Below are 143,719 nucleotides of genomic sequence, written 5' to 3'. Positions count from 1 at the left end.
ACATTTTAATTTACTAAAAGTAAATGCTATTTCAAAGTTCGATGGCCTCGTTTATCACAGGATGGAATGGAATATTTACTCACGTCAGTTTCCACAGGACCAGGTCTCTAGGGTTTTTACTACTGTTCTTTCATTAATAGAAGGTAAAAGCAAACACACCTTTGTAGATGTGTGACTATTGGTCTTCTGACATCATAGATTAAGGATAAAATGACAGTGTTACTTTGCTAACATCTCACGTCAAACTATTCCCCACTGAATTGCATTCTAGTCCACAAGATGGTGCTAAGAATTCTTTGTATCAGTGATTTTCAACCTGTGGGCCCGGTAAGCCGCTGTGGTACAGCTTGAAGGCCATTGTTCTTTTTCCTAACATGTACAGATATATCAACAAACATAATTTAAGGTACAGACAGATATTATGTCACATATTAGCAAAAAACAAAGCATATTTAAGACCTGCTCATTGATTGGCTTGGCACACCACAGTCACGTGACTGACAAATCAAACTGGTGGATCAGCAAGGTTAGTTTAGTTTTTAGATTATATTAGCAAGCAAAGTTTTATCCTATTGTATGAATATAAAAGGTGGAAAACAAGGTATTTCTCAATAACAAAACTGTGTTGATAAACCAGTTAATCAATTGAATGGGCTATGTTATTTGTGCTGTATTTGTATTTGCTGTATTTGATTTAAATTTATTGTGGCCACACAACGTTAAAAGTATGCAAAAGTAATAACTTGTATTACATTACAGTATGTCATAACAATACTATTGTTTATCACAAATCTTCAAGCAAACATTTCAGTAGATTCATGGGATGGTATTACTATTATTAAATTATTCAGTAATCTCAATACCTTGAAGTGGTTTTCTCTCCTAAATAGTTGTAATCCTGCCTACTGGGTGTAATTACAGGAATAAACATGAATGACTATGTTAATCCAAATCCTCAAATGGCTTCCTTTTGGGAAATCTCTGATAATTCTGCTGAGTAACATCTCTGAGTGGACTTGAAAAGGGATATTTGAGGTTGGGAAATCACCCAAGAAGCTTTATGAAATATTTATTACAATGCCTTTATCTTCCCAGCATTTAGAGACCGCAGACTGGCAGTAAGGAGACACGGCATTGATTTAATATGCATAAAAAACAACTTGAAGTGATTTTGACCTTGTGCATGCTTCCCGTAATATATTCAAGATTTATGCAGATCCTCATTTTTGGGTCTTTAGGTATCTTATTTGTGCAGATTTGTGTCTGTTTGTGTCCCTATGCCATGTAAGTGTGTGTCTGCCCCTGCGGCTGGAGAAGTAGGCCAGCAGACGGGACTCAGAGTGTGTCTGGCAGAGAGTGGAGCCTCTGATTGGAGCTCTTCAATCAGGCAGCCAAGCTTGGGCTGAAGTGCCACATAATAATCACTCAGATCTGACGCACTCGTACCCCAGGCTTCTGTAGAGCCTCTCTCCTTATTATCAGCTCAGGGGAGTATGCTCTTCTTAGGCTGAATGCTATCAGAATTAGCATTCATAAAGCCGGTCATCAGCATTCATCGCACTAGCAGTCATCCCAAATGTGGCCTGATTCTGGAGAACATGAATATGAAAAGTAGATGTATCAAATGACTGAGTCTGTTTCTGTTTCACTAAAGGAAGTATATGTGTGTCTTTTTCTTGTTACCAGGCTCGTCATTGGCAGTGGTGAGAGTCCCACAGACCCCTGACATGTGTCCTGATGCCAGCCTGGCACAGGCCCATCAAAATTATGCTATAGAGGTAAGATTTTAAATACACACAACACCAATAATTAAGACCTAAAATGATAATAAAATAAATAAATTTAGATTAAATACAGAACAGTAATAAATGGCTTAAACCATGGAAGTGTAAACAAACAATCCTGGATTTAGAGAATCTATAACAATGTATTAAAAATCAAATGTAGTTTAATAAAACTATACAGAATGATGATGATGTGCTGGTAATTATGTTATAGGGGTATTCTGCACCCCCCAAAAAATATATAAAAAAAAGTGTCAAATGTAACAGTGAATAAAAATATTTGTTAAATTTGATATTTTTAATACTACAATTAAAAGGAATACTAAATAAAAAGCAGAGCTAAAAAATAATCTGCATAGGTGTTTTAAGTCATGGGCTTTAGTCCTCAAATCAGTACAATCTAAATCTGTTTCTGAACTTGGTCGGGTGGTATTTTTGAGGGACACAGTAATGACTGTGTTCCTAAAGCTAGAAACACAAAGATAGAAATAAATCGTAAAACAATTTGTATTTTTATGCAGTGATATATTTATACTCTATTGATCCAAGTCCAGCAGGTCAGCTTATTTGCACTGTATTTGTGCAGGTGCGGATGTCCAACTGTTCACGCTGTAATACCTGCGAGTGTCTCGTGTATGATGAGGAGATCATGGCTGGCTGGACCGCTGACGACTCCAACCTAAACAGCACCTGTCCCTTCTGTGGCTCGCCCTTCCTGCCCCTGCTTAATGTGGACATCAGAGACCTTACTGGGCAGGGCAGGTGAGTAGCTCAAATTTGTCATTTGGTCATGTGGTCTTGCGATAGACAGTCTGCGTACATCTGATTACACACAAATGCACTGAAACAGCCATATAGTCTTAACCTGTCATGTATTTCTTTTCTTTTTCTGCAGAACATCTTGTCAGGATCTGTCTAGTTCCCAGACAGAACTAAATGAAGCTTTAGAGACCCAAAAGGAGCAATCACCGAGCAGTGAATCCACAGGCAGTCCCTCCAGCAATACTAGTAGAAGCACAGTAAGAGCTATATTTGTAACTGGCCAGTAAACATTTTAAATTTTGTTGATGGATGATGCTAGAGATGGGCAGTAGGACAATATGTTATGGTATTGTGATGAATTGTCGTGTTGATGTCATCTTGATTTAATTCATTTTATGAGTCATTGTGATGGTTTGTGTGATTTTCTCTATGCTACAGGAGCCAGTGACTGTGCCTTACCTTAGTCCTCTGGTGCTATGGAAGGAGCTGGAGAGTCTGCTAGAGAATGAAGGGGATAAGGCCATTTCATCAGCAGCCATCGTTGATCATCACCCCATTGTCTTCTGGAACCTGGTGTGGTTCTTCCGCAGGCTGGAGCTGCCCAGCAACCTGCCTGCCCTCATCCTAAGCTCCAAGCACTGCAGCTTTGATGAGCAGGTGCGTCTGCAATTACTGTTTATTGAAAAGTGATTAAGTGTTTGATGGTTTCTTAATTATGGTTCTGATTAGAATCTTTAATATTTTACTGTCGTTTACCCGTCCACAGCTTCTTCAGAGCAGTGCATCAGAGGACAGTAAGAATGTCCTGGTCCAGATTCTGTGGGACAACCCCAAGCTTCACCAGGACCCTATTTCACCCTGCTACACTCTTTGGAACACATATTGTAAGTCTGTCTGTTTTAACTTTAGCTGTAAATAAATGTTCTGTATTAGTAACTTAAACTAAACCTCTGTTGTAGCATTGTCTGATTAAAGACATATATGTACGTACCTATATGGGCACACATCTTAATTTCTCTTGTCTATGATTGTGATTGTACAACAGCTGCAAACCCAACTTCGTTTGGTCCTTTGCTGGAAGAGGAGCCGGCAGTGAGTTTGGAGGTGCTGCAGAGCGTGGTCAGAAGCATACAGAAGAATGATGTCTATCAGCCCATGAGTCAGATACTGCAGCTACTTGGTACCAGACTGGGTTTCATCAGACAAAGGTAAGAGCTTCAAAAAGTAAATCCATATGTGCCCTATTTTTTTAACAGCTAGTTCTGGATAAATGGATGAAAATACAGTACTTAACTCTGGTTAAGAATGGAGGTACTGATGATAAAAATTTTAGCACAGCAAGAAAGCATCCTAACCTGTTTTCACTTTGTCATTTATATATTATGGATGTCCCCGATCTGAAATCAGTGTCATTCACATCATTTTCAAAGGATCGGAATAGGGTGAAAAACATTTTCATCAAAAACAGAAAGTTACATTGCTACTTCATAAGTTTACTATACACTTGGCTGCATTGCCTATTCTGCGCTCACACTGGCAGCAACAACTCCCTCATATAACCAAAGTGTCTGTTGTGTGTTCATGGCCGCTCGCACTGTTGTGACAGCTCTTTAGATGCTCTCTGTCTCGTACACACTCGTTCGTGCCCACACGTACACACGCACACACACAGCATTTCCTCCTTCCATTAAAGCTCTGTTAAACTTAGTAACCCTGCACATTACAATATTCAAAATTGAAAAGCATCAGAACTACCCTGAGATATTATAATAAATTAGAACATTTTAGTCTGAATCTAGTCTGCCAGGTCTAAACCACACTACACTTTTATTACAGTTTACTTATATTATTTATGTTTTTTCTTTACCGCATTGCAGAATCCTACTCAAAATCAAATGATTTAGGAACAAAAAAATTTGATTGGGAAATTCCTATTATATATTATATAGTATTTAAATAAGTATATAATAATATACTATTACTGTTTAGCTTGTTTACTTACATTTTGCAAGAAATGTCTGTAAATCAGATGTGTAAACCCTGTCATTTTGTGCTTCTTTGCAGGAGCTTGTATAGAGATCTCCTATTCTTGTCTCTGGTGGCTTTGGGAAAAAACAGTATTAATATTGGTGAGTTGACTCTGTTGTGAAAGGTTAATTGATTATGTATTAATATTACATTGATATTGCATGTGGACTCACAATCTTACTCAATCTTGCCTTTAATTAACAGATGCTTTTGATCGCGAGTACAAGATGGCGTATGATCGTCTGACCCCCAGTCAGGTCAAGATGACTCAAAACTGCGACCGACCGCCCAGTGCAGGCGTCATGGAGTGCAGGAGGACGTTCGGGCTGCCGAGTCTGTGATTTCTCTCGTCTGATGCCTCTCCCCCTCCTCCCCTCTCCTCCCTTTTCATCACACAGAGAAGGACACACAGAGTCTGTGACAGGTCATGTCCAGCCAAAGAAGGAGCATCTTACTTGCATGACCTTGAGGATTCAGTGTTACCAAAGCTACCTCTGGCTCCCAGCAGCCATGTAGAGACTAAGAGGCATTTCCAAGCATTCTGTGGTACAACCGTTGTATGTGGCCAGTTGCTCCCCATTCACTGTGGTACTACCTGTGAACACTTGTCTTTTTTTGTTGTTGTTTTTGTTGTTGTTATTGTTTTTAGCACAATCTTTACCTCATATTCTCCCTTAAACTTCTCCCTCCCCAATGTGTCACCCAAAGCCCCAAATCACATTCAAACTCAAACTTAGCTCCACTCAGGTAATGCTTAGTTAGTACTGAGATCAGAGTAGATTAGGAGCAATATCATTATCTAGTGCTCAGGTCATAGCATCACTCCCATCAGATCAGATTAGAATGGCTCATATGGAGGTTTGGGACCAGTAGCAGAATACCAGTAATATAAATTCACAATCATGTTTGGGGCCATAAGTAGAGAAGCACAATGAACAAACCCCAGTAAACCTTCAGAGTTTCCACACATTCCTCTCCCAGTATTCCAGGGGCACTTATATATATATATATAAATATATATATATATATATATATATTATCACAAAAGAAAATCACCTTTGTGTACATAGTCTATTATTCTATTATTTAGAATATTTGTATTATAAAAGTATATTTTAAGACTTGTATTTGTTATAACTGACTTGTCTCCATTTGTAAAGGAAATACCATGTGGTGTGTTTGAGAGCGTGGCGTCTGTGGTCGTGGTCCTGGAGACCATCGTAGTATCTGTGAAGTGTACTTTTGAATAGGTGAGGTACAGAACTGGACCAAATCAAATGTTAACTCATGAACTACGAGACTGTTTACATGGAGAGCGAAGAAAAAAGAAATAATAATTACGTACAGTGTAAATGTAATCGTGTACTACTACTAATGTAATCTAATGTTACGGGAAGATCTTTTCTACTTTTGAACTGGAAAACCAGAGCAATGCCTTACGACAGGGCAGATGAGCTGTGGAACTACAACATGGAGACCAACTACAGAAAGCATTTTCAACACCTGCATTAGATATTAGGTATTGCGACTCTGGAATGACTCTGATTGTGGGTTTTTGTTTGTCCACGTCAGCTGATGCAGATGTTTTGAAATTCTTGATTTTTTGTGCGTTACATATGGACAGTTTTGCATCATGTTGCAAAGCATAATGAAACACTATGTTCCATTATTATCAGAGTGCACTGCTCTTAATGGCTTTTTTATTTCTTTTAATTTTTAATAAAAAAAAAAAAAACACAATCCTGCGCACAACTCAACATGCACATTGATCTAGGCATCGTTTTAGCTCTGCTTTGGGTCAGTTGATGCATTTGACTTAGATTTAGATTTTTTTTTATAACATAAGTCGTCTGTCTATAGCATATGATTCCAGTATTATTGTTAATTCCTCTTGTAATTTTTTTTATAATGATTGTTGTTATTTTTAATCTTTTTATAAATTGTTTACGGTACTGTAAGGGATGGTACACTATCATGGTACTTGATGAGAGGAACTACACAGATGTAAAGAGCACATGAGCACTTACTGTAAGTCAGTTAAATGAGGGTAATGAAATGTACAGCGACTGCAGCAAATTCTTTTTTTACATAGTTTAATCCATCATCCTTCATTTGCTTGGTAACATTAATTGAAGCAACACTGATTTTGCACCATTACTGTTATTTCTAATCTAGGCTGTTCACTATTATATGCCACATTTATGGATTATTATTGAGACTATATTGAGTGCAATGCCCATTTTGGCCCAACCTAAAAAAAATTAACAGACATAGTTTATCCTGCTTCTCCAAAGATTTCAAGTTTACCTAGTTGGACCAGATGCTGTGCAAGACTTTGGAATTAGATGCCCTGACACTGCCATTTGATGTTTTGGCTGTTTTCTATTTCCTTTACACTAAATCTTGCTGCAGCAGAAAAAAAATTGCTTTTTAAGTTACAAGCTAATTAAATCAGTTAACTGTTGAATACTGGTAAGTCTAAATATTTGACATTTTAAATATTGTAGTATAAAACGTGATGTACGAACTGATTTTTGTATGCTAAGTACTGTTACAGGCCGATACGTTTACACATATCATTTATTGTGTTCCTTTCTGTTATATTTGTATATTCCCTAATTCGCCAGATCCAAGCAGGGTCTGCAGATGCTGTTTATACCTGTAAATAAACTCACTTGAACAGTCGCCGGTGTCTTTTAGGCTCATTTATTATAAACAGAGGGAGATAAATGATTGAGTGAGTGAGAGAAACCCCATTTTCTTGATGAATGTTGATACACTGAACATCTGACATCACAAAACAAATGTGTGCAATTCACTACAGACAGTTTCTCCTCTCTATTTGATGTCGTCCTTGGAGCAGAATAATCTGGTTTGAGAATCCTTAACCTTTTAAGACCTTTAAAACCAGAATACATCAAAAAGACTACTTTCTTGCAGGTGACTATTTTAAAAATGATTTTAAATATTTCAAGAATGTATTTTTTTACATAAAGCACAAGTTACTTGAATTGTGTTCTATATTAGTTATGTAGTATTCCATATTACAAAAATAACTCCATTGCAGTATGAGTGTAAATTACATCATTTACAATAAGCACATATCCTCTCCAATATTAGTGACTTTTCCATACATTTGCAAGTTCTGGAAATCCACGTTATTAGACAATACAATCACAACGCAAAACATTTCATATTAAGCAATTAATTACATTTCATCATTTGTTCTAAAGGACCACTTACTTTGGAAAAATGTTGCCTTTGCATGGGTTGATCATTAAAAAAAGGTATACATAACAATCTCAACACAAAATATAATATATTTTACAGTTTTAGCAGTGAAATGTGTGGTAAAATTGAAATATTAAAATTTAAAGAAAAGGGTGCAACAGTGTTCGCTGCTGGGCGCTAATTGATTCTGAAATAATATATGGTCCAAAAATCACTTCCCACAAAAATTAGTGAATTTGACAAAAAAAAAAAACATTTAAAAAATGGAACACTGGGAAATATGTATTTGGGGGCATGGTCTAATATAGTGAATGCTATAATTATGTGGCACACAACTTAACCTTTTTCTTATAATGGAACATCTACACAGTCATATCAGTCATATCATATTATGGCCAATTCCTTCTATACTCACTGTCCATTTATTTCTCAGCTTTAAAGAGCAAATATGAGCACTTTGTAGTTACAGACTGTAGTCCTGTATCTGTTTCTCTGCATACTTTATTATTCTTCTTTTATTCATTCTTAAATAGTGAAGAATCTACAAGAAAGACCACCACAGAGCAAGTATTACTTGGGTGGTGGGTCATTGTCAGCACTGCAGTGATGTGTTAGTAGTGTGTTGAGCTGGTATGTAGTGGTGGCTCAGACACAGCAGTGCTGCTGGAGTTTTTAAACACCTCATTGTTACTGCTGGACTGCTGGTTACAACTGTGCAACTGTGAAGCAACAGGGGAACATGGTTTACATGGTAAATGAGCAAGCTAGGTAGGAGTGTGTAAAGTGGACAGTGAGTGGACACAGTGATAGCTCAGCGACTACAGTACATAAATGCCCAAGGTATCTACTGTACAAGCTTAGTATTGCACAGTGGAGTTACATTAGCCTTCTAAAAGGTTTCTGGGAGCAGACATCTCAGTCTCAGCTGTGAATGCATCATTTTTTTATATTGTTGCTTCCCAGATCTAGATGCTCAATACAGGGACAGATGTTGGAGGGTTAATCGGGACATCACAAATGCCAGCGTGTGACCAGGAGTGTCTGCCACGCGGGAGTGTCGGTAATGCTTTTAGTCAAGGTGCGCTGGTCAGATAGACACTGGACACACAATGATACGGTCCTCCAGCATGACGCTCAGCACCAAGAACACAAAGTAGAGCAGGAACATGGTGAAGCCCAGCTTCTTATTCATCCTCCACTTACACACAGCGATGGAGATGATGACGAACAGAAGCATGAGGAAGAGCAGCACAATGGCACAGAAGAGCCCGTTGCTGCTGACGGCCACAGGTGCCAGCCCGTGGAAGGAGGAATACATCAGCCAGGGTACCGGCAGCCTGTAGGAAGTGAACAGGAGAAGAAAAGTAAAGTAAGATTCATGTTAGAACCTGAGGGAACATATCAGTCAAGTTCTTAATTCTGCTAAAATAAAAACTGATGAGTTCTAGTTAACATTATCCTAAATGACTGTACCTAATGGTCCTTTTAAACTTTCATGCATTATTAGTTTGAAGAAAACTGAAATGTGATTTAAATTTAAATCTATCAGGTTCATTGATTTAATAGGAGCATTTGATATAATTATTCAAAATTAGGGCTGCCCAATACACTGACATGCCAAAAGCCATGGGATATGAGCATGTAAATTGATCATAAACTATAAATTCAGGGAATGCCCACAAGTGTATAAGTTGTAAGGTGTTATCTTGTCATTGAGGTCATGCCCACCTAATTAAGACATGAACTCCCTAAAATGGATAAAAACAATAGTTTTGGGGTTCCAGGGGCTATAGGCCTAAATATTTTTCCGATGTTTATGGAGGAGGAATCCAGTTCTTCACTGCGTTATGAAGCCTCTTTTAAAGAGCCACTAAACCCTAAACTATATTTTTTCCATTAATAGCTGAAATGTGTTCCTTTGAAGTAATAAAACACACAGTCCTGCTTAAAAATTGTATAAACATTTCCTAACCTTTAAAAAACGCTTTTATGTTTGGTTTGGTTAATACACCTGTGTCCTTGCATATAGCACTTACACCTGTGAGGCGTATTAACCAAACCTGATACAGCCTTGAACCAGTATTAACCAAAGTACGCAGACACTCACAATACGAAGATCCAAGGCACACTACTGCTGCTGCTGCAGCTCAGCCAATCAACTCTCCCTCCTGCCCTGCCTCTAAACCCATACATCAATATGATAATTAACTATTCCTCCCATTTTTTTGGCCTTTTTCAAATTTGAGCTAAGGGTGGAGTCGGCAAAAAAGGGGGTTTAGTGCAACGGGGGGTTTAGCTGCAGTGGCCCTGAAGTGCAAAACAAATTAACATGTCAGAAAACAAAATTACAAAACTTAAAACAAATTTACATACAAAAAAGAATTACATTCAAGAAAAGAAAGTTACAAAAATCCGCAAACTTCCTGTGTGTTAGACCCTCCCTTTCCGTCAGAAATCGCAGTTTATTAAAGTGTTTCAGTGCTGGTAAAAATGTTTTGCGTCTTGTAAATTTGTTTTAATTTTTGTAAATTTGTTTTTCTGTGTATGTAATTTTTGCCTATGTATTTTTTTTTTGTAATTTTGTTTTCTTGAATGTAATTATTTTTTGCATGTAAATTTGTTTAAATTTTGTTTTCTAACATGTAGCTGACATCACGTTGGGTTCAGTTATTTCTACAGCGCCAGAGCAGTGCGCTGCAGTGGAGCAGTGCGCAAAGTGTGGCGTTTCCATGCCAACGCCCGTGACCACGCCCGTGGCCACACCCATGACCACGCCTCTGTCGTTAAACCCAGTTCAGCTTGGTTACCGTGTACAATGTGGTACCGCGGCAGAAAACGCGTGACCTTAACAAAAAGGGAAAAACTGTAGTCCTAACAACATAAAACACGGCGAGCGACTGATACAGTATTAACGACTATTCCCTACAGATGTGCAGCACTTTTCTACACTCATATAGAGATAACAGGAGAAGATTTAGAGCTTTATTTTGACGGTGAGAGACAGATACCCGAATTACCTGAATTAAACCCGATGGGGGCAGCGTATATTTACGGCATGAAAAACGCCTTTAAAGGTAAGCTCCTGCACAAACAATGACACTGCGTGTTTCTAGTATATTTAAACACACTTAATTACCTTCAAAGAGTCATAAATATTGTAGCTTGTTTGAATTTATCAGTCCACCTGCTTCGGGCTGAGGGTTTGAATGTTTTCAGATTTTAAGGTGGAACAGAACATTTAACTTATATAGTTAAAAAACGGTGTAGTTTTATTTGTAGACGGTTTGTAATTGCTGCACAATATAAACAGAAATGTCTAAAACACTCTTAAAGCAACTAACATCTACTACAGACTCATGAATATGAAATTTCATATGAAAACTTCATATGGTTTTACTGTGGGTTTCTGCAGGTATAAGAAAATCAAATTTAGGACTTTTTAAGACTTTGTAATCCCATTCAGAGAAGACTTGCAGCCTTTACAGTAAGTTTGTGATTTTTGTATTTCTTTTTTATAAATTTGTTAATCGAATGTGAACAGTGCAAACTACAACATGTGAACATAAATGTATGTTATAAATGTTATTTTGTGGTATTTGCCACATTAGTTGGTGTAATAGATTTATCATTTCCACACTGTAGACATTATAGTAAGCAAGCACTTCAGTTCACTGAAGCACCTGTGCTGTACTGGTTTCCTCTTATACCCTGGAGAATAACTTGACCCCACATGTTATTGTATAATTCGCATTCTGATTAAGAGTGATATGGGAAATAAATAAGCCGCCAGAAGCCATCAGCCTTGTTCAAGGACTCTTAATGGTGAGGGCAAATAGATCTTGGTAACAGAGCCTTAATCCACAGGATTTAGAGCCCCTCAAATTCCCATTTTAAAGTCCTACCAACAGTTCTTGCTCCAAACATATGACACTTTTGTATTATTGCCTGAAAGCCTTGCTAATTTACCCCACAGTGATGTCAAATATGTTGCTGCCGACAGAGCTGGAAACAGCCATGTCTCCCAGTCCTTTACGAGCCACGATCACACTGGTGATTAGGTCAGGGATGGATGTACCAGCCGCCAGAATGGTGAGACCCATTATTTCTTCTGAAATGCCAATGGTCTCACCCACCTTGGAGAAAAGAACAGTTTAAGAAAGTGTATGAATTAATCACATTTTCAATACCGAGAACATCTACTGACAGTAACAGTGAGTCTGGTGAGCTTTTCCAAACTGACCTGATGTGCCCACCACACCATGAGATAGGAGAATACGCCAATCCACACTATGGACCCCAGGAATGTAATCACAAAGAACTTCTTGGATGCCTGTTAAGCAGAATGGCCAGTGAAGAGAGTCAGAAGAGAGAATAGAGGTCAGTCAGCAGCCTCAGTCCACCCTAACATTACTTAACACTTCAAAGACACTCTGCATCCAAGTGTCTGAAATCAGTCTGAGCTGATAGAGACTGTGTTGCTTAGTATACTTATCATCAAAAATTGCTGCTGTTTCTGTTGCACCCAGAATAAAGTGTTGGATTGCAAAGCTATTTGGAAGGATGTACAAATGTTACCAGGAACAATAGGTTTGGACAGATATTGGCAATATTTATTGATCACATACAGAATGTGTGTAGTGTGAAAAATGTGTAACACAACATGCCAGATGTCTCAGGATAGAGATGCAGCGGTTCCTAATGGTGTCCTAAAATTATCCATTCCATACAAGCTCTTGAGACAGCAGCAGTATGAAGACAAGACTTGTCCTGTTGGACGAGTGAACTGAAGTTTGCGACCTCTAGGAACCTCTACGGTTTCCTACCAAGTAGGGCTGTGTACTGTTAAGGAGTGGTACATTACACATCCCTTACACTTTACTTCGGTATGAGCAGATCAATAAATACAGTCAATTTATTGTTTCTGGTATCCCTTTTCCTCCCTTTGAACAGCATTGCAATACAACAGTTCCTTTTGGATGGAGCTATATTTTTGATGATTCTAATAACTGTATTCTAATTCATTCTAATATAATCATAAAAGTATTCTTCTACAATGAGCATAAACATTTTTATTAAGAATGTTGCTTTACGGGATTTCTGACGTCTGGAACAGTGAGCCACAGTGGGAAAACAATAGGCAGCAGGAACAAGTAGGTTGCTTGTTTGCGCCTGGTTTCTGGCCACTCTAAGGACAATGGCTCATCATTCTCTTCACCATCTTCACCGTCTTCATCTTCTTCATCTTCATCATCGTCATCATCATCACTATCCTCATCACTGTCTTCCTCACTGTCCTCCTCACTGTCTTCGGATCCTCCCGATCCCTCTGCACCCTCGCCCTTGTCCTCCCCTTCTGCTGCTGCTGCTGACTCTGGCTCCTCCTGCAGAAAAAGAGTGAAAAAGATAAGGAGATGGAGAAAGAAAAAATAAATGTCCAATCTTTTAAAAAACGACAAATCCACAGGGATATTAAATTACATGATGGAACACCACTGTCAGCTTTATTGAATTTAAATAACTAATACGTTTTACGAAAGCGCAGATATTCCCAGCTGTCCTTGCTATACAGGAGAACCCCACCTTCTGTCCCTCTGCCTTGTCCTTGGAGCCCTCCTCCTTGGATGCTTCTGGCTCTTTAGAATCTTTGGCTTCTTCTGTTTTACTGTCCTCACCTGTGTGATTCCACAAGACACAAGAGAAATATAAACCAAGCTGATTTTAATTCTGTCATTCAGCTAGAGACTTGACACACATCATGTGCATTACCAAGAACAACTGTCAGATCTAGAATTAAAGCAAAGCTTTGGTTGACCAACTCCACCCTTGAACTGTAGTGTATGGTTTTCTTGGTTTAATGGTTTAGCTGATTAGTCAGCATTAGGAGTGTAAAATATGGGAAAAAATGTGAAGTGCGATTACAGTGATAAGAATGGAATATTTTGGTATCAATGTGAAACACAGTAAATTTGGATTGTAAATTAGTTTAAACTCTTTTGGCAAAACACTTTGGCACTTGGCTTGGCTGCACTTATTTTTCTCTGAATAATTAATAGTTTGGGGGGGCGGGGCTCACTGTGAACCTCTACATTACTCTACTTCACTCTGCCTCGTTAAGTCACATAAGCATTTCCTGTTATTTACAGCATTATCGCAGCTCTTTTTACATGTTTATAGTGAAAACTTGTATTACAATAACACAAAATAGTCAATCAGCAGATGCACCATATGGACTAAAGTATTGGGCCATGTGCTCATCCATTGTTTCTTCTGAAATCAATAGGATTATCAGAGGAATTAAGAGTATTAGCCTGCTTTTCTTGGAGGTTGAGCCTTTCTACTTTTTGGAGTTTTGCAAAGAGTATTTGGTTATATTCAACATCAAGCATATTAGTGATCACCACCCCACCTCATTGCCAACTTCACAACTCATCCCAGTAATGGATAGAGTTCCAGAGAGTCTGGGAAACATGTGGTGTTTTTTATAGTTCTAAGGCTATTTAGTAGTGAGATTTAGCAGTGCCTCATGTACAGTATCTTCAAGATATCAAGATGCTGAGAAGATGACCACATGGATCAGGCAGATGACTCACCAATGAGATAATCACTCAGCACAGAGCACCCCGACATCTAAGATTACACTTTTTTTCTGAAAAAAGGTAGTTACAAAGGTAAGGGAATATTTGGTCACGTTTTTCTAGTTCTACTAGACTACAAAGCATTTTAAGTCATTTTTTTTCTGAAATGTTAGGGGTAGAATACTGCCAAGCCCCTCAGAAATACAATAATAGAACTGTACAGTAGTAAAAGCAATAGAATTATGCAGTTTATTAGCACTTCTATCAGTTTGTGTGTCATTAAATTAGCCTTATACACAGCACTTTACTTGTGGACATAGTTCTATGGTGTTTGGATGAACAAAATATTGTATAGTGTATACAAGTGGGACACAAAAAACTGTACAATGCAAAATGTGGGGCATATTTTTTAAACCATTTTTAACGTCCAAATTATTTATATAACTGTTGTATGGAAATGTTTTAAAATAGTGTCAAATAGTGTGTTTAAATGGAATGCAGCCGATTTGGTTGGGACGTCATTTGCTGATCGATTTTAACACCAATCTAACCTTTAAGGCTACTTAAAGGAAGCAGTAGGTGCTTCAGATGGAATAACATCATCATATCATTTGGCAGCTATTTCAAAAGCCATATCATTTCCTCTGTGCCAGATAATCCTCATTGATCTGGGGTCTCATACTTAATTCATAAAGCAGAGCTTGATCATTATGGCACCCAATGTGTAAAGAAGCTCTGGGTTCCAAACAAAGCCCTCAGCATGGAATGTGAGATTGTGTATGGAGAGGATAGCGAGGCCAGGCTACTGGCACAGTGCCCTCTCTCTGCACCTTTCATCCGGCTCCCAGCTGGTGCACTGCTGCTTCTGCAAATGCCACATTAAGCGTCGGTGTGAATATGCAGCAATGCTCACCTGCGAGACGGGACAATGCGCTGACCTGTGGATAAAGCTCTTTACAAACATAATGACAAACTGTGGACTAGGAGACACTAAGATTTGCATGGTGGAATACTAGAGCTCACCTTCGCCCGATTTTTCCTTCTCTTTGCCCTCTACCTTCCCCCTGGCCATGTTGTTCAAAATCTGAGCCTTGTCTTTAAACTTCACTGCAAACCAAAAGAAGTAGAATATACAGTCAGGTGTAGACTGACAGGCATCAAAGATTCATAAAATAGACAGCACAGATATGGTTATGTTTAAAACATGAACAAACACATGCTTTTATTCCTATCAACTGTTAGACTTTATTAACTATTTTAAAAAAGTCTTAATTAATAATAAACAATGTTTATTACTCCTAGGAAACTGTTATTTGTGACCCTTACTCTAAAGTGTTACCAATGTGTCAAAATTATTGGTGCACCTGAAGACACTTTTTATTGGCCATGAAATTCTCATTTTGGCTTAATACTCGATACATTCTTAGTATAATAATGTGGTAGAAAATAGAAAGTAAAAAAAAAAATTACAATGTTTACATGCTGAGAGGAACATACTGTTACTGTCTAAAGAAAACCTTTGAATAGGTAAGAATACTTTTGAAACGTCATTTCATAGATGAAGGAAACACCTTCACTACTATATTTAATGGTCATCATTAAAAAGTGGATAAAATCCTAAACAAAAAATTAATTGCAAAACAAAACTCTTTTTATAAACACTTTGAGAACAGTACAGAACTATGGAGTAATATGAAAGTATGGAGAATTTTAAATGTAAAAAAAATCTTCATAAATAAAGACTAATGCAACGAAAATGCAATGTAAAATTAAAGAACTATACAGTTTAGGGATGCTCTAAAATGAAACATTTTGGCTGAACCGAAACCAAACAAAATTGAACCTTTTGACAAGGCCAAATACAGGCCACATTTTTCTGAGGTTTTCATTAAATTTGCCCCTTTTTCCACCACACCTTAAATAAATAGGTCAAAAGTATCTTTGTCTTACTATTACAAAACTACAGTTTAAAATATTTGTGGTAAGCCAAACATCAAAGGTACTTTTTTTAGTCATTTTGTTTCGGCTGCCCGATATTCAGTGCATCCCTAATACTGCTCTAAACTAATTATGAAGGTAAAGTGTCACATCTACCTTGTACATAACTCAGGGAGACAGCTAAACAGCTAGTCAACTAAAACTGTAGTATTTGGGGCACTGAATCTCAGATATTTACCATAGATTATGCCAGCAGCATTAGTGGCTATAAGGGGTGGAACGGAACACAAAAGTCACAGAGGTTTCACCACAGTTGGGACATCACAGTTCAGTACAGGTTTGGTTTCTAAATGCATAAAGATAGATTTCCTAATTTATTTTGAAGTAGTTCAGCTTACAGATCATACCTGGCTACAAAACAAATAAGCACCTATTATGATAATAATACAAAATAAACATAAATAATTTAATAAACTTGTGCATTAGGAGAATTGTTTTAATTTGTTCAAATTAGGCCCAACCCTTCAATTGAAAATAGGTAAATAATCCATGTGGATCTGGTTCCTGTGCATTATTTGCACCCGCCATAATGAACCACCAATCAGCTTAAGCTAAGCTAAGCATGGCACGTTGTTAACTTTTTAAGGGTTTATAGGTTTTTGTTCGTAAAATTTGGTTCTAGATCCTGTTAAGCATTTTGTGCGTACTGTTATACATTACTGCCTATTATTGTATTATCCCTAATTTCCATACCATACCAATTGTTCAAAACTTAAGCATTGTATGTGCCAATTGTCACAAATACTCCACCTTGGTTCCACATTTCAGTACAGATTTTTTATTTGACATCTGATAATTCAGTCACATGATTTTTGACATGTCAGTGTTCTTTACCTACGGGTAGAAATTTATTTTGAATAGAAAAATACTGGTTAAATGTGTTCTCCAATCTAAAGAAAAGGCCAAAAAAGGTAAAGCCAGAATTTACACATGGTCAATTAAAGAATTTACAACAAAAAATAAACAAAAAACAAAAGAGAACATAGAAAACAGTACACATTTTGTCTGTATCTGGTGTTTTATAATCTGGGGCCAGAAAAACAGCAACAATGTCTAATCCTTCCTATTTAAGCAAAATGTCTGTTCCTTCCATCTGTAAGCTGAAAATATACACCAATAATTTTGACCCCTTTGATGTTGTTAAAAAAATGAACTAAATTAGAATAAAAGCATGCATTGATTCCATACATTACACATGTATCACAACACATTATCCATGCTGTTTATCTTAAACAGCCCTTCTGTTCTGAACCTGACTGTAGTCTATGTTTGGACACCGTTTGATGTAAGCTGGGAAATCTTAACTGTCTGACTCTGACTTCCATCACATCACAAATAAACACAGACACGACACCATGGGCACAGAAATACACCCTGAGCGTCCTTACCTTTACTTCCCAAAGAGCTGCTAGGCATTGCACCTCCATTTAACACTGAGTCTAATGAGCAGAGATGCATATAAATGCATTTGAAATGAACACAATGACTTTAAATTAAACGATGTATTTGCCTACAAAGGAACAACTGATTTGTTACAGTAGTGAGAAACACGATTCAATCTAAAATGTGATGACATGACATTACTGCTGTAATCATGGACTTTAATAAAAAAAAATACTGATTGTATCCCAACTGTACATCAGCTGCCCTCTACACTACCTATCAATAAAAATATATCTACATAGGTCCACAGCTGACCAGAAGTTATTTTGGTAATGGATCAAAACACACATGTGCAGGTTTCTGCAAATGTTAGAAATTACTGTAATGGCCTGTAAAGACCTAATATGTTATTTCAAGTCTTAGAATTAAATATAATTTCTTTTAGATCTCAAATATTTCTAAATATCTTAATAATAAACCAATAAACCATAACATTACCCTCCTTGTTTCCATTCTATGTAGTCATCTTATCAGCTCCACTGGGCATGTAAGAACACTTTGTTGTTCTGTAATTAAATTATTGTTTAATTTATTATTCTTTTTTCACTCTGTTCTTTAATTGTCTGCCCCCCATAGGACCACCACAGAGCAGCTTTTATTTGGGTGGTGGGTCATTCTCAGTGACGCTGACATGGTGTTGGTGTGTTAGTGTGTTTTGTGCTGGTACAAGTGCAGCAGACACAGCAGTGCTGCTGGAGATTTTAAACACTTCAGTGTCACTGCTGGGCAGAGACTACTCCACCAACAGAAATCTTAAGTCACTAGTGTCCTGTGGGCAGCATCATATAACCACAGATGAAGGACTAGAAAATAACCAAGACAAACTGTGCAGCAAAAGATCAGAGCAGATCAAGAGGATCAGCTAGGTAGGAGTGCCTAATAAATTGTGAACAGTGAGAGAACAAAATGTTTAAAAACTCCAGCAGCCTTGCTGTGTCTGATCCACTCATACACACATAGTACAACGCACACTAACACACTACCACTATGTCAGTTTCACTGCTGAGAATGACTGACCACCCAAATAACATCTGCTCTGTGGTGGTCCTGTGGGTTATATGGCCAGTGGAGCTGATAGAATAGATGTGTATAAAAGACAGATTGTATTAAAAAAGAGGTGTTAACAATATTATGGCTGGTCAGTTTAAGTCTGATTTTAAATTTTATTATAAAACATGTACATATGATTTCTGTGGGTAATCAGTTTTATAGTGATCGAGTACAGACGGCCTGTTTATCTTAGCAGAAAACAAGTAACTGAGAAGACGCTGAGAAGATGACCACATGGATCCGTATGAATATACCCACCCCATTTAGAGCTTAATTTAATACCACAGGCCTGATCCAGACAAAGACCTCATTTAATACTGATGATTAAACAAAACAGTTATTTGTTGCTGTTATTTACATTCCTCACTATCTTTGGTTGTTTTTGCTCCCTTTGACCCAACGATGTTCCAGAAAAGTGCTGTTAACTATAGAACTTCATACCGAGCCAAATTTTGTGGTGATCGTGATGCTCCATATTGCAGGATTTATCCAAATATAAGTAAATACCTAAATTAAGCAGACAACAGAAAACCCAACACTACTTGCAAACGGTCAAGAGAATGCAAGATGAGTAGAGTATATCAGCCGGCATTTACTTAGCCCCATACTGAGTGTGGTAATAAAGATGAATGGCTAATGTAAAGTCAACAAGTGCCATGCCAAGTGTGGTGCGGCGGGTGGGCAGTATCTGCAGCGTGTGAATAAGGGAGAGCCCTGTTGAGATAAAGGGATTGGGCCACTGGAGGCTGGCTCTCGGCCAGCTTTTATGAGCTCAATCAAAAGCAGCTTAATGAGCTGGAGCAGCGCAGTGCTGGCAGCTTGAGCTAGGACCCTGAGGCCACAGGTGGAGCGCCACTCCCCGAGGACACCCTGAAGGTCACTGGCCACAGGAGCCCTCAGCACCTCCTTGACCCCTAATGCTGACCATGCTAGAAAGGGTCATTGGATGCATATGATGTAACCTTATGATGATCTAACAAGCTATGTTCGTGATTTCTACCAGCAGGTTTATAGAACACAGTGTAAGTGACTGGCAAGGGATTACTGGCAGGATTATTGTATTATTACACTACTTTAAGTCACACTTTCAGATCGCAGCACAGTGTCTCAGATCACTTTTTACTCAAAATGTTTTCTAAGCAAACATTAACTTGCAGTTTATTCATTGGTACATGCTTTAAAAAACGGTGCTAAAAAGAGTATATTAAATGCCATAGAATAACCAGTTTTAGTTGCATAAAAAAACATTTTTTGTGAGGAACTGTGAGTGTAAAGAACCTTCTTTAAACATCTAAATAATTCTTTGCACGTTTTTTTAAATATGTTTATTAATGGTCCATGGTTCTTCATGAATTCAATCCTTTGTAGCACCTTTGTTTTTAAGAGTGTACAACTGTACTGTAATAGACATTGTGTAACTGCAGCATGACACTGATAATGCATCCTCAAGAGGTAATTTTTATTCATAATCTGATCTGTCATGCTCATGGCCATATGATACATAACTCAAACGTTTTTATTGTATTTTGTCTGATAATGAACCTATTGCCTGTTTAAATGCTGTCATGTTTGTTGATGTGACATGACAAAATATCATAAAGCCAATATCCCTCCATGCTCCACCTACTGAATCATTCATCACTCCATAGAGTGCGAGAGAGGCATTTATCTTCTTAATACCAATCTGGACTTAGTGCTGCCTTCATTTGGAACACTTTCCTAATCCATTTTACTGGGGGAAGGACAAAGGGACTCTTTTGTAACACACTTTTGCATTTTTAATAGTTTTTTTACAGGAGTGGCCAATGTTATGGTTTTGGTAGAAAACCGTGTTTTTTTTTTTTATTACTTATCTATTTTTTTTCTACAAAGCTATATGCTTCGTGTTTTATTGTTCTATCCACAACGATTGTTCTTATTCAAAAACTATCCAAACCAATCTAGCCAGGTGTGAAAAAAAGTGTTTGCGCCATAAATTTAATAACTTGGTTGTGCCACAATGGCAATCAATCTTTACTGATAATTGGCAATAAGTGTTTTACATCTCTGTGGAAGAATTTTGGTCCTCTCTTCTTTGCAGGATTGTTTTAAATCAGCCAGATTGCAGGGTTTTCGAACATGAACGTCATATTTAAATTGTGCCACAGCATCTCAATCAGACTTCATTTTGTTGTTTTAAGCCATTCAGAGGTGAACTTGTTTGTGTGCTTTAGATCATTGTCCTGCTGAACCCAAATACGCCTGAGCTTGAGGTCACAAACAGATGGTCGGACATTCTCCTTCAGGATTGTCTGATAAACAGCAGAATTCTTGATTTCATCTATTACAGCAAGTTGTCCAGGCCCTGAAGCAGCAAAGTAGCCCCATGCCATCATACTGCCTCCACCATGTTTTAAGTTCAGTATGATGTTCTTATTCTAAAATTATGTGTTAGGAAGTTTCAACAGGACACACACCTTCCAAAAAGTTCCACTTTTGTCATGTCAGTCCAAAGAATATTTACTCAAAGTCCTGGGGATCATCAAGATGTTTTTTAGCAAATGTGAGATGGGCCGATGTGTTCTTTAAGTTCTGCAGCATTTTTGCATTGAAACTCTCCCATGGTTACATTTTTCGGCCATAGCTCTCATTGTGGTCTGCTGGAGTCCCGAATGACTTAAAAATTACTTTTTTCAGACTGACAGATAATTTTGTTTTCTTTTCTGCTTTAGAATTTCTTAAGATGGCTGCATGATGTGTTGCTTTTTGAGATCTTGGTTGTGGCTAGTAGTGAAATTAAACTCAGATTTCCAAAAAGTGTGATTAATCACAGTTAATTAAACACTTTTTTCACAAGGGACTAGATTGGTTTAAATATTTCCTTAAATAAATAAAAGATTAATTTAAGAAGTATTTTTTATATTTACTTAGGTTATATTTTCTGATATTAAAGTTTGTTTAATAATCTGAAAATGTAAGTATGACAAAATTGCAAAAACAAATACTTTTTTACGCCACTGTTTATGGCTTAGAGTTATATGCCATGTCAGCTCACCCTGAAGTTTGCAAGTTTTCTAGTTTCTCAACCGGTGGACTTCTTATTACTAAATAACTAGTTAAAACATATTTTATAATCTCAAAATAATATTATGTTGCACTCAATTTAGTTTTTCCAAAATGTTATGTTGAAGTCTACTCATACATAAATGTCTACTCCCACAATAGGCACTCATACATGCAGCAGTATGAGCAGCTTATTAGTTATACTGCTGTTCAAGAGCCAACAGGGTATGCTTGATTTATTCAATGTATGCTAATGTGGTTTCTTTATGAAGGGACATAGCACTGAAGTGCTCTTACCTTCACCCAGAGGATCTAGTGTGTGAATCATCAGCTGGAAAATGGTGTTCCTCATGGTGCTGTTATGTAAAGAGGCTGAACTGCCCCCTCGCTGTAGTGTGGGCTTTAGCTGAGGATGGGGAGAAAGAGATATGGACACAAACACTCAATTTCGCACAGACATGACATCCTGAAAGAGGTCCCTGTTTCATGGTCAGAGCTAGAAAACTTGTTTACAGTTGGTTTCAATCGCCACAATGGAAAATAGAAATGTAAAACTCATTTGGTACTTTAGACAATATTTTTTAGCATTCGCAGATTACAAACTGAACAAGTGTCATTAAAAAGCACAGTTCGTGTTATTCTGCCATTCAGTATACAAAATGTCAGCGTTTATAATAAGACACTCTTTTGATTTGCTCTCTAAAATTTAGTAATTCATTATTTTCATGAATGAGATGAAATGAAAACTACTTGGGTGTTCACAAATTCAATTTTACAATTTGGAGGCACACTGCCCAATCACATGAACATCCCCTATCACTAGAAATGTCTCCAACACTGGGAGGGCGAAGCCAGCCATGGCCTCCAGTGCAGCATTACTGGCTATCCAGCACACACAGGAGAAAGCGCCAGGTCCCCAGCTCTGATACATCAGCTAACAGACATCTGTGCCAAGCAACATCACAGAAGAGAGAGTTTAATCTTCCTACACAGAGAGAGAGAGAGTAACTGTGGACCTGATGGCAAGCATTATTCCAACCAGTGATCCCCAAACCATGGTGACTGTACCTTAGTCTGCTGGACCACTTCCAGATTTAAAATAACAAAAAATCAGAACATTCCCGCAACAAAAGTTTGGGAACCTGCATTGTTGGTGACATCAACTTCAGCAAGTATCATACCAAGTTAAGTGTAAAATGTAAAAGTTCTTTAAGATTTCTGAGCCATCTTGCGTGATCAATTATGTTTAGCTCTGGGGACCTTGAGGTGTGTTTAGGATCATTGACCCCCTTTTCAACAGCTTCATTTCATTCTGCACCATTTTAATTTCAAACTTCCTAAAAGCGCTTTGATAAGAGTCAACGTTTGAAAAATGTATTTTCAAAATCTGTATTTTTAATTACCTGGTCTTTTCTAATGATGACTAGCGTATTTTTTGCCTTTTACAGAATAGTTAATCTTCTGCTTACTGGGTAACAGACTTACAGACAGACTTTTGCCCTCATTTGACAGGACAAGGGAACCATTTTTCATTACCTTTAATCGATTCTTGTCCTCAGGGGGTTCAGGAGGGGCATTGTCCTCAGTTGATGTCCCATTTTCCTATGAACAACAATGATATGAAACATCAGAAAAGATTCAAAGTACTAACAGTCATAGTTTAATTCAACTACTACTATAGTGTGAGGGGCAGACTGCCCTAAAGTTACGTTTCAAATCTTAGTTCATATGATACAAACAGCAATAGTTTTTACAATGCCTTATGCCCGTATTAATTTGTTTTTGTAAGGAAACAATTTTCCCCAAGAATATAAGTCTGTTTTTGCATTCTTGGCATTAAGAAACAGCTGAGGTTTGGGAATCTAAATGATGATTATTGACATTAGAGAAAACATGCAAATAGACAGGCTACACAGGATACTGAAAGGAATATTAAATGTATTTTAGTTCTTTTGCATAATCCAAACTAATCAGGCAAGATTTATATCACATTTCAGAATTAGCTTATCTAATGATGTTTTTAATGAAGTGTACAAAGTGTATCTGAATGTATTACTGTTACAGAAGGTGTCTGATGAGAACATCTGAAAAGAAAGTAAGTAATTAAGCAATATGGAGTAATGAAGCAGTAACTTTAGTAATCAAATTGGGGGGCGAACTGTAGGGAGTTTAGAGCACCTGTGTTTCAATAAAAATATCAATATTTAATTGTATGTATTGTTTATGTATCGCAAACCAAAACAATACAATATATTCTTATATTGATACTTCGTCCCAACCCTAGTCAGTGCACCACAATTTTTTAACTGTTATATTTTTTTTGCTCAGTAATAAAAAAAATAACCGTGTCAACCTTGTACTGGTTTTCTAAAATGTCCAAGACAGTATGATGCAGCCATTCTTTTGTTTCATTGTTAGCTTGCTTTCTGTCTCTTTTACAGTCAGATCCATGTGCAACTGGACACTGTTATTAAGGAGAAAAGGCCTGTAGCTGAATTCAAGTGCAGAATTTGCATTGGAGAACAGAAATTCTCAACATGCAATCTACAGATGTGCTGGTGCTGGTTGAGGAGACTATGATTAGGCTGAAAAAAATCAAACCTTTTATAGAGACACCAGAATTTTTGGGATGGCCAAATCAACAAACTGGTATATTTTTAAATAATGAATGCATTGATTAGCTCAGCAACACCAAAAGACCTAGAAGCCCATAAAATGTTCTTTCCTTAGTGAAGCACCCTTCACTACATCTAGTCAAGAACAAGAGATGGATTCATCACTGTTAAAAATCAAGAAATGTCTTCATGAATTTCAATACAGAGGGTTTACCATAGGGTACAAACCACTGGTAAAACTCAGGAACAGAAAGGTCAGGTTAGACTGATAAGGCACTGGTAATATAAATTCTGTGTAAATTAATTAAGCTATACTTTGTTAGATTTAGTATGTGCTGCAAAACTGATGCACATTAGCCACTAATGGTGTTGAATTAATACTGCGAGTGGCAAAAGGTAGCACACTAAGTGCTGATTTAATCTGATTTACCAGATTTCCTTAGTAGATAATAAATAATTTATTAAATAAATAGGTGTCTTAAAATAAAGAAAGTGAGCGTTTTTAAATGGCTGAGTCAGTCACTTGACCTCAACCCAATTTAGCAGTGATTTACCTTACTGAAGACAAAACTGAAGGTAAAAAAGCAGCATCTAAAAGCGGTGCAGTAAAAGCCTGGAGGAAACTCAGCATTTGGTAATGTCCATGTTTAACAGATTTCCACCAGACATTGATTGTAAATTATTTGAATTAAATTAAAACAAATAGCATCCTTGATTTTGTTATTTTTTAAATTAGTTTTAATCCTGTGACGATTAAGGCTAAAATTATTTATCAGTTAATGCAATATGTTTAAATCATGCTCATGTTGAGGGTATTGTGGCTGTCTGAGGTAGGGCAGTTTCATATTTTGTGGGACTGCATTAAAATCCATTGCTCCTGGATTGGTTTGGGACCACTTTACCAAAATATCCTCTCTGGAAATGTCTAAGCAGTTAGTAGTGCTTTATATGGGACATTTTCCAGATTGATTCGGCAGATATTTTTACATTTTTAAGATCATTAAATCTAAGTTAAAATAAAAAGAAAATTGAAACATAATGTAAAACCCATAAAGGTGATAAAAGGTGATACTGATTAAATATATGATAAGATATATATGTGATAAGATTCATTCTTGCACAGTTGGCAGCATTGTGTTTGTGCATTGGGAAAAAAATGTTTATATAAATGTGACAATGTTTTATTCATAGATATGCACAACTACGTTATAACACTCTTTATACTGATTTTAAAAAGCACCTAAGCATTTCCTTTCCTTTATCTTTGTTCTTTGTGTGTTAAGACTGGCCTCCTAATCATCTGTGATAAATGTGAGCCAGTGGGTTTATTTGGATTCAGGTCCAGGGCCTCTCGGGCCTTGTAAGCCTTCTTACACCCTTCTAACACTATATAAGCTTCAATCACACTTACCAGGCTTAAACACTGTATATGTTACACAGTTTGGCCGGCAGAGCAGACCCTCAAAGGATTACAGGTTATGGTGGGAGAACAGCTTTGGCCAAAGCCAGGGGTAGAAAATAAGAGCGGCAGCTTGAAATGCATGCTGTGCTGACACAATTACAGCAGTCACTGTAATTTATCAAAGTTAATTAGCTAAATCTGTTAGAAAAATGTTTTCTCGGGGGTCCTGTGGATCTACAGTAAGTAGTATGGTTTTAAATACATTGCCTTGAGATTCAACAAGCTTTAAAGATCTTTCTTTGTAAGTATAAGTTGTTACGCCATTCTTGTAAATAATAAAAAAAGATGCCCAAAGAAAGGCTGCTGTTCCTTAATAAGCATAATTCATCAAATTGACCATCAGTTCACAGCATAGTGTGAGGTGAACCTCTTCAATACTATAAGTAATCTCCTCATGCAGTACTGCCTGTACAGTGTGTGTAGAAACATTATATCAGATTAGTGTAAGTGTTGATCTCTCTAAAACGCTCACTCATCACACCATCTAAGCTGAGAGAAAGTGAGGATGAGGAGGGCAGCTAGTCAACACATTCTAGCCGCATCAGAGCAATGTGTTTAAAAACTATGGATCTACCAATATTACAGCAAACAATTTCTTTATAAAAAAGAAATGGTAATAAAATTTGTATATAATGTCGTAGGTGATATATTGTGATACTGTAAATAAGTTAATATATTGTAATTTATTAAGTCACATTTTAGGAAAACTGTTATACATTTAAAAATCTGAGATAAAGATAAGCAGTCTAGTGTAGTGTTCAGGGTTTAAACTCAACACTAAATAAGCCACTGGATTATTTACACTCTTTACTTGCAAATTAATCATTAAAATGTTAATTAATCATTAATTAATTACGTTTTTTTGCTTTTGAAAATTGATACAGTACTGCAAAATAAAATAGTACAATGAATCGATATATCAATATTTTCCTACGTCTCTACAGCAGACATACCAACAAAGCACAGTATGGCTTCAAATACATAAGTAATTATATGTTGTTATAAGTTATTAGGTATTTTCGCTTACTCTTCAGTTGTATAATAGTCTGTGCATCCCTAATAAAAACAGTGGAAGCAGTATTAGATCATTTTAGTGCACAACATTAACACTGACTGAAGTCCCACTGTCAGCCTGCACGAACCACGTCACGCATTACAGAACCACTCATTAGCGAGGTCTCGCTCTCACAAACACAAGAGATCCTTTTCATTTGTCTCATCAAAGGCTAACACACGTGTGTCTGCTTAATGAATAAACATAACACAATTGCATTTCACTGTTGTCTGTTTTGGATACAGTGTTATAATATCATTTCGCTCAATCTGTTAGGCAGAACTGAAGCAAAATTACAGCTATTTTAGTATCAGTATTGAAAAGTCTATAGTTAAGCAATAGTATGTGTCTAAAAAAACAGTATGTGTTAGATTACCTGAAATACCCTTTATGTCCTGATAGCAGTCAGTAAATGCTTGGAGAAAAAGAAACAGTAGCTTTCTATGTAGAGCCACAGGACTGTAAAAAAAAATCACTTACATTGAAAAAAAGTGTATATGGCATACCTTTCTGTATACCTGCCTACCTCCTGATCCACATTAACATGCTCTAATTGTGTGCTGCAAATCACTTACAGTGCTTCCTTATGATGTACTGTAGCTGTTAGCACAAGATGGCAGAGCATGCTACAGTTATATGCTAATAGGTAATGGTGATACATGTGGCTGGAATGCAAGCTAAGCTAGTTGTTTTGTCTGCCAAAATGCATAGCCATTCAGATAAAGCCAGTTCACTCATGTCAACTCATGTTGACAGGTGTGAATTGGGCCAAAAATTCTAACATGCACTGTTTTGAGTTAGAAGCTAGCTTCACAAGTTTGCACTGCTAATGATTTAAAGTGAGTAGGAAAAGTAGTTCAAATGGTAGAGTTACCTGCAGCCTGGAGAGTGATACCTTTGAGCTGGTAATTACAAGTTTTGTCTAGTTTACAATGGAATTTGTTATTTTCTTAAATTATTACGCCAGCATAAGTGCATTGGTAAGCATATTCTATGTCTGTGCGTGGTATTGAGTTATTAACAGCACAGTGAGTAGATCTTTGTGCTTTGTTAAAACATACTTTATGTTAGAAGATGCCTTTAGCTGCTTCTAGATGCTATTATGACTTAAATATTCAGCTGCATGTGGCTACCTATAACTGTTAGCTCACTAGCATTGTTTATCTTGCATGTATGTGTGTAAAACATTTAAGTAATGTAATGTACAATTTGTAAAATCCAAACCTGTTTCTTGCCGTCACTTTTTAAAAATGTATATCAGTGTATAAACCACACAGTTTCCCATACAAATGTTTTTACTGTGTTTAGGATGAACAAGAGTAGTTCTTTGAAGCAGTTCGCCAACTTAGGTTAACTTAAGGTTCTGCAGACAGGTCAAACCTTCTACCATTCAACTTGCTATTCAGCCGATATTGAAAAATGCTTCAAAGAACCTTTAAATATACTACTACCACTAAAATCTTTTTCAATCACAATGTTGCAAAGAACAACTTTGGTTCCCTTTTGCACCTTTATTTTTAAAGGTGTACCTTGTTCAAAGGAAAAAATAAATAGGACACACCTTCTCAGGCTCTTCCACTGAGATGACTTTCACAATGTTCTTGTGCTTGCTGATCTGAGACTTGAACGCACGCTCGATCTGGACGTTGAACTTCATAAAGTAGACATAAAGGCAGTAGCCCCCCACCAACATTACGCTTTCCCACCACATGATGGTGTTGTCCAGGAAGAAGATGATAAGCATGATGAGGTCCATGATGTAAAAGGACACGTCCCGGAACAGAGGCCACCAGGTGAGGTGGAGCATCTCCCGGGAGAACAGAGCGCACATTCCAATGACAAACAAGATGTTAAAGACAGCTGAACCCACGATGGTCCCAATACCCACGTTGCTATGTGAGATGAACACGCCAATCAAGGAGGTAAAGAGTTCAGGGGCAGAGCCTCCAGCGGCCATGAACGTCGCCCCAGCAACATCGTCCGAAATCTCCAGCTTGTCAGTGATGACTCCAAGAGTAGGGACAAAGAACTCGTCACACACGATAGCCAACGAAACAAACATATATATCATCCCAAAGATGTGCAGAATTACCCAGCCTTTACGCCGATCCTCAACGGAGAAGATGTCCACGGGGTACTCGCCTTTAATGTGAGGGGGCTGTACAGGGGTGGCTGCAGTGGTTGTGAGTGAAGGTGTAGTGATTTCAGGAGCTGGTGTGGGAGCTGGAGTGGGCTTTGGAAGGTCTGGGTCCACATAGATGCAGTGGATGATCGTCCTGTTTGTGGTTAGGATTGTGGTTAACTCCGTTGTCCCAGTTGTCTCTGTTTTCGGAGGGGTCATGGTGGTGGCAGTTGTCTCTGGTGGATGAACCGCATCTGTGTGAGTTAGGGCCTCCAGCGCTGTAGTAGTTGTAGTAGTAGTAGTAGTAGTAGTAGTGGTGCTGGTGGTGGTGGTCAGCTTAGTCGTTACTCCTGGTTCCTGCATCAGTCCTTGAGTGGGTTTTTCCAAACTATCCTCTGGGTCATCTTCTGGCTCTTCTCCAATCTGAGGTTCTGGCCATGGTTCTGGTAGTCTGGTCCTGATGGTAAGTTGGTATATACAGCAAAGCAAAACCCCAGACAGGAGAAATATAATCCGGCTCAGCTGAAGTCTCTTTCTCCGAGTTAGATACATCTTGCTCTTTGTTTCCTAAAGGGCACCAAGTTGCTTGTTTGGGCAGAAAAACCCAGTATGTCTAAAGAGTTCCCCCAAATAAGGATGGGGTGTGTAGTGCCCTGTCACAGAGCGAAACATCTCATTCTCTCAGAGCTGGAGGAATCCACTCCTAGGCCTCTAGGTTACAGATACAAAAGCATAGAGGTCCAACAGCAACAGGTTGGTATTAGTGTGCATCTGCTATGAGAATTACTATCAGAAATACAGATTAATAGTAACATAATAATAAACAGTGAGGTTTTTATAGCTAATGTCATTTTAATACAGTACCAATCATACTGAACACAAATGAATGAAACACATGTGGAATTATTATAGTAAACAAAAAAGTGTTTGACCTCCACAATCACTTACCCGAAACTAATGTTTTAAAATGAGTTGGACCACATATTGAAGAAAAAATAGCTAACACAACAAGTGCTCAGCACCTCTTAGAGCTCCATATAGACCGTTGGAAAACCATTGTAGGTTCTTCTGAAGGTTATTAAAAAATATAGATTTAGGTAAGGAGAGTCGGTTGGGCTAGGGAGGCAACTGCCCCCTCTGGTGCTCCCATGGTAATAAAAAAAAGCATCATAAAATGCAAAAAAGTAATGCTGCAAAAAAAGAAAACGTGATCCTGTGGCTTCACTTAAAAAAATAGTGATAAAAAAAGTGCCACTTCTGCACTCTATACCAAGAAATGTTCACAATGGAATAAATCATTGCCCATCTATGAGTGCCCTTCTGCCATTCCAGTAGAAAATGGTGCCATAATGAACATTTTTATGATTTGTTTTTAAAACATTTTGTGGTATGTGTAACACTTTTGTTTACTACATAATTCCATATATGTTTCTTCATAGTTTTGATGTCTTCAGTATGAATTTACAATGTGGAAAATAATTAAAATTATAAAGAAAAAAACATTAAAAAGAGTGTGCTCAAACCTTTGACTGGTACTGTGCTATATTCAAATAATGTAAGATTACTTAAGATAAGATATAAATCCTTTAGAAAGTCACATATTAAACATTTTAAAACTACATTTTAGCAATCACTAGAGGAAAGGAAGAAATAATAAACAGCAGAGACAGAGAGATAGAAAGAGAGTTAAAAAGAGATATGGGCAGAAAGTAAAATAATAACAATAGGTAAGAAAGAGTAGAATGAATGAGGAATAGATAGAAAAGAAAACATAATAAACTGAAGACTTTTATAGAAAAGGAAACAACTGAATGAATGAAAAAAAATATATAGACTGAGAAAGAACGAAAAGCACAAGCCAGTTTAAGTATTTCTGCTGTTATTATTGTATGGTTCAGCGTTAGTGTAGAAGAGTGGGTAAGGGTTACCGTGCTGTGGTCCGTGGTTAGCGATGCTGTGGTGGTGCTGGTCGCTGGAGAGCAGCTGTACTGAGCGGCGGTGCTGCTGCTGCTGGAGCCGGGGCGCTGCTGAAGGCTGCTGGCCACACAGCTGGGCTGCACTCGGAGCTCCGGCGGACAGGCGAGCATGCTGGGCGCAGCGGCTCAGGTCAATCAGGACGCACCGCAGGACAGCTCTTCACCGTGGATCAGCATAATACCTAATACCTGAAGTCTTTTAAGAGGATTATGTGTCCTGTCTCCCTACTCTCTCATTATGTCTTGAACCATTTCAGCCCAATTATTCCAGCCGTTTGTTGGTTCTTTACGAAGTGCGAAGCGGAACAAACAGAAGAAATAACGTGTAGAAATGAAAAAGACGATGCGAAGAAAACAACAGAAAACAGCTAAAAAGAGATCGCAGTACTTTTGAGGGACTTTTTCTCGTTGTGAGAGAGAGAGTGAAAGAAACTGCTGTGCTGTCTGAATAATAACCAGCGCGTGTGTATGTCCTTTCAACTGTTTCACCATTAATAATAGTATAATTATATATTTAATTATTTAATATCTCTCACTCTCCCTTTCTTTCTCTCTTATTCACCCTCCCTCTTTCTCTCTCTCTCACCCCACTCTCTCTTCTTTCTCTCTTTCACTCGCTCTCTCTCACCCTCTCTTTCTCTCTCTCGTTTTTCTCTCTCTCTTTCTTCCTCTTTCCTCTTTCTCACTTCTCTCTCTCCCTCTTTTCTCTGTCTCTCTCAGCCTCTTTCTCCTTGTCTCTTTGTCTCTCACCCTTTATTAATTTGTTTAGTTATTTAATTGTTTATTTATTTATTTATGGTGATATGGTTTTGTTTTTAAATAAATATTTTAATGGCTGAGATGGGCTGAAAATAACTTTAAAATATTATCATGATTTCTTTGATTTCACCAAATAAAAAAAAAAAACCTTTGGAATATAATCAAGAGGAAGATAGATGATCACAAGCCATCAAACCAAGCTGAACTGCTTATATTTTTGCACCAGGAGTGGCATAAAGTTAACCAAAAGCAGTGTGTAAGACTTGCGGAGGAGAAAACATGCCAAGATACATAAAGACTTTAATAAAAAAAAAAACAGAGTTATTTCACCAAATATTGATTTATGAACTCTTAAAACTTTTGGAATATAAGCTTGTTTTATTTGCATTGTTTGCGGTCTAAAAGCTCTGCATTTTTTTCTTATTTCAGCCATTTCTCATTTTCTGCAAATAAATGCTTCAAATGGCAACAAACTTACTTAATTTTTACTTGCTTTTTATTCATTTTACTCAAACATATACATATAAATAGCAAAATCGGAGAAACGGTAGTGGTCTCCTAATTTTAATGACTGGTTCTGCGCCTCGCTAGGAACTAATTGTAAGGTGTGAGTTGTTTCTGGCCGGGCTGGATGCTGAGAGCACAGTAACTCTGCCGGAGGAGATCTTTGTGTGTGTGAAACTGTGATGATGGGTAAAGTCAGCTTTATTACTCATGTTTTGTGTAATTTCACTGCCTGTGCAGCAAAAAGAGCCGCTGTTAGGAACAGTACCGCCTGTCTGTAGAGAGTTAATGGAGGCGGCTGTTTTGGGAGCAGTAGTGGTGTCTATAAGTGGTTTAGTGTTTTAACCACTGGTGATCAGGAGCAGCGCGCAGGCTTCGCTAGTAACTTAGTTTAAATTTAGATATTTTCAGTAAACCGACACGAAAAAACCCTAACTCCGCCGCGTTTAACCTTTTTATCGGTAACTTACGTGCAATTGCTGTCATTTTCTAGCGCTGTGCTCGTTAGCTAGCCTAGTGTTATCTAAGCTACGTAGCTAACCTGCACTGAAACTGTAGCTAATGTCAGTTGAAGTTAGGTCAGCTGCCGTTACTGTGCTAAAACGGATGAAGGAGTTGTAATTTTTTTTGTTGTTGTGATTTTTAACACAGTTTGAATATTTAGCAATGTGTTAACTAACGGACTAGTGTATGGCTATTTAACTTTGGTGTACGAATAAATCGATATGTCATGGTATTGTAACATAAACAACTATGTATTTTTAATTGATAATTTACTTGTAAGGAGGTAATTTATGCCTACTAATTCAGGTTTTACATTTAGATTTAAGTTTATGTTTTTGTCAAAGAAAATACAGTTTAGTGGGTTAGTAGTAGGATGGGTAACGTTACCCCTTATATGTGAGTCTTGGTCCTCCCAGTGTTTCTTCCTCCTCCAGCTCTGAGGGAGTTTTTCCTTGATTACATGCTCACTTGGGTCTTTATTTTATGTTCAGTGTTTTGCGTCATTCTGTTCTGCGATCTCATTTCTGTAAAGCTGCTTTGTGACGACATCAGTTGTAAAAGCGCTATACAAATACAATTTATTTGATGATAAAGGCTAAGTGAGTTTCTGCTCTTTTTACAGGTGGGCTGCCGGACCGTCCCTAATTTCTTAATAGTGGAAGCAGAACACAGCCGTCATGCCGACTGTGGTTCTGATGGATGCTTCGCTCTCCATGACACGACCTGTGTCTTTGGAGGGCAGTGAAGAGTTTCAGAGGAAGAATCTAGCTGTTCATGGACTGACCATGCTGTTTGAGCACATGGCTACAAATTACAGGCTAGAGTTCACAGCCCTTGTAGTGTTTTCTTCCCTTTGGGAGCTCATGGTACCATTCACCAGAGACTACAACACATTACAGGTATGAATCAATATGCATAATGCTGCCAGCGGTCATGCTGTGGTAATATTTTTATACTGTCTTAATTTTATCTTAACGCTAACAGAGTTGTTTGCACTGTACAATGTGTTTTAAGCGCATCACTCCATTAATGTTACTCTTTCTTAATCATTTGTTTTGCAGGAGGCATTGAACAATCTGGAGGACTATGATAAAACCTGCCTAGAGGCTGCCCTGCAGGGAGTCAGTAACATTGTGCAGCAGGAGTGGGGCAGCACCTGCCCCTGCCAGGTAATGTATATGTTTGATAAAGTTAATATTTCATTAAATTACATTTTTCAAAATCACATGGGAAGGAAAGGCACAATTTTTGTTTTCATCTAACATTTGACTCAAATTAGCTATCTGGGAATACCTGAAAAATAATGCAATGATTTACTGAGATAAAGATCAGCACATGTGAACTCAGCACTAAGATGCAATAACTGAATAAAGGTTCTTTTATCTCAATCTGGGATGAGTTACTGTCTCTAGAGGTGCACCCACTCTGTTTATCAGGTCAGTTCTGATCTGGTTTTCATGCTTTCTTTGTTGGCCTGTAGGTGGTGCTGGTTACTGATGGTGCTCTGGGCATTGGCCGTGGTTCTTTGCGCCACTCCCTGGCCACAATGAAGCAACGTGGAGAAGACAAGAAGTTCCCCCTTCCCTTCCCTTTCTCATCTAAAATGTACATCATGTGCATTGCCAATGCAGAGGAGGTGCTTATTATGTTTAAATAATACAATACTATATAATTAATAATCTGTACTGTTTCATTATTTACTAGAACAGCCTGATCTTCTTTTGTATATTTAATTAAAAATTAATAATAAGTCATATTTGTATATATATATTTTTTAATTGCAGCTCCAAGCCACTGATGCAATGGACAATTTGGAGCAGCTGCTCGCGTTAAGTGGTGGAGACGGACAGATCTTTACTATGGATGGTCCACTGTGTCTGAAGAGTGTTCAAGCAATGTTTGGGTGTGTGAACTTGCTGCTCCACCTGTTGATAAGTTGCACTGCTTTGTTTCTTATACTGTGGTCCTTGTTATGTTAATAATGTGTGTGGGATGTGCTGGTGATTATGTTTGCTTGTGTGTTGGCAGGAAGCTTATTGACCAGGCATACACTCCCTTTCACGCTGTGCTTCGCTGTGGGAACCTGGCCTCAGATGTGCAGGTCTTTCCAAGGCCAGAACCTGTGCTGCTGGATGAGGAAGTTGATCCAATACCAAAGTCTGTGCTCACAGGTACTTAAAGAAGAGAAGAAATAAGTAATCATCAAATGTAGTGTGCGAATTATATATAAGAAATTGTAATGTTCAATGTCATATTTTGACCTACTTTAGGAGGCAGTGGGCTTTTTAACCTGTGTGCTATGAATGTTACTTAGGTCTTTAACTAAAGTCTTCCACTTGCCACAGTAGCAAGAACTCTTGTGGACTTGGTCACAAGGCCATTCTTTAAACTTTCTGGTAATTTGATCCTGCTGAGTGCCTGCACTGCCCCAATAATGTTTGCGTTAATTTCTGAGGAGGTGCATAAACGGAGACAGGATGCACTTAGGAGCAAACAGTGTGTGTCCTGTTCAGTTTTATTTCTGCAGTTAAACTGATTTTTTAAGAAAAGTCATGTAAACAGCATTCTCTGATTTCTTAGATCAGATTAAGATTGTAATCGTATGTCTTAGTGAAAGTACACTTCTAATATGTATTGTTGGATTTCTCAGTCTGTACATGTGTAAAAACAGACCATGGAACCAGAAATAAGCCCATGCACCCATGAGATGGCAACAAAACAGCTGATGACGGCAGAATCTAGCTGATGTTTTGCAACAGCTTAACTTGATAACTTGACAGTGTTAAGTTTGGGTTTTACATAATTTTTACACCACATCATATTGTAAGATTATTGCCTGGTTGCAATCAAAGCATCAATCCATTTCTTGACCTCCTTTGAGTTTTCCCATTATCTGATTATCCAAGATCATGTAAACGCATTTAAGCGGATAACTGACATCAACAGTAATCAAATTATGAAGTGCATGTAAACACAACTCAGTGTTTGGCTTTAGATTGCAGAAAAAGGGCTGAGACTCTTATTTTAGTATTTGCATAAAAATAATGTAATAAATTGTCTTAATTGCTTGTAAAAATTAATCTAAGAACAGATTATATTATTCTAAGATTCCACACGATTATCCTCCACACAAGAACTAAGAACCAGATTTGACATGTTATTTTTGTTTCAGAGTTGGAGATAGTGGGCTTCATTGAGATCGGAGACATCGCCAGTCCTCCAGTCCTGTCCAGACACCTGGTCCTCCCAATCGCTGTTAACAAAGGTTCCCTTTCTGTTGCAGAACATTTGTTTCTGTGTTTCTATGTTTGCAGTGACAATGTAATCATTCTTGGCTTTTCTGTTTGCTCTCAGAAGCAGACGAAGTGGGAACGGGGACAACTGAAGACATGGAAGAGGAGACCTCAGCCAATCAAATGGCAGGAAAAAGCCCAAATTTCTGCGTCCTCCTGCATGGCAGTCTGAAAGTGGAGGGCATGGTTGCCCTTGTGCAGCTTGCGTAAGAAACTATAGTATTTAGCCACCGACATTCACAAACCTTGTAGCATATTTGGAAAAGGGATTGTATTGGGATACCTACACATTGCATTACAAAGACTTTTTTTCCCCTGACACCCCATTCCAAATAATTTGATATTAGTATTTTATAGGTGGTTTTTCAGTGCTTTGTCAACTAAGAACTTTCACTAATGTCGCCCAAACCCTGCCTTTATGGACCTTGTTTTGTGCACTATAGCAGAGCAGACTGGAGAAAGGGGCTCTCACCAAATTGATTCCACAATGGTTTTAAAGAGTTGTGCAAATTTTTTTTGGTGTGCTAAAGTATCAAACCCTATAACATTATTTCTGATGCCTAGTTTTATACATCTGCTACAATGAAACTTAATTTAGCACAAGAAATGAAATGATTACAAATATTTTGTTGTGACAGTGACATTTTCTGTTGTATTTTATTGAAGAAGCTCTCTAGTGCTAGTTCATAGTAAATAAAATGTGACTAATACTGAGATTCTTTTGTCAGGCCTGACTGGTATGGAATGCTGTACTCCCAGGCGGATAGTAAGAAGAAGTCCAATCTAATGATGTCACTTTTTGATCCTGGTCCACTGCCTCTTCCTTGGCTGGGAAAAATGTCTCAGCTTGGACCAGTCTCAGGTAGCCTTTAATTTTTTTATTTAAACTCATAGGTAGTCCTGAGACAAACACTAAAAATATACCGCATTTTTTGTAAATCACGTAATGAGATGGTTAATGATGTTTCCAGCTATCAAGTGCTGGATGTAAGGTTGTGAAACTGAGTTGCGAACTGAGATATGAATCAACATTAGGCTTATGTGGTCTTGAGTACCACAAACATTGAGACTCTGTTCTAGTTTAAGCTTGGGTTTCTTAGTTTGCTTAGAGATGCAGTAGATTGTGCACCTGCCTCAGGGTCTACTGTTGTGAAAGTAATTTGCATCATATGTTACAATTTTTAATTACATTTATTAAATCTATCCATATATTAAATTTTACTCTGCAAAACAAAAGACATTTTTGGCTAATGACTCACTAGCTGGACCACTGCTGCCCAGTGGGGGAGGGGGGGCTGTGACCCACTGTTTAAAAATCACTGTGTTAAGATTGTTTTTACTGTGGTGTATTTTTTATATCAGTTACCATGATTGGTTTCATTATGCCTCTTTCTCAAACCATATATGCTGTCAGCACTTATAACTGTCAAACAGTGTGTGTGTGTGTAAGTGTGTAAAAAAACATTTCTAAATACTTGGGTCTGTTTGTAGATGCTCTAGAGAATCCCTATGGTGAAGATGACAGCAAAAGCCCTTTCCCTGTCCAGCCCAAAAACAAACGCAGCTACGCCCAAAACGTCACTGTTTGGATCAAAGCCAGTGGGTTGCAGGTATTCTATCATTAATATTGTATACATATTTAAATGTTCCAAGCAAATTATATCCCGCAAATATTTTGAAAATGAACTCCAAATGAATCTTTGCTGATTACAGACAGATGTGCAGAAAATTCTCCGAAATGCAAGAAAACTTCCAGAGAAAACACAAACTTTCTACAAGGTATACCTGTTGTATTTTTTTTTAGTAGAAAAAGGTCCACACAGTTTATCATTTCATGATTAACATTGCAGTGAGTGCATGCACAAGGCACATGCCAGAAATGCAATGCAATGTAATGTGTAGAACATTATAACAAATGAATTGCGCAACAAGAAAAATTTCACTTGTCGTTTTTCATGACATACCTACCTGAAGCAAATTTGATCTGCCCAAGGCATTATTAGCGTCATGACATGTTGGATCATTAATGTCTAATGAAGTGTGGTAAATTCCTGTACTTTCTTTAAGATTGCAATACATATATAGATGAAAAACTAAATATTACAATTGTCAATTTTAATTTTAAAAAATGTGCATTCCTACAGCTCACTATATTTAAAAGATATCATTTTGAGAACAAAATCTGAAAACTGCAATTTGCGTGTACATATTACAGGAACTCAATCGTCTGCGGAAGGCTGCGCTGGCATTTGGTTTCTGGGAACTGTTGAAAGGTGTGGCTGAGCTTTTAGAGCGGGAGTGCACCCTGCTGCCTGACTCCGCACATCCGGACGCTGCCTTCCAGCTGTCTCACGCTGCCCAGCAACTCAAGCTGGCCAGTACCGGAGATTCCCAGTATGCTGCCTTTGAACATAACATCACCCCTATGCTCACTGACTTTTCAGGGGGAGGATCTGGTGCCGACAGGATGTAGAGGGTGAGAAGAATGCAGTGTGGAATCTTTTGTCTACCATCGGAATTGCATTTTTCAGCGTTAAGGGGTTTCTTTTAGATCCCCTGGACTGTTTTCAAAAGCCACGTTCCAAAGTCTTAGTAATGTAGGATAAATTACAGTTGCGACGAACATGAACTTTGTGATGTGGAGAAAATCCTTCCTGATGTTTTTTAAAGAATGTGGTCTAGTTTTTGAAAATAAGAAGGCTAAAGGATTTGTTTAATGTGTAGTGTTTTTTCCTTGTACATAGTATTTTCTACCATGACAAAAAAAAATAAATGTGTTTCACAACTTTGATGTGTTAATGTAAGACTGCAGTCACTTACTTTTGAAATCTTTATTTGAAACAGTTGTCCGTATCACGTACCGCATGTCTGTTTTCAGTAGAACATAGCAGAACATCACCAATCCTCTGGACTTATACTGCTATACTTTGAAAACGTAACTGTCCCTGAGGTTCATGGTCTCCTTTCTAGGTTGTCTGGTGTGGTCAGTAGAAATTATCAAATTTAAACATGTCCCAGGGAAAGATCGTAAAGTTGAAATGCTAAGTAATTTTTGTATGGTCAGTCATGCTGCTGTTCTACCTCAATGCCCAGCTTAATCAGGAATGACACTTCCATAAATATATAAATACTTTCAAGTTTGTCATATCAAATTAATTTACGTGATCCTTTAACGTAAGGTATAGTAGAGATTGGCTATTCAATACAGAAATAATACAGTAAATGCACTTAGAGTTAGAGGAGGGTCGGATGTCTGTTTGTAGAATAACTTCTCTAACAGAGTGGAGGAAGGAAGGTAGAATGAGGACGGAAGTGAGGATAGACACTGCAGGACATGGTGGTAAAGGCAGGGGGCTGAATATGAAGTATATATTTCTCCTGAGGGTGTCTTAGTTGGGTTTCCTCTTCTTGGTGCGGAATCGTTTCCTCCTCTGCTTGAAGAGGTAGCGGAAGTTGAAGAAGAGTCCTGAAAAGTGTCCAAAGTATTGTACGTTTAGTCATTTAACAGATACAGCCTTAGTGATGTAATATTTTATATGGCAGGTAAAGAAATGTATTATTAAACTTCTGCAAATCATGGCATTAATGCAATGGAAGGATCTGGGGTCAGCTGCTAGAGATCATGAGCATGCACATTATTTAGTTATCTTTAAGACATATCACTATGATGCAATGGTCTGAATGTTTATTAAGATTTAATCTTAATACATTTTGTTTCATATGCTTGTCTTTCTCAAAAATCCCAATAATGCCATTACTACAGTCTAATCTCATATGGCCATGATTCTAAAGAGCTACAATGCTATTGATGGGGGGCAAAGCATTGCCCTTCAAAAAAATTGCTATTGTTACACCATTAATAAGCCCGAAGTAGGTCTGCACTTTATTGGTAGAATTCTGAGGGCCCTGACATAAAAAAAGCTTTAAATACACAGGTAGTTTATTAAAAATAACAGTTTATACACGCACAGTACCCTAAGGTAGTTTTCCATGTGTTGCTATCTTGAAATTAAATCACGATAATCCGACTAACCCTGATGAACGAATAGGTACAACAGAAATGTAAAAATGTTGTAGGGATATTTTTTAGCAACAGCTGAAATTCATGTATTTTTTACAGAATAAATTTTGCAATCAAACACAGGATAACAATGATTTTTAATAAACTACACTAAGTTATCAGTGCCTTGTTTTAAATGTCAGGGCCCTCAGAATTCTACCATTTAACTGTGGACCTACTTTGAGCTTGTTGATTTTTTTGCATGGGCAATGTAATGCCTCCATTGCCAGCCTTGTAAGGCAGTTGGGAGCATTGGCTAAAAGCACTGTATTTCTAAATACTGGAGCGAATGGTGGTGGCCTACTCGACTAAAGTTTGTACTCGTTACCAGGTTTCACTCAAACCCACTTCCATTTCACACTGGATTTCTTCTTTAACCTAGTTAAAGTACGTGATGTAATGTAAATATCGTAAATATCGTAAGAAAGACAAGATTTTAAACAAAGCTGTATAAGCCGTCTTACACCAAGTGAAAAATCTCAGTGTTAAAATATTAAAATTCTAGCAGCAATATTTGAAGAAGAACAGAGACTCACCCAGGAACATAATCAGCAGGTAAAACCGCAAGATGTAAGAGAAGCTGATGCTGGAGCCCAGGGCTGCCGGCAGGGGAATGCTTAAGAATTTAGTCTCATCAAAGATGGGGATGGACTGGATGACAGACACAGCTGAAGGAAAATAAGAGAGAGGTTATGGTTTTCACAAGCACCTGACCCCGGCTTTGTATTCATTAACACACAGATAATTGAGAAAATGTGGTTTATCTGTTGCTGTTACCCACCTTCTGCCAAAACACCCAGCGGGTACAGCGGCATCCAAATTGTGTACCGGAGCCAGGTTAGCATCTTCCATTCAGTATCAATACAGGCCAGCATGTAGAAGGGGTATCTAAAGTGCACAGTGAAAATGCATCTTAGGTTTGCACTCCTTAAAGTATCAAGATATTACCATTGGGATGCGAAAACCTTGTATCTCAATCAATTGTATTTCCAATAAGACATAGAACTGAATAATTTTCCTTGACTGGATCTCCAGCTCTGATACACCAGCCAGAAGATGTCTGTGCTGACCAGATCACAGTGGGAGTGAACAGGGAAGAGCCATTAGAGCCATCTTCCTCCATGAGAGCCAATTGGACTTGAAGCAGAATTGAGCAATTAATAGTTTTTTTACACTGTCATAATTGAACAAAGAAATTATAGAATAATAATTGAAAATATAGCCGCAAGCGGCAATCATCGGGTTCAAGCACCAACTTGCACAATGGTGCCTACTGGAGCATTGAATGGTGATGTGTAAGAAGGTCTAATATGATTGGAAATGCCCTGTCACATTTAGAAATTATCAAGTTTTTCACCTGTTATTAATGTTGAGCAGAGGCCTTTCAACCTGATCAGTGCTTAAATTCACATGTAAATCTAGTGAACTTTGTAGGATATTCATTAAGTGAGTTAGAACTAGTCAAAAGGTGTCTACATGTTATTGGTATTGATTAGGTGGCTTCAACCAGAATGTTCACAAAGTGGTATTCAGATTGACCTTTGAACCTTTGCAGAACAAGCTGAAATGTTTGACCAAACAAGTTTAAATTAACACAAAGGAGTGAATGTTCTGATGTGACATGTAATTACGAAGTTATTATAAATCTAGTTCTGAATTAAATGGCGCTTCATCAAGCACCAACTAGCACAATGGTGCCTACTAGAGCATAGGATGGTGATGTGTAAGAAGGTCTAACACAATTGGAGACATTCTGTCACATTTAAAATGATCAAAAGTCTTTCACCTGTTATTAATGTTGAGAAGAGGCACAAAGGAGTGAATGTTCTGATATGACATGTAATGTCAAGTTATTCTTAATCTAGTTCTGTATTAAATGGCGCTTCATCAGAGTGATATTGTACAGAGGTCTTTAACATTGTGAGATTACAGCAAATACTGCAGAGTTACAGCAATTTAGGTTAGAAATTCCAAGGACGCACAGATTGCTTGATGCCTGGAGAGTATTGTATGTGAAATTTTCACAAATGTTTTTAATGAACATTTACCTAGAGACTCTACAGTGTGCAGCAAGACTGAAATGGAGGTGATAGGCCAAATATCCAGAGAGTAGTTTCAATATAGCTATTTTCAAACAATTAGCAATTATGAATGAACAAAGCACTTTTTAAACATAGTTGTATTGAGAAATTTGTCAGAGCCACTGTACTAAATATGGCAAAAACAATTAGATGTCAAAATAGTACAGCATGATTGACATATACTCGTTTTTTTGGAACAGCGCCCCCCAGTGGGCGGATTGTTTCAGCACTTTGCAGGTCACTACAGTGTCTCCACCTGAACATAACTGCCAAATATCATCCAGATTGGGCAACATTCAGCCTGCCAAAATGTCTGCTGAATGCTGATTGGCTGATGGTGTTCAGCCATGTTGATTGATTAAGTTGCCCTTTGAACATCCTTTAGAGGCTGTATGATAGATTCTGCATGCAAAGTTTCAACTTGCTAGGTTGCACGGTTGCTGAGAAACAGTGCTCCAAATTTACCTCTTGAAGTGAATGGGGCATATATCCGGAAGGACTAATTTGCATATGGCGGCCATATTGTTTACATATTTCAACTTTTTCTTAATGAATATTGAAGCGCATGCTCTCACGAGTGTTTTGATACCAAACATGCCAGGATTGGTCAAAATTCCTAGGACTAGTTTGCAAAAGTAGGTTTTGCATATTATGCAAATTAGCACAAAATCTATATAGACGGAAGTGCATGGTCCAAATTGGAAAGTTGTTGGTATTGACCCAAGGAATCCATCAAAAAAAGAATTTTGAATGTAGGTCTTATGGTTTTTGAGTTATTGAGAAAATTGTGAAAAATGAATTTCCTTGTTTATAGCGCCACCACTTGACCAATCGGTGCCATTTTTGTTGTCCACCGAGATGCACTGATCCTACATCTACCTACCAAGTTTCATTTCTCTATGACTTACGGTTTAGGCTGCACAACTGTTTTTACAGGAGAAAAAGAATAATAATAATAATAATAATAATAATAATAATAATAATAATAATAATAATAATAATAATAAGAAGAAAAATCTTAGCAAAAACAATAGGGTTCTACGCACCTTCCTAATAAGATAAGATAATTATACATTTAAAAGGTTATTTTTCTTCTCCTGTAAAGATCCCATTTTGCATGACAACAACAATTAAAGTCCCAATGTTGCACATCTCAAACAACATAGAATACAAACATCTTGCTCTGCACAACAGTGCGGGGTCTGTAGAGGAAATGCTGTAGATAGACTGTGGTATTATGTGATAGATTATAAAAATGATACAATTCAATTCAAACCACACAGTTGTAGCATAACTTCCTTGAATGAAGCCATGGCCAAAAACAGTGCCATGTTAATGCTTCAGTAGAACACTGCTAAAATACACTAGCTATATATGTACAAATGCTTGTGCACATCCCTATTAATAAATGCATTCAACTGTTTTAAGTGATAGATAGATAGATAGATACTTTATTGATTCCCGAGGGGAAAGTGGCACCTATTGCTGACACAGATGTGCACATGTTCACATATACAGCTTTTCTAGTCTCTGCTGAGAAGCACTGCAATAGAATAGAACTTTTGATGCAGATAAACAGCATGAATTTACTGGACTAGAGGGGTGTACAGCACCCCAGTATTAAGCTGTGGAGCAGTGGCTCTGCGTTTTCTAGAATGATGGTGCTCCAACAAATACTTTTGGGAAGAGGTGAGGTGGTGATCATCCAGCAACCCAAACACACATATCCTTTTGTTGCTATCAAATCCTCACAGCAATGCTGCTACAACTCTTGATCGGACAGTAGAGATAGTTACTTTAACACAAACACAATATTTTTTAATACCCCTAATTTTGGAAGAAATCATAAATGAGCAGGTGTCTTAATACTTGTGCAGATAGTGTTCCCTAATTAAATAAAGGTAGGTTATTTTCACACACTTACCTGAATATCTCAATGGCACTCCACAGATAGAAGACAAAAAAGACAACTGGTTTGTTCTGCATCTCCTCTAAGCTACCAAAGATGACAAAAAGGATAACATTCCTCCCCATCACCTTAACAAAAAAAATCAGAGTGAAAAGTTAAATAATACAGTAGTAACAGTAGTGTTAAAGCTCACCTTCCGTCGTTTTTTCTTTCATTTTAAAATTTCTAGTTGTGGTCTCTAGTATGAATGAATGACATGTGAGCCGTTTTTGTAAAAAAAAAGTGCTCAGGTGTCTCTGTATAGCTCTTTTTTAATGGACTGTTTTAGGCGTGTGTCCAAAATGACCGGATTCCAGCTTTGCTCATGAATATTCATACATGCAAACAGCATGCAAATATCTCTCCTCTGATTGGCTAGGAGCACTGCGACGCCCCTCCACCGCTCTGCCGCTCACTGCCTCCCACCTCCTAACTGATGAGCGGTGATGTTGCGTCGCTTCAGCTCCGCCTCTGGGAGTTTCTCGAGCCAAGGTGGGCTGGTCTGTGAGTTTCTGCCTACGTAGGCAGAAAGATAATTCAAAATTCACCCGTTTTTCGGAGGGGGGGAGGGGGGATTTCTTTGCTTAGCTCCTGCAGACAATGGGGGCTGCAAAACAGTTTAATGTGCAGGTGTACACATTCAACTCGGAGAGACCTACTGTATTCCACAAAAAACAAGAAAAATCGGATTTTCGCGGAAGGTGAGCTTTAATATGTAGCAGACATGTTTATTTAAGTGTGTTTTCAAACAAGCAGTATTTGGTCCAGTTAAAACGGACTCTGGTTCGTTTGTACACTTGGTGTCAACATGAATCGACCTCGACTTGACTTTCAAATATACACCTCGGGTTTGAGCTAAACAGCTGTTCAGGTCCAGTTTAACCTGATAGGTAAGCCAGATAATTACAACAGCTATGAACAAACGCTGTCTCTGCTGCTGATCTATGCTAAGCTGTTTTCACACTTAATGCCATATGTGCAGTGTTCACTGCTTTTGGCTGCACGGACATCCTATTGACAACATTGTGTTTAAAAGCACAGCAGCAATGTTTCTGAGTTCAGTGTTAAAGCAGTTTCACACTGCACAGATACATACACTAATCTGGAATGCAGAAACTTCTTGTCATATTTCCTTTCTTGCTTCTTGGGCTCCAAATGTGACAACACGCTTGCGTGGTTTGTTAGGGTGCATTTTGCAAGGGGGAAATAGCTCCAAGTAAACAACTGATTTGGACCACAGAAATGAACTACAGTGTGAAAACACCCTAAGACCGAGAGTTCTGATTAATCATAGGCTCTTACCTGTATAAAGGCAGGAATCACCCCAGACTTAACCAAGCCCAGTGCAGGGTTAATAACCTCAATAATTGCCAGCATCTGGCAGAAGTACATCACATCGGCAATAGTGTGAAATGTGTCATAGAAGGAATCTGTCAAAAACAAAGGAGTGGAAATAAACAATGTGTTTAAGAAAAATCGAGAACTTTGTCAAAAAGAAAACTTGTAACACCTCTACCATGATTTACTACAAACAGCACCTTCACAGATATGTCAAATGTGTATAGGGCAGTGTGGGGCTCAATCTAATACTGCTAATGTTGCTGGTTAATGCCATTTCTGAATCTGAGGCTTTAAACACAGCTAAATACAATCAGTATGCATTTTAATTCATTTTATAAACTTTTTAAAAGGCATTTTTCTGTTTTGTTATATTACTCACCACTCTCAAAATTGTTTTAATTAACCAATATTATTTTCATTATTATTATTATTATTATTATTATTATTATTATTATTATTATTATTATTAATCACTACAACTGTCCATGAAAATGTGTACCTGATATATTTATCTGTGTCTATTTTTGTGATATGAAAATATGTAATATTTTGCATGCTGCACATGACCGGAAGAATATTTACAGCACTATGCACAATCCGACAATCAAACTGACAGTATTGTAGTAGCAGTATGTTTATTGTAGGAACAGTCATGCACGCTGATAGATCAAGCAAGTATTGTCAATACTAGTCCCGCAATATTTAAGATGTCCGTGTATTTATCATTAGGCATATAATAAAAAACCCCTCACCCTGCCCAAGTATGAAAAGCCGCACGGTCATGTTCACAAAGATCCAAGAGAACCCCAGAAACTGGACCAGGTTGTACATGAAGAGATATCCCTTCTTCAGGCCTAGAAAAGCTGAAAAGAAAATGGAGAAGGATTTTAAGAGGTACTTTCCTTCATTTGAAGTGCAAACATTTCGTGCATGGGAGATCAGACCGCTCACTTACGGTCCTTTCGAATCCTCGACTCCACCGACACTTTATTTATTTTCTCTTCCTGTGTACGCATAAATAGATTAACCAGGGTCAAAACATCTCCTTCCGAAACACCACCACACTTGTTGAAAATGTAAATATTTCATTTTTTAATCCTTTCCAAATATCTCCAGTTATAAAAACAGCAGATATTTGATATCTGCTATTATTGATATAATATTTTGATCTTCTCCAAACCTTTTCTTTCAGCTCCATCTCAGCATCAGATTCATCCAGCCAGCGGTCGAAGTCAGGGGCCAGAAACACAGGCTTCTTCTCCTGCTTAGTGAGACGATCCCACCAGCAATGCCCCTGCTTTCTTACGGCGATGTTCACCTGCCTCTGGGTGGACTTGTGTTTTACCTTTATTTAAAAAAAACAGCAACAACAACATATACTAGAGGTGTGTACAAAAGTTTAGACAATTCAAAAGGACAGGTTTTGTTGACTTTACATGTGAAAATAATTGATAATTTTCCCAATAATTTAATATGCTGCAAAATAATAAAACATAAAATGCTTAAATAGCCACATTTATATTTGTTGTACATATCACAAATATGCTTTTTTATTAAAATGAGCACATAAGTAGAAATTGTGCACATAAACTCAAAAGTTATTTTACAAGCAGTGGACCTGTTAAGTAATTTTGATTAACAATCTGACTACAAGTAAAATTTGGCACAAGGCTGTATTTTAAGCATCAATGACCAACTTCAATGTCTATATAATTTATATAAATGAGTTCAACAGTCCTATAAACACATTTTAATGCACCCTGAAAATGCCAAAAAGCTGTACAAGGGATCACCTGGAAACTGTTCAATTTTAACCAAATTGTGCCTGTTCAAATGTAAGAGAACTTTTTTTTTATTGAACACTAGATACAAATAAACAGGTCTTAAACCCACACTGTAGGTTTCTAACAACATCTGCAAACATCTATAGCTATACTTTCCAATGTTATCCATTAATGTTTCCATCTTCCCTGTCAAATGAAAGTAAATTCCTCATGAATTAAGAGAAACTCAACCCACCTCAGGTTTCACTGGTTTAAGGAACTCCAAGCTGAACTCATATTCATTTTCTCCCTTGGCTCCATGACCCTGGCCTTGAAAAACAACAAAATAAAGTTTAAAATCATGAGAGATGATTCATAGAGTAGCTCTATTAAAGGCAAAACTAACCTACCTCTGAAGCGGAGGACGTTCTCTTGAACACTAATGTCCAGGTTCTGCAAAAGAAACAAACATCACTGTGTGTGAGATCCGCCTGCAGCGTTCCAGCTTTGCATTTTGTGCCTACTACTTTAAATACAGATGAACAAAAATACAGGTCAGTGCTGTTATTGCATAGGTTCAAGATGAATGGTGAAACTACTATCACACCTGAAACAACGGCAAACTCTAGGACTGTTCATTGGTTTAGTTTAGAGGTTCTTACACTTTTTAGACCATGTACCATCTTAACTTAAACTAAGACTTCAACGTACCACCTGCAAGTCATTTCATGAGAACACATGTGCCAAACACATCCACTTATACACAGCAGGATAGATGTGGCCTCAACACATCATGCTTTTATGTCAATGGTTCTTCTTAACCAATTGTATGGAGCAATAAAAATGAAGTGAAGCACTTATCACAAACAACCGTTCTAAAAATTAAAGGTTTTGGCACCAGCAACAGCAACCACAAATGTATGAATTAAGATGTCATGTAATGAGTTAAAAACAGAAGTGCCTAACAAATCTAATAAACTCCAGTATCTAATCAGCCTTTCACACAGAAATGGACACCCAACATTAACCTATAGCTTACAACAATGAGTAGTATTATTGTCTCAGGTAGTGAATCTTAGAGCAAGGTGACAAACTAAAGAGTAATAAAGTCTAACGGCCTGAGAGTTAAAGCTAGTGTATGCATGCATAGCAGGTCACCATAATTCAAAAAGCTAAAAGGAAAGTTGCTTTAATAAGCATCTTTCTACAGTGCAGAGGGGAAGCAAGTTTTATTTCAATAAAGGGAAAACTTTTCACAATTTGCTCACAAGATAAGTTTTATAACATCTACCAGATCAGGTTAATCTTCAGGCTATCTTCATACACAGTGTCTTTTTAAATGTGTGTTCCATCTTTGGTAAAGATAGTGAGTTAATACCACACAAAATAACACAAACTCAGTTTTATCTGCATTAAAAAATTATTTATGGTTATTGAGTGCAACTTGTAAATCATTAAAGTTCTGTTGTGTAAAGAACCATAAATAGTTACCTAGCAACACTGCGCCAAGATTAACAGCCTATCCTGAAGGCCTTTGGCGCTATCCTTATTTGCATTAAACCTGTATACACAATACAGGACTACCTGTAACCGTTCTGTGGAAGCAAAACAATACAACCACTATCAGAGTCTGCTGTGACTACATATGTAGTGTAGAACATACTGTAATTAAGAACACCATTAAAATTGTGACAATATGACAATTTGTGGACAATTTGTTTTGTTCCCATTGTAAATATTATTGCTAACTTAAGAGCTTCACTAATATAATCATAATGCTATTGCACCTTAACGTAATTAATTACACTTTTTTATGTAGGTAAATTAAAATTTAAATTAAATTAAAATTTTAAAGAGCCAGGCACATTTAATGATTAAGAGTATTTAGATATTAGAAATATAAACATCCTAAATAAACAAAAAGTCGACATTCCAGCTTATTCACATGATTAGGTTCTTCTTCTATGTAAATACAAGGAGCAACACTGAGGTCCACAAAAAAGATTGAAGTAACTGTATATCTATAAATTATATGATATGATGACAAACTAAACTAAACTAAACAACTACACAATAAACTACACAATTACTGTGATGGGCCTACTTTGTTAATATGCAAAAACATGACAAAATTAATTAACCCAAATAAATGCTTTCCCTGCGTTGACTGATATTTTAGTTATATGGGTCTTAAAATAACATTATTGAGATTGTTGAGTCCAACCAACTTTTTTCTTAATATTTTAATAGTATTTTGTTTTAGTGTATGGTAAGATATTGCTTCCTAATATAGTTGCAAGTCTAAGAAGCGCCACCAATGCACTGTGTAAGTGTTTTTTTAATGAATATGGTTCTTTTAAAATAATAATACTCACTAAATATCAGTACTTTCCACATTCACACATCTTCTAGGAATTTAAATCAACTAATCGAAAAAATAATCATCAGATTAGTCGCTTAACAAAAGTAAATAATTAAGAGTGTATGGTTGCTTCTGAGCAGATGGTCTCCTTATACAATTGAATGTCTGCTGCAGTGTGTAAATGACAAATGTTGGGGGAAGGTAAGAGGTATTGGGTATTTCAGGGAAACAACAATCCCTATATACAAGCCTGGTGTTCCCATCCAGTGCTCTGTAAATAAATCATGACCTGAAACTGGGACTGGACCAGATGGCAGGTGGTTCACATCTTTGACATCTGGTCATTTTTCTTTTAAGGCAGTGACTATTTGCACTTTGTACAAGTAGCATTTGCAACACAGGGGGGCTAATTGCACCCCTTAATTTAAACTTTTGCAGTGCAGTAATTACTGGAAAAAGCTTATTTGTGGGTAAAATACAGCAAAATATCTTTGTAGAGCCCAGGATTTATGCATTAGTGTGGTAGTTAAGCAATGTCAAGCTTTTAAAATAAAGATTAGTCAAATCGGTTCTTGGATTTTAAAATGGCCATTGTATTCGAACAAAAGAGAGATTCTAGTTGCTAAATTGTGAAACTAAAATGCAGATTTAAGAAAGTACAATGCCAATAGTCACCATCATGCAAAACTTTGTATCTCAGTTTTTGTTTTCTTTCTTTTTTACATAATTTGAATTTTTCAGTTGTTCTTTAAATTGTGTAAAAACGTCATGGTTAATAACTTGGAACAAACGTTTTTTTTTTGTACACTGACTTCCATATAAATATTTTAGTAATAGTACAGGCTAAGACCTAGACGCAATTATTACACACTGATAACCCACACCTGGGTGGAAATAGCGTGTGCCTTTTTAATCAGGTGATTGTTGGGTAACACAGACTTTGAACCCATACTTTGCACTAGATTAATAATGTCTATTTATTCATACTTCACTTCTAACAGTTATTACTAAAGTTGTTATATAAAAAGTATTATTTAAAGTTACACACATCCCACCTGTAAACCGAGGTTAATGGTTGATATTATAGCTGTAGCTCGTTTCTTATTGTCAATAGCTAACGTTAGCTCTAGCTAACTAGGTAACGTTAAACTGTTAGGTTAACTGAGTGCAGAAGGAAATGATGCGGATAGAGCTGAAACACGGTCAGAAATCACGCACGCAGAAACGGAGCAGCTCCATTACTGTCTATATAAGCATTTATTTAAGTGTGTACAGGTTTATAGCGTTAAGTAAGCTGTTGAATCGCTGTTGGACCGGTGTTTGCGGGTAACCGGTGGCTAGCCGGCTGTAGCTAGGTTAACAGCCCCGCAGTCTGAGGGAGGAGCTCCGCTTACCTTGGCGTCGCTGATCTCCACCCGCAGGTAGATATCTCCGTGCCGCTGAGCCCAGAACACGTGCGGGGTGAGGGTCTGCATGGCGGGGATTCGCGGGCGAGTGCTGCCGTCTCCTCTACAGCTCGGGAATGAAGGATGAAGAGCGCCGATACATACCGAGCGCCCTGCCGGAAGACAGCGCGAGCACCAGAATATTCGGTGAAGCGAGTGCGCGCGTGTCTGCGCCGCCAAGAGGCGCTGTGCTCGCGCACGTAGCCGCGCTGCTGGAGTACAGTGGTACAGTACTGCACTGCACCAGAGAACTTCCACCGAGGAGAATACCTAGTCAGCCCGAAATGCAGACTTCCCAAGTTGAAAAAAACTTGCACTATACACTACTGAGACCATATATTATATTATAGGACATAATGTATTTTCTTATTTTTTCAAATGTTTTGTTGCACACTAATTGAGATCTGTTGTTCATCAGAATAGACTATAAACGAGCCAATGAAACAATAGCTTAGCCCCGCTCACTACACTAAAAAACAGCACTAGGAAGATTTAAAAAGCTTTTAAATTAGTGTTTAGGGTTAAGTACAGGCTTCCAATCCAGTAGAAATAAAAACAGTTACTTATTTAATGTTTATATAGATTTAATATTAGAATATTAGTGTGAATTACAGACAAAACACAGCATTATTAATGTTTATATTTTCCCATCACTGTCACATAATTTAGGTCTGAAAGGGTTAATACAGGGTTGATACGTGTTGGTGTAGTGAAGCCTAGGGCCGCTAGGAGCGCTGTTTCAGTTTCACTCCGCCTATCTCAGCAGTGTTGACGGAAGTGAACAGATACAGCGCTTTCTGAGAGCTCGGGGAAGCCTCAGGCTGCGTCCAGAAACTTTTGCTACTCCTCCTCTCCTACTCCTCCTTTCCTACTCCTCCTCTCCTACCCCGGAAGAAGGTGGAGGAATCGAGGAGAGGAGAGGAGGAGGAGGAATGGAGGGAAGGAGCTGTAATTGGGGAAATGGGACAGCTGATCCCTTTTAGATAGGATGTTGACTACCAATGAACTGAGCCAATCACGACGCTCACTTTCAGCAAGTTTCAGAACATTACTATCACACACAGCTAAAAATTCAGATATTCCAATAAAATCCTGTTTACTCCCAGCCGCATTTTTGGCCGCATCTCTGACCAGTGACCCTGGCAGCCCTGTCTGACCTCAGCCTTATGAGGGATTCAGTTCCTCATCAGTCCCTAAGTTAAAATAAATAAGTAAATAAATGAATTAATTAAAAATATATATATATTATAAATAATATATGTTTTTATATGTATAACATGATACACATAGGGTCATAAATATAGTTTTACTGAGCATACAGTTTATCTAAACTATAAATTATATTACTGGCTGTTTAATTAGATAAGGAACCTAGTTAATTAATATGTTTATGACGTATATTTGGGCGTTGCCTTCCCCATTTTCGCGTGCTCTGTGGGCGTGGATGCAGTGATGTCATTGGAAAATCCTTAAAAGTCTTCCGGAGTAGGATACACTGATGTAACCTCCGTTGGAAGCCTACTACAGGTGGATTTTAAGCGGCTTCTTTCGTCTCCTACGGTATTCGGACAGGCGGCAAGATGGCGTCACGAAATCAGTTTCCGGGTCACGGAGGAGAGGAGGAGGATCGGTAGGAAAAAGGAGACACTTTTGGGGTTTCTGGACGCAGCCTCAGTGTTGTTTAAACTGTGGTTTTGTTTTATCGTGTGTTAAAATGATTATAGATTATGCAAACGCGGTTTAACAGAGCTGTAGATCATGAGCGGAGACACAGTTTAATGAAGAGTGACTGTGAATACTGAGACAGAGTTTAGATGTGAAATGAACGAATGTGTTATTCTCCTCTTCGGTTCACTCGGTTATACTTACAGTTAATAATGCAGGCGGGCTCGGTTCTCCCGGCTCTGGTACCGGACCTGAGCTCCAGCGGGTCGCGGTTCCGTGTTCTTGTCTGTGTGACCGGCAGCGTGGCAGCGCTGAAACTGCCTTTGTTGGTGTCGAAGCTACTTGAAATACCAGGGGTAGGTTTATATAAGACTGGGTTATTAGTTTAAACAGTAACTTAGAGTATTAACTAGTTAATCTCTTAACAGGCAAGCACTTTTGTCAATTTTCTGCCTGATATTACACACCTAAATTTTCTATTCAAGCATTACATAAAAAAGGTTTTATGTTTGATAGTAAACGTTACTTCAAATTCTAATTGAAATTGTAATAGACAAAAAAAAATGAAAGTAAATCTGCAACAAAAAAAAAGCACTTTCCTAAAATTCAATCAATATTTTCCTGAATACAATTCAAACAGTTTATGTTTATGTTTTGTTATGTTTGACTAGTTTTTACATCTTTTTTCAAACGTGCAGAATTTTGGTTGATTCCTGTTACTGATCTGGAATTATTAAATGGAGTAGAAAGGAAACAGGCAGCTTCTCCAAGTGACCTGTAGAAGTATTTTTACTGCTGGGACAGAGGACAGGCCATTTTAAGGGGTTAACATGAGTAAACGAATTAATCTAATTTAGCTAGCTGGGTTAATAGTTTTGTGTTTTTATAGTCAGAGAAATCAGTAAACATTTTGATTCCGTATTAGACTGATTAATCCAGCAGAGGGCGCTGCATGAAAACACTAAATTTAATAGTCTAACTGTTTATGTTCAGTGTGCTATTCGGTGGCAAATCACCATTGACGTGATTACTTGAAATGGCAATCACATCGACACCTTCCTAAAACAAGTATTTCAGGAAACACATGAAAAACATATAACAGTTAAATTAATTTTAAAGGCCATAGTCTTTTTTAATAACAATTAACTTTATATTATAGTAAATCCCTTACGAATCACTTAGCAATTGGGGACAACCCTTAATCGTAAAGATTTTATTTAAGTAAATGTAGCCTCCAGCTTGGAAAGATTGTTATTCAGTGGCAAATCAACATTGACATATTAAGTTAATTTCTTGAAATGTCAATTACATCAACACATTCCAAAAATAAGTATGTCAGGAAACATAAAAAATATATGACAGTTGTTATGCTTTTTTTTTAAATATTCAATAGTTTAAGAGGATAATTTATCATACAGTCGAACAGTAGAAATTCAGAGAAATTATGCATTAAAGTTGAACTAATGTCTGCATCACAATTAAATGACCACCTGTGTTCTTTATTTATAACCATTCAATCTAATAATGAACTTCTAAGCCACCCCATTTAGCTAACCAAGTATGTTTAAATTATTACTATTTATTATTTGTATCAGGTTGGATGAATTGTGGTTGGATATGTGTGAGCAGACCTGGAGACCTGTGTTCTCTGGTGTAGCTTTTAGATGCGCTGAGCTCTTCAGACATCTGTTTTTTATCACTACCACAGTGAACAATCCTGACCCATTAGGTTTCTTTTTAAAACACCACAATTCACATCAGGCCACTCAAATGACTTTGCTTAGATTTTAATGGCAGTAGTTAAACAGCATTTTTAAAGGATCTAATGGGTCAAATACTGACTTTTCTTCTGAAGATTGATGTCCGTGTAGTCACCACAGACCATGCCACCCATTTTTACGACCTTGCTGAGGTTCCTGTCCGTGTTTACACAGACAAAGATGAGTGGGGGGTGAGTACTGCCTGTTTTACACAGATTTACTGCTCCAAGTCATGAGAAGATCTTCTTGTGAGTTGTATGTGTTGCAGATGTGGACGACGCGTTCTGACCCCGTGCTGCACATTGAGCTGAGGCGATGGGCCAACCTGCTAGTCATTGCTCCACTGGATGCAAACACACTGGGCAAGATAGCCTGTGGTATCTGTGACAACCTCCTGGTGAGAGATTTATAAAAATGTGTACATACCTAGAAACCACATCAAATGAAGCTCCACTCATTACTAACTCATGAATCTGTACTGCACCACATCTGAACTTGAGTTATGTGTTTGTGAGATTTTTTTTGTTAGCTGTCTCATTGCCTGTCCACTGATTCATGATGATTCATTATGAGTCATGAGGGTTCTATTGCTGGAATGTGTTGAAGGGGTTTTTTGCTAATTCTTGGGATGTTCTTGTTGACATTCTGTGTCCTATTGCCTAAAAATGTTAAATGAAGGAAGTAACTGATTATTAAAGGTACTGTATATGATTGGAGAAGTCCTGTTACTGATTGCCTGGAATGGTGTTGCGTTTCTCAGTCCAACCTTCCCATGTTTCCAATTTACAGAACCAGGGTTGAATAGGAACACAGGCTTTTCTTTTTTATAGTGATATATTCTTTATATCTTTATAATGGTGCTAAAGTGTGGTATATCTTTGCCTGGAAAAAGCCTGGAACTTGGGTGTGTGCAGAGTGTGTGGTCATTATGCACCTCAGCGTGAGAATGCTAAGTATAGCCAGATGAGGGCCAATGTCATAGTATTCTGTGTAAGTAGCATAGTCTCAGTTAGGTCTCAGATGATTCCATGTAGCTACTCTATGCCATCACGTATGAAGGTGAGACCTGTAATGAGAAGACATAGTGGAGGCCTCTAATGTAATCTTTCAAATAGGTGGCACTAGAGCTGGAAAATACATCAATATTTTTTTGTATTGTGTTAAATTTGTTTTATATATCGACAATACAAGCATATTGAGGATATCATTAGTACTTAAAGAACACAGACCCAACTGTACATTTCATTACAGAGAGTGTAAACAATCCTGTTTAATTTGATGATGTGCAGCAAAAATGATATATAAATCATTTTACTATTCAGGAAAACGCTGATACAGTGCCAAAATATGATAAATCCTGTGTTTCATAAAAAAGTCTTTAAGTATTGTGACATAATATTTTTACCATATCACTCTTATCAGTGTGTGATTGCGTACATCAAGGGTGGTGGCTTTAAGACTGTATCGACCGGAAATTTAGAAATAAATGGTGATACAAAATTTGGGCATAGTGTCTAGTCCTAGAGTACACATTATATAAAAATCTGAGCTTTCAGTCATGTGTAAGTGTAAGCCATTTTTCTGTGTAACCTCTAACCTTTTCCCCAGACACCTAATGGTTTCTGCAGATGTAGTAATGTTTATGATTGGTCTTTGTTTTAAATGTATTTCATGTATGAATAATTTCTCACAGGTGGTTTAAACTATCATGCCTACCAATAACACACATAGAGCGAGAGACAGGTCGAGTTTGGTTATCAGCCATGTTCCTTAATTTCACTATATTTTAGCAGCTTCTCTATTACTTAAAGCCAGTGTCGTATTTCATGTTAAATCTTTTGAGAATAATATATTCGTAAGGGTAATATTGGTATAAAAAAAAATGTTGTTCCGACAGCTAGCGAATCGTTGGGACACAGTCACTGAATTTTATAAAATGTGCAATGAATTTAAATCATATTCATCACATTTTTAAACTCTGGTAAATTATAATATTATCGGTTCATGACCTTCCCTATCAGTTATGTTAGAAAATGAGTTAATCATATATGTCTAAAATTAAATGAGGAAAATATAACATTTAAATTGTGAAAATGCAAATGCATTAAATGTATCAGTAACTGTTCTCCTGGGATTTTTGTCCCTGACAGACATGTGTAGTACGAGCATGGGACACAAGCCGTCCTCTGCTTTTCTGTCCTGCCATGAACACTGCCATGTGGCAGCACCCGATCACTGCCCAGCAAGTGGCCATCCTTCAGGGGTTTGGCTATGTGGAGATACCCTGCATTGCTAAGAAACTGGTCTGCGGAGATGAAGGTAAATCATAGATTGACGACGGAAATGCTAACTTGAATTAGTAGGTAATTTTTAAATAATATTCCATGTATGAAATCCAATGAAAATCATTATATTTGATGAATAACGTTACATTGTGTACATGTTTAACTTTACATTATGTATATGTTTTAATTCGTATGATAAGCTTATAATGGTTTTAATATTTTAATTATAATGATAATTGAGACTTTATAGAAGGGACAAACAGGTCAAAGGTACAAATGGCTGTGTTTTCCCAGCTCACTTATTATGGCACAAGCTTGAGTAATATGGCTAATAATAGATTTTTTTTTTTTTCAAAATTGTCAGTTTATCTTATGACATTTTGACATACAATGTAATTTTTAATACATTCAGAGTCTATATAAATCCTTATTTTTGTAATGAATACAATTGCAAGTATATATGTTAACAAAATAACTTTTGTATATTAAAATGTTGATTTATTTTTACAGAAAAAAAATGAAGGAAAAACACTTTCTTTCATGCTTGGCCATTAGGTTTAGTCCCCTGACTGAGGAAAAATAACTATTCACACCTATTTATCTTCATAGTTATATAAAGATACACCTATTTATTCAACAATCTTTACAAACGGCACACTTTGCTGTACTTAATGTAAACAAATTTGAACAGAAACCAGTAGTGCCGGTTACAAGTTTCTTTATTTATATTTTAATTGCAGTTGATTTTATGGTCCCTGATATGGTGATAGGCCATTTCCCGTGTCCGTGTGCTCCAGTTTATGTAAATATATCAGTAGGAAAAAGCTGGAGAGGGGCTTTCCCATTGACCAAATGTTCAATTTAACAAGAGGTGCATTGTTCATTGAAGGGTTATCAGGCAGTAGTAATCTTGTAGGACTTGTATTGGGGAAAGTTGTGATGGAGTGACTATCTTGCTAAGAGTTATAGAGATTAGCACTGTCTCTCTGTTTACTTTATCTAACTCTGTTCTGTTACCTGACACGTGTGTCTGTTTGCAGGAAAAGGTGCGATGGCAGAGGTGTTGACTATTGTAGAGAAGATTCAGCAGTACCTTCCAAAATCAGATGTGTAATCCCAAAGAGAGAGAAAGAAAATTAACATGTGGATATTGCCCACTATATAAAAAACAATCCATATTGGAACTGTATAAATGATTTCCGTGAATTAATTCTATGATTTATTTAATGTCTTTGCTTATAGTTACCTAGTTGAATGCTGCAGCAACATATTTTTTTATTTTAGTAAAAACTAATAAAAAATAAATAAATGCCTTTGGATATGAAATATTTTTTGCTCTCTGTAATAACAATTAGATTACAAATAATCAACTAATTCTTATTTTGTTGGGAGAAGAAAGCTGTAAAGTTATAACAATATCAGCATGCTGTGAATTGTGCTTCACAAAAAAAACATAGCATTTTATTTGCCAATACCACTTTTTTAAGTGCCTTACAGACAAGCACATACATTGAAGATAATAAAATAAAATGACAAATACAGTAGTAAGTATTTAAGACTTTGTTTAGGGTGAAAATGGTTGTCTAAGCACCCAATTAGCCCAGCACCCCTCCCTTTAAAAAAAAAAAAAAACCCTACATTTTGATGGAATACTTTAATTTACTTAAGTTGTTAATAAATAAGGAATTCTACTGTTGGGTGCACATATAGATAGTTTAAAGCAGAAATCTAATCAAAATACTGGAACACTGCTCTAGATATTTCAGGACATCTGATCACCTTACAATGGACAGTAAAGTCCCATCATATTGACATTACTCTTTCTTCTGAACTTGGCTCTTTACTTTGGAAAACAATGCGTCGTTGGCTGCCTGGCTGGCCACACAGAAACACCTACATACACATAGAGCAAATGAGATATTCATTATCTTTAAAACAATCATATTCTATTATTCATTAGCTGATACACATACATACTGTATTAGTCTAGCTTTTATATTAACACACTGCCTGACCAAAAGCACAACCGCTAGCTTCTTTTACTCTATCTACTCTTACTAGCAGACTAATTGACAGCTTGCAGCATTAGCTGTTAAAAAGTGTCAGATGTGTCAGATATTACCATAAAAGTGATGTGTGATTAAGTTACCAGAAATGAGAAGTGCTGATAATGACTGCAATGTGTTGGTAAGGAAGGATAAAAAGTTAAAAAAAAAAAAAAAAAAAAAAAACATCAAGCCATCACAGCACAGAAAAATTGTTACTGGTACTAGAATACACAAGAGTGTGTGTTTGTGTGTGTGTGTGTGTGTGTGTGTGTGTGTGTGTGTGTGTGTGTGTGTGTGTGTGTGTGTGTGTGTGTGTGTGTGTGTTTGTGTGTGCATCCACAGAGAGAAAGTAGACAATATCATTTGCAAGGCATGTTGGGACTGTTTTATTTTCATTGTTTTATAGTTTGATTTGTATATATTTCTTTTTAGTTTATCAGATACAAATGTCCATAAAAAAACACCAATTTTTTTTTACTCTTAGAACAGAGGTTCTTGTACATCCCTCAAAAAGGGCTAGCTACAATAATTCCAGACAGTATTTCTGTCCTCTTGTTGGCTTCTTTCAACAAGCTTACAGACATCCCACGTCTCCCGGGAATTCTGTTGGGAGTTTTGACACTTGTTACTTATTAGTTTAATCAATATAAGAGTATTTAGTAGCAAAAAATAGGAAAGAGGACTGAATTTCAGTAAAAAGCAGATGTCCCAAAATTACATCACCCCAGGAAGTATGACAGCAATAAGTGCTGGGGTGCCAGTCACATCCTGGGGGGAGGAAGACTAGTTTCTGATCTAATGACCTAGGGACCTAAGTGATGTATTTTCCTATTTGTGTGTGTAAATTTATGTGTGTGTATATATATATATATATATATATATATATATATATATATATATATATATATATATATATATATATATATATATATATATATATTCCATATTTAAGCAGTTCAAAGCAGCAGTAGCCAGTCAAGGGTAATCAAACAGAATAAACCTGCTTTTCTCTGAACCTGAACTCAGAAGTATTTGTTTTGTAGTACAATTAGATAATCTATACTGTTGAAGTTAGCTGCAACCAGTAGTGCCGGCTACATTCCTGACACCCACAAACCACAAAAAAAAAAAAAACGTGAGAGATTTTTAGGAGATTTTAATCACAGAGAGTATCCTGATTAGTTTCTCCTTGTGCTTAGACCTCTTGTTGTGCTCTGAGGCCGGGATATACCTAATACCCCGGCATTGTAGCCAGTTAGCCTTTAGCCTTGCCCCTTTTCACTTTCTTGGGTCTGTTTTTTTAGCCTTAGGAAAAAGGCAGTAATATTCCTTCTGGTGTTTTTGCTTCTGTTTGGTTATTCTGAGGAAGGTCCAGTGTGCAGACGCGGAAGTAGATGAGATGGCAAAAGGCTTGCATTAGCTTTTAGCCTAGCACAGATTCCTGTTGACTTCTGTGGCTTTGGCATTATCACATGTTGGGTTTGAGTTTCTCTTCTGCAGAATCTGGAACAGGTAAAGTTGTAATCATGACTATAATTTCTGTGAGAATGTATACATTTTGAGGGTGCACAAACGAGTAAAGACAAATTGACAAACTGATCAGAAGTTTGCATATCTATAAGTAAATTAGTTTTTTTGAAGATTAATTATTCTAAAAGCCTGTTTTTTTTCTGAACTGTGGATTTGTAGAATGATGACCTGTAGCCCACATGCATTAATTTAAGTTTGAACACAGTTGGAATGCATTGCTCATGATTCTCATCACTTCATCTAAAGTATCAGAGGACAATGACCACCCTTGTCATCCATAGAGCTCTGTCTGCGCCATTCACTGGGTGTCTGTTGTGTAACAAAGCCCCACAGAGAAGTCAGATAATGCAGCCTTGACAAAGGTACATTATATTTTCGTATTGGTTGAGTCTTTAATAAATTTGAAGATGGGGGCATCAAATTAGCAATAATTGTTTTTTTAATTGATTATATAGTCTGCCAGGCACTTTAAATATGCTTGTTCCACAGTGATGAAAGGTGATGCCAATTTCATAATGTTAACTGCAGTAATCTATTTATGATTATAAAATACGTTATTAACATAACATATAAAAATGGCAAATCAATTTTATAAAAGGAACAAAGAAAGTTAATACAAACAACAGTAAAATTGTGTGATTTTTATATAGAATAAAAAAGATATATATATATATATATATCTTTTTTTATTCTATATAAAAAAACACAATTTTACTGTTGTTTGTATTAACTTTCTTTGTTAACCACAATATTTAAAAATAAATGCACAAAAGGGGAAAACTAATAACTAATTAAATTGTCATTCATGTGCATGTATACAGCCAATGAGTTATATAATTACATATTATAAAATAAATGTTAGAAAAAGAAAAAAAAGCATTTCAAAAGTAAACATGTTTGTGAAAATTTAAATATAATTTGTTTATTAAACATTGAACATTTTACCATACTAGCAGACAAAGCAACAAAGCACAATAAAATTACTCGTTATACTTATTCTTCCACACACCAAAAGTACATTTTTGCCACTTTTAGCTAAATAATTTTGGTTGCAGAATATTCCATACATCTGTACTATTCTCATTGTATGCACATAAGCTACACAAGGTATTTTACACTGCTGAGCCTAAATTTGTGCACAGTAGAAAAGTTCAATGGTCCTTTTATGGCATTACTTAATTACATTATTTACTATAAAGAGTGTACAAATATACTGATCAGGCCTAACAATAACTCCACCCTTTGTTTATACACCAATTGTATATTTGTTCAGCTTCATTAATCATGTAGGAGCACTTTGTAGTTTTATAATTACAGACTGCAGTCCTGTAGTTTGTTTCACTGCATACTTTATTCTCCTCCTTTCACCCTGATCTTTATTGGTCTCCACAGGACCAACACAGAGCAGCTATTATTAAGGAGATGGGTCATTCTCAGCACTGGGGTGTCCTGTGACTACTGATGAATGGCTGGAGGATGACCAGTACAAGCTGTGCATCAGCAGACGTTTGCCTCTAACTTTGTTTCAAAAAGTGGATTAAATACTCTAGGTAGGAGTGAGTAATAATGTGGACAGTGAGTGAAAACCGTGTTTAAAAATTGCAGCAGCACTGCTGTGTCTGATCCATTCATCCACACACAGTACAACACACTGTAACACACCACCACTCTGTCAGTGTCACAGCAGTGGTGAGAATGGTCTGTCACCCAAAGAATGCCTGCTCTGTGGTGGTCCTTTGGGGGTCCTGACCATTGAAGAACATGGTGACTATTGAAGAACAGGGCGACCACTGAAGAACAGGGTGACCATCAAAGAACAGGGCAAAAGGAGGCAAACACATTATGTAAATAATTATAGAACTTTAAAGCTCATACTTTGTTATATTTTGCATGAGACGGCAGATTATTGCTTGCATTTTACATTTACTGCATTCACACACCTTCACAGCTTGCATTTGGAGACTGAGAAACTCTACATCAGTCACACTTTAATTAGCAAAAAATATCTTCATTTAAGTATACACACCCACTGAAGAAAGAAAAAAGATAAGGGTTCCTTAGATTGCTATAAAACACATGGCATTCTGTGGCCACAAGATAATGCTCATGCACACATAGCAAGGGTTTCTTAGCTATGTCTTGGCCACATTGCAACACTTCCTCTGCCTGTCTGATTACCAGATGTATCCTCATTTGAGCATCACTAGAGCTTCCTTTCAGTTGTACCCCAAAAGATTTATTCTTTTGTTTTAATATTATAGTCACATACATATGCCATTATAACATTCAAATATAAAGTTTTGTTCCATACAGACAACTCGTTTTGGTGTGTTATGTTTTTGAGTGTTCATCTCTAAGTATATAAAGGTAAAGGTTGTTGTGGGCACAATTCTTTTTAGTTTTTAATGTCTAGAGTATGTGCAACATGAGTCCTATTAAGTCCAGTAATATTCCCTACCTCAGTGTCTCTCTAAGCTTTCACCAATGTATCCAAAGAATGCGAACAGAGAAGGAGAGGAGGAGAGAAATGTATTCTATGGCAAACAGTTCTACCCTAAAATTACACCAGTGATACAAATCCTAACAAAAAATTACAGATATGTAATTGTGATGCAATTTTACAAGAAGAAACAGATAATCAAGACATTATCACTAGTCACATTACCAGGACGACATATTAATAATGTACATTTAAATTAAACTTCACTCTTTATTGTATTTTAAATTACATGAGTATGTAAGTAATGTTAAGTAATGAGTAATGTTATGAGTATGTAATTCCAGATATCTACACTGTAATTTAAGTAAAACTAGTACTAGATTTCAATAATATTATTACTTGACAAAACTCAAATTGAATTCATCCAAAAATATATTTTGTCAAAACTACATAGACATATCTTAAATTAGCAATTGCAGTATTATAGCAACCACATATCATTATCACAACAACTGGCTAGCAACACCATGGAAACTAGCTGTAATGCCATAGCAAACACATGACTATAGTCTAGCAACTGCATGGAAGTGAAATCTGCACTTTATCTCCACAACATTCAGCATTTCCTTAAAGAAATGTGCTTCAATAGCTTGATTTATTTGTTGACAACATAAATAAAATTCATATGCTACTTTAATATGCATATACTACTTTATTATTTATAATATAATATACAACAGGGATTAAGTCTAGTCATGCACATACATATATATTTTTCTTTGAATGGAAATTCTTTAAAATGCTGTAGAGTCCAAGACTAGGCTTAATCCCTGTTTGTGAACTGCCCCTGTGTGGCACAGAATCAATATGTGGCCTTCAACAAGACAGATGCCGTGCTGGATTATTTCTCATGAACAGGTGGGTACTTTAGGAGCTTCAGCTAAGGTTAGCTAACCTTTTCTATGTAGGTTGTTAAGTTACTGAGTATTTATATATTAGGTAAAGTCATCCAGACTAATGCTGGATAATCATATCATGTTAAGGTGAATTTTAGCGTCCTCATCCTGGCAGCCCCCCTCACTTTCCTGTCTGGGGAGGAGGGGGTGTGGTACCTCCAGTGTTTTAATATTAAACTCAAGCAGCCATTTTAGACAACTGCTGTAATTTAGTACATATTGTTCCTTTAAATGATTTATATATTAACTATTATTCAAAATGCATATTTTCCCTTATGATGTAGCCAAGATTTAATCTTTGCAGATTCATGTATTCTCATGTCATGTGAAGACCACATGATGCATAAGCTCACAAGGCCTGTTTCTCAAGCTCATCCCCTCTCAGAGAGGGTGGGAACAAGATATGTGCATATTGCACATCTACACTTTACTCACCTTGCACTCTAATCATGCTGAGAATAATGTTGTGTTCCAGTTGAGCTCAGATGTCGAAATGTGGGAAACTTTAACTAGAGCACTCCTACGGGTCAGATATCCTACTCAGAAAGTCAAGAGAGCCTTACCAACTCTGAGTTGAGAATCAAAAATGGCTGCACTGCACAGTAACAGTAGTAAAAGTTGCTGTATTGTACAATGAATTAGCAATTGGATCTATTTTTGTCTTATTTAATCAGCCAACTTCTTTCAGTGGATATGTTTTCATGGTGCCTGGATGCACACAATGCTGTATAATGCATTGTTATTAACTTGTTGCTGACAGTGATAGCTCTCATCTGAATGTTTAACTGGAATGCAGTATAAGTATTTAAACAAGAAAACTGCTCTCAAAATAATAATTCATATTTAATGCAGTAAAGCGGGGAGAAGAAAACACAATCCTAAAGGTTTCTAATGACCTGTGCATCAGATTCTTCATTCCAGAGTGAAGTCTTTAAAATGTCACGTGAGCTGGTATACGTCATGTACTGCATTCCACAGGGTTATAAATTCATTTCCTCCTGCCCCTTCCCCCTGACCTCTGAAAACATAGGCCTCTGAAAGAAACACGGGCCTCCTGTGTAGCCGGTGTGTATTATTATATTTAGATGCAAAGAACTACATGGAACTGGCTTTCCTGCTGAAAGATACTGATTTACACCTGCTTATGCTGATTGCTGGTTACAAAAGGTCTAAGCTGGTCTTTGGTGGTCAAGGCCAAGGTAGTTAAAAGTTGCTTGAGTTGCTTTACTCCAATCAAACTTTGTCATGGCTTTGGTTAAGTTTGGTCATACTGGTGGTTTGCCTTGTCAGGTTTGATGATCATGCTTTTAGATCATTAAACGAAACATACCTTTGCTGGTCAAGAGCTAAGATGGTCAACCAGCTTGACCAGATTGACAGGCTGTTTTTTATAAAGTTAATTAAATCAAGGCCTCACTCATTCAAGTTTAACAGTCAAAAATGTGCTGAATTGAGCCAGCTGTGTACTTTTGATGAGTGCTTTTATTTTTCACACAGTTGTCAAACAATGTAATGTAATTAACATTGTGAAACCAGCTGTTGAGTCGTTTCATTTGATCAGCACTTGGATAGGTTATCTCAACATGCTGCCATGTACTCTACTTTGCAACAGATGATGACAAGAAATAATGAAAGTGTCAAAGATTTAACATTGCTAAATGTTACAAATGGTCTAAGCTGGTCTTTGGTGGTAAAGGCCAAGGCAGTTAAAAGTTGCTCGAGTTGCTCCCATAGTTACTCCCATGCCCAACATGCCCATGTGGGGCCTGTATGTGTAGCCAATCTGGGAGCAAGGGCATTTTGTCCATGGGTCCCATATTTGTCCCCACATACAGATGTCAGTGAAGCTGTTGAGCCCTTTAGCAAGAACTTATCCCTTTCTCTTTCCAGATGCCACATCGATGGCAGCCCACTGCCCCAAACATGTGTTTTTACAGTATGTCACTGTTTATGTATGTGTGCATGGTCACTAGTGTGTTCACTGTACAGATGGGTTAAAGACAGAGGCCATATTTAATCTGTGGCCAAGTATTGTCAGTATGTTTTTCTTGTCTTATCAGCGATGGGATCAGGAAAGGTACATTGCTTATTAGGCTGATATCAGACCTATTCTTCATCTTCCTCAATAGATTTACCCTTACTTTCTGAATCTGTCTCTTCTTTCTGCCTGAAAACTATTTCTTTTTCTTCATTATTGGACTCTGGAGTCTGAAAAACTTGCTGGGGATTACCTATATCGCTCTCATTCTCTCTTCTTTTCTTGTACTTGCCTGTGTCTAACAATAAAATGTAACCCTGAATGAGTGCTCTTTCCCCCTACCGGTTGGAATGTTGGCCAGCACAGGCATCTGTTGGCTGATGTATGAGGGCTGGGGATCTGGTGCTTTCCTCTGTGTTGGTGTGTGTCTAGTGATGCTGCATTAGAAGCAGGTAGGTGATTTAAAATGTATCAGTAGAGGCATGTGCTTCCCTAGTGTCAGAAGCATTGCACAGGACAGTCGGAGTCTGAGTGGGTGGTTGAGTTAATAGGCAAAATTAAGGCAGGAAAACCCACAAACATCAGTGGAGGGTTACTGTAGTAAAGGCCTGGTAAAACATTTCACCAGGAGGAAATTTGACACTTGGTGATGGGTTTCCTTAAGTTACAGACTTTCAAGCATTCACTGACTGAAATATAATTTGTATTATAAGTACTATATTGATAATAATATAAATATAGTTTCTTATACTCAAATTCTTCCAAGTGTTATTCATAGTCCTAACTGATCACATTGCAAGATCAGATAAGCAGCAATTCACCCACTGTCAGGCTTGTCCTTTAAATGCTCGGAAGGAAGTGTGTCTTAGATACCAGTAAAGTTTTTGTTCCGCTTTGCTCTTGCATGCTTAAATTAATCTGAGGTGTGAGTGATGTCAACATCATCTTTAATAGCGGCTTGTTACACAAATAACCATGTCAGTGCCAGAGATTTAGCATTTTACATGTTTTTTGTTAAATCGTGATGTGGGTCATTATCTGAATGCTCTGCCTTTTGAATATTCATCCATCAAAAATACTTTAGATTACATAAAAATCACTTTTCCCTTTCACTTTTTCACTTTTAATCACTTTTAGATATAACTTTTCATATTCTGTCATGCATGCACCAACCCTGCGAAACTTTAATTTGGAGTGGCTGAACTATAGTTGTGAATTTAGAATTGTTCATGTTGACCCTTTTTTTGTTTCAAAATACATTTTGATTCTGCATTCATTCCTAAGCTAAGTATGGAGAAATATTAGGTGGAATTTATATTATTAATTGCTGATCATACAGCAAGTGCATTTAGTCTGGTAAAAAAAAGTAAACAGCATGTAGGCTGTGATGTTACTCATTTGTACCCAAACAGGGACAGAGTGGACAGGAAAATTTTGGGCATGTTAATATAGCTTAATATTTGAAGGAAAATTTAATAATTAAAATGACTAAAGTATTAAAAATCTTACATTTACACATATTCAAAACTTTAAGAAAACAGATTTATTTTTAGATTATTTGTGTTTTATTGTGAATTATTTGACAAAACCAGACTCACTGGGTACATAACTTCAAAGTACACTGTATACAAGTACAAAAAGTAATTTATTTATTTACCAAATGTATTGCTACACAAAATGCACATTATGTTGATATTGATCCTTGTATTAATTGCTGTACTTTGGTTATTCAGTTATTAGGTTCATCCAGAGCAAGAAGGGCAGTTGGGCAGATTGCACCCTGTCATTAATTGTTGATCTTACTTCCAAGGAAAGAATTTGCCTCTGCTGTTTCCTTTCACCTCCCATTAGACCAAATCTGTCCCACCTCATTTGTTTAGCAAAGCAGCCGAGGTGTTATCATGAGACGGAGTGCGTGCTGCCTCCTGTATGGTCCCTCTGTCTGAGGCTGTGACTTGTTCTCTTGCCATTGGCTGCTGAGCCCCAGTTTTGAAAAACAGACAGTGGTGCAGGGAGGGAAACATTAATCAGGCAGTAGCAGTGACATCATGCAGCTTGGCAGAGTGCGGAGGAGGTTCCTGCCTCAACTCTGCTTTTCTTCAGCAGAGGACTGAGAGCTCAGAAGGAGAGAGAGAGCTCAAGGACAAGCCTCCTAGGTTTCTTAGTGTTCTCTGCTTTGTAAACAGGAGTGCGATTTGCTAGTTTTCTGGTTTGCTAGTTTAAAAAAAAAAAAACTCACCTGACTGCAATGTGTGTGCTGAAGTTGCACCTTGAACACCTGATAATTGCACCTTAAGAAGTTGGACCTTATGAACTGGACCTTATCGACAATATCGCCACTAAAAATGAAACAATAAAAACCTTATCAGCAGAAGAACTGTGTGATGCTTATAGAGAAGAAAACAACACAGTCTTCCCCTAGCAGACTGGAGAGGCTCTTGAAATGTCACTAAGGTTGGATAAACACTGCTGATATTTCCTCCTGTTGTTCTTCGGGGGCGAGAGTGGGCCCCACTGCGCTGCTCCCCTAGGTAGATTAGAGGCAGTAGAGACTGAGCTGATGTAACACTATGGCTGAGTGAACTCATAGAAGGCATTGGCACTGACACCAGAACTGCCAAGCAAGGTTTCATCAGCTAATAAGCTTTGAATCAGCCTTCGGGGAGGGAGCTCAGAGTCAGCACAAGCAGGCACTACTGATTTTATTGAGCACCTGCTGTGGAAGTGTAATAACCTTTAAAACAACCCAGCAGAACGTATTGTACCGTCAACAGAGTTAATACTGTAATACTGTAACTGATAAGATAGCATTGAAAATAAAGGTGTCAAAACAGGTTCTTTGGAGCTAGCAAAGAACCACCTCTGACTTCACAAAGAAACCTTTTAGTGAAGAAAAGAAACTGGTTTCCCAGACCGAAATTAAACCTAATCTTGGATGACACAGCATTTTAAATGGAGATTTTCCATTGAAATGGAAATTAAGTCTACTACTAAGATTAATCCCTGTCTGGGAAACCACCCCAATATGTTATAACCTTTTGTACCATACAACTAGATACAACACTAAAAAGAAACTATAAACTATAAGGTGACTGATAGGAATGTTTTTTGCTTGTGCAACCAGTGCAATCTTATTTTCTTAATCAGTGTTAACATTTCAATATATGTAAAGATACTAGTTATATGCAGAAACCATATGTATTCATGTATACATGCCATGCTATGGTCCTGTGTATCAAGACAGTTGGAAGTGTTTCCAGTGTCTACTTAGAAAAAACTATCGGAGCCACACCTGCAGTAAAAACAAACGCTGCAGTAAACACATCGCATCAGGAGGAAAGAACAAGGAAGCAGGAATTGTTATTCTAAAAAATTAGTCAATGATCATTCCTTACATATACTGTATTGCCAAAAGTATTTGCTGACTCATGCAAATCATTGAGCACGTTGAATTCCAGTGTGGTACTGTGATAGGATGATCCCTGTGCAAAAAGTCCAGTTTTGAAATTTCCTCACTACTAAACATTCCACCGTCAACTGTCAGTTATATAAAAAAAAAGTGAAATCGATTTATAGTGAAAGCAACTCACTTTTTCAACGTAAAATGACAAGCAGATGCTAAGGGGCATGGTGTTCAGAAGCCACTAACTTTCTGTAGAGTCAATCACTTCAGACCTTCAAACTACATGTGGCCTTCAGATTAGCTCAAGAACAGTAAAGTGTGGAGAGATTCATAGAACGGGTTTCCATGGCCGAGCAGCTCAATCCAAGCCTAACATCATCAAACACAAAGGCAGGCAAGTTAATACATTTGGCAATATAGTGATATAATAAATGAGTGATATAATATAGTGATATAATAAATGAGTGATATAATATAGTGATAAAATATATGAGTGATATAATATAGTGATATAATACACATAAGTCCAAAAGTTTTGGGCATTTAGAGATCACTCTTGCGAGAATGTGTAATCGAACTGAGCATATATAAAAAAAAAAACATTTAAGGGCATTTTCACACCAGCACTTTTTGGTCTGGTTAAAATAGACTGTGGTTCGTTTGTACCCTTAGTGCGGTTCAATTGAGCAGGTGTGAAAACACACAAGTAATCGCATGCGTGTGTGTGTGTGTCAAAATTACTGGGCCGAGACCTGCCAGTGGAGGATGTCTCAGTCCGTTCCCAAACGAACTCTGAAGCAATTCGCTCGTGGTAAGAATGTGATCCGTTCCTGATCTGACACAGCTATCACATACACTCCTTTTATTTGAGCTAAACTGCTGCTAAGGCGCAGTTAAATCTGATATATTAGCCAGGAAATGCTAATTAGTTACCACAGCTATGAACAAACTCTGTCTCTGTCCGATGCATGTGCGGTCTGTGTTGCATTCACTACTGAGGAGTAACTGTTTATTATACGTTGGGTTTATTGACAAATATCTTTCAGTTATGATTACTTATCTTAGTACCTATAATGACATAATCATTGTGTGAAACCTTGTATTCAATATGCATAACCAATACTCACATTGTATTTGATCATCTTTATTACTCACAGTGTATTTTACACGCATTTATATAAAAGATTAACCAATAATCACAGTATATTCTTTAAAACACTGTTTGATCGAGCATGTGTCTAACATCATCCTTATTATGACAAATTAACCCACATGATACATAAGGCGTATATTAACACATAGGATCTATTATATGGCGGACTAACCACGCGCCACTAACACATTAACATATAACATATGAGAACTATTGTGAAACTTATATAGCTCATGTTTGAAGCATTTTGTTTATCTGCATGTCTCTGACTAACGGCCATCAATCATCAGCTGGTGCACTCTGTATGAACTAAATTGATACAAAGGAGGCTTCAGGACAAACAGTGTGGCCTTTCTCTCTGTGCGTGCAAAGTCCTTCACCTACCAAAGCGGGAGGATGCGCGCACATAGGGAGGGTGGCACTGTCTAATTACTGAAACAATATCACACTGTGACTGGACCCAGTCAATTCTTAAAACAATACCACACTGTCTGGAAGAACACAGTCAAGGCCAAACACTGATGGTCCGGTCAGACACGTGAAATGGATTACTAACACGTGAAATTATGCACACTAACATGAGATGATTTTAGCAACGCCTCATCAGCAGGTTTCACGTCATTTGGGGTATAAAACATGGAGTCAGATCAGAGGGGGGTCAGAACTTATGCTGGGACGGCTGTTAGACGGTCTTTCATGTGTTGGTTCTCCTGAATATTCAGTACTTTGTAATAAATACTTGGTTTGCTTTCAACTTCACTCCACCTGTCTGACTCTCTCTATCAAACGAACACGCAGGGGAGTTGTACCCCGGACGAGAGGTGGGGGTAGCCCACTTTTCATTTTCTTTTCTACAACACTACTTACAACATTCAGTGTTAAAACAGCCTCACACTGCACAGATATCCTGTAACACAGAATCTTCACACTATATGTACTTTTTTTGCTCACTCATCAGACAGTTCAGACAATGTGCTCACAATTTTTTCTTTTATTCTTATATCAGCAGCACTTGCAGTGTCACATTTCCTTTGGAATAGGGTCAAAGTGATGCATATATGTTGGTAGCTTTATATCTGTGCTCGCATTAAAAATGGTTTTCTCTGACAGGACCAGTTGGACCGACTAACTCACAGCACATTGACAAAAGACACGATTTGCAGTCAGGAATGTCTTGGAGCCATTTCTAAACAACTGCAGATTCCAAGGTCATCAGTTCAAACAAAGTCTCTGTTCTTGAAAATGTTCTCAGTTCTTGCAAATGTCAGTTCAGTACACTCCTTAACTGCTACTCTCAGCAGACAGGAAATAGGTTCAGATGGTCAGGATGAATCAAAGAACAACTAAATTACAGGCCTGAAAAAAATGGTAGCTGCTGCAACATTGGTGACACCGTCTACAGTCAAGACAATTTTACAATCGCCATGGACTGAGAGGCTTTTTATAGTAAGATTAGATAAAGATACGTGGGGACCCAATTGTTAGCCTATAGACATATACAAGTGTATGTTAACACAGTATTACTGTGAAACAGCATAAGAAGGATCTGCGTTTGTCCTTTGAGTGAACTCCTGCTAGTATATGTGTGTGTGTGTGAGTGAGAAGACTCTGAGCTCGGAAAGGAGTGAGAGCAAAGGACAGGTGTGGACTAATTGGCAACAAAGATGATAGTTTGGACAGTGGCAGTAGGCCAACATACACTAACGGTAAAAAAAAGCACCCAACTCACTAAGATCTATGAGTGGGAACTGACAACTTTCCCGGATGAGGAAGCCAACAACTCGTTAGCAGAGCGGAATGTGAAAGCCTTCTATAAGATAAGAGCAAACACAGGTCAGCTCGTCCTGGCTGTTTGAGTTTTTTTTTTTCTCTGATCAATTGGATACGATTATGTACAAAGCTGAAGAGGGTTATGTGACAAAAGAAAGGTGGAGCTTGATGCCCCATCTGTATTTCAGCCCACCGAGTGTTCAACCCATTTTACCTGTATAAAACCTTGTGCTTTTAACTCTGTATCCTAGAAGACTTGGGGGTTTCAAACCAATTTGTAAGATTGAAACTATCTGCTAAATAAATCTGTCTTCTCCTTTCTTTAAACAGTTTGATTCTCATCTGTCTTTTATTTTCTACTTTTACTTTGACAGTTGTATGCTTAGTGAACTCCTTCGGGAAGGCCCCCCCATCTATGTTGTACTAGGTACAACAGATACGTGGAAAAATAAAAACAAGAACACTTTACCAACTCTTAAGCATGGTGGTGGTAGTATCCATGCTCTGCTGCTGTTTTAAAAATGGAACACTACTCATAATGGATAGAATAATGAGGTAGTAGAATAATGAGGCTTGCACAGAATTCTTTAACATAACTTCAAGCCAAGTGCTAGATGGTTAAAACCTGGGCTCAGCTGTGTCCACATCAACAGTGGCTGTGGAATCGCTACCTTTCGGTGCAGTTTGCAAAGGTAAATGTAACCAAATATTAGACGTGGGGTCTGTATTTTATTTTATTTTTTAACTTTTTTTTTATTTTGTAAAATTGTATTAATTTCACAAAAACAACATTTAACCTTTTGCCCTACTTTCAACTACATTTACTTGACGAATGGTTTCTAGTCAGTGCAGCATTACTAAATAAAACTGCCTTTATTTATTATGGAATCTTTCATACAGTCTGTGTTTAATCACCTGGACTCTTGTGTGTACTGTAAGAGCGAGTTCCAGTGTACTCAGTTCTACAACTGAACTAATTATGCACATCTAACCCTAACACTTTTTCTACTACTACTACTTCCAGAAGTTGAACAGCATATACAGTAAAAGTCAAGTGTTGATTTCTACTAAACTCAACACTATAATAGAATAAGATTACTCTATCAATATGACTAACAATTGTTTATTCAGGGAAGGTTGGCTTGTGTTTTTGGTCCTTTAAACTGCATAAACATCTCCATTGTACGAGAGATTTAATCCAGCAGTCTTACTGCTTTGCCAGCACTTTGTCATACGATACTGAAAATAGTAACTTGCTCACATGACCTACAACATAGTACAACATACAAATAACCATTATATAGAGATATAACTAAATTACCAAGGAAAGTCAGCCCTGGCGGGCAAGCTATGGTTGGGGGAGACTTGCCTTTTATGTAAATAAATAATGCCAGGAGCCAATAGGAAAATTGCAGTTTGTGTAATGTGAAATTTACTTTATTTTTTGTCTCAGCTGTTTAATTTACTCTACACAAACAAAGTGAGTGCAAATTTGAATTCAAGTATTCAGGTGTATTGAGTAGATTCTATAGTTTGTATTTTTAATCAATAATTGGATAACTGGATAGTGCTGTCTCCAGACAGAAATTAATTAGAAAATAGCCTAATTAAATCATTTTGAATTTGTTTATTTGGGTTAGCACTGAAATGTTCAACTCAAATGACTCCAACACTGAACACCCTTCAAACCTGAATTAGTAAAAATAGAAAAAAGTAGATATTTAAACTTTCCAGGTTTTACTGTGAAGTTAGCTGAATGTAGAATAAATACATGATAAAAACAGTCAGTCTCATTTAGTAGTGTTTTTCGTTGGGTATATGTTACTCAAATAGAATCAAAATTATGCTTGTTTTTGAAGCATTCATAGCTGAAGTAAAACGTTGATGCAGTGTTTCTTTTTTAGGCATACTTCTTCTTTTCAGATGATGTGTCTGGGTAGAGGAAAGTGTATGTAAATTAGGCTGGATGTTTAAGGGGAAATTTGGTTGTTAGGGCATGACTGTGCAACCACATTTTAGGATTCAAATTATTTCCATCTTACCAAAAGCACATCAGAGAGGAATAGCAGTGTGGGTCCGAGGTGAATTTAATTTCATGTTTGACATTAAGAAATTCAGAATTCTGCTCTTCTCATCATTTATCACAAAGGAAATATTTAGGGCCCAATCCTGCTGCATTCAGTAGGGACAGTAGTGTGAGAGAAATAATGAACAAATTAGTCTCGAAATGACCTCGTGAACGGTACAATAATAAAAAAAGATTATCCCTTCTCACACGCAGGAGGATAGGTTTGGCTTGATATTATCTCCATGGCACTGTTCCCTGTGAAGATATCCTGTGTAGAAAAGAGACAGAAGAGCAGACTTGAGAGGAAGCCTTTTTAATCAATGTAACCACATACAGACTTAGGACTCTCTCCATGTCTGAGGAATGAGAGCTCAAACCCCAGCTTATATGCAAGTTTTACCCCTCTTCAAGGCAACAACTGTCATTGAACAAAAGGGTATCTTTTTTAAAGTACAAGTCTATCGCTTTCTATTTTCCCCCGCTGAAACCTCTACAATAGGGCCTGTAGAAAGAATTTCTTTAATCGGCTTCAAGTGAATTGGACATTGTAGTATTTTAGATATGTTTGCGAATTTAAATTTTCATCAGGTCAAATTAGTCTCAAAACTTGACAAAGAAATGTAAACATATATTTTACCATTGCTCTGACATCACAAGGTCACATTTCATTAAAGTTAAATATATTTATTCATTGCTCATTTGATAAAGTATTTTTCCTATGGCCCCTAAAGGATTTTGCTCAAATCTTAGTCAAATATACTCAAATACAAGTTAAGTTAGTAAAATAAAAGTTCAGTAAAGATGGTGGTTATAGTTTGTTGCTTATCATTGCTTGAACTGCACTCTGACTAGCTTTAACATTTCCAGTCACATACACATTGTAGCATAACCCTTGCATCCCCCAACAACTGTTTTAGGACAGTGTCAAAATCCTGATGCATGGTGTACACTTTTTCCTTCTGTCAAAAGTCTGGTCATATGATGGTTTATCAAACAATTCTCTAACAATATCTAAAACTATGGTAGATAATTATTTAGAAACCAGCTGTGGGAGCCATTTTTTTCAGAAATCCAACTGAAAGAAATCCATACTCTACAGACCTCCTTCCAAAGCTACACTCCAAAACACAGGAAGGCAAATAGTTAGTCACATAAAGAGGAACATAGAGAGGGATATATATAGCAAGACAAGATGCAATTGTACATTCATCCTTTAAATTTGTGAAAGCAAATAAAGAAGGAAATCCTCACTCAAAACAAAAAAAAAAACAAAACACACACATATACAGATACATACAAACCATATAAATGCCATGTTTTTTCTAGGTTAAAACAGTTGCTGCCAGCATAACTTTAATGCTCAAGATTAATGCTTGTTGTAGCTGTGAAGCCTTAATCTTTGCCCTTGTTTTTTTTACTGCCATTCCTGGTCCTCTTGCTTATTTTGTTTTGTTAAGTTTAAATATAATATTAGATTACAGCAAAACCAATTCTAAAAAAAATTTGTCAGCAGGCTAGCCTAGCAGGGGATGAAGCTAGATGCCTGTCAGCCAATAAGTGGACACGGTTACTCAAATGACTATGCACTTGCACAAAACAAAATAGATGAGGAATTGAAATAATTACGTCTGGAGACCAGACCAGAGGTGGAGATCTGTCTTTTATTAAGCTTCAGATGTTACATCACCGGAAGTCCATTAGATCTCTCTCAAGTACAGGCAATGCACAGTGTTTTATACACAAACTTGGCACACAATGAACCAATCATGGCCTAGCTAGTGGCTGGGTTTTCTAGCTCCACACTTTTTTACTTATATAACATTGAAAAATGAACAGAGGTGGAAAGTAACGAATTACACTGCCTCACGTTAATGTAATTAAGTAGATTTTATGAGTAATTTGTAATTTTTAAAGTAGTTTTTAAAATAGGTAATTTTACATTTACTCAAGTACATTTTGACACAAGTAATCTACTTCGCTACATTAGAAAACTCCCCGTTACTGAGTAAAAATGCTGGAAAAAAAACTGTCTGAACTAAAAAAAAAAAAAAAAGACGGCGCACGGATAAAATAGCCTCGTTACTCATATTTCATTCCGGCAACATAAAAAAACAGACATATAAATCGCGCCATCCGGAAAGTTTGTAGTTGGATAACAAGTATAAACATATAACTTACCATTCAGACCTTCGATTGGTTTGTATTTGATGCGTGACCTGCACGACACGTCAAACTCCAGAACTGCGCCAGTGAGAAAGTTGGTTACGCGCCTCCAGCTGCAGCGAGGGGCTTCGGAATGGTTGGATGCAATGCAGCTCAGCAGCACGAGATTTCAGAAATTCACCATCTAATTTGAAAAGCATATAGGTAAACTGAATGTTTCCTACAGTCAACTGTTGATAAGATATTGTAGTAACCTAGTGATGCACTAATGGTGTATTTGTAATGTTTGCTATGGCTTGGTACATGCCAAGACATGCAAAGGTTTGCTTGCTAGGTCTAGGCTATGATTCAGTGTTGTAAGTTCGTTTGGAGAGCGCGTGTGAGCTTTTAATTTTATTAGTTTAGGTGTAGAGGTGGGTAATCTAGGTTCAAAAAGTAAAAATCCATCCCAGGATTTCGCTCCTATTGCCTGGCTGGCTCTGGAGCTAGTTCAACCTAATCCCTGGGATGGATTTTTAATTTCTGGACCTGGATTACCCACCTTTAGCATCGTGTGGGTTTCAAGCTGAGCTAATAGAGCGTTGAGAGTAGACAACACTGGCATCAAATCAAACGCTTCTACTTTATCGTCTTAACGCGCCCTGGCCCACCCGCGGGCCAGAAAAATATCATAATTAATATCTGGCTGTGTTTATGAATAATTATTGGCTCAATATATACACACAATATGCCATATACTGAAGCTTAGAATCTCTGTTTTTCAGTTGTCCATATTTGATCCAATGCGGACATGTTATACATCACTACAACTGTCTAACTCTCAGGATTACTGAACAGTGCGTTAGTCATTTTTTATACAGTTTTACAGCAGCTTGTGTAATTAATCCCCCTGAATTACTAGAGGTAAACAGACACACACACAGCCCCCACCAGCGCTTACCTCTCCCTGCTGCTTCAAAATCGCTCCAAATAAGTAAATCCATCAGTCCATTTTACAGTAATCCTTTTCATTTTTGTCAAAGAGGTGCTGAAAATATCGAGTTTAACGCTTTATTTAAAGGTTTGGCTCGGTTTACAGTTTACTAGTGCACATGCGCAGAATCAACAGAGTCTTCTCTGAAGAAAGACGTGAAATTTCTGTTTGCCAATCAGGTGCCGCGTTAACCCTGCGTTCACACTGGAAAGCGACAGGCGACCATTCATTTCCTATGGCAGGGCGCGATTTGTCGCCGCGACACGCGAGAGGCGACAAGCGACAAAGCGACAGAGCGACAAGCGACACGGAGATGAATTTTTCTCAACTTTATGCAAATGAGTTATGACGCGGTGAAGCGACATTCTAACCCGATTGGCTCCTAGCTTTTCTTTGGACCAATCACAAACAAGGCGGTTCGACGTCCTCAAGCTCCTGCTCTCTGAATTTCTAGTTTCTTTCCCGGTTCTTTCTGTTGAACGGGGTGGACCCACATCAGTCTGTGGGAACGGCTGCGTTTCCAGCGCAGTTAAATCACAGAAACGCACAAGAGTCCAGCAAGTTTGGGAGTTATAGCTGGAGAATAAAGTGGCCAAGTGATTCCTTTTTTGTGCCTTTTTTCTTGTCGGAGGCTGGACCATGATAAACGCGGGCGTTGAGCTTGACACGCCCACAAGCGACAAACGCTGGGCGACACAAGCGACTCGTCGCGTTCCAGTGTGAACGCAGGGTAGGCGGAGACGGAGCTGGGGCGGGGTCTGTAACCCGACACTGTCACTGAGCAGATATACAAAATACAGAAACACATTCTTTACTGCAAAATAAGTTATAAAATTAGTAGATTTTGTTCTTATAAAGTTTCCAGTCCTTTGGAGAAAGAAAGGAATATCCCAGGAGCAGATCATTATAATGTCTAACCAGTGAAAGAGAGCAGTTAATTTTGTAATTTTGTTAATTTTGCAGACAAATCTGCAGTAGCCTATATGTACAAAGCCTGTGCAAGAGGTGGTGTTGTGACTGTCAAATTGATTTAATGATTACTATCAGGATGTAAAGAATATTTTAAGACACATGATAAAAAATAATGTTTAAAAGGAATAAAATGAACCTAAAAGACTGTGTATAATCAAACATTTGACTACATTTATTATGTAGCCAAGAATAAAATAATCATAAAATTATACCCTAATAGCAAAATAATTGAATAAATGTCATTTTTTGGTTGCATTACATATTTTAAGGTTGATCATGAAAAGCAACCATAAACAACCTTTATTTAACATTCCCTAAAATTTATTTAAAGGCTTTGAGTGTTTGGGGCTCTGAATCTACTTCACAATTCTTTTAGGTGAAAGGAGTGTCATGGTTTAAACAACATCAATCAGACTCCCAAGAAGGAAGTCAGGCTAAGTGTAACACCAACTGTTTAAACTACATAGATTTGCATGCAATGTAAAACAAATAGAAAGGAATTGAAATAATTACAGCTGAAGACCAGGTTTAAGAAAGGTGGAGATTGTCTTTATTGAAAATAGATGTTCATTAGCCGTACATATTTAATTTAAGTAAAACAATTTTTTTGGTACTACAACCAAACATACAAAACCATAATGTTGAAACGACATTAAATTAATGTGCACAAATAAATCAATCAGAGTTGTTCAGATGCATTAGCAATAAAAAAAGTGAACACTGATTTGACATCCTTTTGCTATCTGGGTAAAATAATCAACAAGTGAAACACAGATAAACGAATATACAATATACTCTAAAACAAACTATGCATAACAGTGCAGAATGGGAGACAGGCCCACTTTAACCAACAACTCCATATTTACACCCCTTTTGCAGTTTAAATCACAGCTCCTAACCCATGAGATCCAGACATCATTATTACAGGCAGTGTGGAAAGTTACACCCCAGGTGATAAGAGTCACCAAGGAGCAACAGTTTATCAGTAAAGCCCCCTCCTTTTGGGGAGGAGAACACACTGGTCTCATTGTGGTATAAAAACTGTGAGTACTATTAAAAGTAACCAGATGTTTACATATGTATCACTGTGTAATTTAGGGCGTAATATGATTCACAACAAGTCTGAACATGAACACTGTTAATTCTCCCAAGACTTTGGCTCCAGAATGTCCTATTCCGTCTGCTTTTGTTCTCTGGGCTTGGTATGGGGTAAGGGTACAGATAAGGGAGATACCTTTTTCAGTGTTTATTACTGCTACTTGTAGATTTATGGTGGGTCATAACATTCCAAGGACCTTAAATGTAAACAGCATTCTTGTTTTTAAGCAAACTGAGTGGATTGCCAAACTCTGGATAATCACTGTTTACTACACATTGGGTCAGATTCATACATTTGGACTATTTGGATTTTTCTTATATTGACTGACTAACTCTTATTTAGAAAGCTTACATTTTCTTACCCAATGTGTTCTGTTGGCATTGGCCATGAATGCCAGTACCATCCCATTACATGCACTCAAGCCTACATGTTCACGTAGGGCTCACATGGGTCGAACGTGCCCTACATTTGTTCCAGAGTGGGTTTGTACATATATTTTGTTACTGGGAATCACTTGGGTCCATCTAAGCCTCATGTGCAGTGTGCAACCCAGATGAGCCCACGTTTAACCCCTCCTGGTCCCACACTGACCCCAATGGGGCCCATCTCTGATATCCAAATGTGAAGCTAACATGGAACCCCATACAGACCCCACATTGGTACATTGGTTATCTGGAACCATGTTTGCTTTAGATCACAAGTACTATATACTCAACTTAACCTTGGTCCAACTTTTATAAACCCCCTCAACATTCTCTCTAAAGGGTTTGCTTTGTGACCTCCTTCACTTAAATCAACACCAACTGGTTAATATAAAGAGCTAACAAATATAAAAACAACACTTGGAATACGGAGATATTTTATCTCTTTTTTTTGTCATGCTTAAAAAAGCAAGACCAGTTATTTTTGAGTCTGTGAAAAAGGAATTATGGCTTCATTTTGAATCATTTGTAGTAGTCATTGTCCAAATACTGGACGTGACTGTACATCACTTTTGAATATTCAAAACAGCCATGTAACAGTTAACAATCCCACCTAAATAAGGGATGTACATAATACATAAAGTTATGGCATAGCAATGATGAAGCATTAAAGGGTTTACCATTACTACAGCATCAACACATGTTGTTTCAGCCTGCAAACACCATCCAGTCGCTTACAGGTTTCCACAACTGAGATTTTATACAATATAGACAAGGGGTGAGATCATCGTCCCTCCTTCTTATATATTTCATTTGTTAAATTAAACTTGATTATCTCAGACTGTGACTCGATAAGTCACATCCTATAATTAATCTAATTAGCTTGGTAATTGCCAACAGTATCCAAACCAGCGCTTACTATTTTTTTACATTAAAAAGACATTTGTAAAAGCCCACGCCTGTACCAGATTCAAAGGGTGAAATAAGCTCAATGTCAATGGTACAAAAACTTATTTCATAACATTTATTTTTTTATATTTTAATTTTAATTACCTCAGTAGTTCCACACAGAATCTCTAATCTTGGTTCTAATACTTATACAACACTGGAAAAATCATGGGAGTTGTTCCTTGAAGTGTCATGTTTCATTGTATGTTTGTTTTCTTCTCTTTTTTTAGTGAGGATCTCTTGTTGGCATGTGTTGATTGGCTGTAATGTTCTGATGCCAAGGCAACACAATTTAAGGAGCAGTGTGGTAGTCTGTAGGGACTTGCTTTTCCAAAACTGCGCTTCTGAGCAAAGACCAAACCCCCAGAGGACAGGCAGTGGGGGTCTTCAGGAGGCCACCAGCTTGTCTAGACTCTACAGTGGGAATCTCAAAGGATGGGCAATTAGGTACTTCTAACAGATGCACTTCCAGCAGTATGATGCAGTGACTTCCAGAAATCAAAGCATATACGAGCCTGGTTTTACACATTTCACTGGTATTAAATACAGCACCATAATATGTTGTTGATAACGTGACCAAAATATGCAAACAGGACATGATTGGGATTATATCAAAGTTTTGTTGACTTAGTACATGTTGTGCACACAAATGACCGCCTGCTTTAATCTTTAACTGCCCAAGTAGGCAAACATAAGTGAGCCTTCTAATGACAAGAGTTTATCCAATGACGTTGCATTTTGTTGCTGTGGCTGCTGTTGTTGTGTTTTAATAAGCTGGAGATGGAAGCAATAAAATAAGTGGACATTAACTAGTAGGCCACATGCAATAAAATAGTACACACTAGACTAATAAACTTTTAATTTAATGTGCATTACAGCCAAACAACAGGATCTATCTGTTCTGTTTCTCAAAAACATTAAAGGAAGCTCCATGTAAGGTCTGGGAATAAGTGCATTACACCAGACTCTGCTAATAAATGACCTAGTTCTGGCCTTGTCTACCAGTTATGGTCAACCATTAACCAAAGCAGGATGACAGCGTCTGATAAACAAAGGGCAGCTGGAATGTTTAACCTGTCAGTGCCATCTGCTTATTGTCAAAACTCGTGCACAGATTTTAACTATAATGTAAATATAAATGTAAGTTTTAATGTAAGCCTGGAAACTTTAGGAAGAACATGAGCCCATATTTATCAGTCAGTCTGTAGTCAGTATTGCTACACGTATAATTTACCTTTAACAACCATTATTTCATAGTTATATTGCTCTTTAAAAAAGTGAAATTATATGATTACATTCTTATTAAATATTTGGCCTAAAATAGAGCTGAAAATTACAATATCATTTAGCACAATTATTTCAGGAACAACAGATAATTAAAAATGTGATATTGTAACAGGCTTATAACTGGCCCACCAATCTGTACATTATGATGTTACAATTAGCAAACTCACATCATGTGCTAGCTCTCACTGTACTAGTGGAACCATATATAAGCCTATGAATCAAACAACATACTAAACAATATATATCTTTAATAAAATATTTCTCTTTAAGTCTGCTTCAAAAATGTTGGCCTCCACAATCCCCTGACCTAAACCCAAAAGGAACCCAAACTGTTTCTTGTATATATACAGTGTGTGTGTATGCCTTTGCTGCCAGACGATGTATACAGTTCACAGTCAGAGGGAACTCTAGATTTAGATCTAGAAGACTAGATTTAGGCAGTTTTTTTCTGTCTGAGCCTTTACTTCTACTGGAGTCGCTGAGGTTATTCACTAAGGTAAGAGTCTGTTTCCTGTAGAATAGATTTTTGCTGTGGGAACAGAGAGAGAGAGAGAGAGAGAGAGAGAGAGAGAGAGAGAGAGAGAGAGAGAGAGAGAGAGAGAGAGAGAGAGAGAGAGAGAGAGAAAGATGTATATAGAGAGAGACATAAAGAGAGTGAGTGAGAGAGAGACATACAGAGAGAGTGAATGAGAGAGACCATAACACTATCAGCCAAATACGTCTCAGCTCTACATCATCACAGAAATCAGCTTAATCAACAGAGTAATCACAACTCCTCTTAAATAATTACAACATAGAACACTGTTATTAATATCTTATTCATTTATTTACATTTTTTATTATTATTTATTTATATTTACTTTTATATGTAAGACATGTTAATATATATATATATATATATATATATATATATATATATATATATATATATATATATATATATATTTGTATATGTATTGCTATGTATTTATTTATTTTTTTACCTTTTGTATATTAACTTCTTGTTTCATTGCTTTGACAAAAGTTGTTAATTGCAGTTCATGCCAATAAAGCTTTTTTAAATTGAAAAAAAAAAAAAAAATTAAATTGAATTGACATACAGAGAGAGAGTGAGTGAGAGAGTCATACTAAGAGAGAGAGAGAGAGAGAGAGAGAGAGAGAGAGCTACAGCCTCGGCAGTATCTTGAGATCCTCCTCCCTCTTTTTTTGTCTTGCTCTAATTGGCCAGCTGTTGCAGCAGCTCGCATACTTTTGGACTGACGCCTCTGCGCTCCTGAGGAAAAGAGTCCGGAACTGTGGGGGTTATGGTCCGCTCCTCTGCGGCTCCGCGGATCTCGGGTGTTGGGTAGAGTGTGGGTGAGCTGGTCGCTGGGTAATTCTGGAGGGCAGGGACTTTTGGCTTGTTTAACTCATGGATTCCCTGACTGAGCTCGGCTCTACAGCAGCAGCAGGAGAGCCCCGGCGGTGAGAGGAGGCTGCGGCTGTTTATAAACACGGTGAGGAAAAAGTGCAGATAGATAAACAGATACTAGCACGGAGCTCTCTCTGGTGTGCTTCAGATAAATAACTGTCTGAGGGAAGACTTTGTGAGGACCAGAGGTGTGGTTGGTATTTTTTATTTTTTTTGCAGAAGTGTGTGTGTGTGTGTGTGTGCGCGCGCGCGCGCGCCTCGTTCTCCTTGTCCTCTTCTTGTGCAAGAGAGAGAGAGCACGTGAGGACAAAATCCTCCGCTCGTCGCGTGAGGACCTTCTCTCACAATACGAAGCAAAAGAAAACGCAGGAGGAGGGGTGGTCTCGTCTTTAAGGGAGTTAAACAGTGTGTTAAAGTGTTAAAGAAAGTGAGCCCCTCTGTAGAGAGGTAAGCAGTAAGCAAGGCTCCCCAGCCCTGTTTATATGAAGGAGAAACACTGTATGACGTTTTGAGAGGCTCCTCTGCTTTTAGCAGTGTCTTTGTTTTGACCGGTCTAACGGAAGTTTCCTGCTTAGCTAAGCTCAGTGACTTGAACCCCACTCGAAATGGATCAGTCTATTTCTGTTGTTGGGTTTTTCCGCGGGGGCACAGTCTTTCTGCGCTGCCTGTGTTTGAGCTGGCAGTACTGAAGAGTTCAGAAGCCACTTTTCCTCCTCTTACAGTTCACTGTTACAAAACTAGAAAAAGCTGTGTGACCTTAAGATGTAACAGATTTACTGGTAAAAATTCAAAACCTCCATATCTGTGCACTTTTTACTAGTAGAATTTCAGCTTTTAGACATTCAGTTCATTTGTACTAGATCAGTTTCACAGTTTCTGAATTCTGAGTCAGTCATGGCTAGATTTATCATTGGGCTTCACTCCATACATCCATAATTATAATTTAACTAGTGTATATTATAGTAACAGATATCTACACTACAATTCTTACTAAGACTGAGAGGTTAAGTATATTCATTTTATTAATTAAATCATGTTTTAGTGCTATTTTCAAAATGAGATATTTGAGATTGTACATTTTAGATGGAAAGATAGATATAAAAGCTGCCGGAGAGAATTTCAGTAGATAGACAAGAACTCTTTTATTCTTATACCTTATTTTCCCTTAACTGAAATACAAAAAGGTCCTGTTTGCACCATGTTTAATGAAAAGCTGCATGTAGGGTTGAAGTTGGCTACTTAAAATACAGCTCTGGAAAAAAAAATTGTAGACCACTTTAGTTTCTAAATCAGTTTCTTCAGTTCATTTCAGTTTCTCTGATGTTGCTATTTATAGGTTTGAGTAAAATAAACATAAACTACTAAAATTCTATAAACTACGGACATTTCTCCCAAATTACAAACAACAATATTGTTATTTAGAGCATTTATGGGAAATGGCTGAAATAACAAAGATGCAGAGCTTTCAGGCCTCAAATAATGCAAAGAAAACAAGTTCATATTCATAAAGTTTTAAGAGTTTAGAAATTAATATTTGGTGGAATAACCCTGTACTTTTACTAGTGACTGTTAGGACAGGGCAATACATAAGCAATATCACCTAATAAAAAATATTGCTCTAAAAACATTGGTCTGGTAGGTCATCATTGAACAAAATGATGACTCAACACAGTATTTCATACAGTAATATACATTACCCAGCATTAAAAACCTGATTTTTAAAAATTATCTGTGCAATTATACATTCTCACCAGAGAGGTCTCTAAATCCCCAAATACCAAATCTTACAGACTCCTGCTTTAAGGATTTATTCATATTGTATTGTATTGTATTGTATTGTGTGTATGTAAAGATGTATCACCGTAAATAAAAAGTCAAAAGTAACAAATTACTAGTCAAATCCCTTTAAGAATATGTTACCCTGTTACCTGTATGTATCTCCGAAAGTGTTACTAGTTCATAGCTGGTACCAAAAATGAGAGATTTTGTTAGTAAACACAGCATTTCAAGATTCAAAATTTTGAATTTGAGCTGGGACTTAAATTACTGGTGTCATTTTGGACTAAAATGGCTTACCGTTCATCATCTTCTGTGGTGAGGATATACACAATTGAGTCTTGTGTTGTTGTGCCACTTAGCCCAGACACTTGGTTAGGCTTTCTCAGATTCCCCAGTCAGTCTCAAGTGTGCCACCTCTATTTATTCTTTTATAATAAATTGAGGAGATGAGGGGAGTAGAATTCATGTGCTAAATTTACATTTGGTAACATTTCAGTGGAATTCTCAATGTGCTGTCCAAGCAGGCCTTCAAGTGAAGGCAGTCATTATGCTTAAAAAAAACAATATGAACCTCTCCTAGACAAAAGAACTGTGTGACTGTTGTGTGTCACAATACTCAATCTTAATGAGAATTGTGCTAAGATCAGCAACACCAGAGTTAAAACACTCTCAAGGAAGTTGTCATATTATTGCCAGTGTCAAGTCTACAATTAAAAGACACTTTTATGGGTGTGAATACAAAGACATTTTCTTCAAAGTCTAAACTTTTCTTCCAATTCTTTTTCTATCCAATTGTTTGGATAGATGAAAAATTAGAGTATGGAAAAAACAAAGAATTAAAGAATTTATGATCATGATTCATTATCATCATTGCATAGGCAGTATTAATACCATGGGCATATATATATATATATATATATATATATATATATATATATATATATATTATATACATTACTATACTTTCTATTCTAATTATTGAATAGGATGGTGCTCCACAGTTTAGATAGATAAAGATAAAAAAAACCATCAAAAAGCTACCCAAGGTAAACAAATATTCGAAATATTCTTCTTTTGAACAATAATAGAAAAATTAGCGAACTGGTGCACATAAAAAACTGCATAAAATCTTTCATCATAAAATATCAGTCAGAAATATTGATCAAGTCTGTGTCCAATGCTGATGTATATAAAATAATCTTGAATCTCCAGATATGAGACAAAGAAAGAAATCTACATCTGCAGTATTAATATGGTGAATGTATCTGCGGTCATTCTATTTCTCATTTGCTTAAATGTGACAAAAGAATGCATGCATGCATGCATTACTAGATAAATAAGGTTGATTTAATTATGATAAAGAAACCTATTTCAATCGTAATAATTTACTGGAGATACACAGTTGCTCTAGCACTCTTGTTTGTATTAGTACCATTACTAACACCATGCTACAGTATATAGCTTAAAAAGGATTGCTTGTTCTGTGATCTAATCTATTTTAATAATTTAAAAGTAGCAGTATATCTTTTTAAAGGTCATAATTTGTGCTTTTATTTATATTATATATATTCACTGCACGAAACTGTCTTAACTGTTTTTTAACTCGCTCATGCTTTTTGAAAACAGTATCTAAATTGTCTTTTTTTTTATTCCTTATAGGTCTCATTTGGCATGAAAAAAATCATCACAATTACAGGATGCGATGAACAACAAGCGGGTGCAGAATTTCATGGATCCTCTAGCTCAAAGCAAGATCACAAGGCTAGAGGGTACTGTGGGGACTATGGTCCCTCCAGGGCTTCCCAAAGCAGACAGCTTGCCTCAGTACTCCCAAGACAAGTCATTACCATACAGACGGACCTACATATCTTGCAATCTCAGTGGACAAGAGGCTTTAGATCTTCCCTCAGCATGGAGCCCCTCTAGGACTTATGTGAGAAATGGTGAGAGCCCAGGTGTTCATTCTGTGGCCACAGAGGGGTCAGTGACACATCAAGCCTTTTACCGGCCTGATAATGTGGCATTCCCTGTGGAAAGTGGTTCTCCGGCATCAGTGGAGGCGCTGGCAGCAAAGCACAAGCTTTCCTACTATAACAGAAGCAAGCAAAGCCCCAGCACTGCAGGTGTCGTCTCTCCTGTTGCTTTTAGAAAGCTTCCTGTTGGATGCACAAGCGTATCCCCATCATCAGGCGAAAGCCCAGTCGGCCTAGCTGTTCCAAAACCAGTGTATGGACATAGCCCCTGCTTCACTGACCTTAAGCGCACGGTAGGTCAGAACTATGCTGTGGAAAGAGGACTACAAAGGGTGCCCCCTCAAATGTTTGAGGATGACTGGGCAGCGCATTATGGTCACTGGGCGTATCTCCACAAAATGGAGCAGGAAGCATTGATGCAGCAGCGAATGTCCTTCCCATTCGAGCACTGTGGAGAGAGATTACCGTTAAAAGATGTAACGCCACAAGGTTACCATTCTCTCAGCCCAAGCAGGTCTAGGAGGTCTGCTTTTGCTGAGCCAAACCACAGCGGCTATGTATACAGCCCAGCACACCCTGTTCTCCCTCCTTCTGCTGAGCAGTGCCAGCGTTTTCAGGTGCGCCCACAAATGCATAAGGATCTGGCTTCTTTTTACAAAACGCCAACTAGAATGCATTATGGACCTTCACCGACACAGGTTTATCAAGATCGTCCACACATATCCAAGTATGGAGAAATACCTCAGAATTCTTTGCTGTACTGTCCACAGACTAGCACAGAGCAGAGCATCTACAGACCAGAGAATCTTTCTCATATAGCTGAATCTCATATTGTTGAAAAGCCTCAGCAAACCTCAGGCCAATGCTCAATTCCTCAGTCTTATTACAGTGACTTGCCGCATCCTTACACTATGATTCCAACAAGCCACCCAGCTGTGAGGAATTTACATCCTTATCCAGGTTTCAGAATGCACTTAAATACTAACCAAATGAACATGTTCACTGAGCGGCTGTGTCCTCCTCCTGTCATGCATCAGGTAGATCGACCTCTGGACTTTTCCATACGTAGAGATAAAAACGCAGAATCCCACCGGGACCCTAATGGACACATTGGAATTTCAGGGACTTACCACCAAGCACAAGTTTCCAATCATATAGGTGCTCAAAATGACACACTTGGTGCTTCCAACCAGAGACATGATGGCTTTCCTGTTGGCAGTAGCCATAATTATACCTCCTCTCCCCAATGCACTGCTGTTGTGTCCAATAAAAATCCAGGTTCCAGTCCAGCAAACAGTGTTGCAATACCCAAAAGACATAGCAAGGAAGGTGATAACGACTGTGAATCATTGAGAAAAGTTCAAAAGATGGACCAGCATGAGTCTGACGGGTCTGAGTCACCATCCTCCCCTCCAATGCCAGTCATTAACAAAGTCTTCAGCCTGGCTCCTTACAAAGCCTACTTGGAAGTTACTGGCATGTTCTCCCCTGCAAATGATTCCAGCAGTTCCAAAATTCATTCTGACTCAGAACCTCAAAAAGAAGAAGCTATGTCACAAAGGACTAATCCAAAACCAAGTCTCTGTCAAGATGACCTTAATCTCAAAGCAGTCAAAACATCACCAGCTAGCAACTTAAATTCAGATGGTTTACAAATGGTGAAGGTCAAGAAAGAGAAACTAGAAACCAATGAAGCTGCATGCAAGTCAGAAATGAGGGTCAGCCACAGTCACTCTACAATTACTCAATGCTGCAATAATGGAATAGTCAAAGAAGAACCTGCAGATTTCGAGCCAGCAGATTTAAAACCAGCAGATTCAGAACCTGCTGATATAAAGTTAGCACATTTAGAACCTGCGGACTTAAAACCAGCAGCAGACATAAAAGTAGCAGCAGATCTAAATCCTGCCGATCTAAAACCAGCAGCAGATCTAAAACTAGCAGCAGATTTAAATCCTGCCAGTCTAAAACTAGAGGCAGATCTAAATCCTGCTGATCTAAAACCAGAGGCAGATATAAAACCAGATACAGATCTAAAACTAGCAGCAGATGTAAATTCAGCAGTGTGTGACGCTGAGCACAGAATTGTTGTTGTGAAGAGTGATTTTGAGCCAGAATGTCACCCAGTCACACCAGAAATACCAGAACCCTCAATTGAACGAAAGCATGAGCCTGTTGCAGTGAACAAATTAGAAAATGTACAGACTAAAAACACCCCCATAAAACCATGTGAACTTCCAGCCACTTTGCCTCCCAAACCCCCAGCTCCACCTCAGACACATCATACACTTCAGCCTACTTTTGCTCTGAGTAAAATCCCTCCACATTGCCTCAAGATCTCCAGATATAACATCATTATACCTGAGGTCCTTAAAAGTTCAGTGCCTTCAAATCCTGTGCTTCCTCCTTCTCCTGTTGAGACAAGTCCAGCAAAGAGCAGCAGCAGACATGCCCGGCATCAGTTCATGGAGCTCCACCAGTCACTGTGCACACTCATATCAACCTGTATTTCTCAAACCTCGCGTTGGGAGCTAAAAGAGTGGTTATCGCGTCTGAACCTTGTCTCTCCTCCAGTTAAAACCCAGAAGGTATCATGCCTGCTTGGATCTAAGGCCAGAGACGTTTGGTTGAAAGAGGAGGGGATAGTAGCAGCACTCAGCAAGGTTGTTGTTCAGCTTCAGGCTTATGTCATTAGGCTTGAGTGCCCTTTTCTTCATGTCATCAGAGCTGGGGCAGTGTTCATCCCGATGCTGGTGGTGAAAGAGGTCCTGTTTCCTCAGATCCAGGGGACATTTATTGACCAGGTACTGCAAGAGCATCGAGTTGAGCTGCGACCAACCACGCTGTCAGAGGAGAGACACCTGACCCAACTCCATAAGCGGGCTTTTTCCTCAAAACTCAGAAGGCTGCTGTCCCTTAAACACCTGCAAGATATCTATCCAGATTTGGTCAACCTCCTCTACTATTCTAAAGCCTGCAGTGTACTTGGTAAGTTGAGCATCAGTGATCTCAGATCAGTTAAAAAAAGAGGTGTTTAATCCTCAGTCCTGGTACTGGAGATATACCACTCTACAGAATTTTCTTTCAACTCTAATCCAGCATACTTGGTTTGGGAATTTTTTACTTTATATTCACATTAAGAGGCAGGTGTGCTTGATCTGGACTCTCCAGGGTGGTAGATCTTCAGAACTGGCCATCCCTGGGTTAACCACTTGAAAGACTGATTTGGTCGTCATAAATGATACCTCATGCTGGACCTAATATTGCCAACATTAATCTAAATGGAAATGTTGTCAGAAAGGTTCAATTGATTATTTCTTGAGAATTATCTTTTTAGAAAGTGTAGAAACGGCACCACACAACACCATAAGAAGTCTTCAGGGATGAGATTAAGAGCCAAATACCCTTTGGACTAGGATTTTTATATATACTATAAAATAATTATTTTCTTGTCTCGATTATTTATTTATTTATTTAGATTGGAAAAACCTTTGGAAGTTTGGAATGTCTCAATCCAATCCAGTAATTGTGGATTGGGGCTGATCCAGGTATATTTTAATGGATTGGCTAGTTTTATCCCAGTCCAGTACCAGAGTTATGCATTGTTCTCAATGCCAGTGCTGAAAAGAGTTTAAACAGGCAAATCAGAAAGTTCAGTTTTACAGTACAGCAAGGAAACACTGCATAATATCTTAAAACTTTACCGGTAAAACTTTAAGATTAAAGTTTTACCGGTAAAGTTTTAAGATATTATGCAAACCTCTCACTTTGTTTTTTTGCCTTTGTTTTTGAACCACCATTGAACAGAAAATAGAGGCTATAGCTAATGCTACCACACACACTATAACAACCCAAATCCTAATTAATAGTCAATTAATAGTCAACAAAATAGTCATCAAAACAGGTATCAGTCCAGTCTGTACCATCCCATGAACACACACACACACACACACAGTGAGTTGGTTGACTGCAGCGTTTAAAAGGAACTGTGTGCTTAATGGCCAGAGAGGAGAGTCAGGCTGTATTATAACATTAAATACACTATAAAACATTTACTTCCCATTATGTAAATTACTACTAAAAATGATTTTACTTATTTATTATTACCCCATCCCTAATCAGAGTTGCACTGGCTTCGCAATGAGGTTGCTATCAAGCATCTTAATACTGTAGCGATTATCATTTCTGTAGGTTTTATAGATTGGTAGGTAGGTTAAAGAAATCAAGGCATTCAGTATCTTAAAACAACACATTTAATTTATCAATCAATATATTCCATGCATACTGCTCAATTTATTCTTATTAATTTGTTTTTTATTTATTAAACTGCTACTTTACTTATATGTTCATTTCAATATTTCTTTTTTATTTTTGTTTGAGTTATCACTATTTTGTGTTGAACACAATTTTTCTTTTTTTTCCCTTCCTTTTTTTTTTACTTTACAGATTCAACTTCCACAGATGTCCAAACTGTTCCTCAGGTATAGACCTTTTCCTCTGTTGCCCCTTCATGCTTTCTCACAATGAGCTCTTATTAAGCTGCCTTACCTTCCTTTGTAAAATTAATGTTTTCCCACCGTGCTCAGTGTTGTTTTTAGTTGTACAGAAGGCTGTTTTGGGTAAATGGCAACCCTTTGTTTAATATGATCAGGATGTCTGTCAGTTTCCGACTCACATGTCCCAATAAGGAAGGATGTGGCCAGTCATCTGGGAGAAACTTGTAGCAGCTGGTAAACACTGCAGGTGTGACTGTGTTTGCTTGCAGCAGTGTTTGCTTTTTGCACTGTTATCATCCTGGATCAGCTGCTAAATTTTAAATATGATTTTCTGCATGCTCTGTTTCCATCTCGCAAACGCTGGCATCGTATTTCACCCTTATTTATTTTGTCTCGTCTTGTATTCTATTGCATCCCACACATTATTAAATATTAACATTATTTGGGTGGTCATGCACAAAATGTTTGCAGTGTAAACAATTTCTGGATACCTTAGTTAAAGAACTGAGTCAGATTCATACATGATTAAAAATATTCTGCTAATATCGGCTTGATGGTATTACACATTGATGATTCTATACGTTTAGAGCATTTTCCCACTTAATTATATTAATTGAATTAATAAATGTAAATACTGTTTCCATTTACAGTGCTTAGTTTAGTTGGAGAATCTATATTTTTTTATTTGCATATCACACTACTTTGGGAGTAGTAAGTAGTCTGGGATTTTTTTCTTTGTGGTGTGTATTAAAAAAATGTGTAAAAAGTGTAAAAAAAAAAAAAAAAAAATCAGAAAAAGAATGCCAAATGTACAGAACTCTCCTTAGGAGGAGCAGATGCTCTGCTTGCTTCTGTCAGAATTTTTTTTCTTTCAAAAAGGAGACTTTCTTTTATTATTGCAATACGATCTAGCACTTTAAAGGAGATATCTGGTGTGAAATTGATTTTGGGTGTAGTGCAACATGATAACGAGTACAAATTTTTGTTGAATAGCTCTGTTCACCCCCCATCATTACAAAATAAAGCACTTGTAGCCAGTTCTCCCAACAGGCTTACAATGCTAGTGATAGGGGCATAGAGCTGCCCATGAAGATAAATAGCTATTTTTACACCATTAACACACTCAAAATGGCTCCGCATTTCATTGATGGAATTCCGAGGGCTTTGAAACGAGGCTCTGAGAACTTTGAAAGTGCACAGATAGTTTAAAAAAAAAAACACTGTTTGTTCACAAACAGTACCTTAAGGTAGTTCTCTGGATGCCGTCATCTTGAAATTAAGTCATGATATGCACACTGATGAGCATAAAAGAATGGAAAAGGATTAGATTTCTTTGCATGGGCAATGCTATGCCCCTATTGCTAGCATAATAGGCCTATTGGGAGCATCAGCTAAAACCACAGTATTTTGGAGGTGGGATATTCGACCAAAGTTTGTACTTGTCATGTTTCACTACACCCCACAACCATTTTACACCAGATTCCTCCCAGTGGAAGTCCCACTTCTCATATGTTGTAAGATCTGATTTCACAATTCTCGTTTCGCCAACAGGAGTAGAGCTGAAATGTGTGGAGTGCTCTGATGAAGCTGAAAGTTCTGTGAATGAGCTGGAGGTTGGCTGCATGTCCCCGACACCACAAACACCAGAAACTGAGACGCACCTGGAGAACATCAAAGAGACGTCTCTTCTGAAGAAGCATAAAAGCAAAGGCAGGGTGAAGAGCTCCTGCAAGAGGAAGTTTTTAAAAGACAACAGTTCTTCATCCGAGGACGAGCCTGATGATCTGCAAACTGAGAGCTGGTGCTTTGAAGGCTTGGTGGAGGGGCAGACGTGGGAAAATGTCCAGGTGGCCAGCAACAATGAGGAGCAGGAAGAGCAGGGTGAGGGTCACGTGGAGGTTAAGATAGAGGAGGACACAGAGCAGGAGGCTGAGAATTCCTGGGCACGGCCGCTGACTTCGGATGACCTTTCATCGGGGAACAGCGATGTGGAGACTGAGGCGGCCTCTTGGTCATCTCATCAGAGCTGGTCATCTAGCAGCTTTTCGAAGAGCCGCTCGGGGATGATCCTGAAGCTGAGGAAGGTTTACTACACCAGCGGGCGTCAGGGCAGGGTGTCACGGTACCAGAGAGTTCTGGAGCACTCTGACGTGAGGGACAAGGGGAGCAGAGGTAACGAGGGACGTAAGCGACGCCACAAGAATAAGGAACACGGAACCTCCACACACAAGAAGCGACCCCCGTTTTCCTCCAGTCTGCACAGAGCAAAGTACTGCTCCTACCTCTCCGCTCAGCACACGTCCAAACACAGGCGGAGGTGGGCGCTGCGCTCGGCTGTGCAGACCGCTAAGAAGGCTGGGAGGAATGTGTACCCAGACCTGGTGGGTAAAAGGATTCGTCATTTGTATGAGGAGAACGACAAGACAGAGGTGTGGTACAGGGGTGTGGTGCTGTGTGTCCACGAGCCCCATCCAAACCCTCTGAAGACTGTGTTTGAGGTCAAGTATGACAGTGAGCCTGAGTGGCAGTACTACCTGGAGCTGCTTGTGGACTATAAGAAGGGGTGGCTGAAAATTGAGGACTAAATTTATTATTTTTTTATTTCTTTACTTGGGTGGTGGTAGATGTGTGTCTGTTTTATACTGTAAATATAAATATATATAATTTTTTTATACTGTACTTTTAGTATACTTTTAAACTTGAAGTAGTAAAGATACTGAACACAGGTATTGAACCAAAAGACCTCTCTGATATTTTTCTATTCCATCTTTTTTTTTTATATATAAGAATATGCACCAAAAAACAAAACAAAAATTGTTATTGTTTGTTTTTACTTTTTTGAAGTCTTATTTGAAGGTTGTTTTTGATAAACAGCTGCTATAATTGTTTCATCTGTGAAGGAAACAATTTTTTATTAACTTTTTAATTAACATTTTTTCACAATTTGTTTTAGTTTTAGTTGACAATGTATTTTTAATCTTTCAGATGTTCCACATTCCTAGTTAGTTAAGTGGCAAAGGGCACACAATTAAGCTACTGTTTACACAAATGTTTTATAGTGGCTGTTCAAAGTTTAAATTCTTTTAATGTTTGTTGGGTTTTTTCCTCCCTTTTCTTTAAAGCACTTCAGTCACAACTATTGACAATCAATGTAAAGTATCTTTCCATTGTCTATTAAAAATAAGCTACGCTAAAAACATTTTATACTTACATTTAAGAAAAATGTACCAAAAAATTAAGAAGGGAGTTTTGGAGTTTCTGTTTTGTAGTTCCTTTTAAATACCTGTTGATTTCATTCATTTGTTAATTTGCCAAAAGGTTTGCTGCTGAGTGACAAAATACTGTGACTGTGAATAATGTGGTTACTTCCAAATGCACAGATTTTTTTTTCCAATCTTTTTTCCTGTCTTATCTGATGTCCCTGGTTAATGTCTGTGTATTAAATTTGTTGTTGTTGCACATGAACCTTGCCCTCCAGATGCTCCTTTAATCAGGATCCTCTCAAATCTACATCTATATTCATAAGTACTCATACAGTGACACCAGCTCCCCCTGGTGGCTAAACTCACCACTGTGAAACAACTAGGTACAGCCACCCTCAAACAAAATGTTTTTAATTTTTGATATAATATAGTTTCCCCACTATAGGAAAGTAGGAAATTCTGACTGGGTGTACTAAACTTAAACACAACAAATTCAAGAAATTCTATGTTTTGTTGATTTTTGTAATTTTCTAAAAATGACAATAAGGGACCAAATGCAGTCATTGAGGATTTACAACCATTAAATCATCTGACTATAGGTGACCACAGATCTGCATATTAAATTATTAAAGATAGAATTCTATTCTACAATGCATATAATGAGATACAAAATACACTGCATTCTTTACCCTTCAATAAAAGTTCTTCCATACAGAAGGTCTATTCACTTGCTTTTGTTTTTGCCTGGATGATAATAAACGTGTTCTAAAACTCCATAGACAACGCACTGCAGATTATTATTGTTAAATGCTACAAAATTCAAAGCACCTCTTCTTTTGTGGCATCAGTCAAGGAACCATTTTAACCCTTTTATTTTTAAGAGCAATAAACATTCTAAAATTATTCTTCAATATTTTAAAATGACCAATTTAATCTTTAATTTATGTAATCATTAAGAAGGAAATAACTTTTACTTTAACCCAATTTTTTCACACAGAGCAATTTTGAGGCTTTTTTTTTACAAAAATGTTTATTTTTATAACCAAACATTTTTGTTTAATCGTTTTTTATAGCTCTTACTTTTATTTTAAATTTATTATTTTTTTGTTTTAAATGTTCACGTGATGAAAATCACTACCAACTTTGAGAATTCTTCACACTAACAACAAAAAAAATGTTTTGTTCTTTTAACCAATTGTTTTTACAATTGTTTGTTTTTAAAATTCATTACACTTACTTACACTTGTAACTCTTTACACCTTTGCGACTTTCTTTACGAAACCATAAGTGTTTCTTTTTTGGAATAGTTGTAACAACATTTGCTTTCATTTTGTAATACTGGATATATAAATCAGTCTGCTTACTCTCATGCTATCAAAGCACAATAAACAGGCAGAAATGGAGCCAAAAAAAGTAAACATTTGCAACATTTTGCACTTTAATATTTTTCTCCAAAACAGACAACTAATTTCTTCCACGTTTTACACTATGTATATAAGAAATCAAACATTTTAATAGCATAAAGAAAAGATATATGTAGAAAAGTATTAAAATTTCTTTTTTGGATGTCTCAATCAAACGACAGTAGCTGCTTGTTTTTTTTTTGTTTGTTTTTGTTACTCTGAAACGGATAATTCAACTACCAAGAACATGGACCAACAATAAGCAGGGAGCCTCGAGAAGCGGACTGGTCTGAGAAACACAGGAACAGCCACAGTGATCTGCATGACGGAGACAGCCTACAGACCAATTGCACTCGTACTTCTCAAACCCACACAGAGCAAGTTCTGCTCAGCCTGGGAGAGACGCTGTGAAGTGAACACTTCACCCAAATTACACATCCAAACCAGAAAAATTACATAGAAAAAAAAAAGCATCAGACACTGCTGTCCACCATGCCTGTTTGTCTCTCTGAAGTGAAGCAGTGTTGGTTTTAGTTTAGTAGTAGACGGGTTAGAAATGGATCCCTGTGTATTCATTCTCAATAGGCTGGATGGGTCAGGATTTTTTCAGTCCTCATATGTTGCTGTAGATTAGGTTTCCAAGTCAGGGATTAGGACTAATCTTGGACTATGCAGACTTTTGAATGGAGGCTTCCCATTAAAAAAAAAAAAAAAAAAGTTTACACCTATTAGGGATTAGGAATAGATGTAGACTATATTTTCATTTTTAATGGTGAGCACCAGATACTACATGAAGTGCTCTAGCTACCACGTGGTGAGCCCCAGCTATTATGTGGTGTGCACCAGATACTAATCAAGTGCCACCAGATATTTTGTGGTGTGAACCAGATACTATGCGGGCCAGTAGAAAGTCATTCTTTCCCTTGCTGGAATCAAGTGCTATCCTGATAGCATCTAGTGCTCACCGCATGGTATCTGGTGAGCACAGGATACTACACATTTTGACTCTCTATTCAAAACTAATGGAAAATTCCTTGGAAGATCTACTCTACAACTAGGCCCAACCCCTATCCGATAAAACTAAAAATTTTGGATCGGTAAACTAATTTAAAGTCTTTAAATCACAGTGCTATGTAGTCCAAGACTAGACCTAATCCCTGACAGCTGTAGGACAGGGTCTTACTCCTGCGTACCCTTTAGTGTGCAACGCTATCCAACAAGTTCTCCCCGTCCCAATACATCTAATCCAGCTCATCAAACTGTCTATCAGCCCTTCATGAAGGCATGTTGGGGCAGAAAAAAATAATAAAACAACCCAAACAAAACAGATAAGGGTAATTTAGCCATTTCATTTATAGAATATATGGCTAGGATCTACTTCCCCCTCCTATATGAGAATCAGAATCAAAGTTCCTCTGATCCCACAACCAGAAGCAAGCATAAACTCCCTCCAATTGTAGAGTCCCTGGATAACCTCCTCTTCTCCCTTTGAACAATCTTGACCACTCCCATAGCCCATATTCACAAACAAACACACACACAATCCTAGACACACACTCTACACTCACGGACAAACTGGCACGTCTTTCCCATCGTTGTCACGGATTAAACAAACAAAGCTCTCGCAGGTCCAAACACAGCATGCACGCTCATCCACTGTCCAAGGTGACAGCAGGGAATCTTATCCATCAAACTTCCTGTAAAGCCCGCATCCTGATTAAAACCCAATCCAGAGGGCACCAGGCAGGCCTTGTCTGGAAAGCCTCTCCAATGCAGAGCACTGATCAAAACCTAAGCCCTGATCAGCTCAACTACAGAGAGAGCCTTTTCCGTGCTCAGAGGGTCAGAGTTAGGAGAGACGTGAAATTTTACAGCAGAACAGCCCAAAAAAAAAGACAGACTAGCAGGTATTGCAGTGTTTGATATGGATGTGAGGGTAATACGGAGGCCCTGATGGGGCATGGCCTTTTTTTTTCAGGTAAATGTTTTTATGATGTACTATCAGGTGACCACCAGATACTATCATGGTGCACACTGGATATGATGTGGTGGGCATTAGATACTATTAAGTGCACACCAGATTCTGTAGTGAGCAGCAGATACCATCAAGTGTGCATCAGATACTGTGCAGAGAGCACAAATAACTATCCAGTGAGTACCGGATTCTATGTGGTGAGCACTGGATACTATCAAATGCATACTGGATACAATCGAGTGTGCACCGCATACTATGTGGTGGGTTTGGATACTACCAGGTACTGACCAGATAGTGTGTTGAGCATCGGATACGATTAAGTGTGCACCAGATATTATACAAAAGCACAAGAAGCTCTGCTATGAGCATCGGATTCTATCAAGTGCACACCAGATACTATGTGGTGGGTACTGGATACTATCATATACACACTGGATACTACGCAGTGAGCACCAGAGATTATTTTTTCTCACTTGATACTATGCTGCCCGGCAAATACTGATTACTTTATGTAAATATCAAGTGCCCACCGTTTTTTTTATCTAAAAAACATGCGTCCATATTACCTGAAAAAAAAAGAAAAGAAAATGCACCATGTCCCCTCAGGGGCTCCATAGGAATAAGAAAAAGAAAAAAAAGACGTGAAAAATATAAGAACCAACTACATCAATCACCATCCTCATAATCATCATTGACAATAACTCAATCCAAGCTCATTATCAGCGCCATTCATACGTGCCAGCACCCGCAAACCTGCAAACCCCCCCCCCCCCCCCCCCACACACACACACACACACAAACACACACACACACACACACAGCAAAGAAAGCCTGGGAAGAACGAGAACCCTTTACAGACGAAGAGAAGCAGAAAATATAAAAGGTTATATTTATATATGTATATATAGATATATATGTGAGTGAATGTCACTCAGTTTGGCTCTCAGAGGTTATTGGTATCACTCTTAAAATCAGATCACAGTTCAAAATCTACCCAAGTGGGAGCAGGGGAGAGGGAAGACACACACCAGAAAGGGGACGGTGGAGTGCTAGAAAAGATCGTCACCATTCTTCGTCAGTGTGGCATGTACTCCTGCAGGGTTCATGTCTTCTCAAGGAAGACTTGAGAATGGCCTCATTTGCGCAATTCTAATTCTTCCGCTCTTCGTGCCAGCGAGCTCTTAGTAGCTTTTGAGCAATTTAGACTTGCAGTAAGCTAAATGCTCCTCCTTGGCATACTGCGTTTCATTTGGCAGAGTTCAGTCTTCAGTCTCCTACAGCGCTGCTCCGGCCCAAGGGGGAGCTGGGAGGGGAGAAGGGTGCGGAGAAGGAGGAGAAGTCAGGGTCGGGGTTGTGGGTCAGTGGAGCAAAATAGGAAGAGATCTGGACTCCTGCTTTGGGTCAAGCATCCTACGTCCGAACCTCTTCAGAAGAGGGACAAACAAAGGCAGGGAGAGATACTCAATCTACACAGCAAATATACATGTTTTTTTCTGAATATCTGTAAAGAATAAATATCTTCTAAATTTAAAAATTATGCAAACACGTGCCACTCTTGCTCTTTAACTTCCATGCATATGCATTATGTACAAATTGAAAAATACCGATTTGCTTCTTTTTTGTTTTTGTGTTTTTTTTCCCCCCACTAACTTTTTTTTCCTTTAAATCAAACAAAGAAAAAAAAAATCTTCCCACCCCAAATACAATCAACCCATCAACATTCAGCAACCCATACATGGATCTCACCACGCACAAAAAGGACATGGTCAGGACAATTAAAGCCATTTTGAAAACAAATCCACAGCTCACAAACACACACGCGCACACACACACACACAAAATAGGCCTATATAAAATAAAATCAAACTGGAAAAAAACATTCATGGAAGAGAAATGAAAGGGAAAAAAAACAAACAAAAGGTGATGTATGAGGGGAAAATGAGATATTTAACGAGAGAGATGTTACACAAGCCAGAAGAGGAAGGTTTCCGTCTGGTTTTGTTGGATCTCAGTCTTCTTGCACATCACTCAGTTAACAATACTGCTGTAAGATGTGAGATTTTATTTTAGAATAATGTATTTTTTTTCCATTTAAATATAATTTAATGTTGTTTCCCCCCAGGAACCAACACAAAAGAAAAGGGTAAAATATAAAGGGATAATGGGAGCACGGTTGGGCGGGGTGCCGGGGGCAGGGAAGGGGGGCAGCGGAGACCTGTGCTGCCCTGGTTCAATTGCATCAGCGCTCTAGTTGGCGGAGGCACTCTCCAAGAGTCTGTGTTGGGAGGAGACTGCGCTGTCTCAATCCTCAATGTACTCCCACAGGTCTTTCTCATAGCCTTCATGCACGTGCTGCAGGAGAACTCGCCGTCTGCTCTCACAGTATCTGCAGCAAAGCACAGCACAAAGTCACTTACAAGCTTACAATTAAAACAAAGTGTTTAAACAAGGGTTGCACAATATAGAATATTAGTATTACTATCACAATGTGGCCATGTGTGTAGGCAAATTTAACAAATAAACAAGAGAAATTTCAATTAATCTGAATCTGTTCACATTTCAGGATCTAACAGAGTCTGATAATTTCTACCCAAATTTAACTTTATTTCAATTTTGGATACATGGACTGCATTATTAATATTATGACAAATTGGCTCATTAGCTCTTGGTGAATTCCGGTGAAAATTCCTGAACTAATTAATATCGCAATTAATATTGCAAAATAAAAAAGTATTCCACTGTCAGTTTTCTTTTTCAATATTTTGTCACCCCAGTTCAAACCCAAAGAGGTTAGTTCTCCTTATGATTTGAAAGAAGCAAAGACTGGCATTAGCTACCCTGGAAAGAAACAGAGACTGGTAGTTTCTGGTTGGATGACTTTCACCAAAATCCTTTATAATTTAAATTTCTTTATTTTTTTTACAATAAAGTAATCTGGTCTTCAACAAACTGAGCTCTGGGCATATAATATTTTAGCCTGTTTAAAACTTGTCTCACAGAAAATTTAGACTTTGATTTCTGGTTATCCACACTTTTGTCCATTGCCTTTATGTCCAATGTGCAACAAATACCTGTCAATTTCAACTGAAACACCTGCACGAGTCAGTTTTTCTACTAGAATAAAATGGCGAGAGTCTCACCAACCTATAGTCCTGAATCCAAAACAGCTTCCCCGCACATCATGAGTAGTAAAAGTAGTAATATTGTACAGTTATACTTGCTATTTGTCTAAATATGTAAATCAGTTGTACACACATTTATATAAAATGCTGAACCTTTAAAATAGTCATGCTACCTTTGAACACTACTACTTTAACCCCGGTTAGCATAGCATTAGTAGACTTGCCTGTATTTGTCTTGTACTTTCTGTTTGATGTCCTGCAGTGAATCCTGGGAAATGTCTCGCTCCAGGTATCCAGACAGTACCTCTGTGGCATTCTCCAGATCAGCCTGGTTGTTCTAAGAGTTGGAAATAAACAAACACACTTCTTCATACAAATTTTATTTACTGCCTGAAGAACTCATTATTTCAGAGTTATTTAAACTAAAACTGCTACCTTAAGAACAATGCATTTTATACTACTACTTCATAGAATCAGATTGAGTTCTGTCTCAAACATAGAACTAACAGACTAATAGCTAATTTATACTTCTGCATCAAATTAATGCAGAGTCTATGGCACAGCCTTACCTCAAAGATGATGGACTGGTTGTTCTTCTTGAGGTAGAAGGCAAAGACATAGGTGAACATGAGCGTGGAGCGGCACTGGCACAGCACATCCACAGCCTTCTTCAGAAACTGCACCTCGATCCATGACATGTTGTGCTGCTGCATCTCCTCCATCTTCTGCTTGACCTGCGCGTACAGCTTGTGCTCGAAACGCAAGCTCTGCATGTGGTTCATGTAGCGATTGCAGTAGAACAGGTACCTCTGCAAGGCTGCCCTGGAGCGCTAAAACCACACAGATACATGCACAGCAGTCAGTCTATCTATTAGCAGAGTGTGAAACCATGATGCCTGAATCCAAAACTGCTTAACCAAAATGGATCCATGTTTGTCACGTTTTGAAATTACCTCTAAAATATGTAATGGCTGAAAAGAAACAAGCTTTATTCATTGCTTTACCTCTTGTGCATCCCGTGCTGCCTTGGCATCATCCTCATTGTAGCGATTGCAGTTGTACCTGTGAGAAGAACACATTTTTTTAAGTGTTAGCCTTTATACAACCTGACAACTACGCTCATTTCCATAAACAGAACAACGATAAACAAACACCATCTTCACATTATCTTTAAGCCAGTATTTCTTTTATTCAAAATTGCAAACAAATGGTCTTCTAGTGCACTCAAAAGAACTTTTGTCTCAGTTGTGACCAGGGACACAAGCTTCCAGACAGATCTACTTGTGAACAGTAAAAGCAAATACCCCAGAAAATCTGTGACTGCAAAATCTGAAAACAGGCCTTATGCCAATTCCATTGGCAGGAACATTCCTAAACGAGGAAACTGTAGAAGGCAGTAAAACTTTATTAATACAGTGTTTTGCAACATTTGACACACAGTCACGTGTTGCTATTTAAAAAAACGTAAATATTTTAACATTCAAGGACCAGACATGTGAATGAACAAAGAAATAATTGCTTAAATCAGCTGTTTTCTTTACAATTGCAAAATAAAGCAAACAAAACTTAACATGAAATAATAAATAAATAAATAAATAAATAAATAAATAAAAACAAAGCTTATAACATTCTATTAGAATTATTTTTCCAAGCGAATACCAATGAAAGCTTCTGGGTGGTCAACACAATATTTTATCATTTAGAAATAAACCGTATAACATGGTTTTCTGTGCATATCGGTAACACTGTAAATGCTTAAAGAACATGGACCAACTGCAGGTTTCATTATAAAAAGTATAATTAGCAGTGTTTAACTGGATGAAGTGCATCTTATTTGGATTAAGTGTCTTGGTATAAATGTTTGGCATTTTGTTAAAAACCTGCCACTACTGGTGAATTTTCTTCATTGTGTATTACAATATTGGAAATATTATGCATCAATGAAAGGTCTTCATATACTGTGTAATATATTATATTACCATATCATCCAGCCCTACATCTGAAACGTTTTTTTAAAGATATTTAACTAAATGTTATTAGTGAGTAAGTTCCATTTCTGTGTAAGAGACCAAATAATGATAATAATAATACATATAGACACAAATAGATACTTAGGCATATACAAACCCACACTGACAGCAATGCTCATTATAATTTTTTAGAAGCCTACAACTTCTAAGGTTTTTTGCATTTTTCTTTTACAGAGTCAATTTGTTGTCGCATTTCAAATGATTGAAATGCCGGGTTATTTTTTTTTTTTACAGCAATCTTCAAATGCGCTTCTCTTACAGGTCACGCACGCATCGTGATCAAAACTGGACTCACCAGGCTGATCCATGGGGTTCCCATGGGCCTAAGCAGACCCAGCAGAATTCTGCTTTGCAGTTCTGGTTCCGACACACCATGTGGTTGCAGCCGCCGTCCTTCTCTATGGTCACGTGGCATTTGGGACATTCCTGCAGCACAACAGGAAGAGAGCTGTAATCCCACCGGACCACAAGGCAGAGCAGAGGACATACATAACTTACACCCCACCGACCTTGGTGTTTGCTGCGATCCAGTTGGACGTCTCGCTGTCATCATCACATTTCTTAATCCATTTCCTCAACCACTGCAAAAAAACACAACAGAAACAGAAGAGCTAAGTGAACCTGCTTGCCTGTGCCCTAGGCCCTAGGTCACTGAGTTTTTGAACGCCAAGTGTTCAAAGTGAGCCAACAAGAGAATAAAGTTGCATATAAAAGTTGACATGCATAGACTAGAACCATGAAACCTGACAAGGTGCTGGAAGGGTTAAGAATGAGCTCATTCAAAGACGCTGCTAGCTAATCAACGTCAAACAGGCACAAGGGACGAGAAGCTTCCTTTGTTTTTGTCAAGACTACCCCCGCAATAACAAGGCATGTCTCTAGAGAGGCTCTTAGCACTGAGGGTGGAAGAGGTGCCTGTCTGCTTCCCTGCTGTGCACTGAGGGAACGATCTTGGAATATGCGCACGGCTTACAACCATCCATACACCTCCAGATTAGTACGAGAGAAATCTGATGTGTCGCACTGCAATTTCACATCTGCATTGCCATAGAAACAGCTGGCAAATATTAAGGCTTAATTTAGTTTTAAGTACAACATTAATAATACATATAAAGTCAAACAATAAGATTATAAGATTAACAATAAGATTATCAATAAGTCAATCAATAAGATTATAAAGGGGTCTTAGGGTGTCTAACTTTTTTTTCTTTTAGATAGCTGAACAATACAACATGGCTTCAGTACATGAAACATACCCGGCAGAACTAAAATAGAGCACTGAGCCCATTTTTACCCCAACCAAAGTCACACACTTACTATTTATACATAAAAGATCACATTTAAAAGAAATTACAGCCACTTTTTTTTTGCAATTTTATAGCTATGTTCACATTGGAAGCTCCATTATTCAAGTAAGATTTTTTTCTAAGATTAGATTTGTCTATTTATAAATAAGTGCATTTTATCTGTCTGTAATGTTAAAGAATCTGTCCTTGAAATGGCACACATGCGCACACTGATAACGTTCATGCACGACGCTTGAAATGTGAATGAACACTGACGCCCATTTACTGATAAAGACAGAGAGAGCCAATCAGCTAGCTGCAAGCAAAGGCAGAACAGACGTGCTAGTGAGATATCCGATTTGAATGTTCACATGAAGCATCCCTTTAAAAATTAAATAGATTTCCAAACTAGGAGCAAGTACGAAGGTGATTCAAAATCTGACTTGAAACTATTTTACATGCGTCACATTTGGGCATAAAAAAATCCAATTTGATTCATTATAGCCTGGAAGAGAATGTAGCCTATATGTTGTTTAACACAAAGTATTGTACCAAAAATACCTACTTAACCATGCTAAAAATAAGAAAGAAAAAAAGTGAGAGAAAGAGATTTGATCATACCTTGCACTTCACTGGGTCATGCCAGTTCTCACCACAGTTGAAGCTGGATTGAGAAACAAAATTGGAGCATATTAAAAATGTATATTTAGAATGCTATTTTTGAATCAGTTACACAGAAATAATTTACTTAAGATTTGCACCTCTTACAAAACAAAAAAGAATAATTTGCCTAAAATCATTTAATTGCTACATGGGATACATGATAAAATCAGAATCATATCAATATCAGCTGATCTTTTTTTTGTAGAATCACTGGAACTGGCCGATATGCCCAATATTTCAAACCGATACTTGCTGATGTATTTATAATATGCCGAAAAACAATACTTAGTAGCAGTTAACAGTTAAGTGGTAAAACAAATGGCAGCCACTGGTCGTGCCAATGACTTAATGTAATTTTTTATATTCATATTAAAGTTAAAAATTCTTCCTGGGTTGTCTAGTACCTCTGTATTTCATAAATGTGTATGTCAGCGTCGGTATCAGTATTATTTTTTATTTTTTTAAGTGAAAACAAAAGCAGCTGAAATCTATCAGTGAGTAGCAATGTCAGCAGTAATCAGCGTGAGGGCAATGGGAAGCCACAGCAGGTAATCGGTTTATACTAGCGTGGTGCTCCAGTTGGAGGGATTAAGGAGGAAACTACAAAACAGGAAACTGAGAGGAGTGGACAAGGTGCCCCAGGGCTGTCAGGAGAGGGTGAGCTCTAGCGTGTCAGGTTCTTGGCCAGGAAGAAAGGCCAGGGAACGGAGCAGGCACCAAAACCCTCTGGCCGGCGTATGGTCTGCAGAGCTGTGCACACAATCTGATATGTAGGCCTCAGAGGTCTCTTACCAGAACTGCCGGCCACATTTGCAGCGGACAGGCTTGGCATCGGGGTACTGGACTTTGACGACGTGGTGGCAGTCGGGTGCAGGACACCATTTTAACAGTCGATTGCACTGCAGATAGAGTAAGAGACGAAAGACGTTAAATAGCCACACAACATCAAAACTAGAGATTGTATTTTGGGACCATCTTGATATTGGATTGAATATCAGAGGGGGAGAAAAGTAAATCTGATCCAATCCTGCAACATATCCAGCTAGTACTGGAGTGTACAAGCTTGATAGGCTATAGAAACATTAGCTCTGCTAAGATAAATTGTTTTAAAGCAAGTACTATCCTAAACTGCATTTTTGTTAAATTAATCAAGTAAAACCAACCAGGTAAATGTGAACTTACCTCTACAAAACTATTGGTTATTAAATGTTGGTACTTTAGTTTCACTTTTGAATCTGTTATCAGTCGCCTAGAAAAAGACAGACATAGAAAATATTAAATTTACATTTTACAAGACCAAAAAGATACAGACAAATAGAATTTCCATTTTAGCCTAAACACAAACTAGGGTATGTTTCATAGAAACATCTTGCCTGTTTTACAGAGTAGCCAATGAATATTCTTAACATTGTGATATTTGAGGAAAAATGCAATATAATTCAGCTCTGTTACAGCTTAAAAATACTTTCTTTGTACTTGTTACTTTCTACCTCTGTAATTACAGTGAAGAGGAACTACAGAGGAGTTAAGTTATAAAATACAAAGATACATGTAAACACATGCATGCACCCACACAACTGCCCAAGCTGTGAGGACAGTATGTAGGTTAAGACAATTACTGTGGGAATTACAGCAGGGTGAAACAGGAGATTACCCTCAGCATCTATGTGGATACAAACAATTCATCTACACAGTGTATGTTTACACTGAACTATGTTATTTGCTAATAATAAAACCAATAGGTCATCTATCAGATCACAACTTTTAAAATTGGCAGGATGGGAGGCAAGCCTTAGCTCGCACTTTCAGGCCTGGTGACAGACTGGGGCTGTCCTACTTCTGCCTGAGTGTAAACTATGTCAGCTAAGCTGCGAGACAGAGAGCATGTTGCAGGTCACACCTCTGCAGGACTGCTTGGATTGAGCTCCAGACAGGCTGAAGTCTTCCCACTGTTATTATTACACACTACAGTGGAACAAAAGCAGTAAGGGATGGGGACTGGTGCCTTACAAGATCAGAAAACTTTTACATAAACAGAAAAATAAACTCAAGCACTTACATGACCGTGTTGTCATCGACCAGAATGTCACAACTATGTGCAGGACAGGAAATGGTCTGGAATGAAGAAGCAATATAAATATTGCTATACAGGTAATATATTATAGACAGACACAGCAGGATTCATTATGGATCATAAGAGATACTTTAAAAGTAGCAAGTAATCATGCAATGAGGGGAAATAAATCATGTATGAAAACAAACAAGAGAAAAAGGCACAACATAAAAACATTGCAGACAAAGTAATGCGTAAGTAAGTGTACCTGGCCCATTCCTTCCTCTATGATTTTGGTTGTTAAGTAGTCACCCCAGCACTGCATGCAGAACTTGTGGCCACATTCCAGGCCAGTGAAGTACTGCAATAAAAAAAAGATCAATTAATACACTTTATTCCTAATTCCCTAAGCTCTAAAACAAGTCAAATCTGAAAAAGGAACAGACATTAGAAATCATGAATAAATCTGAATAAAGAAAAGTTAACTTTTTATCCAATGAGAAAAGTGGGATCTGAATACAAAATCTGAACACACACCTAGTGTTTGGGGTTTTAAATGAACCACTTTTTAAGTAAACTAACAATTAAAAAACTATAAATGTAATTTTCAGAACCAAACCATTATTACCCAACATATCACAATACTAAGATATATATTTTTTTTTACATCTCTATTTCCCACACACTTTTCTGCCCAAAAAACTGTGATGATGAACAGGTGTAAATAGGTGACAGGCTTGTATACACACATCCTTTTTCCTTAATCATTGCATTTTTTTCTTTTCTGCTTGGATTCACTCGTCCACTCATATGCTGCTTTAACACTGATCCATATATCTGATGCATCACTATATTGATTTGTCATACAGTTATGGCCATGTTTATTTCCTCTGATATACATTAACCAGAATTTGCTGTAGATTGATGTTTGAGTTTGCACCATGGGCCTAATGAATGATAATCTCTTAAGTAAAATGAATAAAGACCCCTTCAGTACAATTAGTTTTTAAAGCTAGAGTTTCTGCTACTGCTATTAAAGGAAGCAAGCATACATTCTGCCAGTGCATTGATTCAGCCTCTGGTCACTTAAGGTTTGATAAACATTTCAACCATACCTACAGACTCTACCAATAGGCCATCCATACATCTGGGATTGGTGCAAGCATTATAACCAAATTCAGAGGGGACTTAAACACCTGGACTTTTAAGTCTGGTTTATTCAGCAAAGTTTGTTTTTAATTGTTTAGGTGTAAATATGACAATTGCACTTAGATGCATACTAAAAACAACCGCCCAAAAACACTGTGGCTGATTCTGGCCCACTCCCAAACAAACTCTGTTGCAGTTAATTTGTAGTGGGAACATGATCAGACCTTGGTCCGACTCAACTATCAGGTTTACTCTGCAGATATGTGCAAAACTGCATTCTACAGTTTAACCTGGTATACTGCCCATATAATTATTACAGCTATGAAATCCCATTTCTGCTGTTGCTTAAGATAAATATGCATTAGTACCAGTTTTCTTTGACTCTGAATTTTCAGCAATATGGGTTTTAAATGTTTTGGCGTTTTAGTGTTTTGTACCAGTGGTCAATACATTTATTCAACACTTATTGGTCATATATAGGTAAACTATGTCATATTCGGACATTTAACCAATCAATATACCAGTATTAATTCTGTTAGCAGGGCTATCAGTTAAGAACTGTAACATCTGTTTTAAGCTTTGTCCTACAAAAAGTTCCTACAAGCAAACAAAATAACTTCTTTTCTATCATTTTAACTCTAAAAGTCAAAAAGGCTCAGTTCTGGGTATTTTGAGAGAGACCAACAACAGTTACTCAAAAACACTTCATTTGAAGTAGCTCCTACAGCTTCTTAAGAAGTGCTTACACTGGAGAGAATCACCAAACCCTGATAGTCTGCATCATATGTGACATATGTGATTTTATTAAATTTTTTTCTTTGTCCACTGCAAATAACTGTCTTCAATCTCATTCGGGCCAGTGAGTCATATGTGGTACTGGAATTCTGCATATATCAAATATGTGGTGCTGAATCTGAACAGCCATATCATCTTACTTTTTACATCAGACCAATTCAGTCTTATATTCATAATTTCACACTTTTAGTAAACAATGTTATAGTTTAAAAACATTATTTCAGAGCAACAATAAGAAACCTAGACACTGTAAACAAAAATAAGTAGTTGTAATGTATTTACATTCATGGCATTTTTCAAGATTTCACAGCATGCCAGAAATGTGTAATTTTCCACCTAGTCCTTCACCATGTTCCTCCACTTTGCTGCCACTAAATGTGTTTCCATATGGTAAAGCTGGTAGCTGTAGCTACATTTTTGTAATGTTATTGACACGTTACCTCAAATTCTCTTACACTTCTCTCTTCCCTAATATTTTTGAACAAGTGCCTAATCTAACATGGAGAAAACCTTGAAAGGCAAAATGATCATGCAGTCTAAGCTTAGCAGTGTTTATTATGTATTAGAATAAACAGAGGAAATTGTGTTTGCTGGATGAATTAGTGTTTTTACCAGTATTTTTAGTGCAATATAGTACTAAATAGGTCTCTGAGCTGGCAGTCTATATTTGCAAATAATTACTTAATACATTAATATGATTCTTACATAGTGAACTAGCCAATTGTTACATAGTGATGCCACCAGCCACAATCCTTACCACGCACTGGCCCATCCACTGACTAACATTCAATGTCACCCACAACATAACACAATTTATTATGTGTGCTCTTTATCACGGCAATAATACAAAACTCAAGATCAGTACACAACTGTTATCCCCTGATTTAGGCATGTCACAGTACGTCTGGCCCCAGAATAGGAACATTTTCAGCTTTAACTGCGTATTTCTTACAGACAGTAATTTCAAAAAATAAATGTTTTTGCAACAACATAACTTCTAGAGACCAGACTGATTCATTAGGAATTCCTACTGGTAAAAGAAAAGAAATTAGGGATCATTTGCCACTTAAAGGCATGAGCAACCTACAATGACTTAAAGATTGTTGTGGAAACAGTACAGCAATATGGCCACTTTGCAAGTGTACACAGAGGTAGTTGAGGTTAACAAGGTCAATTTAAAAGCTGCTCCAGTCATGCAAGATCTTGTGTCTGTACTTTGTAAGGTTCTAAATGACCTCAAACATGTAAACATGTAAACATAATAATGCTTATTAACTGAAGCAACAAGATATACTACCTATTCACCTATTCCCTTTAGAAAGACTTTATTTTTATGAGGAACTTCAAACAACAAATTTCTGGATTAATCACAACAATACATGATACACAATTTCTTGTAATGTATCAATTCAATCCAGTGACACCAGATTGTAAGAGATTGAGGCAACTCGATAGCCTTGGGCATTGACTTTTAAAGCTTCAATTTAGCTCAGATTGGATCCGAATGGTATCAGCCAACAGGCAGCATTAACTTAAAAAATCGTAAAAAGGACATCACTAGCAACATGCTTTGCAAACACGAAGGATATGTTTTTTGTTTAGCTCCTGACCATAGTGATTGTACCACTACATCCAGTGCACTAAGCAAATGGAGAGATCCAAAAGACTGTCAACAGGACTCAATTTCAGCCTTGGGCAGTGTTTGTGTATGCTGCATTTTTGTTAAACAGCCACTCGGGAGCATAGAACGAAATCAAACGTTTCAGCAAACCACTGCCTCCTGTATGCAGCCAAAACAAACTTGGCTTACTAATGCCAAGCTGGCAGCATCTTTCCATTAACGGCAAACACTGCATTATCCCCCCTCTACCATTATACTGCAGGAGTGGCAAGACCCTGGAATGCTCCATTTTTTTTTTTTTAATAAAGTTTTTTATTTTAAGTTTTGTACTCCAAAATATTTTTAAAATAATACTAAATACCCAAAACAAAAAAAGCTCTTATGTTTGAGAAGACGAAGACTTTCAGCATTCTTACAGTCACCACATTCCAATTCTAACCTATGCCACCAAAAGCGAGCAGCACATTGCGGCACAGAACACCCTGAGGGACACTGTGCTCCATTCCCATTCATCTTTCAGTGAGTACGACAATCATAAAAATAAAGGCCATCTCAATAAGCCAGCAGTAGGTTCTTCTAGACCCTGACAAATTCAAAAGAGTGAACTTTCAGCATTCGTTTTTTTACGCTAAATTCTTCAGCAGTGACAGTGAGATGACAGATACATCTTAACACAAACAAAACTGATAAATAAACACATACATTAACACACCCACACCAACATCTTTCGGAGTCTCTGCAGAGCCTTTGACTCTTCTGTTTGTCTGTTCTACTACTTTGTATATCATTTGTGTAATCCAGTGAAGAGATTAGTGGTGAGAACAGCTCATCAGAAATCCTTCCTGATGCTTGAAGCAGTCTAGAATGAAGCTGCTACCAACCAAAGACAATATTAAACATCACCTCTCACTTTGTGGTTACTAGACCACAAAGTGTATACTGTAAACACTGCATAAACTTTTAAACTAATCTAAGCCTGTTATAGGTTCTGCCCAGGACTACAGTGGTTTATGTTGGCCAAATACGAATGCCAGTTTACACTAGGATAACTTGTATTATGTTTTATGATAACAGAGCAGCACAAGATACTGACCGTATTAGGGTAGTTGAGATAACAGATCTGACAAGGCATGTCCTGCGCTGATGATCGTGTATTCATGAGGCGTGTCCGTGACTTTTTACTAGGGTTTATGACATGACACTCGGAAAAGAGCTTATCCAGGTTACCATCAAAGTATCTGGAAGAAAAAGTACACAAGCTGTAATTATCTAGACGGAATTGTAAATATATAAATACATAAAAGCACCTTGAAAGGGAAAAATAAAGCACAACATAAACAGAATGTAGGCTTCATAGAAAATAAAGTAGACAAAGGCTCAACATTGGGTTACCTTTCCATGAGCTTCTCCTTATCCCAGTTGAAATGACTAAGCAGTATTCTTGTGATCGTTGCAGGATTCTGTAATGTAAGAAATCATCATTAGTCCACTTTTTTCTAAACATTTGTGCATTACACAAAAAAATGGCAAAGTACTAATGGTCTGGCATGCTGTCAAAGTTATCAGTTCAATAAACTGCTTTTTTCCTTTGTTTGACCAAGAAGGGAGGTTTACCAGCACCTTTAAATAAACTAAGCATATCAGGGATATTTGTTTGACATGTTTAGCACAGTGTAGCACCCATGCTGGACACACCAAGATTTTTGTTATATGACATCCAAGACAGGTAAGGAATTATCTTTATACTAGTTCATTTTCGGTCTATTGAATCTATATTCAAAATACAGCTATACATACATTGGTGCACGCACTTCTTTTGAAGTATAACCTTAAGAAGCAAGGGCCCTGATAGAAGAAGTACCTATTGTGCACCAACCTCAATCACTCAGATTGACATTAACTATAAGCATTTAAAATGTTATTTACTGCAACTTAATAATATTTTGGTTTACTGCATGGTACACCACACATTACACAGAGACAAACTCCATCTATTTATAGATGCGGGGCGAAACCCCATGTCATGCCAGTGGCTCTGGTGTCTTGTCAAGTTTATGTAATCTAAAAACAAACTGTTCAAAAAATAGATGCATTAAACTGTGACTGACAGCTGGATTAACAAAATAACAGATAGACAAGAATCCATCAGATCAAACAGATGGTTTTAATTCATGAATATTCATGTACAGCAAGTCGGTATTCTACATAGGCCTACAAACGAGAAGCAGGTTTAGACTAAAATGGACACTTAAGACTAGCAGTAATAAAATAGGCTACTTTGGTGGCAGATTCTTAGATAACTAGAGATATAACTTAGTTCTTTATTTGTGTGAACACTGGCCTAACGAATATTCAGCAAAACACTCAAAATAACTTAACCTAACGCTACTAACCTAGCTAGCTTAGCTAACGCCTTGGCTGACAGATTTAGAGTAAAAACACAGTGACCCGTCAAATTCCTGGAGCAGTTACAGCATTATAAAGACCACTCGAGATATAAAATAACCTATATTATCTACAGTGGGGATTGATGGTTGTGGATAGTGTTCTTTTTCATATTTTGGACACAATATTTAAGCCAGTTATCAAACATAACAGCCATGATGAGGCACCAGTTCCGCCATGTTGTTGTCAGAACAGAAGCTAGCCCGGAGAGGAGGCTAAGCTGGCTAACGCTAGAAAAACTCAGATGATAATATTCGCCCCAATAAATTAGAGTTAGTGGTAATGTCTAGGCCAAAACCAAGAACGAATGAAAACCATTATAGTTGTACAACACTGACAAATGCTGTCAGTTGAATTATTAGCTAGGTTAGGTAGCTTAGCTGGCTTAACTTTCAACAGCGAAAGGTATCTTTAACGTAAACAAGAAGGCGCTGGCTAGCGTGAGCTAACATAGTTTGCACGTAGCTAGCGCACTAGATGGCTAGAAAACCAAAAAGCAAATCATTATAGATAACGCTAGATTTGTTGTACAAATAGCTTAAGCCAACTAACAGTTAGCTAATTGGTTAGGGTAAGACAAAAATATAGCTAGCAAGCCTCTAGCTAACTTGGTGCCTGTTAAATAGCTAAAGGTAGTTAGCTAAGTGGTTAGGGGAATATATAAAAATACCGCTAGCTAGGTTAGCAAGCTAACTAGCTAACGTTAGGTGTTAGCTGTTTAAATAGCTAAATGTGTAGGGGAAACATTCAACAAAATATACCTAACGCTAGCTTAGCTAACCTAGCTAGTTGTTTAAACAGCTTAGCGGATAGCCAGTTTAGCCAGCTACGTTAAATATATGACTACAACCATAGTTAGCAGCTAACTAGCCAATAGTTTTATCGTTTCATTTAGTTCGGGTTTAGTCAGTGATTTTAGCGTTAGCTTGGTGACGGTTGCCTAGTTGCCCAACGCAGATAGGCTAATCTAGCTAACCTAGCTAGTTAGCTAACTTCGAAAATATCTGTTTACATTCAAATAACTAAGCTAGTTAGCTTATGAACGCTAGGTTAATTAACTCCATTAGCTAATAACTAGCTAACTAGATTAAGATAACTGTAAAATGCACCTATACAGTTCGGTTTAACAAACAGTAGTCCACTGTTATTTGTAGGTTAAGAAGGCAGATGAGGTTGTGACCCAGTTTCCTTTCCTCTGTTTAGTTAACGTCGTTAGCCAGACTAGCTAATTTTACACCCTGGATTTCACCTGTTGCTTAACCGTCCAGCACGAAAAGCCTCCCCAATTCACCCATTTTGCCTTAAAACACTCACCTGGATGACCTCGTTGACCTCCCTGATACACTCCACCATATGCTGGAGGATCTGCTCAGCGGTGAGAACTTCAAAGCGGTAGTCTTCCTCGTCTTGTCCGGGGCCGAGGCCGCTGCCGCCGGTCTCCCCGCACTCGTCCCGCTCACCCCCAGCCACGACGGGATCGACCAGCTCCACGTCCCCGAGCTCCAGGGTGTCGTCCTCGTGTTCTTCCTCAGCGCTGTCCTCGCTGCACTCCTCTTCCTCGTCGTCGAATTCATAATTGTAACCCTCGTCCGAGTCCATTCCTAGATTCACTTCAGGTCGTGACAAGCCAAGCTTCAGCTGCTCACCGACAATCTACACACACACAGCGACAATTCAACAAGCAGATCTGTGAGCTGAGCGATTCAGAGCGCCAGCATTCCTCTATTTCAACTGCGGAGAAAAATAATAACAACAGAAGCGCTGCCGCTCCTGCTGCTGAACCAACAAAGAGACGCAGCGTCACCCACTGACGGAGACTTACGTCATGCGCGTGCCAAAAAAAGAGTGCGATAAGCTTGAGCCTCGCGCGTGTTAAATAAAGATATTTCATTCAATGCTTTATTCTGGGAACAGAGACTCACCATTTTGAATGTACAAAAAGATAACACATGATAACAATTAAAAACACAATAAACCCCTTAACATTGAATTATTTTTTGTCAATTGTCTGCCTGACATTACACCTTTAGAATTTCTATTCAGGCATTACATAAAAGCTTTCACGTTTGATAAGGAAAATTATTGAAAAGCATAACTGTAATTGTAATAGAAAATATAAAAACATATTAAAGTAAATCTGCTAATGTCAAAATATAATGATTAAAATCATAAAATTGTCTCTTCCCTGAACGTTTTTCAAATGAAAATGAATACAAATCAAACATTTAAATTCCTCCAAACCTTTAGTTTTATTATGTGTTACATCTATTGTCAAACATTCAGAATTTGGGTTCATTCCTGTTACTGAGCTGGATTTATTAAGTGAAGTAGAGAGTAAACATGCAGCTTCTCCAAGTGTCCTGTAGGAGTCTTTAAAGTCCTCAAAATTTCAGAATGTAAATAAGTTATTTTACTGCAGAAAAAATCAGGTATAAAAAAAACTGTATACGGGACAAGGCATGTTAAGGGGTAAATATTACCAGAAGAAAATCAAAAGATACACAAAAGTAGACTATGCAAGGGCACGCAAAACAGCTCCATAAGATTAACAGTATTACAGAAAAATACAGCTTACACGAGTTTAAAAACTAAAGTTACATACTCTGTAAATGTTGTCAAATTCTATTTTTTGAGAATCAGAATATAGAGGTTTTCATTTAATTCTTCTTAATGTATCATGATTATAAAATCTGACAAGTAAAAAACATATAAAAACTAATATTTAAAACATCTAAAAAATTTATAATTTTTTTATTACTTACTATTAATCCGATTATAAAGGAAACACATGTTTACAGCCTAGATATTATAACTACAGATTATTACAATGAATACACTGAAGCCAACATAACAAATGCTGTTGACAGAACTATCTAACTATACTTGCAGTGTATATGTATAGCTAAAACTGATATAAAACAAAAAAAACAGCAGTACTGACTCTCTCTGGGCTAGTTTGTGTTTTAGGGAATCCGAAATAGATCCTCTCCTATTAGAATATGCTTATTAACACAGCACGTGTGTTTTTGTGTCTTGTAACATGGCCTGAGCCTTTCTCTGTCCTGTGTTCAACCTGTGTTCCCCATATTTAGATTAAATCAGGTAAAATGGTCAAATGTAAGAAGACTTAAAGAGCGCAGTTTTTTTTCTGAACGCTATGTGGCACAATCAGCACCAACAATTATTTCTCGTCGTCTGTGGACCTGGCCCCTGAAAGCTCTCAGATATCCATGGTACATTGGTTGAATTATATGTAAAACTGAATGAAGCTTAGCTAAAGTAGCTAAAGTGTTTGTCAATTTTCAATCAAGACCATTAGTTATTGGACTGTTTCTAAACCTATGAAAACAATAACGTCGACACCTTTCTTCGAACAGTTGCTGACATCTTTAGCAATTAAAGATGACACATACTTCAAAAATACACAAAGAACATCGATTCCTGACTTACTCAAAGATATTTAATATGTAGCGCTTTGTATCGTGGATTAAACACAGCAAAGCACGAAATCCAACAAGTATTATTTTGACTTGTGTCACCTGTGCTACTTACCTGCATTGCGCATGCAATTTCTAACGCTTTTGTGTTTTTATAATGATAACTCTCTTTTATACAATCTGAACTTTCTATTATTATTACGTGTAAATTGCAATTCACATAAAAATACAAAAAACAATTTCTTATCATTCATATTACCTTATTTTGATCCTGATTTAGTAATTTAGGTATTCAGATACCCTCCTTATATGTTCTAATATAATGCTTTCGGCTTATCGAAATAGCCTACCTGCGGATTTTTTAAGGCACACAAATAACTACAAATATACTACGTACTAGCACTGCACTATATTTAATTTTAACCCACAAAATTATTATACAACATACCAGAAATATTAAAAATGTAGGCAAGCGCATGTGCGGTGCCTTTAGGGAGAACGAATGGACGGATCGTATAACTCGACAGAACACCGGAACCAAATAATATCGCGTGTTTTTACCGGACTCGTTTCTTGGGAGTGCGCGTTCTCCCGTTGCCGTGGCAGCCAGAGCCGGAGCGGTGGCGGGGCTGCGTGCTAGCTGTTTATGATGGATATTCAAGAGCGAGGTTGATTATGGGATTCAGTTCATAATATTTGTGAAAACATATCAGTGAAAAAAAGTAAAATTCGCCTGTTAATTTACGAAAGTCGGTTTTACTGGTTAGCGCTTACAGTATTAGTCAGCATAAGCTAACTGTTAGCATGATATCTTAACCATTCTAAATCAGCTAGCGTTAGCTAGTTCGCTAACCTAGTTAACTAACTAATTTGAATATGTCGTATACACATGTAGCTAGTCTCATTGGCTAATTTTAAAGTTGGTGAATATGTATGAGTGTATAAAAGTGAAGTAGCTAGTTCGCTAAGTAACGTTAGCTAGTTAAAGGTTTTCTCTCTTTTTTGCATGTTTTAAGATCTGCTCGGAAGCCGCGACAACATTGTTGAGATGCAAGACTTGGAGGAAGAGGATTTTGCTGTGTCAAGGTGAGAACTGACGCTCCCAGGCAGTGGCGACCTAAACCATATACAGCTCTAGAAAAAAATAATAGACAACTTAAAAATTACGAGTTTCTTTGATTTGACCAAATTGAAAACGTTTGGCTGAACTTCAAGCTGAACTGTTATCTAAAAGCAGTGGGTAAGAATGGTGGAGGAGAACATGCCAAGATGCATGAAAACTGTGATTAAAAACAGGATTATTCCAACAAATATTGATTTCTGAAAACTTTATGAACTTTTCTTTGCATTTTTGAGGTCTGAAAGCGCTGCATGTTTTTGTCATTTCAGCCATTTCTCATTGTCTGCAAATAAATGCTCTACACCAATCTTTCAATAGAATATTATAGTTAGTCTGACACTGTCTATTAAAATTAGCATGAAAGCAACATTCTGAAGGCAATTTTTTTCATTAGCTAAAAATAACCCTTTGCCTACAAGGAAAGCATTGTTTGAAGATTTTCTCGAAATTTCTTTAAATTTAATAAACATTTTTTTAAACACAGGTTCACAAATGAGTGTTACTTTACAATACTGCATATATATTATGCATACACTGTATAATTTAATCTGACATAATGCTTCCAAAATATGATATTTTTGCATTGATATTGAATTGAATGCTTGCAATGGGTAGCTATGTCCAATAACCGTACTCACACTGTAACCTGCTTTGTGTACTTGCTTTTTTTTGTATTGATATATTAATCTTTAGGCACATACAAACATTTATGTTTTAGATTTTAAAGAATATAGTGGAATTAAAAATATGGGAGTTGAAGTAAAAAGTCACCCAGAATAGAAATATATCTGTAAAGATGGAAGAAAAAAAATAAAATTGCTCCTGAAAATTTGATTATTGAAGTACTATTCATTTCTTCTACAGATCATCGGATGCTGAGGCATTGTTTGACACTGTAATAGGGAACATTGAGGATATCATAATGGGTAAGCTTTCTGTACACTTTTCATCACAGATCAGTTAATCCTCCTTTAAGTACTTCATATGTAATTAATAACTAGGCCTTTTAAAATTGGTAAGGTAAATTTTTTAACACTGACTAGTACTGCAGAACATGCATTTATGCTTTCTGTCTTGGAATAGGTAACTGCAGAAATATTATAAATGAGACTGAATTATTTTCACAGAGGACGACTTCCAGAATCTTCAGCAGTCGTTTATGGAGAAATATTACCTGGAGTTTGATGACTCAGAGGAGAATAAACTCAGTTATACACCAATTTTTAATGAATATGTAAGCTGCTTTATGTTTCCTTTCAGTTGCACATATATAGTTCTTGTGATTGGGGGTTTTATTATATGATGCTTTTGTATATTTCATTAGGTTGATCTCTTAGAAAAGCATCTGGAACATCAACTGATGGAACGAATTCCTGGGTTTAACATGAATGATTTCATTCATTCGTTGAAGTAAGTTATTTTAATTATTCACCCACATTACGATGTTTCCAGATACAATATTGTTTTTCATGTGTAATATTTAATAAAGTAAATTAGTTATTAGTGATTTATTTAATCACTTGTATTAATGTGTTTATATTATATCAGTGCTAAACACTACATGTATTTATTGGTAATGAAAAAAAAGGTAAGTCTTGAAAATAAACAATTTAGGTAACTGTTTTCGCATCCCTGATTAAATTAATAAGAGTGTTAATAAGGGTGTTAATAAGTTTACATTTTCTAGTATACTCAAAATACAGTTTGGTATGTAGCATATTGCAAAACTCATTAATATTTTTTATATAAATAAAAAACTGTGTCCTGAAGTGCAATATTTGTTTCATGCCGATGATTTTCCACTTATTTTCGTATAGAAATTCAACAAAATGTCTAATGTAAGCAAGGAAATCAACACCTTTGCATACCACAGAATTACAATATGCACATTTTCATTAGTGTACGTAGTCATACTGCTGTGCATAATCATTTCTTTGTGTGCACATTTTTGTATATACAATATTTTTGCCCAGCCTTTACAATTATAATTATTATTTTTTTTGCATTAAGATATTTTATGAATGGCATTGTGTTACTTGTTGCACTTAGACTGATTTCAATTATTTAATGTTTCTATTTAAGGCAACACAAAGATGAAGTCTCAGGGGATATATTTGACATGCTGCTCACTTTTACAGACTTTATGGCTTTTAAAGAAATGTTTATTGAATACAGAGCGGTAAGTCATTTTTTTATTTTATTTTGCTGTAATAGACAGAATCGATTTTGTTTTCCATTTTTCTTGTTTGAAACTTTACAATATAACAACAGTAGATTAATGTGAACTATACAAGTATATACTGTAAATGCAGCTTAACATGTTTGTACAGAATCAGTCAGTATGTTAACAGTAGTCTGAACACATTTTTGTGTGTTAAAAAAAAAAAACAATCTCAAGCAGTCAAGCATTTTGCTATGTTGATGTTTTCTAAGGTTGGCCTAGGAAGGCAGCTTATCAAAAAGAAAGTATTATGCACACTTAAAGTATTTTTTTTACAGTATAAAGTAATTACTTTGTGATGTTCCTAATACACTTGAAATATTGAATATATAAAATATGCTTCAAATACTATGCAGCAGAGGGTATTTTGTATCCACTATATACTGTTTAGGTTTATTTTGCAATATTTTAAAGACAGTGTGTATTCCAATCGTTCTCCTTCTTTGCAATGTGTAGCATGTTAACAGTAATTCTAATTCTAGTGTTCTTTGTGTGCAGGAACGTGAGGGACGAGGACTGGACCTAAGTACTGGCCTGGTGGTGAAATCTTTGAGCACAGTTACTTCCACAACGGTCACTTCCAGCTCAGCATCAGGCTCTTTCTGACTCAAGCTGCAATGATGTTTCATACATCTAATCACAATTATTTCATCACTCACATTCCCCTAAAATCAGAGCCATAGCACAACAACCCAACTTGTTATTTCTGCTTTTTCAGTCATGTCATGTTGGGTTAGTTTTGCTCCAGCTTCAGGAACCTTGTTTGCTGCCATACCAGCTGAATGATGGGGAATCACATGTTTGCTTTGGTTTAATATTTAAACTTGACATTACCCAACACTTCCTGCTTTTGTTGTGGTTCCTGCCAGTATTTCAAAGGTTTACCAGGAGATTTCCTTTCCTTTTTTTTCTTTAACATTTTTAGGGTTTATTACAAGTGGATGTAGTATCTGCTGTAGTAAGAGTGTAGTAAGTGGTTTCAGTATGAGTGTTGTTTCATGATGAGGTGTACACTTCAACAGATGCCTGATTTCAGTAAGAAACAGTTTCATATCCTCACTCCTCTTTAGCACCTCCCTCTTTTTTCAATGACTTCTAACACATATAGCAAATATTTACTTGCACCTTGTCAATCAAAAGGGCTTCTGAAATCCATGGTGAGCACCATATGATATGCCTACTATTGAATGGTTTATGATTATAGGTTATTGTGAGCAGTCTATTGCACAAACCGTAAAGAAAAAGGTCCACCAGGGGAGGTTTGCTGAAACCAACACATTTAAGTCTGCATTGCTGAGAGCATTTCAATGACTGTGGTGAAGGTGTCAGAGAAAGAAGTGGGCATATGCACTAAACAGGCCTTTTTCAACTTTTATACCAAATGTGTTTTATAGACCAGTGCATCTGCTTTCTCTTTCTCAGTTACTAATGTTTTCTCTACTCAATCATAGAGTTTCATGTAAACATTTGGCCACCCATGAACAAAAGTTTTATTACTGTGAACGGTAATAAAGAGAAAAAAAATCCAGACTTCCAGAACATGATAATAATACACATATATTTAAAAATTTTAAGCAAGATTCATTTGATTTCCATCTTTACATTTGCGGAAAAAAAAGCCTGATGAAAACTTTGTAACACCCTCAGTTGAGTGTATCATAGCTTCTAAATGCTTCTGTAGTAGCATTCAGTCTGTGCTCTGTAGGATTTTTTTCTTGCATGCACCTTTTAAAGTGCCTCAAGCCTGTTTGGATGTTCTTTTTGATCATTTCCGAAACAAATTTTGTGGGTACAATAAATAGTGATCTTCTAATGGTTCTACTATAAAGGTTGAAGGTCACTACACAATAGAACAGTAAACCGCCACATTTTTTAAATCTTCATGAAGGTATTTTGTAGTTAAATTAGTAATCATTCAAGTGCTTATTTCCTTCAGGCTTTTTTTATTACACTACAAATTGTGGAAATGTTTACTTACAGAAGTTTAGCTTTCTTCTCAGTCATTTCCTGCTTTGTGGAATTCTTTTAAGATTGCTACGTAGCTGCTTAAAGGAGTCAATTGCTTCTGTTTGTTGCGAGCAGGTTTGAGGGGTCAGGGTATGTAATATAAAGCTTTGAAATGTGCTCTAAAATGCTCCCAATATTCCCTATATTATATAAAAAAGAACACAGTCCTGTTGTAAAATATACATTGAAAATGTTGAGAATTATTAGTCTTTATGCCTTTTTGAGATCAGTTCATCACTACCCATGTAACTTTTACAGTAACAGAATTTTTGCCAGGGTGTTCAAACTTCTGCCACAGTATAATGTGTCAGGGACTGAGTGGGAGGACTGCTCCCCTTCAGTCAATTGCTCCATTTTGCTGATGTTTTCTGTGGTTCAAATGTTCTACCACCTCTCTGGATTTAGTGTGTACTTCCTATTTGTTTGTATTAGATTTTTGATGTCTGTGTAAATATGACCTGTATAAAAAGGTAAGCGTAAATAAATGTAATTTAATTGACATACAAAAAATGTCATCAAGCTTCATTTTTTTTAGGTTCACTGTTTAAATACATATATAATCAACAGTTTAGCAATTCAACAGTTCAGAATTTTCAGCATGTATTATTTCCCTGGCCTGTATACAAAGTAAGTAAACCACAGAGGTGCATAGCATGATAGAACAACACATTATAAAATCTGCAGTCCATACATTTACACATTCAAATCATACCCATGCTCAGCCTGTCTCAAATAATGCTGAACAAAGGCTTGAGCAAAACGTGTCAGTGTGTTATCCAACTCCTCTTCAGGTCACTTTTTTAACACAAAGAATACAGTCTCTGGTGAAGGAAGATAACACCTTGCTACACAGGCACTGTGCTAGTGGCTGCATTTCCTCCGTCACCCTTCCATTCCAGGTATGCAAAGAAGGTGCTTGCTCCATAAATTAATGTCACCACAATGCCAAAAAACTGTAAAAGAGAATGCAAACAACATAATGAATAAGTTACAGCTAGACAATTACATCTGCATCTTAAAAATGCACTATTAGAGTCATGTAGACCTGTGTGTTTATTTTTTGTGGTCATGGGTGTGGTAGTGGGGGGAATAGTGGACTTACAGGGGTCGAGTACGGAGAGGGGACCATGAAAATGTTTTTTTTTTCTTTCATGTTCCTTGTGTACTGGCATGGATAGGGAACCATTGACATTGAATGTGTACAGGGCCCAGAATTTGATGCTACGCTCTCGCTTGTGGTTATTCAATATTCAAAGTGTGGCAGCCCAGTATTATTTGTAGTCATTATACAGGCACCTGAGAGAAACTTATTCTTCATTTTACTGAATCAAGTGTGCTGTTGATTGAATCGAACAAAACCATGTGATAGCTGCATATATCTCAAAGAGCTGTAACCAAACTTAATTAGCTTTATAGGTAAGTCTAAAAAAAAAACTATGAAAATGATTACAGATATGGGGCCCTATTTAAGCATTCTGTAGCACACTGGCCAGTTGCACATCGTGCTGTTTGATTTAGGGCAGGGGTGTCCAAACTTTTTTTGTTGGGGGCCAAAAGGAGAAATATATTTGAAGTCACGGGCCACACTCCGTAATAAAACAAATAATGAAATATACCACTTTAAATAATACTTTTTTCCTGATTATTTCATTTACACACCATTTTACTTGATTTACTATCTTTATCTTTGACAGTGTTGTCTAAACTAAGATTTTTCAAATTGATGTTTGATTTCATGATGTCTCTTAATATTAAACTCCTTAAATACGGCAACTTTTAGACTCTTTGGCCCGTTTTTCTGCACTAGAAATGCACACCCTCTCCGCTTTTAGACTCTTTACACTGTTTTTTCTGCGCTAGAAATCCGCACCCTCTCCGCTTTTAGACTCTTTTCCCCATTTTTTCTGCGCTAGAAACGTGCACTCTCCGCTTTTAGACTCTTTTCCCCGTTTTTTCTGCGATAGAAATCCGCACCCTCTCCGCTTTTAGACTCTGACACCTAGCGTTCAAACTTTGAATCTCACATTATAAAAACCTTCTTAACAGCGGGCCGACTTTCATTCTATTTCTAAAATACCTCGCGGGACGCTCCCAAAAAAGGAAACGGGCCGCAAATGGCCCGCGGGCCGTAGTTTGGACACCCCTGATTTAGGGTGTATCAGTGTGTCTTTAGACTTTAGTATTAGTGGTATTATGTGGTAGGCGTGCCATTTGTTCTAAGCTACACCATCCTAAACCTAAAGTGGAGATGTTCTGTTACTTATTCCACTTCTGACCTTGTTTTTGAGCAATGGGGCCAGTGCTGTGATGGCAGCATTCTTCCCCAACAGGATATTGCAGATTTATAACATGCTCATGGACTCTGAACAGAGGACTCTGACTCAACATCTTAAAAGCCTCATAAACTCACCCATACTGATCCATAAGCTTAGCTGTTTGCTTTGTGTAGTATGTCAAAAGTCACCTTTTAACACTTTTTAAGAATAAAAGATAAAACACTGAAGTTGGCACAGTGGCTGTCCTGTAAATGGTCTACTAGAATTACCTTCTTCTTTACAGAACTTGTGATGTGAAGTAAGACTGAGCTTCATTGTAAAGATAAGGGATTATTGTTTAAGTCCCTTGAAATCTGTCCTCAGATTCCTTTCAGCTTTAGTTTAGGGAGATGTAGGGCATAGTGCCTGTGTCACCTGACCAGAGTTGGGCACGTTACTTTGAAAAAGTAATTAGTTATAGTTACTCCTTACTTCTCCAAAAAAGTAACTGAGTTACTAACGGAGTTACTCCACTATAAAAGTAATTAGTTACCAGTAAAAGTAACTATCGCGTTACTTTTTATTATTCGCCCGTCAAAAAAAGGAAATCAATTATGCATTTACTATTATTATTAGAAAAATAACAAAAAATAACAAACGAAAATAAACCCAAAATGTTGACAAAAATATAATCTAACGAATTTCAAAAAAATAAAACTCCACACAACCAAAGAAAATTACTAAAACTTGTAATACTGAAAAAAGCGGAAAAACGCGTCTGGGGATGAAATTTAACAAACCAAGCCACACTCAAAAGAAATATGTATATATAAAACAAAATAATGGACAAAAACAACAATTTAATGCCCGTTAAAATGGTATTAATATAACAGCTTCACCAAAAGAGAATAGAGCTTAGATCCTGCCCAAAAAATCCGACCCAGCTGGAGCCCGTGCACATTCTGCCCAAGCCCGAACCATAAACTGTCATTATGAGCCTGACCCGATCCGCCCCATAAACTGTCTGTTTTCGGGCTGATTGAATGAGCGAAATATAATCAGAATTATGTTAATTAACACTGTAACATAGAAGCATAGAACTATTATTTAATTTAAACGATTTTTAAGAACAGCTACACACAATGCTGCAAGTCAAACGCGGAGGCGTTCACGTGCGCCCAGAGCTACGTGATTACAGTTTTCATTTTTATTATAGTTTAATTTTATTTTGTTTTTATTTTTTCTGTTCATTTTAGGGTGGGCTTGCTAGCGCGAGCGCTTTACACAAGAACTAACGGACCACGAGTGCGCGCGCTCGGCACAACAACTCCCGCTGTACAACTCCGCTTTACAACAGCGCTTATAAATAAATTAAACACAAAAATGAGGGTATTCTATCTGTAATTTCAGTTCGTTTTAGTTAGTTTTATAAACACAAAATACAGTTCGAGATAGTTATGTTTTTCCTTTTAATTACCGTTTTTATTAGATTCAGTTAACACAAATGTTTTTCACTTTCAATTTTCGCTATTTCGTTCGCTTTAGTGAACAATAATAATTGGTTACTTAGCAACATTGTGATTATCACACCAGAGCTTTATATAAAATAAAAATAGGAGCCTGATTTCGGGTCGGTCCTCAGGTCAGGTGGGATTCGGGCAGAGAATCTAAGCTCTAAAATAGAAAGCAGCAGCACCACAAAAACCGGAGCAGCTAAAAAGAGCTTAACGTCCTTAATTCGGAACTTGGGTTGTCCACGGCAATCACTGAATTGATTAGAGCACGCAAATCGTCACAATTGTGCCTCACTTCACCACGCCAAACCACAGGCACAGCGGCCAGAAGCTCAAGTTCACCGGACAGAGGAGGGGTTAACCAGGGCAAAGCGAAATAAAAAAAAAAGTTCATAGAGCTGCTAAAGTAACGTGCAGTAACGGGGTGTCGGAAATGGCAACGGCGTTATAGTTACAGTCATAGTAATTAGTTAGATTACTCGTTACTGAAAAAAGTAACGGCGTTAGTAACGCCGTTAGTTTTAACGCCGTTACTCCCAACACTGCACCTGACACAAGTGAACAATATGATGTCATATTTATCACTGCGCCTACAACAGATAAGCCTGCCTGCACTTCAGGAGCGCACACAAAGCTCTCTTAGTTACACCCCACAGTGAGGTATTCTAATATGTGTCTGTGTGAAGGATTACCGTTGCAGAACAAAACTCATGAAAGCAAGTAAAGTGTGTTAGGAAGCCTCCTATAGTCTTTTATATAGGGGAATTGTAGTCTGGTCATTCAAGGCCCTTATTCTGACAAGGTTTGCGCTTTTTACTGGAGCCCAATTACTGGAGCCCAATTGTACTGACAAAACCCCATACCATAATAGACCCAGACATTTGAACTTGTTGATAACAGTCTGAGTGGGTCCAGAGCACATGGCATTAATTTCTTACCAAAAAAGATCTGGATTACTAGCAAAACTAACAACACCACTTTTGGCCATGGTTAAAATGAAGCTTTTGTTTAGCACAGTAGTTTTAAAAGCTTTGCGACTCAAATACTTAATGGTTAGTGCTTTTGTACCAAAACAAAATTATAATCACCTGTTCACATCCTCCTCTACGGTGGCCGAGAAAGCCCAACGCAGTGCAAATTGAAAAGCGCTGCAAAAGCACAAAACACATCCATCAAAATTACAACACAGGCGCAGCAAATAGAAAAACGCGCTGCAACTAGAAAAACGCGCTGCAAATAGAACCACAACACAACGGAAGTGAGTCACAACACAACGGAATTTTCCCGGGGGACCTTACTGTACCAGCTAAGCTGCGTCTTCAGTAACGACTTCACTATGTGTACAAAGGACAATAAGTGGCAAACAAGGCGTTTTGTGAAGCAGAACTTTTAATAATATGCACACAACCGTGGTAATCACAGGTAATAAACATAACTTACTTTTCAGAAGCTTGTTTGCCACTTATTGTCCTTTGTATACAGCTGTTACAGTATCTTTTAAGGTCCCCCGGGAAAATTCCGTTGTGTTGTGACTCACTTCCGTTGTGTTGTGGTTCTATTTGCAGCGCGTTTTTCTTTTTGCAGCGCGTTTTTCTATTTGCTGCGCCTGTGTTGTAATTTTGATGGATGTGTTTTGTGCTTTTGCAGCGCTTTTCAATTTGCACTGCGCTGGGCTTTCTCGGCCACCGTACACATCACCTGTTTCAAATCATTATCATTACTTGTTTTTTACCTCAGTACCTAGGTAATGAGATAAAATATTCCTAGCCATAAACCTCCTCCCTCCCAACCTTTTTTGCAATCTGCTGCAGGTGCGGGAATGGATGTATATTAACAAATGAAATTAAGATGACTGGATATAACAAGCAATATCTTGGGTTCATACTCACAGCAATTTAAAAAAATCAAAGTAAAAGTGAAAAACATTCTACTTCTTTTTTATAGGATGTAGCCAACACAGAGGTCACAAATACTGTGTGTGTTTGGACAGCTTTAGATTCATCTGACCGGTTCTTGAATGTTAAAGAACTCTGTTTACATATTTGTGTGTGTGTGTGTGTGTGTGTGTGTGTTTCTGTGATTAAGTGAACATGCCATCACTCACCGCAGCAGCTGCCATATGATTATAGTGGTAAGGAAGATATCTATATTGAGTGACTGAAGCAGCATTGGCAATAAAGGCAGTGAGATACAGGATGGTCGCTACACCGTAAAACACCAACAGCTGTGGGGAGTAAACAAAAGGGAGGTTAGACAACAACATCTCGATTTCTCTGATAGAATGCTTCATCAGTTTATTTTCATAGAATTTTCCCTTTAAGATGTTTTTCAATGGTTTCCTGCATAAGCAACAGTATTCGTCCAGTTTCCACAAAAACTGTCAACAAAATGACATTTAAACATAAGTTTTAAAATGTAATGAATAAAAAGGATGAATCAGGTGCAGCACATCAGCAGAATGATGTAGAAGGTTAGTTAAATGTCACAGGACACCTTTTTATTTTGCAGCTTTCAAAATGGTGGCCATGTTCAGGACATAGCCTGAAACTTAGGCCCCCTCACCCGTTACTTGCTGGGGTATTTTCTTTCATTTTCATTTTTAAGCTCCACTATTCAGAGTTAGAATCCTCTATCAGTGTCTTTATTTAGTCCTCACAATAGCAATCTGAGCATGCAGTGTTGTGTAAATACTGCAGAAGAGAGTGCAGTAGCACAATCTGTTCCAAAAAATGCTTGCATATAGATAAAAGGTTTAAAATTGTTGCATCAGCTTATTTAAAGTATTTTAATTTCCATTGTTGCAGACCAACTGGAATTGGTCCTTTTTACAGCTTTTCTTTATTTTTCCTACTTATTTCTTTCTTTAAAAGCTCTGGCACCTTATGAAGTCGGACCCTGAAGTGCTTAAAGGTCAATAAAAATGACAATATTTAAGGTGTACTAAAACGTTTACCTGACCAGTCAAATATCTGGACACATCTTCGTTTTTTTTATTTTCTGCATTGTGAATTAATACTAAAGTATTACAAATGATAAAGACAAAACATGGAATCAATTACTTAATATACAAAAAGTGTTAAACAAACCAGAATATGTTTTATACGCCTCTTGCTTAGATGTCAGCTTTGCAACTCTTGGCATTTTCTCAGTCAGCTTTCTGGAATGGCTTTCAGTTAACAGGTGTGCTGAACTTGTCAAGAGTTAATTATACTTAAACATTTTGTCTCTTAATGTGTTTGAGAGCATCAGTTGTAAAGTTGTGAAGAGGTAGAGATGGTATAGAGTGAATAGCCTTATTTGAGTAATGTTCTCATTCATATTATGGCAAGAACTTCACAACTAAGTAAAAAAATACTAAGAAATGAAGACCATAAAAAAAGTTATAATGAAACTGGCTCTCATCAGGACCGCCCCAAAAAAGGAAGACACATCGTTCCCTCAGTTGCACAGGGTAAGTTCATCAGAGTTACCAGCCTCAGAAACCACAAGTTAACAACACTCCAGACAAGAGACACCGAAATGCTTTACAGAGTATTTTGGTTTAACACTTTTAAATGTACTACATGATTCGACACATACTCCTTCATACTTCAATATTATTTTTCAATGTAGAAAATAAATAAATAAATAAACATTGAATGAGAAAGTGTGGTTAAACTTTTGACTCGTACCGTATATGGTAGAAAAACTGCACTAAGTATTTATGTATATATGGTTTAATCAGACATATTAGATGCAGTGTCAAGGTTACTCACCACTAAAGGCCAGGGCACAGATGTTAATTTCTGCTGCAAGTTCAGAAACAGCATGATGAACAGAACGATAGAGAGAATCCACAGCGTCACACTCACAAACATCACCCACCCATAGGCAGGGACCGCCTGGTAGACAACACTAGCGATAAGGGCCCATACCAACAAGCCTACAACCTGCAGAAAGAAGTGACAAACATGAAAAATATACTAAATATTAAATATTTTACTAAATACTAAATATTTTAGTTGGCACAAATATATTTATCTAAGGAGTAGGAGTGTAGAGATCATATGAATACCATCAGGCTGATTACTGCAGTTTTGGAATTTGGTGGACTTATCTAAACCTCCGAGACTAAGTTCCCACGCCCCTTGACACATTCATTACAAAGCTAACCCCACCACTAGTGACCTGACCTATTGTAGATCTTGATCTGACAGTTATTGTCTCCTCAGGTATATTGCTTGCAAGTGAAGTGTTAGCAATATCACTCTTTAGTACAATGCAGGGCATTTGGCTGAATCTATTATTTATCTATGAATGGTCTCAGATTTCTGTGCAGGGCATGATTCCATATCCAAAGGGCATGACACCTGAGTGCCTGCAAACAGGACAACAAACAGGTTTAGGAAAGAAATGAAACTGAAGAAGAGCAGGAATACTCAGACAACATATCTGTACTGAGACAGATTACTTAGTTCCTGTCACTTAGTTAGGTCACTAGGTGTGGTTTCCAACTGATACTGATTTATTAAAGCCAGATTAGATTAGACTTTTCTTTTATGATTCAGATCATTCTGTGAGAGGTCAAAGAATTATACCTTGAAGCACAAGCAACATAGTCATCTTTAATGCAGCAGTACCTACGATTATTTATTTTAAATGTAAAGCACTAGGATTCTGATTTCGGAAGGGACAAAGTATTCCAATTACGTGTCCTGGCACAACCATCCCTGCAATGTTTAATATATTTATTCTTAGACCTTTTGACAGTATTTCAGAATAAACAAAATGAACAAAACAATATACTCAAAAACAGAATTTTGCACAGCAATTTATTTACATTAACCTGCATAAAAAGTACTCTTTTACATGATCTGTGAAATTAGACATTCTTACCCAAGTGGTCACTAGACCATCAAATTCCCAAATACAAGGATTAGCACTTTAAACAACTCCAAGTAATATACTTGAATTACTTAGAAGGTAAAAATATACTTTTTTAAAATTCTGAATCGCTAAAAAGTGTACCGATGTGCACATGGTTCGATATGGTACAGCTAGGAAACTAGAATGAGACAATGGAGTCTACAGTTTACTCAGGGATGGGCTGTGATTACTCAAGGTGTAACAAAAACGTCTACAGCAGGCTCTACAGCACAAATGGTCTTTGTTCATGTGAAAAAGAGAATAATAATAAACCAAATATTGTTTGTCAATCACACTTTTTATACTGGTTTGTTTGTTTTAAAGTCTATGATTTAAAAAAATAATAAAACTGAATGTATGGATTTACATTAAAGCTTAGATTGGGCCCAAAAAATCCAGCAGGTCCGAGCCTGTGCTTGTACTGTAGTGTGAATTTAAGGCACAGAATTGGAACAAATATTAAAGCAATCCTCCTATTAGTGTTGTAATAAAGCAAGCATACAAGTAGGAGCAGGGCTAGTTTTACAACTTATCCTCCCTAAAAAAAACATGCGATATTCCAATATTGTCCATAAAAATATTAAAAACAGCCATGTTTATGCACAGATTCATCAATATATTAGTATAAATGCCATAGAAATAAAAGATAAGTTAGCATTTTCATATTAGCTGATTAGCTAAGTTGTGGGCAAACATTAGCCTACATGCTACATGGACGTATCTTATTTGCACTTGTTATTTGTATTTATGCAAATATATGATACTGTAAGTTACTGTATTTACTTGGAAAGCTCGTTTTAGTTTAATGTTCTATAAATGTACTATGTAAATTGTGTTTGCAACATTTTACGAGACTTTTCTATTCATACCCTACACAGTAAATGTACTAATCTTAGTTTACCCCTGTCTGGGAAATAGACTCTTATTGATAACTTAATTTAACACTGTATAATCTGTATAGGGGTAAGTCCTGAAAACAATCTGTATGGGTCGGTTTTCCAGACTAGGCCTAGTCCTAGATTAACTTTTTCTTTTAATGAAAAATCTCCATTCAAAACTAGGCTTAAACCCTTCATGTTCATGTGTTATGCAGATACGTGCTTGTACCAAAAAATGCAAACCCTAAACTATTTATCCATCCCTCCTCTAACTCCTATGTCATACTGATCTTCAAATTCTCTGATGACTGGCCAAGCCATTGGGGAGATCAGCCATGCATGCCCCCGAGCCAGATGGCAAACAGGGGCAGATAGACAGATACATAGACAAAGAAGAAAGTGTAAATGTGAGAGCGTCAAGAATGAAAAAAATGAAAGCTAAAGACAACAAAGGAAATCAATACATTTTCATCATGTTGACAATGGTATTAAGTTTTTTTTTCACAACTCACAATCTCTGCAATTAAGAGGATCCCAGGAATGGTCTTGATGAAGTTCAAGTTCATAGATACATTCATTAGTTGCCATGATGCTGCTTGAGCCTGGGGTGAGCTTGTCTCAGTGTTTACCTTCCCAGGAAAATCTGCCATTTCTATTCCCAACACACAGAAGTTGTGCAAAAGAAAAAATCCTTTGAGTTAAAAAGGTGAAGAACCAGGTGAAGACACACAGCTCTAGCCAATGCAGGTGTGAGCACTGCCTAGTAACTCTATCCAAACAGACAGCTGCAGTATGATACCTCTCTCTCTCAATCTCTCTCTCTCTCATTAGCCAGTCCTACTTCTTCATACATGATGTTTGTCCATGTAGGCAGGGCTCATCTGAGGTAATAAATAACTTCCTCACATGACTATTGAAGGGAGGGAGCAGTTGCCTGAAAATAGATAAAAGAATGATAAAGAATAAACAATCAGTGAAGTAATAACTAATGCTGGACATATTTAGTAAGTGTCCTAATTTTATAATTATTACACCATTTTTTATGACTGTATGTGACTAACGTAAACTGTTCTTCACTCCAGTTCATGTAAAGGTAATATATAAAAACTGTCCCTTATGTACACTTTTAAAATATTACTATAATGTGTCTATGACAGTTCGCCAATTGTTTTTTTCAGACTCACACACTTAGTTATGCTGCAGCCAATAACAAATGACCACTCACATTCTCAGTTTTCTTTATTTTTTGTTCTTTTTTCAAATGATAAATTGTTGCAACATATGAAACCAAAATGACAATAAGGTTTTGATAGATAGATACAACGAAAAATGCTGTCAGAAGTGGGATTCGAACCCACGCCTCCAGAGGAGACTGCGACCTGAACGCAGCGCCTTAGACCGCTCGGCCATCCTGACTACCTGCGCATGCGTCGCCATTCGCGTCATTTAAACATAACACTTATTATGCGCTCAAACATTAGCTAGCTATACGTAAGTCTAATCTAACTTTCTGATTATTTTTCCTTGATTTTCTGAGTAAAACACGCTTGTTAAGCTAACCTATAAGATTTAGCGTTCTAACTAGATAGCTAGTTAACCCTAGCTAGCTAAGCAAACTTACAATACGAGCGAAGTTATCCACCTTCAGGGATTTTGTAGCTAACTAACAAAGTTAACTTCATTAGCTAAATTATCACGACCGCTTACTTCACGTTTAGAGGAAAATGAGGAAATGTAACCCCGTGGTGATGGGGTTACTCTACAGTTTTATAGTTTATTATCCAAAAATCATACAAATACTGGTTAAAGATGGAGAGGGGGTTGGATCTCTGCCTGCCGGGAGACGGGCGGCAGTGGTGGGTCTTCGTGACGTCACCCGCCAGCCACTTTTTCATCGACCCGGCAGTGTCAGGCACGTACCCGGCAGTACTAAAAACTGTCAGGTAGCTTCCTGACAGTACGCCGGCACTACTAAAAACTGTCAGGGGGCTAGCTGACAGTAAGACCGGAGTCAAGCTATCCGCGCTTCGGAAATTCTCAGTCAAGTCATCCGCGCTTTAAGTTTAGATGCGCGTATACGTGCGATTTTACGGTAAACAGCACGCTTAAAAAACACAGAGAACGGGAGACCGACACGTTTCAGTCTATTATATTAATTCAGACATACATTAAGCCCAGAAACGAGAAAAAACGGATTAAAATAACTCACCTCACTGTATATTTTGTGCAGTACATTATCTATTTGATATAATATCCCATCAGTGTTTAAGAGAGAGAGAGAGAGAGAGAGAGTTTTATATTAATATTACTTTTTTCAATCCATGCTTCAAATTAAATTTCTCATGAGTTTCCCAAAAAACCAAAACAGATCCAGTACCTTGTAAAAGAGTCCATCCTAGACTATCACTTCTGCAAGTGTGGGCAATTTTCACTGTATGGTTTATTTTATATTAATAAAAAAATTGTATGCGTGTTTAAAATAAAATTTTTCATGATTTTCCCATAATGCCAAAACTGGTCCACTACCATTTGAAATAGTACAACATAGGCTGTCACCTCTGCAAGTTTGGGCAAATTTCACTGTATTTTTTATTTTATATTATTATTATTATTATTATTATTATTATTATTATTATTATTATTATTATTATTGTTTTTTTATTCTTGTTTAAAATTAAATTTCTCATGATTTTCCCATAATGCCAAAATAGATCCACTACCATGACTCCTGCATATTTGGGCAAATTTCACTGTTTTGTTTATTTTATATAATTTTTTTTTTTTTTTTATGCTTAAAATGACATTTCTCATGATTTTCCCATAATGCCAAAACAGTTCCATTACCATTTGAACGAGTCTGTCCTAGGCTTTGACTCCTGCAAGTTTGGGCAAATTTCACTGTATTGTTTATTTTATATTAATTTATTTATTTTTTATGCTTAAAATTTAATTTCTCATGATTTTCCCATAATACCAAAACAGTTCCACTTTCAGCATTTGATGCCAAAACATAGGCTATCACCTCTGCAAGTTTCGGCAAATTTCACTGTATTGTTTATTTTATATTATTATTATCATTATTATTATTATTATTATTATTATTATTATTATTTTATTCATGTTTAAAATTAAATTTCTCATGATCTCATGATCTCTACAATTTGAAAGAGTCTGTCCTAGGCTATGACTCCTGCAAGTTTGGGAAAAATTCACTGTATTGTTTATTTTATATTATTTATTTATTTTTATTATTTATGCTTAAAATTAAATTTCTCATGATTTTTCCATAATGCCAAAACAGGTCCACTCCCATATGAAAGAGTCCATCCTAGGCTAGCTCCTTGACAGTTTTTAAAACTGCCGGCGTACTGTCAGCAGGCTCCCTGACAGTTTTTAAAACTGCCGGCTTACTGTCAGCAAGCTCCCTGACAGTTTTTAATAGTGCCGGCGTACTGTCAGGAAGCTACCTGACAGTTTTTAATAGTGCCAGCATACTGTCAGCTAGCTCCCTGGCAGTTTTTAATACTGCCGGCGTACTGTCAGGAAGCTCCCTGACAGTTTTTAATAGTGCCGGCGTACTGTCAGCTAGCTCCCTGGCAGTTTTTAATACTGCCGGCGTACTGTCAGGAAGCTCCCTGACAGTTTTTAATAGTGCCGGCGTACTGTCAGCTAGCTCCCTGGCAGTTTTTAATACTGCCGGCGTACTGTCAGGAAGCTCCCTGACAGTTTTTAGTAGTGCCGGCGTACTGTCAGCTAGCTCCCTGGCAGTTTTTAATACTGCCGGCGTACTGTCAGGAAGCTCCCTGACAGTTTTTAATAGTGCCGGCGTACTGTCAGCTAGCTCCCTGGCAGTTTTTAATACTGCCGGCGTACTGTCAGGAAGCTCCCTGACAGTTTTTAGTAGTGCCGGCATACTGTCAGGAAGCTACCTGACAGTTTTTAATAGTGCCAGCATACTGTCAGCTAGCTCCCTGGCAGTTTTTAATACTGCCGGCGTACTGTCAGGAAGCTCCCTGACAGTTTTTAATAGTGCCGGCGTACTGTCAGCTAGCTCCCTGGCAGTTTTTAATACTGCCGGCGTACTGTCAGGAAGCTCCCTGACAGTTTTTAATAGTGCCGGCGTACTGTCAGCTAGCTCCCTGGCAGTTTTTAATACTGCCGGCGTACTGTCAGGAAGCTCCCTGACAGTTTTTAGTAGTGCCGGCGTACTGTCAGCTAGCTCCCTGGCAGTTTTTAATACTGCCGGCGTACTGTCAGGAAGCTCCCTGACAGTTTTTAATAGTGCCGGCGTACTGTCAGCTAGCTCCCTGGCAGTTTTTAATACTGCCGGCGTACTGTCAGGAAGCTCCCTGACAGTTTTTAATAGTGCCGGCGTACTGTCAGCTAGCTCCCTGGCAGTTTTTAATACTGCCGGCGTACTGTCAGGAAGCTCCCTGACAGTTTTTAATAGTGCCGGCGTACTGTCAGCTAGCTCCCTGGCAGTTTTTAATACTGCCGGCGTACTGTCAGGAAGCTCCCTGACAGTTTTTAGTAGTGCCGGCGTACTGTCAGCTAGCTCCCTGGCAGTTTTTAATACTGCCGGCGTACTGTCAGGAAGCTCCCTGACAGTTTTTAATAGTGCCGGCGTACTGTCAGCTAGCTCCCTGGCAGTTTTTAATACTGCCGGCGTACTGTCAGGAAGCTCCCTGACAGTTTTTAGTAGTGCCGGCATACTGTCAGGAAGCTACCTGACAGTTTTTAATAGTGCCAGCATACTGTCAGCTAGCTCCCTGGCAGTTTTTAATACTGCCGGCGTACTGTCAGGAAGCTCCCTGACAGTTTTTAATAGTGCCGGCGTACTGTCAGCAAGCTCCCTGGCAGTTTTTAATACTGCCGGCGTACTGTCAGGAAGCTCTCTGACAGTTTTTAGTAGTGCCGGCGTACTGTCAGGAAGCTCCCTGACAGTTTTTAGTAGTGCCGGGGTACTGTCAGGAAGCTCCCTGACAGTTTTTAAAACTGCCGGCGTACTGTCAGCTAGCTCCCTGGCAGTTTTTAATACTGCCGGCGTACTGTCAGGAAGCTCCCTGACAGTTTTTAGTAGTGCCGGCATACTGTCAGGAAGCTACCTGACAGTTTTTAATAGTGCCAGCATACTGTCAGCTAGCTCCCTGGCAGTTTTTAATACTGCCGGCGTACTGTCAGGAAGCTCCCTGACAGTTTTTAATAGTGCCGGCGTACTGTCAGCTAGCTCCCTGGCAGTTTTTAATACTGCCGGCGTACTGTCAGGAAGCTCCCTGACAGTTTTTAATAGTGCCGGCGTACTGTCAGCTAGCTCCCTGGCAGTTTTTAATACTGCCGGCGTACTGTCAGGAAGCTCCCTGACAGTTTTTAGTAGTGCCGGCGTACTGTCAGCTAGCTCCCTGGCAGTTTTTAATACTGCCGGCGTACTGTCAGGAAGCTCCCTGACAGTTTTTAATAGTGCCGGCGTACTGTCAGCTAGCTCCCTGGCAGTTTTTAATACTGCCGGCGTACTGTCAGGAAGCTCCCTGACAGTTTTTAGTAGTGCCGGCATACTGTCAGGAAGCTACCTGACAGTTTTTAATAGTGCCAGCATACTGTCAGCTAGCTCCCTGGCAGTTTTTAATACTGCCGGCGTACTGTCAGGAAGCTCCCTGACAGTTTTTAATAGTGCCGGCGTACTGTCAGCAAGCTCCCTGGCAGTTTTTAATACTGCCGGCGTACTGTCAGGAAGCTCTCTGACAGTTTTTAGTAGTGCCGGCGTACTGTCAGGAAGCTCCCTGACAGTTTTTAGTAGTGCCGGGGTACTGTCAGGAAGCTCCCTGACAGTTTTTAAAACTGCCGGCGTACTGTCAGCTAGCTCCCTGACAGTTTTTAATAGTGCCGGCATACTGTCAGGAAGCTCCCTGACAGTTTTTAATAGTGCCGGCATACTGTCAGGAAGCTCCCTGACAGTTTTTAATAGTGCCGGCGTACTGTCAGCAAGCTCCCTGGCAGTTTTTAATACTGCCGGCGTACTGTCAGGAAGCTCTCTGACAGTTTTTAGTAGTGCCGGCGTACTGTCAGGAAGCTCCCTGACAGTTTTTAAAACTGCCGGCGTACTGTCAGTTAGCCCCCTGACAGTTTTTAGTAGTGCCGGCGTACTGTCAGGAAGCTCCCTGACAGTTTTTAGTACTGCCGGGTACGTGCCTGGCACTGCCGGGTCGATGAAAAAGTGGCTGGCGGGTGACGTCACGCAGACCCACCACTGCCGCCCGTCTCCCGGCAGGCAAAGATCCAACCCCAACTGTAAAGATGCACTGATTTAGCGTGACGTATCTGGTTGATACGTCAAAAGGGAATCATTATTGAAAGATATTTGTCAATACACTCAAGGTAAAATAAACAGTTACTCTTTAAGCGTTAAACCGCTAACTGGAGATATCACATAAACTTTATGTTCCAAAATGTGTACAATTATCCATCTTTAATTTGGTTCTACAATATAGAGAATACTACAGGATGAAGGCTCGGTTCAGAAACCTTGTTAGATAGCTAACCTACCCAGTTTATACCAACTGCCTTAGACATTAGACTTGCTTACAAAATCACCTGGGATCCATGTAACGTTATTGTAGTGCAGCAGCCATCAGGGAGCGTTTAGAAATATATAATACAAAAATACCTGTTCTTTTTCTAGTCTGGTTCCATGTCACTGTTTAGCGACAAAAGACTCTAAATGAAAAATACCACTTTCTTTTTACAGGAATGTAGAATTAAATAACTGAAGTGTAGATAAGTAACGCACACAACCGAGAACGTATATTTGGCCCAATACAGACCCCTAGTGGCTCATTTTAAAAGAACTGCATTGAATTTGGTCATGATAGTGTTGCTTGGTCATACACTGCCTTGCCAACAAAAAGTCGCCACTTGATCTGGGGTTGATGATGCAGTTGGTCAGGTCTAGGTTCAGCAACAGTATGTGCTAAAAGAAAGATGTCAGCTGACTACATTAATATATTGAATATAGACCATGTTATTCCATCAATGGATTTTTTCCTTCCTAATGGCACAGGCATATTCTAAGATGACAATGCCAGGATTCATGGGGCTGGAATTATGAAACAGTGGTTCAGGGAGCACGAGATCATTTTCACACATGGATTGGCCATGCTATTAAGGCTTTGCACAGCTTTCAGATTCTACCATCCATCATCAAAGCAAGATCTTGGTGAAAAATGAATGCAACACTGGATTGAAATAAATCTTGTGACATTGCAGAAGCTTATCGAAACAATGCCACAGTGAATATGTGCCGCAACCAAAGCTAAAGGCAGTCCAACAAAATGTTAGAGTGTGTGACCTTTTTTTTGGTGCCGAGTTTTTTTTTTGTTGGCCAAGCAGGGTATGTTTAACCAGCTTGGTTTTATACTAAACCATCAAAATCAAACAAAAACATAACCTATGCTGGTAAAAAAGCTAAGCTGATTAACCTGCTTAACAAGCTTGAGTATCTTCAGCTGCTTTTAGTTGAATAGACTTCCTCACCCAAGGTAATAAAGAATTTGATGAGTAAATCATGCCAGAAAATCAAATCGAATTAAATCAAATGTGTTTACACACTTGCATTTTACAGCTGGTGTTGTTGCAAAGCAGCTTTACAGAAATCTGGAAGCAAGACAAAATTCAAATAAAAAATAAAATAAAGAATATAGAACCCAGTCAGTGAGCAGCAAGGAATCTCTCTTTAGAGCTAGAGGAAGAAACATTGGGAGGAACCAAAGCTCACCTATAAGGAGGACCCATTCTCCTCTGGTCAGATTAATTATAAATGAATGATAAAAGTCACTATACATCCACATGTATAGTGTAAAGGTCTTATAATATATTCTGGTAAATAGCCACATCAGCAATGAAAGCAATTTAAAAGTTCATGTAAACTTTAGTATAGTGAATAGTGGAGGGTTTAGCAACTAGTCTGAGGCAGGTAGCATAAACTGGGTGGTGGGCAGATGGTCTGTGGTGGGTGACAGGGAAGCCTGACTTCCACCTGTATCAGGCTGGACAGTAAAGTGAAAAACGTTCTGACTGGATTTATGGAAAGAGACAATGCAACATTATCAGAGTGAGGTTCTAACTACTCCAGCAGGTCTGACAATATCAGCCTAACTAAAGGGAGGGTAGCAGAACACACCTGGAGGAGAACGCTAACTGTTTTGTTACAAACGACTCCCCTGACTTGAGTGATGATGGAGAGGGAGGGCCACCTTACCAACCCAAAGCGTGGGTAATGGCCATGAATTGCCGCTGTCAAACTGACAATAGGGCCAGTACTTAAATGGCTTACTATAAATGAATCCTATGTGTGACAGGGATAGTGTAAAAGTTGCTCAGTTTGTGGGAACTGGTCCAGGTACATCTAAATCTAGTTCTGAAAAACATTTTTACTCAATTTCATATGATAAACTTCTTAAGCTTTCTCCTTAGATCAAATAACCAAATGAAACTCAAATGTGTTGAAATTTATTTGGTGTTTGTACACCCCTACCCTCTATTCCCCAAAGACCAACAAATTACGTCAGGTCCTTTCTCTAAGAGTTGCCAATTCACGCACACATGCACACACACACATACACACACACACACACACACACACACACACACACACACACACACACACACACACACACACAGACATATTTACAGAGGTGTCTGCACACTGAGTCTCTAGGCCTTCACTAAAGTAGGCAGTAATAGGTCTAGCTAAAACAGGCCGCTGTTTCAGACCTTGGAGACTATGAACCAGACCTGTCCACCCAGGTTCTTTACTGTTTGACGTTCCTTAAGAAGTGTTCGATGACTCACTGGGGTATTTACTGGAATTTGAGGGCAGAGTTCCTCTTTGCGCCACACTAAGGGGTGTTTTTTTTATCATTTGGCCAGACGTAAAAGATGTTTATTATTTCAGCTCATGTCTGACTCACTATGTAAGTATAGTGACATGTACCAGTGACATACAGTTAGAAACGACAAACGTTAGGTTAAACAACATTTTTAATGACAATTAGAAAATTGAGGGCGTTCAAAAGTCCGTAAGGCTTCAAAATATAATGGGGAGGTGATCTGCATCGTTTAAGAAAAGTTGGCTACAGGGAGGATACTATTAAGCCTAAAAACAGTAATTTGCTCAGAGAGACCATTATGCAATTAAAATGGTGGCAGTGAAACATTTAGGTGAAAAAAAATATATTTTAAATGTACTTCCCGTAAAAAAAGGGTGCTGTTATGATTTTAAACCTTTTTTCCCCTCTGCCTTTCAAACAGCCCCGGCTCACAAATGGAAAGGCCCACTAAGAGACACTATCAACCGGAAGCACAATAGAAGGTACCTAATATTACACCTTTGTCTATTGTAAGGGGATGCACACTCTCTCTTATCTGTAATTATGTTTTCCAGATATTTATATTTCATTTTTAACTATTAAATGCCAATCCATACAACTGACAAGAAAGGTCTAGGTCCAAATATCTGTAAATAAATTCTGACTAGTGCAAATGCTAGTTCAAAATATGTGTGCTGATTATGATTTACATTGGTGAATTAGACACAGGATCCTTAAGAAGGATTTTTTGATGGTCCTAAACCTGCCTAAATCTTTCTTCAGAGACTTCTAATTCAGTGAAATAAAGCAGGGCTAAATAGAAACACCTGAGCACTTTTTTCACAAAAACTGCTCACGTTGCATTCATTCATTCTAGAGACCACAACTAGACATTTGAAAATGAATAAAAAAACCTTAAAGATAATGTGTGATGTGTTTAACTGTTTACTATTTGATTTCGGCTGTTGTATATCTGATGTCACTATTGTTTTACCTTGTGCGCTGTAGGTGTACACATATATGTGTTTTCTTCAGACTTTACTAATAATTACAGTACATGGTGCACTGTACTGATGTAAATAAAAACTGATTACCTGTTATTTTCATGGCCTCATCAGTGCTGATGTTTCTCAACCCATCTCCTTAAATGGAGATGAATATGTTTGGCTTATGTCAAACCTGCAGGGCACACATCAGATCACAGGGGAAAATTCCATAAAAGACACTGTGAAATATATGGGAGCTGGCATCTTTGCCACCTGTGTGTCATGAGGAAGAGGTGGTGTGGGAGGACATCTCATCAGCTCACTTCCCAAAACCTGACTCTTCCAGCATTCCACGGCTCAGTTTCACACACAGACACAAATCATGTTTCTCTCCTTCAGCTGCCTGGGTGGAGTAGGGTGTTATCCACCACCACCAGTGACTGTGTCAGCAGAGACAGAGATCCTTCTGTGTATCGGAGAGGTAAAGCACCACCCCAGCAATCTCACAGCATAGTGATAATCCACTGCCAGGCCACTGACTGGAGAGGTCACCACTCCAATCTATTTCCAACCCAGACAATACAATGTGTAAGCTTTTATATTTGGTAAGAGGAACTTAATAATCTCAATGGCTTGAGTGGTTCTACATTCCACCAAGGCAAGCTAATGCAATCTGAATATAGCTCAGTTTCTTGTTTTGGATCTTTGGCTTATGTTTCATACATTCACATTTTTACAAAGCTGAGCCCACCCATTCATCATGATACTGATATTAACACTAAGTAGGTTTATGACAACATCTCAGATCTCGCTGCAACACATACATAATGTCAGTACACCCACAAAGTCAGAGCAATGCAATGTTACATGCTGGCTGTAATACTACTATACCACTGATGATGTACGACCCCAAATCAAGCTAGGACAAAACGAAAACACAAAAAAACATGAGGTTTCTATCTTTTATGTAGTTCCAGACAGTATGAATACAAAATATATTTAATTTTTTTATCTGGTCAAATTTACCTTACTTGTTAATGTACATTTATTCCACAGCCTTTTAGACCTGCAACACATTCCAAAGGTTGATACCAGTGTCTTCTACATACAAAAGCAGTATCCTAAAAAAGCTGTATTTTTGTGGGACATTTTTTGTGACCGGACAATACAAAATAGATTGGGTTTAAACTGTCAAAAGAAGTGTAAGGAATGAAAAAAAATGGAAAAAAGTCCATACTGTCCCCAGTTTTTTCTGATTTGGGGTGGTACTACCGTTTGTCTGGTTGTAATTTTATACCATGAACAAAACAAAACAAATAAAGAATTCATAAATAAAGAATTTTGTCAACAGAAATAAAGCAATATTCTGCATAAGTCTTTTTGGATTATGTCACCACAATATTATAAGCATAAACTAGCTTTTCAGCTGTGGTAAAAAATGTGTTTAAATTGGCGGTTTTTTAGACTTTATAACTGTCAACATGAACACACATTTTTAAGTTGACTTTAATATAAACATTTAACTTTATTAAAGCATTTGTTAAAAACATTTAGATATTATTTTTTGATATATGCCAAGTGTTGGTAGAACTACTTCTACAATGGTTTTCTAGATGAATAGGGATTATTCTCGTTAGTCCTATCCAGAAAAAGCAGCATTTACATTTTGATTCATTTTAACAGTATAAAACAAAAGAGAACCAGAGAACAGCTCACACAAGTAGGCTTGAATACGAAGTTTTCTTATGTTTTCAAGCCATGATTAGAATTTTTTCTCCATTTCGCTTTTGTTTTTCTGTCATGTATTGTTCAGCAAGTGTTTATTGGAATTCAGTTTTATATATTTCTGCTGCACAGTTTATTGGAATGGAATAAAATGTTAGCTATCTAAACTAAATGCTGTTTCACACAAAGCAATCCAGACTGTTCTCATACTGAGTTCCCCAATGATGGAACACACTACCTTCCACTACTCACTACTTTTAAGGATCTTCTAAAGACAGAGCTTT

At 37.6% G+C, this 143,719-nt stretch overlaps 9 protein-coding genes, 1 long non-coding RNA gene and 1 other non-coding gene across 17 annotated transcripts in view; 5 read left to right on the top strand and 6 right to left on the bottom strand.

Moving 5' to 3' along the window:
• dennd4a (DENN/MADD domain containing 4A) overlaps window positions 1–7,259 on the top strand; it is a 34,949-nt gene extending 27,690 nt beyond the window's left edge. For both annotated transcript variants that reach the window (XM_007249159.4, XM_007249160.4), the window contains 8 exons: window positions 1,687–1,778; window positions 2,371–2,546; window positions 2,680–2,803; window positions 2,985–3,203; window positions 3,313–3,430; window positions 3,592–3,754; window positions 4,611–4,675; window positions 4,779–7,259. In XM_007249159.4, coding sequence (XP_007249221.2) covers window positions 1,687–1,778; window positions 2,371–2,546; window positions 2,680–2,803; window positions 2,985–3,203; window positions 3,313–3,430; window positions 3,592–3,754; window positions 4,611–4,675; window positions 4,779–4,915 — 1,094 coding nt within the window. In that variant the 3' untranslated portion in view covers window positions 4,916–7,259. The remainder of the gene's footprint in view (window positions 1–1,686; window positions 1,779–2,370; window positions 2,547–2,679; window positions 2,804–2,984; window positions 3,204–3,312; window positions 3,431–3,591; window positions 3,755–4,610; window positions 4,676–4,778) is intronic.
• Window positions 7,260–7,264: 5 nt separating this feature from the next.
• On the bottom strand, window positions 7,265–31,628 carry slc24a1 (solute carrier family 24 member 1). Of its 4 annotated transcripts, none has more exons than XM_022679664.2 (11): window positions 31,095–31,628; window positions 28,606–29,877; window positions 23,450–23,515; window positions 22,211–22,319; window positions 17,767–17,817; window positions 15,404–15,487; window positions 13,386–13,477; window positions 12,896–13,186; window positions 12,046–12,135; window positions 11,772–11,938; window positions 7,265–9,142 (listed from the first exon to the last, which is right to left on the bottom strand). In XM_022679664.2, exons 2-11 carry the CDS (start codon window positions 29,716–29,718, stop codon window positions 8,893–8,895), a joined length of 2,313 nt encoding a protein of 770 aa, XP_022535385.1. In that variant the 5' UTR covers window positions 29,719–29,877; window positions 31,095–31,628; the 3' UTR covers window positions 7,265–8,892. The 4 variants fall into 4 exon arrangements, with proteins under 4 accessions (XP_022535385.1, XP_007249223.2, XP_015461275.2 ...); XM_007249161.4 differs by lacking the exon at window positions 17,767–17,817 and adding an exon at window positions 16,557–16,583 and having other exon boundaries at window positions 31,095–31,627; XM_015605789.3 differs by lacking the exon at window positions 17,767–17,817 and having other exon boundaries at window positions 31,095–31,625.
• On the top strand, window positions 10,628–38,996 carry ints14 (integrator complex subunit 14). 2 transcript variants are annotated; one of them, XM_022679665.2, is made up of 12 exons: window positions 10,628–10,879; window positions 33,532–33,808; window positions 33,971–34,078; window positions 34,390–34,545; window positions 34,694–34,812; window positions 34,938–35,080; window positions 36,082–36,174; window positions 36,264–36,408; window positions 36,931–37,064; window positions 37,694–37,812; window positions 37,916–37,981; window positions 38,418–38,996. In XM_022679665.2, the coding sequence occupies exons 2-12, from the start codon at window positions 33,587–33,589 to the stop codon at window positions 38,673–38,675; spliced, it is 1,563 nt and encodes a 520-aa protein (XP_022535386.1). In that variant the 5' UTR covers window positions 10,628–10,879; window positions 33,532–33,586; the 3' UTR covers window positions 38,676–38,996. The 2 variants fall into 2 exon arrangements, with proteins under 2 accessions (XP_022535386.1, XP_007249224.1); XM_007249162.4 differs by lacking the exon at window positions 10,628–10,879 and adding an exon at window positions 32,441–32,594.
• A 22-nt stretch (window positions 38,997–39,018) lies between these two features.
• Window positions 39,019–51,375, bottom strand: hacd3 (3-hydroxyacyl-CoA dehydratase 3). The gene is made up of 11 exons (XM_007249163.4): window positions 51,152–51,375; window positions 47,806–47,848; window positions 47,652–47,725; window positions 46,813–46,977; window positions 46,588–46,636; window positions 46,385–46,495; window positions 45,594–45,721; window positions 44,268–44,380; window positions 41,044–41,150; window positions 40,799–40,930; window positions 39,019–39,668 (listed from the first exon to the last, which is right to left on the bottom strand). The coding sequence occupies exons 1-11, from the start codon at window positions 51,230–51,232 to the stop codon at window positions 39,592–39,594; spliced, it is 1,080 nt and encodes a 359-aa protein (XP_007249225.1). The 5' UTR covers window positions 51,233–51,375; the 3' UTR covers window positions 39,019–39,591.
• Window positions 51,376–51,990: 615 nt separating this feature from the next.
• ppcdc (phosphopantothenoylcysteine decarboxylase) lies at window positions 51,991–58,229 on the top strand. The gene is made up of 6 exons (XM_007249164.3): window positions 51,991–52,022; window positions 52,878–53,223; window positions 54,723–54,818; window positions 54,896–55,024; window positions 56,778–56,946; window positions 57,953–58,229. The coding sequence occupies exons 2-6, from the start codon at window positions 53,032–53,034 to the stop codon at window positions 58,024–58,026; spliced, it is 660 nt and encodes a 219-aa protein (XP_007249226.2). The 5' UTR covers window positions 51,991–52,022; window positions 52,878–53,031; the 3' UTR covers window positions 58,027–58,229.
• A 12,166-nt stretch (window positions 58,230–70,395) lies between these two features.
• LOC111194771 (uncharacterized) lies at window positions 70,396–77,876 on the bottom strand. The gene is made up of 3 exons (XR_002651249.2): window positions 77,362–77,876; window positions 76,437–76,605; window positions 70,396–74,526 (listed from the first exon to the last, which is right to left on the bottom strand). It is a non-coding gene; the product is annotated as an uncharacterized LOC111194771 (long non-coding RNA).
• Window positions 77,877–83,350: 5,474 nt separating this feature from the next.
• Window positions 83,351–95,246, top strand: c9h15orf39 (chromosome 9 C15orf39 homolog). 2 transcript variants are annotated; one of them, XM_049483570.1, is made up of 4 exons: window positions 83,351–83,618; window positions 86,972–90,273; window positions 91,732–91,766; window positions 93,333–93,468. In XM_049483570.1, exons 2-4 carry the CDS (start codon window positions 87,015–87,017, stop codon window positions 93,336–93,338), a joined length of 3,300 nt encoding a protein of 1,099 aa, XP_049339527.1. In that variant the 5' UTR covers window positions 83,351–83,618; window positions 86,972–87,014; the 3' UTR covers window positions 93,339–93,468. The 2 variants fall into 2 exon arrangements, with proteins under 2 accessions (XP_049339527.1, XP_049339528.1); XM_049483571.1 differs by lacking the exon at window positions 83,351–83,618 and having other exon boundaries at window positions 90,176–90,273; window positions 93,333–95,246.
• Window positions 95,247–96,393: 1,147 nt separating this feature from the next.
• Window positions 96,394–115,336, bottom strand: arih1 (ariadne ubiquitin-conjugating enzyme E2 binding protein homolog 1 (Drosophila)). Its single transcript, XM_007249167.4, has 14 exons — window positions 114,841–115,336; window positions 112,474–112,541; window positions 112,175–112,319; window positions 107,785–107,877; window positions 107,523–107,578; window positions 106,646–106,712; window positions 106,256–106,362; window positions 105,422–105,464; window positions 104,024–104,095; window positions 103,810–103,940; window positions 102,489–102,546; window positions 102,054–102,314; window positions 101,709–101,821; window positions 96,394–100,748 (listed from the first exon to the last, which is right to left on the bottom strand). Exons 1-14 carry the CDS (start codon window positions 115,123–115,125, stop codon window positions 100,664–100,666), a joined length of 1,584 nt encoding a protein of 527 aa, XP_007249229.2. The 5' UTR covers window positions 115,126–115,336; the 3' UTR covers window positions 96,394–100,663.
• A 2,180-nt stretch (window positions 115,337–117,516) lies between these two features.
• Window positions 117,517–121,144, top strand: LOC103031924 (ADP-ribosylation factor-like 2 binding protein). The gene is made up of 7 exons (XM_007249168.4): window positions 117,517–117,631; window positions 117,980–118,049; window positions 118,948–119,009; window positions 119,211–119,317; window positions 119,408–119,493; window positions 120,166–120,262; window positions 120,803–121,144. Exons 1-7 carry the CDS (start codon window positions 117,610–117,612, stop codon window positions 120,908–120,910), a joined length of 552 nt encoding a protein of 183 aa, XP_007249230.3. The 5' UTR covers window positions 117,517–117,609; the 3' UTR covers window positions 120,911–121,144.
• Window positions 121,145–122,286: 1,142 nt separating this feature from the next.
• LOC103032250 (plasmolipin) lies at window positions 122,287–132,769 on the bottom strand. Its single transcript, XM_007249169.4, has 4 exons — window positions 132,376–132,769; window positions 129,836–130,009; window positions 128,185–128,304; window positions 122,287–123,264 (listed from the first exon to the last, which is right to left on the bottom strand). The coding sequence occupies exons 1-4, from the start codon at window positions 132,511–132,513 to the stop codon at window positions 123,157–123,159; spliced, it is 540 nt and encodes a 179-aa protein (XP_007249231.2). The 5' UTR covers window positions 132,514–132,769; the 3' UTR covers window positions 122,287–123,156.
• A 427-nt stretch (window positions 132,770–133,196) lies between these two features.
• Window positions 133,197–133,279, bottom strand: trnal-cag (transfer RNA leucine (anticodon CAG)). The gene has a single exon. It is a non-coding gene; the product is annotated as a tRNA-Leu (tRNA).
• Window positions 133,280–143,719: the final 10,440 nt, after the last annotated feature.

This window comes from Astyanax mexicanus, chromosome 9 (genome assembly GCF_023375975.1).
Source record: "Astyanax mexicanus isolate ESR-SI-001 chromosome 9, AstMex3_surface, whole genome shotgun sequence".
In the NCBI taxonomy this organism is placed as follows: Eukaryota; Metazoa; Chordata; class Actinopteri; order Characiformes; family Acestrorhamphidae; genus Astyanax; species Astyanax mexicanus.
Note: the sequence above shows the minus strand (reverse complement) of the source record. Positions and strands in the feature narration are given on the sequence as shown.

Bases quoted from the DNA above. Each gene is read 5' to 3' on its own strand.
- LOC103032250 (XM_007249169.4), bottom strand. From the start codon at position 132,513: ATGGCAGATTTTCCTGGGAAGGTAAACACTGAGACAAGCTCACCCCAG. The intron at 130,010-132,375 runs GTGAGTTGTGAA...TTCTTTCTGCAG, and splicing joins TCCTCTTAATTGCAGAGATT to GTTGTAGGCTTGTTGGTATG. The intron at 123,265-128,184 runs GTGAGTGATGGC...TCTCTTTTACAG, and splicing joins ATCATATGGCAGCTGCTGCG to TTTTTTGGCATTGTGGTGAC.
- arih1 (XM_007249167.4), bottom strand. From the start codon at position 115,125: ATGGACTCGGACGAGGGTTACAATTATGAATTCGACGACGAGGAAGAG. The intron at 105,465-106,255 runs GTAAGAGACCTC...TTCTCAATCCAG, and splicing joins AAATGTGGCCGGCAGTTCTG to CTTCAACTGTGGTGAGAACT. The intron at 102,315-102,488 runs GTAAAGCAATGA...GTGTGGTTTTAG, and splicing joins CAGCACGGGATGCACAAGAG to CGCTCCAGGGCAGCCTTGCA.
- LOC103031924 (XM_007249168.4), top strand. From the start codon at position 117,610: ATGATGGATATTCAAGAGCGAG. The intron at 119,318-119,407 runs GTAAGCTGCTTT...ATATTTCATTAG, and splicing joins CACCAATTTTTAATGAATAT to GTTGATCTCTTAGAAAAGCA. The intron at 119,494-120,165 runs GTAAGTTATTTT...TTTCTATTTAAG, and splicing joins GATTTCATTCATTCGTTGAA to GCAACACAAAGATGAAGTCT.
- ints14 (XM_022679665.2), top strand. From the start codon at position 33,587: ATGCCGACTGTGGTTCTGATGGATGCTTCGCTCTCCATGACACGACCT. The intron at 34,079-34,389 runs GTAATGTATATG...GTTGGCCTGTAG, and splicing joins GCAGCACCTGCCCCTGCCAG to GTGGTGCTGGTTACTGATGG. The intron at 37,813-37,915 runs GTATTCTATCAT...TGCTGATTACAG, and splicing joins TCAAAGCCAGTGGGTTGCAG to ACAGATGTGCAGAAAATTCT.
- c9h15orf39 (XM_049483570.1), top strand. From the start codon at position 87,015: ATGAACAACAAGCGGGTGCAGAATTTCATGGATCCTCTAGCTCAAAGC. The intron at 90,274-91,731 runs GTAAGTTGAGCA...TTTACTTTACAG, and splicing joins TAAAGCCTGCAGTGTACTTG to ATTCAACTTCCACAGATGTC.
- slc24a1 (XM_022679664.2), bottom strand. From the start codon at position 29,718: ATGTATCTAACTCGGAGAAAGAGACTTCAGCTGAGCCGGATTATATTT. The intron at 23,516-28,605 runs GTGTGTCCTATT...TGTTGTTCATAG, and splicing joins CAGTGGAAGAGCCTGAGAAG to GAAAATGGGACATCAACTGA. The intron at 15,488-17,766 runs GTAAGGACGCTC...TTTGGTTTGCAG, and splicing joins CAGCTCTTTGGGAAGTAAAG to TGAAGTTTAAAGACAAGGCT.
- ppcdc (XM_007249164.3), top strand. From the start codon at position 53,032: ATGTGTTATTCTCCTCTTCGGTTCACTCGGTTATACTTACAGTTAATA. The intron at 55,025-56,777 runs GTGAGAGATTTA...TGTCCCTGACAG, and splicing joins GTATCTGTGACAACCTCCTG to ACATGTGTAGTACGAGCATG. The intron at 56,947-57,952 runs GTAAATCATAGA...GTCTGTTTGCAG, and splicing joins ACTGGTCTGCGGAGATGAAG to GAAAAGGTGCGATGGCAGAG.
- hacd3 (XM_007249163.4), bottom strand. From the start codon at position 51,232: ATGCAGACCCTCACCCCGCACGTGTTCTGGGCTCAGCGGCACGGAGAT. The intron at 46,496-46,587 runs GTAAGTGAGCGG...TTTTCTTTTCAG, and splicing joins GTCGAGGATTCGAAAGGACC to CTTTTCTAGGCCTGAAGAAG. The intron at 39,669-40,798 runs GTGAGTCTCTGT...GACACTTTTCAG, and splicing joins CCTGCTGATTATGTTCCTGG to GACTCTTCTTCAACTTCCGC.